Genomic DNA, 132,086 nt, shown 5'->3' with positions numbered 1-132,086 from the left:
ATCTACAGAGTGAAAGAACCTTTACTCCAGACTAGTCTTGTGTGGAGCTATTCCAGTCATGTACATCTAAATGATGAAGGGAAGCACGTCTGTTCACATTATTTGCCCCTGGTAGGTACAGTTCTGCCTTTTCCCCATTGAAGAGGAGAAATCAAATATTTAAGCAATATTAATATTACAGAACTATAGATCTGTTGTTTTCGTTAGGAACAGTGAATTTTGCCACTTGAAGCTGGTTTGTCTTCTGCAAGCAAAATGAGAAAAAATACAAAATAGCACCGAGTTGTTTATCAATATAAAACACCCAGCTGTTGAGGTGCACTAATCCACAGCCAGACCCTGATAATGGCCAGCTGACTCATATATAAGCCACCACCTTACTCCACGGGTTTTATATGTGAACGCACTCAAATCCTTGACAATATCTACAATTTGAGCCAATTCTGCAGTTAACCACAGCCCTACATATCCAGGGTGATCAAAAAAATGATCACCTTCCAAAATGTGAGGAATTTGACATTAATAAAGGCATGCTACTCCCTGCTAAGCAATATACTAACCTAGCAGACATGCCACATTATATCACTTGCAAACTAGCAACAACACAGGGCAAGCACATTAATGGAGATACTGCTATGCAAAGGAGAAAGGGCTGTAAGTCTGGATTTACTTTCTTCCCCAAGGACCTCTCCAGCAACCAGCATCTTCTCCTTAAATAGTTGTCACGTATTGCACATAATTCTCTTTTACTAGAAATACCTGGTAGGTCTTGGTAGGTAATTTGTGTCCTAATGTTGCAAAGTGCTCTCCGCTTCTGCACTCTGCATCCTGACGTTGCTGATTGTCATTCTCAGGCCACACAAAATACCCTCTTTGAAAGAATACAAACAGCAACAGAGCTAAAAACCAGAAGAGGTGGAAGTAAATGACGCTACAAAAACCAGAACAAGGATATATGCTGCACTGCAATCTTAGCCAACGGAGTCTGACAAGGGGTCCCCTTTGCTTCCATTTTCCGTGTGCTGAAGGCAGCCTGGTAAAGCAAACACACCTCTACAAACAAAGCATGGCTGCTTCAGAGGATGTGCAAGCCTTTCTGGAAAAAAGTTGGTTAAGTCAATGAGTAAACAGTTTTGTTCAGATTGCGATGGAAGTGACTTGGAGTGCAGTGAAAACGTCTTACCTTCTTTCTTTGCAATTGCAAAACTCACGCGACAGGACCCTTATACTCTTGCTGTGTGGTTTATATATTCCATGTGCATGGGAGTGAGTGCTCAGGGATTTGGGAAGGGAGGGGGAAGAGTCCAAACAAAACATTTAAATGTAATTCCTTTGATGGTGCAGAGGTGCAAGAGGGCAACTATCTGAGACTATTTTGTTATGATGTTTCAGAAGCTGCATGGTTTTACTGTCCTTTATTAAATATGCTTCGGAAGCAGCATAGAGATCATATTTCCATGGCCAGCCTCTCCTCAAGTCACTTCTCTTGCCTGCAGAGTGGACCCCTGCTCTTCATTCACATACAACCCCAACCGGTGCTTCATTTTCCCCCTTTCTTGTGATTCCCTCTGTTTCCCACCTTCTCTCCCACACTTTGCATACAAGAGGTATTTCCTAGCCAGCGCAAACAAAAAAGTAAGAGCGAGCCCTATTCGCTTTGTGAGAAAACGGCACAGTAGCCCCAGAATGAGGAAGATGAGTCAGGGTGTTCCGCCTGGGAATCGAGCAACCTGCTCCCTGGTTCATTCCCAATTCCTTTACGTGCCTGTACACCCCTTTGCACCGCGCCTGGTGGGCGCAGCGCTCAGTCCTGGTCCCCCCCCCCAGCCCAAGGAGCGCCGAGCAGAGACGCCCCAGCTAAGGGCGATGCCGCAGCGCGGGGAATCGTGGTGGTGTGGCCGGGTGACAGCAGCCGTCCCGCTTCAGATCCTCGCCGGTCTGCCCAGGTGACTCGCCCAAGAGCGCAGGTCGCAGCCAGCCCCGGTGCGTCTACACCACCCTGCCGCACGGAGTAGGTGCCTCCCTACTCGACCCAGCAAACAGGGTGGAAATACCCACCCTGCCAGATAGGAGAGATGGCAGCAAGCGACTGGGATCTTTTCGGAAGAAAGCACACTGCGAGGCGGTTCTCTGTGCTTCGGTGTTCGCCTCTGTGAACCTGCAACCCCCCTAGCTCACCGACTGTTCCACCCTTTCCCTCTAACGTTGGTTAAATCGGTAGCTAAGGTGACAAATGCAAAGCTGCTACAGCGCCAGGCTGGTGTCACGGGACTGCAGTTTCTCAGATAAATGACCAGGGCCGCAGCAAGGAATCAGCTACCTGCAGTGTTACGCTGGTTTATTGCAATGGAAATGGAGCTGGGGGAGGCAGGGGAGGTTTTGCAGTTTGCTTTTCAGTTTTACCCTCCATATTCAATACCAGACATGAAGGTTTTTCAAGCTGATGTGCAGAAATCACTCTTCTAGAATAAATACAATAGTTGAGCCTTTCCTGATAGGGCCAAACTATTCAGAAACATAGCGAAGAAATGATGAGACAGCATAAAAGTATCTCCTCAACCGCTAGCATCTCTAACAAGCGGTGGTGTGACATGCCTGACGTGATTAGTGAGTAAAATTTAAATGCCCTCCCTCCCAAACCATTCATTCTCATCTTCACAGCCTAGCACCTGGCTCCCTAGCTAAGTTCCTCACTACCTCTGCATACTTGATATTTGCATCATTACTATCAGGTCTGTGAAAACAAGAAACTTCTGTTACACTCTAAACTGCATCTAATAGCATCTAGACAGGGGGAGGCGTGGGGACGGAAAGTGTTACCAAGGAGCTTCAGGATTTTCTCCGATAGACTTGGTTCATTTTCTCTGAAGCTTCAGTGTTTTCTTTTTTCCCCTTTCGCCCCACTTCTCTCAATGGTCTGGTGCCCTCAGAGAGTCCAGGAGCAGACACCAGCTGGCCCTAGCAAAGGCCACATCCCCCACTGCCTGTGTTGTTCTCTCCAGCTCAGCTATATGGATCCCTTAATTGCATGCATGTCTTTCAGGCTATTCTCCATGCATGAGCTGTCAGCAAAACCTTGCTGGAAACACTGGAATTTCACATTTTTCATGGAGATTTTCCATATCAAATGGGCAGTTTTACATTTTCCATGAAATTCCTAATGACTACCAAAAAAAAAAAAAAATACAGCCACAGTGTTTGGAAGGACTTGCTCCGTTTGCCTTCAGGCACCATTTGAGTGTTAAATGCATGTGTGTGAATATACTTAGCATATCATTTCAGGGATAGGATTGGAAAATTTTTTTTGTTGCAGATGACACGAGAGAAGCATGCATTCATCCATTCATTCATAAACTCAACTTGTGGCACTGCACACTGGGGAAGGGATCTTTCGCATCATTTTTAAAACAGAGAGAGTGCAAAGCCCTGTCAACTGACAATATCCATCCAAGCTGTCATTGCCAATCACTTGAATGGACTGCAGCAGAGAGTATTTTCCACAATGAGATACCAATGGGGGTGACCATTAGGTCAGGAATCTTATTTTCTCAGCTCACCAACCCCTGCAAATAAATTCTCACCAAAAGGAGAGAAAAGCCTCATTGATTTGACAAGCGATCAGACACTGCAGTTGTCATTTTCCCAGCAGTTGCTAGCATATTTTTTGCCTGGTGTGAGAGATATGAATTTCCCAACTTAACCTATCAAGCTCTTAAAGGGATCATCCCTTTTTCATCTGCATCCTTGTGAAAAGTAGAACTCACAGCAGTACGACTCTGAAAGCAAAATACAGTTCTCAGCTGTAATATATTATTAGTTGATTTACAACAAAGTTCATACAGGGGGTCTACTTTGTTGTTAATAGTCCGACATACTTATTTGATCTGCAAGAGCGTGTTTTTTCCTCCATCAATACCCATTTTAATTTGTAAAACACATCTCTACAAAGTCCCTTTTTTTCTTTATGAATTCATCAAAACCAAACCAAGAGAAGCTATGAAGGCAAGAAAAACTGCGTTCTTCAATGAAAGAACTCACATGTCCAGGTCTCTGTGTTCTTAGAAACATTGAGTTTTCATAACTTTTTAAAATACTGTGCTAATGTAAAGAAAAAAGATAGAATCTTTATGCTGAATTCCAGCAAAGGGCCTGAATTCTACTTGTGTTTCTAGTGAAACAGATTGGTGCTGGAAGGCAAAGTATATCTTACTCCATGCTACCCAAATCCCCTTCACTTCTAAAAATTAGATTTTGAAAAGTCATGATAGATTTGATTAGGAGTTTTTTGGAGGGAATATCTTAGCATCATCCAAAATTATTTACCGAAAATGTAGACTTCAGGACATTTTTACAGGAAGGTTCTTTGGGAATACTTTCTGACCATGAGGAGAGCCTGGTCCCCAACTGAAGAAGAGTTAAGAGCGTGCAGAGATGCGAGTCCCTGGTCTGACTGCCTTCTCCACAGCAGGCATAGCAAGGCTCTGAATCCGAGTTCCCCAGAGTGACATTTTCCTTTTTTCATTAAAAACAAAAGTTTGATATACAGAAATTTTTCACATCATGAGAAACTTGTCCCTGCCCAGTTCTAGACACTTTTTGAAGAGCTTGCCACCTGTTTGAATACAACTACTTCAACCAGCCTAGATTATGATTTACAAAACCTGTAATTCCATTCAGCCATACTTTATTTAGTTCCCAATAGTAAAACTGCATTAGGTCTCACTTAATTGATGGCATTATTATTATTATTCAGAAAAATAATGGTATCTAATAGTACTGGAAGCACATCAACATTTCAGTAGATTTAAAAAAAATATATATAAAAAGTTATTTTATTCCCAGTAATTAATGTATCCATATTTACTATTTGGAGGAGAAAATGACCAAGTCAGAATGCTTCCTTATACGTATTCTAAAGAATGATCAGAATGACATTAAAAATAGATTAAGAATCAGGTAAAGCCTCACCTCTGTGCTTTACACTTCAGGCGATAGTTGGTCTAGCATAAAGGTTGCTCCCTCCAATTTGATTTGTCCAATAAGAAGGAGGGGAAGGAGTTTTATGGTCTAATGTCAGAAAAAACTGTAATTGATTATTTTGATAAATTGACAGTTTTCTAGACTTCGCATCAAATGCTTTTAAGCATCTTCAGACCATTCTTTGTTAGTCAGTACTGTGTATTTTTTTTACTAGTCTTCTCTTTGGAATAAATTGTTCCAGAAATTCTAGCAGCATATTGGGTCATGGGTCTGCTTCTAGATGAGCCTTAAAATGTCTTCTTTTTTCATTCCAGATAAGTGCTCAAAGTGCAGGGGACCACCGGAATGTCATTTTATTCCTTATACATTTATTAATTCTAGCTTTGCCATATCCTTGCATACATTTTTCAGGCTATGAGCAATTCCTAGAGAGCCCTGACTCTCTTTTGATTATTTTTCTAGCATTCTTTCCTCTGTGCACCATATGCGATAACCTTACCAACGTACTCTTCAGTTGTTGCTAATTCCTGGCTTTGATTTCACATCTAACACTTCAACTACAGTGTGTAATTTTAATTCAGACAGCAATGCTTTTAGAGCACTGACGAGTAGGTACAAGAGACAAACACATTTTAACAAATCTCAAAGAATATGGATTCAATGTCAAGGAATATTCTGAAAATAGTTAACTGTGGATAAAATCCTGAAATTAATTTTCACTGGGAATTCTCAAACCCTCGGGAAAAAAAATTAGTTTTCTCCATTCTTCGCAAAAGTAAAAAACTAAGTGTCCTCATCAAGCAATTTAAATAAGCATTTTCAGCTACTTCCAGTGCATAGCACTAAGGACTTTAAAAGCAAGCAGGCTAGCACTATCTGTCAGGAGGATTTCTTCCCCCCTGAAGTCCATTTTTTCTCTGCTGTTAAGTTACTATTATCTTGCATTCCCTGTAATAATGGGCTTAAGATCAAGTGAAACTGGAAATGGAAAGAACAGTGAAAGATGACAGACTTGAAGGGGTTTTATTGGAACTATGGGTTGCTCCTAAGGTCAGAATCAGTAAGTATAATTAGATTCCTGGCATTTACAACAAATGTAAAGCAACTCTGAGATGTCTTTTGTGTGCATGCAATTAAACATGCACTTTTACTGCCCTCTGCAGTACTGCAAAGTTACTTTGATTCTAGCACATGAAAGCTGATTGAAAGAGCAGGCGCAAATCTTCATCTCTATATTGCACTCATATTTCTGAAAACAAAGCATTTTTCAGAAGAAATGGAATCGCTCTTTTCTAAAGAAACACAAAAGAGAACCTTGTTTTTGCTAATAATTAGTACCCCCCAGGAACTTTCTCAATAGAAACTTGAATAGACTAGAAAGCTCCCAGCATAGACAGCTGAACCCCAGTTTAACCCACAAAGTAAGTTCCAACTTTCTACTTAAAACTAAGTTATTTCTCAAGTGCATGAATCATCACTTTTTAGATAAATTAGTTTGCTCTTGTGCTTAAACACAATCCAAGAGGGGTAAGTGGCAAACTCAAAAGATTGAATAGCATTGGTAATCCAAAAATACAGTGGGGGCCACAAGTGACAGATGCTAGATCTTGATTCCTTGCATGTTTTGTATTTAGGTACTACCCAGATGCCACAAAATTAAATACTACATGTATAGAATAAATTCTGCTCCACAATACTGCTTTCTCTCCCAACCAATTTAAGTATATACATGGCATCCTAAGTATATACACTGCATCCTAACTACACTGGGTTTTTTTGAAAATAAAATGGATTTTTGGCACTTCTCAAAGTAACTTCAGTCTCTTGACTATTTATATAATATTTTGACAAAATTATCCCTATTTGTCAGGAAGCACTCAAAAAGTTATTCCTAAAAGTTAGTAACCAATCTTCTCACATTCTGAGAAACCATGTAGAAGAATAAAACATAGAAGAGCAAGAACTTCTAGTAAGTTAAAAATTCTTTCAAAAGGTCTCTTTTACCAGTCCACTTTTGACAAAGAAATGCCTGATCCCCAGCAGACTTCCACACAGATCCATCTCAAGCATAGATAGTTGCTCTATGTATGCCTTGCCTCTACATCAGGGGTTTTAGCCGCATTAGCAAAACAACAAAGCAGATAATCCTGAAAATAACTATAGCAAATGTACACATGAACAAAATGTTGTTTGAACGGCATTTTTTGACTTAAAAATGGGCTCATGGAACAAGAATGGATTTAGCCTAGCTTTCTTAAAGAGGCTTAAATTGTTGTACTGTCAAGTCTTTTTCAAAACATCTGTCTTATGCCCTCTTAGTTTTAAACTGGCTTGCCAGCTATTTAACAAAAAGGTACATATATTCCTTTTTAGCTTTATGTGACAACAGCTAAGTAATGCAGGAAGAGCCCAATTAATGCCCAAGTGGAGGAATCACTGGGAGAGCTTAGCTCTTAAATGTTCTGCTTGCCATCCTACAGGCACATGTATACCAACTACCCAGTCAAAACAGATGGAGCTTTAAATTAGCCATAGCTAAAACTACTGTCAGTTAGCCAGGCATGGCATGAAGGATGCTGAAAGAGGACAAGACTTGGTGTGAAGGGAGTAAGAGAAACATAAAACAGAAGGCACGGATCTATAAAAAGCAGGGTTGACAGGTTCTGCTGCCTACATAACAACCTGTTCATTTTATTTTTAAAGGAATTTAACCTAATAAGTCTAAAGTTTGACAGTAGTACTTGCCAGTTCTACATCTGAAGCAAACTCCACTGTATGCAACTATGCACAACTAAACATATGGATGTTCTTTTTCCTTAAGATTAGTCTATTACCAGACATAATGGAAAAGGATGAGGTTATCCCACATCTAACCACTAGAAGGCTCTAGTGCAAAAAAAGTTGGTTTCTAATTCAGTGTTCAGTACCTTTGGAAAAAAACATCCAAATTCAGACAACATGAGCAGTCTGTTTAAATGCAATCCATAAAAATTAGGTTCTCTAAGTAGCTGAAGCAAAGGGGAATAATTCGTAGGATTAAAGACACTACTATGGATGGCCAGCTGCTTCAGGATAAATTTAAAAATCTGAGCCTGTTTCACAGTTACTGAACATGAACCAGCTACATTTCTAGGCTGAAATGTTTTACCAACACATACCTAGTTCCTGGGTAAGGATGAGTGCTGAACAGCACAGTCCTGATGAGCTGAACAGCACCTAAGGTTTGCTTTTAACAAAGCCAGCAGAATTAGTTATCTGTAAGATAGCTGGAGCACACTAGAGCTAAAGAAAGCAAGGGAAAAATTAGCACAGAAAAAGGAACAGTAACACAGGACCTTATACTCTGAAGCAGAAGTGACACAGGTGGCTCAGAAGGTGAAAGGATGGGACGTAGGTGGAACTGAGCGGCGCGGTGAACAGGGACGCTCATCGCGACGGGGCGGCCGCGCGCCGCGCTGGGGGCACCGGGCACCCCACGGCCTGAGCTCAGCAGCTCAGCCAAGTCGTAGCAGGCTAGTCGGATTTCTCTCAAATGATACATAAAAGTTGATGGACTGACCACCGAGAAGTTACTCTGCAGAAATTTAAAAGCATCTCAAGACTTTTGCCAAAGTAGAATTAGTTGTCGTACGTTCCATTATAACAGAAAAATACTAGTCTCAGTTTTTTGCCCAGCATCTTTCTAGGCTGCACAGGTACTAGGGTTCTTAATGGTTTTCCCACATTCCCCCACACCTGAATCTTTTAGTCAGAGAAAGACTACATTTCCTCCTCCAGTACAGGTTCCAAAGAGCACATATCACAAAATCATAAGGACTGTCACAGAGAACTCAAATTACTCAAAAAGATCAGGTTTTTTTTTTTTGTTTGGGTGTTTTTTTGTTGTTTTTTGCTTGTTTCAATAGTATTTCTTCATATATTATCTTGTCTCTAAGAACCACACTAACAATCTCAGATTCCATACTTAGATGCTTTCTGGAATTAATATTTTTGTGTACTTATGGAAAAAGCATAATAAAAACTGATTTCAGAGACGTGGACGTTTTTCAGACTAGTAGAGTAACAAATTTTCATACAATAAGCTCTGAAATATATGCATGTCTTCTAGCTATCTCAGTAGATAATTACTGGTTTCAATGTAGACTCATAGCATGGTTTGGGTTGGAAGGGACCTGAAAGATCATCAGGTTCCCACCCCCCTGCCATGGGCAGGGCCCCCTTCCCCCAGCCCAGGGTGCTCCCAGCCCTGTCCAACCTGGCCTTGAACCCTGCCAGGGAGGGGGCAGCCACAGCTGCCTCACCAGCCTCAGTGAAGAATTTCTTCCTTACATCTGATCTGAACCTACCCTCTTTCAGTTTAAAACTGTTACCCCTCATCCTATCCCCACACCCCCCAATCAAGAGCCCCTCCTCACATTTCCTGTACCCCCTTTAAGCACTGGAAACCCACACTAAGGTCTCCCCGGAGCCTTCTCTTCTCCAGGCTGAACCCCCCCAACTCTCTCAGCCCGGCCTCCCAGGGGAGCTGCTCCAGCCCCCCCAGCATCTTCGTGGCCTCCTCTGGACTCACTCTAACAGCTCCGTGTCCTTCTGCTGTTGGGGGCCCCAGAGCTGGACACAGCACTGCAGGGGGGGGTCTCACGAGAGAGGAGCAGAGGGGGAGAATCCCCTCCCTTGACCTGCTGGCCACACTTCTCTGGATGCAGCCCAGCACACGGTTGGCTTTCTGGCCTGTGAGAGCATATTGCTGGCTCACAGTCAGTTTTCCATCCACTAACACCCCCAAGTCCTTCTCTGCAGGTCTGCTCTCAATCCACTCATGGCCCAGCCTGTATTGGTGCTTGGGATTGCCCCCACCCATGTGCATTCTTATTTAGAAATCAGGTGTAAGTAACCTTACCCTTTGGAAGCCTCTAAACAATCTTCTGAGTATTCCACTAATCCAACCTGTTTGGCAAGCTACAGTGGTGTAGAAAAACTTCTTTAAAAAAATATCATTCTACTGACTGTTCTGATACTCAGGTACATAGTAACATGCCACCACTCCCTGGCCCCCTTAAAAATCTCATCTAATTGTTTCTCTTCTAGCATAGGCACTCCTCTATGGTCTCATTCTAGTTCTCCACATAAAGGATTAGTTATTGATTTACCCTATGATTACCGAAGGTGGTATTTTATGGCCCATGTTACTCAGGAGAGCAGATTACATATGTTAGTACCTCAGGATTTAAATTCATTTAAGATATACTGAACAGCCTGGGCATACCCTTGAAGAGTTCTGCCACTTAATTTGTGCAAAATTTAGATACAGCCTGAGGTTAAGACTAGCATGAATAGAATCCAATTCCCTGATCACCTAATTCACTGCATAGCAGTTCTAGTATACTAGCACCAAATAGACATTACCACTCACTGCCGCAAGTGTGTCAGCAGCACGAGCACCTGGTGTCTCCTGGTAACATGCCCGGTGACACATCCAAGTGTCAACCTCTAACCTGCACTTCAAGGTTTTGAAGACAGAATCAAGTTGACACAAAATACTAGTTTCCAGGCATGTAATACGCAGTCCTCTACAGAAACCTTGCCTTACTCATTTCACACTGGATAGAAACATATTTTTAACATTAATACTTTATTCCAGACTTATGTTCAACTGTGTGAACTATTTGTAGCTTATTTAGGAAATGAATGGTTTTGTTCTTGGCTTCCTGTTACTCATTCTTAACCTTTAAAACATTCAGGAGTAACACACATACTCTCAAAACACTCTTACGAAAATAGTTTAGTACTAACTGTCAAGTAGCACAGACAGAAATAACTCTGTTAAGCTTTAACTGGCTCACTCAAATTGGATGCATTAACCACTAAAACCTAATGCTAAGTAGCCATGACTTGAAGTAGTGTTCCCAAGTAGCTTCCCAGACAGTTGTCTGTCAGGCCTATCATCAAACTTAAAAACAAAGACACTCGTAACAGTTACTGTGGTACCTGGGCAGTCTAGTTTAAACCCCTTTTAGCCATTATGTAGAAGCTTTAAGTAAATGCATCAAATTATTCTAGTTAGACTTCCAAGAGTTTGGCTTGACCATAAGACCGCTTTTATTGAAGGGGCTATAGGAAAAAAGTTCCAAAGCAAGTTGTGGCTCATGCTACAATTAGGTGCTGCACAACAAAACCACGTAAGAAACCACCAGGGACAGTGTGGCCAGAAAATGTGCAATGAGAAAAGCAATCTGGAGAGAGCAGACAGGGTTTACTCCAAGTAGTAAGCAAGATGAACTATCACTTTGCTGTCTTCTCCGGAAAAAAAAAAAAAAATAGATATGCTAGGAAGGCTGTCTCCGTAACACCAAAGCCTAGCTCTAACCTTATCCCAACAATTCTGCTTCCTTGGAAGTTTCCCCTTCAGACCAAGCTACCAGATTTTAAGAGTGCCTAACAATCAGACAGCTAGTAATATTGCTTACAGCTAGGATACTCCCTTGAGTTGAAAAGTTTAAGTGCCTCCATTGAACCTGACCACGTTGTGAACACCAACACCCAGAAATTCCATTTCAGAGATAAAACCGGGTGAGGCGACTTTAGTAAAAGGTCCTGTAGGGTAAACAAAATAAGTGTTCACCTAACTCTTTTAGCAGTTTTCCTAGAACCGACTAAGTTTTGCTAACTAATGGACATCTACTAAACTAAACTGCTTTTAAGGAGTCTGCAAAAGGTCAACAATAGGCTTACCCATTATAACTTAAGTCTTAAATGCATTCCAATGGCCTGCACATGAATAAGTAGTGCTTAAGGTGTCTCTACAAGTCAGAGGATGGTGCTAACACACACATAATCTAGCCTAGTGTCAGTATGCCTCAGATACATGGCTTTCAGTATTTTCCTTGCATTTTGTTAACCACAGAACATCACTAGTAGGAAAAGAATTTGAAGAGTCATGAGTAAAAGCAATTCCATTTATTTTCCAGCAACATTCCATACAAAAGAAACATTAACTGCTTTCAGCAGAAAATCTGTACATTGTTATCATTTACAACAGTTTTATATTTAAAACCAGCAAATTAAGAAGAATCAAGCACTTTCCCTAGACACTGTTTTCTTGACTATTAATAAAGGACTCATGACTATGTACAAATTTAAAAATCAGGCTACTGCCTCTTAAGTATTATTGCCTAGGCTTTACCATACTGACCACCAATTGCTTGAGAGTATTTAATTTCACACTGTTTCTCAAACATTTTTGCAAATAAAGAATCTTTTTTTTTGAAAGGCATTTAATATCACAGCAAATAATTGCAGTAGATGAGTTTACTGGTACTAATCAGCAGTATGGTTCAGCTACCACTTGTATTACTTCAAGTCAGATCTTTGTAAAGAGTCAAATGGAAAAAGCAAGGTCACGTACAGATGCTCAAAAATACCTGCCTACTTTGCTCTTGATCTGCAGTTGGACAACTGAAATTATGGGTAATTGGTGGGAAATCAGTAAGATCTTGCTGAATGATTTATAATTACTTCAGGATAGCACTGCCTTTGGCTAGCTTTTCTATTGAAAGGTTTTATAAAAACAAAATCTGATATACATAAATTAAAAGTTAAACAGAAGTTACACAACTTAGTTGTATTTTTACATAGGTTTGGTCCAGAGAATATGTAGACCAACCACAATTTAGAGAACATCTTCAACTTTACTTAAGCTTTCTTACTATTAACAGTTTATGAATCAAGCTAACCTCTCAAATTTAAAAGAAACAAACTTCCTCTAAAACAGTTTGCTCGAGACTATCTAACTCACAGTATCAAAATCTTTAAGTGGTTCACTCAAACACACTTCCAAGTCAAATTCACCTTCTGCTTGATAGTCAACATGTCGAACTTTGGTGGGAGTGCCAGAACAGGTATCCTGCAATACAAAGTCAGTTAACAATTAGCAGTTAAATACAGGTTTAGTTATGCAATAATTCATTTCACTTCTGTAATTCACTTAGACCACCCTGTAACAGAGGCTTACAAACACTTTAAAAACCATACGAAAACCCAAGGCTAGTCTTAAGATTAAAGAGATTTAAATGAAGGCTTCTGCCCATTCAACCACATTCTAAGATTTCTTGCAAATGTTTTAAAGATCTATATGTGCATACATTAAAACATTATACAGATTCAATATTCATCAGAGAAACAAACCCAGTAAGAAAAACATCTCTAGATCTTTACTGAAGATTACTGCTCAGCCATACTAAATGCTTTCTGGCTATAAAAAGAGTCTACTTCAAAAAGTCTGACTGTGCCAAAAAAATTACATCCTATTTTAACGTTAGATATTGCAATCTGAAGTAGTATTTCCACTGTATATCACAGTTCATAATTGACATGTTTTAACATAAATTTTCATTTGCAGGCTATGAAAAATGAAAGATCTGTCACTTGAGATGGTCGCTTAAGTTCTAACTCTCTAAACTCAGCCTACAGACAGATATTGGCTATAGCTGGGAAAATGAATGAATGTAAAGATCGGTCAGCTCGATAAACAGTCCCTAAACACAGCAAATTATGGAGTTTCTCATGTGATCAGGCAACTCTGGATATAATTCTAAGTAGTTATTACATAAATTAACAAATTCCATAAATATTAACAAATATTTGTGCATGACAGATATGCTCACATCATTATCGTGACAGCTTGCTTGAGATTCAGTAGAATTGCTTCCAACAGATTCTGCCTCCATCTCACCAAGGTCAACAGGACTACTGTAAAATAATCGAATACAGCTTAAAACAAATTCAGTTTTTTAATAGTAAGTTGCACTTTATAGATGCAGTTTTAAAAGTGATGGCCAAACAAGAACAGAGACCTACAGAAACTATAGGGACAGTGGTGGCAAACTGCAGAGGCCAAACAGAATAGCAGGTCAACTTGATACAGCCAAAATGGCCAAGGACTAAATTGAAGTCTTGAGACTGAATACTGCAACTTGTCAAAGACAAATACCCAACACTCAAAAAATGCTCCAATACAAATGATGAGAAGTGTTAAGAAAAAGCAAGGAAAATTTCTTTTCCAGATAAGGTTTTCATCCATTTGTTTTGCAACATAAGATTTAATATCCACCATATGCAGAACTAGACCTCAGCATGTGAAGATAGATTAGTGTTTCAACCCCAAGATATACAGTAGGCTTCAGGCCGAAATATCAACCCCCCTCACGCTGATTACAAGTAAAAGGAAGCTAAAAGCAAGCCTTTGCTTTTAGATCCCATTGCTCCATACTGGTTTTAAAATCAACACCACTGTTAGGGAAAAACAGTAGTTTATTACCACAAAACTGTTTCTGAGGAATTAGTTCTATCTCTGTTCCCTACATTCTGTAGTCCCAGTTTTATTTTGGATGTTTCCCGATCAGCTTTATTGCTTTCTATAGAGGAAAATAACTAGTTGCATTGTTCTACATCTTCTAGAGCAGAACACACAGTAGCTTGGAGTGTGAACACTTATAATCATGCTTTTAACTTAATGGTACCTTGAGATGATTTTACAAGTACTTTCCTTCCTCTCTACTCAAGAAGCAAGAATTGATGCTGCTGTTCTTGAACTAGCAAGTGAGGCTATGAGGCAGGTTCTTGTACACTGTATCGGTCCAAGCCCAATATTCATGAAATCTGTCAATTAGTAAGACCTCTCCTCTGCTTCTACCGCTGACAAATCAATCTGCAAATGGCTCTGAAAGAATGAGCTTACCTCGATGGTGTGATATTTTCTTTTATAGAGCACTGCAGAATGAGCACCAATTTCACCCAGTGGACAAACATTAAAGAAGTGAGGGATATATATGTATGCCCTTGCAAGGACACTGAGTAAGCCTAGTCCCACCAACTATTAGAAAGGTGTTAGATATTTTGACCAAGAAGGAACTGAAGAGCACCAAATGTGGACAAGTAACTAATGAAAACACTCAGCAGTCACTGACTTGTTGAGACAAAAGGGCTATGCTGTTTGGTTTTGGGTTTTTTTTGGTGGTGTTTTTTTTAAAAAAAAACATGAGATTTTGTATATTAACTTCTATAATGGTATCCTGCATACTGTATACATACATTTCTTGCAGATCACATCCTTCTTCAGTAGGTGGATCCCAGGAATGCAGTGCAACTTTCCATAGTTTAATTTGCTGATCCCATGACCTACGGCTGTATTTCTTAAATTTGTTCGGAGTTCTGGGATGAACTCCTGGTATACGATGGCATCTATTCAGATATTAGAAATTAAAAATTCATTAGTGTTTTTCACACATACATAACATGTAGCTTTAAATGTTACAACTGATTGCCTGCCATGCAGATTCATTACAATGCAGCAAATTCTAAGTTATTACATTATGGGAAAAGGCTGTTACACAATTCCCACATTCAAGTGAAAAGCTGTCAGCTTTGTATGAACTTTTTAGTTTTTCCAAGTCAAATGAAAAAATCAAAAAGGATTATCAATCATAGGTCTGAAAACCTCATTCCAAACTTAAGAACAACTGTAGCCCATTCTAATTTACTAATGAGAAAACTGACTGCAAAAAGCAGTTTCATTTCCTCTAGTTGATAAGCACAACCAAAAGAACTTTCACTTCCATTTCTGCAGCATGAGAAAGTTTGAAGGAATATTCCTCATGTACTGACTAGTACAGAAAATCCACATCTCATTTGTTAGTGACTTAGCAGTTAAAAAAAGTCTTAGAAAGTTTAATTTGTAGATGTCTTCTATCTGAATGTCTCAGATACCAAGTTTAGTACGTTATTATGCTCATAAAGAACAGGTATGACTTATAATAAAACACTCAGTTTTCCAGAAACTCAAGCAGCTTACCTAGGAACTTCTTTAATGTATCTATCATATGCAATTGTGTTTTTTCCGTAGTTTATCTGTTTTTGTCTTCTCATCAAAACCACTTCATCTGTCTCAAGTTCTACTGTCACAGTGGACTCCTTTGAATCAGAACTAAAGAAAAAACATTGTAGATTTGGGATTACTAAAAAATAAGCAACACTCAAACAAACCCATGTGTAGAAGAATATGAAGAAACATGTTAAAACTTTCCAAGTTAATGATTGGGATGTTACTGAACTACAATATTCGTGCAGACTTAAGATAATTTATTTCCAACTGAGAATTTTAAGAAGCAACATGAGACATGTGAAAATTTAGACCTATTGTCAGGATTTTGCCCAGTTAAGCTAGAAATTTAACCTACCTGCCAGAGGAGGACCTCCTTTCTCGTGAAAATTCATTTATCAAGAGTTTTCTTCTGTATCTGTAAGAGTTCAAATCAGTATTAAGAACATATATACACAAAGAGAATATGTGAAACTGCACTATCACAGCTCACAGTTAATTTGACTTCTCAGCTAAGCAGCAGTCTTGAAGAAGTCAACCCAGACACTGTAAACATTTTTCCACTATGGAATGGATGTTTCAGTTTTCCCCTAAAAAAAATCTGAGGACTTTCTTTTCCTATGTCTTTTCCCTAAATATCTTTTTATAAATCAATACAGATTCTAGAAGACAACTACTACTTCTCCTCCTTTCCCTACTTCATCTTAAATGCCCATGGGTACCTTGCAATTTCTTTGTTAACGCTGGTCCTCATTTCATCTTCTTCCACTGCAGTTCCCCAATCTGAACATCGGGAAAGGGGTCCTGGGCCTTCTGGTGTGGTAAAACTAGAAAGAAAAAAAGCCTCTGCATTAAAATTTTATTTTCTTGTATTTCCCACCTCACCCCCAGCATCTCCCCCACTCACACCTTGATAACTATTTAATGTATTTATTTATAGTACTGACAATGGCTGTGAACATCCTGTATTTTTCTATTAAGATGTCGTCATTGTAAAATTAAGCATCAGTTGAGAGCTCCACCTTGAGGTTGTGTGGTTTGGGGTTTATGTTGTCAGGTTTGTTTTTTCTTTAAAAAGTTTATGTAGGTATCTATAGAAACATACCACTGTAGCACATAACCTAGTCTATACTTTCAGTAACTTGATGTCCTTCATAAAATGTTATGTGAAATACCAACTTTACTCATCTACTCACTCACTTTCACTCCACTAAATGAGTTAACAAATATTTATTATTTCATGATTGCAGAGTTGTTAGCTATATAAGAGACAAAAGTTAGAACACCAAATTAAATTGTATAGCTAATTAACTAAAATTACATAATAGCACATAGTGAAATTTGTGTGAATTTCTCCACATGAAAATGTACCTAAGTAGAGAAGGCAAAGGCACAAAAAAGCAGCAGTCAATTTTCAGCTAGTAAACTGAGATTTGCTCTGACTTTGCAAACTGGTATTTGACAACTTGATTGTAGCCCATTATCATGAGTAGATTCAGACTGTTACAGATGAATAAGCTTATATCCCTTCCCAGACAACAACAGTTGTCTACATTCAGATTATTAAATTTTTTTTAATATTAAATCTGAACTGCATTTTCCAGTTTCTGTCCTCCTGATGACCAATCTTCCTAAAGTACAAACTCAAAACCATATGCTACAGACCAGAGCTTTTTCAGCAGATCTGGAAATGCTCTGGCAACATGGCAGGATTCTGTGCTAAAAAGTCCCCTGAAGTCAGGGAATTAGATCCATCTGCACTAAAACCAGTTCCAACTCCCTCCCTGCTCCCAGCTCAGAAATTGGCTTGCACTACTTTGAAGTTTTTGTTAAATTCAAACTAAATGTTCTTTTCAGATGAAACCCAGTTACCAACTCAGAAAAATTAAAAATCCATAGCAAATAGTACAGGTCCCTCTGCAAATACCCGCTTATCCTCACAAGAATTTGCTTATATTGATTTCTAACTTTGCAGAAAATACAAGCCATGTTCAATTATTGCTCTCCCATGGTTGAGAACAGCGGAATACCAGAAGTACTCGGTTAGTCTCACTATCTGAGCTTTTTCCTCAGCACTGTGTCATACCTTTTTATACTTGTTTGATTCTGTAACTGTGCTGTGTACACAGAGAATTAGGGAGAACAGGGGAGGATCTACAGATTTTTCTCTTGATTAATTTGCTCTGGTGCCAGACACACTGAGCTTAGCCATCTTTCTCAAAACTCTCATCCCCACGTCCCATTTCACACTTGCTGAGAAGCTTTGGTGCTGTGCTAGGACTGCAAAAGGTGCTCAAACTCTGCCAGAGGAGCAGAAAAGGCAGTAAGCTCTCCCCTGACCAACTGAATCTGTTGTATGGCCCAGCCGCCATCCCAGTCCTCCTCCCATTTTAAAATTGTATTTTGACAATGTTGGATTGGCATAAACAAAAAGTAGCTTTAGTGCAGGAAGAAAACAACTTCAATCAGAGTTGAATCCAAACTAAACCACAAAGTATGCCTGTTCAAGGCTGGAAGACACACAAAAGCATTGATTATTTAGGTTGCAAATGATGAAGAAATCTATAAAGTTTCATCCTGGTACTCCAAACACACTTCTAGAAGTTAATGTAATTTACTCTGGATATCATAAATTGAGCCATTGACCAATCTCTTCCCTGCTTATTAACAGCAGAGAAAAACGGGTAATTTACAGGGCACAACTCACTTCATTTTAGATTATAAACCTAGAGTCAATTAACTGGGCTGCGGGCCACAACTCTTCCTCTGATAAAATGCACTAAATGGACCGTGGCATGAATACCTCGGATGTAGCCACTGATGTAAAATAAGATACTTTCACTAACTGAAGATTACCTGTACTGGGAAATGGTAAGGAAGGCAGCGAGCAGCAGGATGAACAGAGTCAGTGACCTCAGAAGCAGACCCTGCCACATGTGTGCTGACATACTTAAACACAACTTCGCAAGATGGTCTACACTGCCTTCAGAAATATGCAGATGACTTTTAACACCTGAATTTTTAATTTGCCATCCTGTTTAATTTTACCACAACAGTATGCACAGCTTATATCCACAAATACAACCGGCTTGTGCAGTTATTGCTTCATGATAAATAGCAGTAAAAAAGCATGAAACAGGATAGAAAATCATGAAGAGTAGAATTCAAAACGTAAGAATGAAGAACGTTTATTCTTAAGAAGCGACTCCAAAATAAGAACGCTGCACTAGATTCTTTTCCCTCCTTTAATACCAGCTATTTACGGTCGATGAGTGATTTATAAATGGGAAGGGCTTGAAAAGCCAAGCACAATAGTCAGTTCAACGGCACCTGATGAACAAAAGAGCAGAGAGTTGTTTCTATTGCAAGCGCTGCCTACCTGTCCAGCCTGATGTCAGAAGGCCTGTACTTGTTTCCATCAAAAAGGGATGAATCGGATTCAGTCTGCTTTCTCCGCTTCCCATCTGCGCCACGTTTCCTTCCTTGGGACCAGCGCGGCGGAGGCCGCGGGCTGGCGGCAGACAAGCCAAAAACAGCGTGAGCGTGCCAGGTGGTTTTATTTTATTCAGAAACCTTTCGAATACTCTTCGAAACGCCACGGCGTGCAGGCTGCGTGACTTCTTTACTAATTCCCTTCCAACTAATCAAGCCGAGCGACACAAGCCGGCGTGGGCTTCGAGAGTCCCTCAGCGGGCGGCTCTCCCCCTACGGGGACCCCCACCCACCGCTGTTAACGGCCCCACAGACAAGGGGGAGCACGTGAGCCCCGGGCACCGACACCCCGCTTCCCCCCACGGCAGCCCAGCCGCGCCTCGCTATCCCCGGGGGACCCGCACCTCAGCGGGGGGCGGCTGGCTGCCCCGCGGCCCAACATGGCGGGTCCCGGCCGGCGGCCGCGCAACGGCCCCACGGCGGGCGGGGACCGCACGCGCGTGGGCCGCGGCTCTCCCCCCCCCACCACACAGCCGCCTGAGGGGCGGGGAGCGAGGGCGGCCCGCCGCCGCCCCGAGAGCGGGGAGGAGAAGGGGAACGGTGAGTTCCGGCATCTCGCTGCTATCCCCGCCGGCCTTACCTGCTCCTCGTGCCGCCGTGCGGGCTCCTCTGGCGGAAGGACATGGCGCGAGGGGGGGGGGGGGGGGGGGGAGAGCGCCCTGTCTTCCCCTCAGCCCCTTCGCATCTCCCGCCGCCGCTGACTGACACCGCCCGCTCCACCTCCCCGCGGGGCGCCTCGGCCGGCCCCCCCCACCGCCACAGATACGCGGGGGGGGGGGGGGGGGGGGGGGAAGAGGATGAGAGCGGGAGAAGCGGAAAAAGCACAGCCGCTAACCCGCATCCCACCCCGCCGAGCCGAGCCCGGCGCTGGGAAAAAAGCCAACACGCTCCCGACCGCGGCTCCTCCGGTACACGCAGCCCCGAGAACGCTTACCACACGCACCCCACCCCCCGCGGCTGGTATAATGGTTTAGCCCGCTCCTAACCGGCCCCGCCCCGGGGCGTGTTGGCGGGAGAATCAAGCGCGGCAGCGCGCGGTTTTGGCGCGCGCCGGAGGAGCGGGGAGGGCCGGGGCGCGGAGCGCTGCCCGCGTTAAACGGCGAGAAACAGCCCCGAGGAACGGGAAAAACGCACGTCTCCCGGGAGTTAAAGATGACGGACTGCAGGCTCCGGCGCGGCTCTTCGATGCCTGAGGAGCAGGTGGTCCATCAGCGGCCAGTTCAAACCCTACAGCTGACTGCTACGGCTTAAATTTATGTTTCATAAAAATGACATGCATTAAGTTATACTTCATATCAATCTTCAATAAGGTTGGATAATGCCATGAGGTTGCTACGCTTTAGAAGTGGAGTTTTCAGGTGGTTTTAATTGCACGTGCATGGTGCTTCCAAAGACGCAGGGAGGTCCTATTCATCCATAAGACCTGGTATATACTGACATTTTACAATTTAGAATTTGCATTAGTACATTACAGTTAGTAACCTGGAGAAGTCCTACAGCAGAACACAAGCACAGCTTTAAATAAAAATACCTTTGCAGCCCTTGTGGACTGAAGGCTGCAGGGAAACTTCACAGAGAGATGCACACAGACGGGGCAGCACTTTCTCCTTCTGGCCTTAGAATCACAGAATCCTTTAGGTTGGAAAAGACCTTTAAGATCATTGAGTCCAACCATTAACCTAACACTGCCAAGTCCACCACTAAACCGTGTCCCCAAGTGCCACATCTACAGGACTTCTAAGTACCTCCAGGGATGGTGACTCAACTACTTCCCCAGCAGTCTGTTCCAATGTTTGACAACCCTTTCAGTGAAGTTTTTCCTAATCCCCAATCTCAACCTCCTCTGGTGCAACTTGAGGCTGTTTCCTCATGTCCTGTTGCTTGTTACTTGGGAAAAGAGACCAGCACAGACCTCACAGAACAGAAGTCTCTCTTGATTGCCCTTGGACTCCTTGCTGCAACTTCTTCGCTACCTATGTGAAAAATCAGTAACAGATAGTAACCTGAGGGCCGTACCAGGGTAGGAAGCTTTCTCTTCACATCCCTAACCCAGGCCCCAGGGAGGCAGCAGACTTCCCTAAGATTTGGGTCTGGGTGGCATACTGGGCCTTCTGCTCACCTCAGGAGAGAGTCTCCTATCACAATGACCTATATTTTTTTTTCTTTATGGAAGCGGTTTTGACGCAGGGCATAGGTTGATTTAACCTCAGCAACACTTCCAAGCTAGACTAACCCTTGTCTTTGTTATTGTTGGGTTCCACTTGCAAAGCCTCGTACCTATTACACACGGGCACCTGGGGAGGTGGGGCGGTCACAGAGGAGACGTGTCTGCCACGCCAGGCAGGACCATGTCACCGTTGCTCCCTGTCCCTGAAGTCACCACGTTCAGCCAGGCGGAGAGAGGACAGGGAACCCTCCGTGCCGTGGGTCCCGCCTGCTGGCGGGAAGGCAGGGTGCCTTGGTGCTTCTTCTCGAGACATTGGATGTAGCTATCACAGTAACAATGGCAAAGGTGGTAAAGTTACCTCTTGGTCAAGTGATTTTATCTCCACGAGCAGCAAGCATTCATATTTTTAAAAGGCATTATATTATATTCTGAATGTAATATAACCTTCAGATTTCTGCAGCTTTGGTATTCAATGTGGGATAGGGTGGCATGGTTTGAGCTGAGGGCAACTGAGCACCACTTGATCCTCCCTTCCCCCCAGCGCCAGGAAGGAGAAAATGAAGCAAAAGGCTCAGAGATCAAGAAAAGGACAGGGAGGGATGACTCACCCGTTACGGTCACCAGCAAAAGACAGACCCATTAGGGGAAGAAAAAAACCAAAACCCAACATAAATTTAATACAGATACCAATACCACCACTTCACAGAGTAGGACAGTGAGAAGCACTGCCACATCTTGAGAACACCTTCCCCCCACCCCTCCTTTCTTCCCGAGCTCAGCTCTGCTCCCGGTATCTCTACCTCCTCCCCAGCGCAGGGGCAGGGAATGAGGGGTGCAGTCAGTGCTGCCACTTCTTCCTCCTCAGGGTGGGGGGAGCTCCTGGCATTGTTCCCCTGCTCCAGCGTGGTTCCCCTCTCACAGGAGACAGTCCTTCACAAACTCGCTCCAAGTTGACTCCCTCCCACAGGATGCAGCTCTCCCCAGGCTGCTCCAGGGTGCATCACGCCTGTGTGTTGCAGTTCTCCCAGCGCTGAACTACAACAGCAGGAGCTGCTTCTTCCCACAGAGTCCCAGCCTCCTTTGGGCAAAAGCACCTGCTTTGGCATGGGGTCCTCTATGAATTAAAATGTTTCATTTCTACAAATTACATCTGCATTCTCATTATATGTATCTCCAAGTCTCCCTCTTGCTAAGTATATATTTAGAAATCATGTTTTAGCTTTTTAATAATGTATTTTAGGTGGAACTTCTACATACCTAGTGCTCCCAGCTGAAATCAGTATTTTGAGAAGAGCTAGGAGAGAACTGTGTTCACTTTCCATCAACTAATTGTTTTTTCCTCAAAGGTTGTACACAGGTGCTGTACTTTTCTGCTCAGAGATGTCTGTTGTAGGATGTCTCCGAAATGCCTGCCTGTGGGTAATAACAGTCAGACTGGCTCTATGCTCAATGAAACAGTAAGATCTGAAAATAGCACAGTGTAAGGGATTTACCTTGGAAGTTCCTTTGCCTGGCTGTACAGTAACTGTACAAACTCATGCATCTTCTGTGTGGCATCTGCACAAACATCCACTTTCCTGCAGGAAAGTTTGCTATGCTAGCACCTCTCCTTTCCCACACACTGCTGTGGAAAACAGAACTGTGTTCCCGAACCAAGGACATGCTTGAGGTACAAGCATAGGTTCAAAACATGTACAAACTCCATTTCCTCCAGCCTTGCTGCGAGATAAGGTGACTTGAACAGCCTGTTTACCAGAATGCATCCAAGCAAGCCAGACAGAGGATGGCTCCAGCCTAGAAGCCACACAGTACATTTAGCATAACAGTATGTAAAAGTTAAATGCAGTTTATCCAGCAGAACTATCCATTGTAACACAGCTTAGGGATTACAGCTCCTTGCATCTTCCAGTCCTTGTCAGCAAAGAAAATCCTTCAGAAAAGCACTTTCACGCCACAGTGGGACTTTTAGGGGAGAAGGAGATATCCTCACCCACTGAGGCCTCAAAGGAGCAGTTTTAAAACCAAAACAAAGTACACCTAACCAATGGCATTCCAGAACTGCTCGTGAAGGACTGTTTCTACAAGCACAGATAATGTACCACCTGTAAGGAGATTCTCCCAGTGGAAGCATGCAAACAGAAGGAAGATATATGTCACTTCTTGGAAGAAATTTAAACCTGACTGGTTGGGTTCAGAGTTTATTTTGGCTTAATTATGAACTGAGCAAAGATTTAGGCAAAGTGTATGTAATTACAATAGGTAAAATTAATGGAAGGCTACCAAATACAAACTTACAGTGGTGTGCCAGACTTCAGCTTTGCTTACCTCAGTTGTAAACTCTTATGTCAAATAGCATTGGATAGATAAGAAAGTGAACAGACTGACTGTATTCCAATTTTAACTGCTCTGTTTAGACTGATGAGATGTTACTAATTAGAAGACATTACAATAGTTCTACATCCAGTGGCAGCACCACATGAAATGACTTTAGCAGACCTCAAACCTCATCTGCTCAGTTTCACTCCTTGCCTTGTGCTACCATACCTTGACCAAGTGTGCAGAACCTGGATTAGGGAATATATCTGCCCCAAATTTAACTGCCATGGGCAGATTGGTTATTCTATTTATAGTCTTAGTATTTTCAACTGAGAAATAAAATATCTTTTAAGGACTGCTGAATTACAAATCCGACGGATCTGTGTCCAGAAATCCACTGCAGGCCCTGCCCATCATAGACAAAAGCTTAAGGGCACTGACAGCTGAGCTTGAGCATTTTATGACAACCTACACCTAACAGTTCCATCCTGTCCAGGACACCTTTCTCCTGGCAGAAAGGGTGCTGGGGCTTCAGCTTCCACTAGGTCACAATGCACTAAATACAGGTTTGTGACAAGATGTCAAAATACAAACTGAGGGGTTAGACACAACCCAGGTTCTAAACTCTGTTCAAGAGTTTGATTTAATCTGTGAAGAGTCCTCCTTCCTCCTTTTAGCAAGGGCTAAAACAACACCTAAAATACACAAAACACCCTAAAAACAGGCAAAGGACTACTAAATACACATATTCATTTTATAATGATACTCTGACAACATAACAGCAAAAGCAGACTAACAGGGATTTTTGAAGATAAAGTCTTTAATTCTTCTGCATAAAGACAAAATGCCAGAAGTGTAACGCATTCCCTTATTTACAATCATCATAAATTACATGAAAGCATGCACACTGGAACAACAAGGTTCTAAATATTACTTCCTAAAAAAGTGCTGTACTGATGTGTTCCTTGAATACACACACTCCGTGCTCTGTGGTGTGTGACTAAGCCACCCTTGTGCTGGGACATGACTGAACCCCATGCCTAGAGACAATGTTCTGGAAGGGACTGGGAATAGTTTCTGGGAAAGCAACTTACTTGCACACCAGTAGCACACCAGGCTTTTGGCCCTCAGGCACTCTGCCAGCCCCACAGCAAGGCTGCTGTGTGTCATCCCTAACACTGTCACAGTTCTGCAGTGGCCTTGCGAAAAGCCAAGCCAAACTCCTGCAAAGAGACAATTCCCAGCTCTAACAGATATTTGTATCTCAGTACATGCTACATAAAATGCCAGGAGTCCTGCAAAAAAAATTCTTGTAGCTGGCACATGAATCTGATCTGAACTCCACTGTAACCACAGCCCTCGCTTTGATCTGAGCACAACGCTAGAAGAGTAAACCAAAGGAGAACCTATCTCAACACTGTCACAACTCATAGCTTAGACATCCCATGCCCAAGAGCAGCTCCAATCTGCAAATACTGCTGCTCACTTCCAATTTCTGTAGGAACAGAACTCATCCTCTTGTACTCTTAGCAGCGGACTGGCTCTTTGGGTCAGGCTGCAACACACAAAAAAGCAAGATCCAGGTATTTGGTCTGTGTTGCTGTTCAAACAGTCACTCATCCCCTTAAAGAGAGGGATCTGACTTTGATAAACCATCTACCTTTCCTTTCTCTTCTCTCACTAGGCTTAGGCTAATGCTGGCTTAAGATATCTTATCTCAGAGAATGGTAAATAAACCAGATGGATGATCACCCAATCCAAAAGCTAAGAACAGTGTTCTTTTAACAATTGGAGAAAGGTAGAAATTATCTACATTCTTTAGAAGCAGTTATTCAGGTTGGATACACAACTGTGGTCCAGCAGAGGCAAGAGGGTTTAACTCCTTGGTTTAAGGGGTGGCATTCTTCAGTTTGACTTGATATTGGGTCAATTCACCAGCAGAACATTAGTACACTTGCAAGTGCATGATAAGTAGCATGATCTCCAAATGGCAACAGCAGAATCCATCAACTGAAGTAGCCTTTACCATATGATGCACATATAATTTGCCAACGCAGGTACAGCAGAAACAGTCTCACAAGAGCTTTAAGGAACATCCATCATCATTGTAGCACAGGCTTAATGAAATCTGAAGTTTTATACTTGAGGCAGAGCTTGCGGAAAACTATCCTTAAAGATCTGGAGAAACCTAAACAAAAATATAACAGTTTTATAAATATGATATATCTATTCGTTAACAGAAAAACATTTACTTCTTTTACGGTAGCAGTAAGTGGAACAGAGCATTGCATATGGTAAGCTTAAAGCACAATATGAAAGACAATGCCGTATTGTCCATACTAAAGAAAATGTTACAGATAGTATCAACACTTTGAGAACATAAGATACTGTAAAAACAGTACTACATACCCTATATTTCTAAAGAACTTGTCAACGAGAAAATGAAGCAGTTGAGCTTATATTTCCCATGACATCATTTTCACCTAAACATAATTATTAATTCATAAAATAACATTTTTCTCTCAATTCTAATTAACACATTCCTGCCATATCTTAAACATCCTACTAAGGTTTTTTTCCTTTAAAAAACAACCAGTACATTCAAACTTATGGACATTTAACTGGGCTCCAAAACAGCCACATTTAATTTTCCTGTTCAAGACAGGTATTTTCTTTTAGGAAAAAAGGCAGGTGGTGTGGAATTCTGCCATGTAAACCACTATCTGGTTTTCAAGCAACATTCACCTTCCACAGATGAAGCTCCTGCCCTTTGAGAGTTAGAGCTCATCACACCTAAAAACCATGGCTAAAGGCAGTGTCTCTCTAAATACTGATCTCTGCATCCCAGGAAGCCAATGTGTTGTTCCACAGAGAAGCTTTTTAATTTACTTTCTACATTTTACATGTCACAAAGATTTTTTTTTCAATTAGAACGAGTGATTATAAACCCACTGAATATACACTCCTTAATAGAGCGTTATTTACAACAAAGACAACTGCAAAGCAGCTAAATATCAACTAACTAGAAGACCAGAAAGGCTCTCTTAACTGTGATGTCCAGAGGCATGCTTCTCTTACCTGCACATTTCACCTTACGTTGATTGCACGTATGCTGACTGTAAATCTCCTCTTCTTTCAGTGCAGATATTACGCAACTGTGCCAGTTTTCCAAGACTTGATCTGCTGATCTCAGACTACATTCCTATTCTTCAAATTGTTTTGTCACAGGAGAAACTCCTCTTCCTTTGATACTTCTATATACAAAGAGAGACTAGATATTTTCAAATATGGAATTAGCACTATAGAAAACTGAATCCATAAAGTCTTATTCATCCTCAAATAATTAAAAATCAATGAAGTCAATAGAAAAATGCCATTAGCACAGTTTAAAAGCTCTACCTGTCTTTTCCTCATATTGCTAGAATTGAAAAGTAGTGTAAAACTGTGTGCCTTATTCGTAGTGAGTTTTACTATGCAAAATATTCCAAGATCACTGTTAAACAGACATTTATACCCCAGTCCACAATGTTTCTGATCTACATTTAATGCAGGTTCTAAGACAATCAAATTACACAAAAGACTATATGCTAATAGAAGCTGTTTGACTAAAGATTACTACCCATCCTACTTATGTTCCACAGGAATCTACAGTACAAGAGAAAATTTTCATTTAAATCTATTGCTACAAATGCAAAGTTGTGACTTCATCGCAAAAATATTAAGAGGCAGAAAAGCTGCTACTGAAATAATTTAAAAACCTGGCACTTTTCATTTGGGTGGTAAGATAAAACACATGCATTCTGGCTGAAGAGGCAAATATTTCAATTTACAATGCTGAAGTATTAGATCTTTAATTAAGGTGCTGCATTAAATACAAGTAGATGGGATAAAATACTAACATAATAAAGGAATAAAAAGAGAAACTAACTGGCTTGAACTGAACAGCGGACTCTGTAGAATGATGCTGCATATGAGCTACTGAAACAGAATAGGTAAAATAAGTTGTCAGCATGAACTCACCTTGGTATTTAAATTTTTTTCCTCATTATTCTATCTTCAGTGCTTGCACTTCCCCATCCCCTTTCAGCATATTCTGACCCATGTCCTTCCAATAAACTGCTATAAAGCAGAACGCAGTACATGTAAGAAGTATGAGAAGTAACGATAGCAGATGCCTAACAATTTCAGAATTTCAATCTCTGAAGCAGAAGCTAGGTTCCATGAGAAATCAAGAACAACACATTAGTGTTGCCTAAATCCACACACAAAAAAAACTCTGACACTGAAGTTTCTTCACTTTTGTAACGGACCACTGTAAATATTTGCTATCATACAACACAATTATTCTGGCATGATTTCCATTCCTCATTAAATTGCACACACATTTAGATAAAATTCAAGCTATTAACAAATGGAGGGAAAAATACCAGCCATATTCCGAAAGTCAATTCATAGTATCAATGAATCTCTATACGGAGAACTATTTTATACCTTTCCAGCGTGTGATACATATGCACATAATGGTTTTTGCTCTTTGAAACCACAGATGAGTCGGAATTGTTTCTTTTTCTGCGTTTCCATACTGGAGAAGAATCAGGAGAACAGGGACTATAAAAATAAGACACAGATTTTACACACGCAACATTTCACCTGTGTTTACATGCTTATCAGAGTTCTGCAAAATAATGGCACATTCTACACAGGAAGACTTTTTTTGAGGTACGATTCTTCAGTCACAACAGAGGAACATAGAGAAAGTGGCTCAAATTATGGTAACCACTCCACTGTATTTTGGAAAGCGAACCCAGACACAACTGCAGAAGAAACTGGGAATCAGAACCATTTTCTGCTCCACGCACATGCAAAAGTGCCAAACTCCAAAGGTGAGCATTAACTGCCCTCCCTCATTAAACATTTCCTACAGAAAACTGACAGCATCAACATGTATTGAATTATTTCAGTAAGGTAACTTCAGGAGTTTTCTCTCATACCTCTCTGGTGTGTAGTCAGCCTGTCTGCAATAGTCTTCACACTCATTTCTCTTCTGTTTTTCATCAAATACAAAGGAGCTAGAAACATCCTCATCTTTGCAGAACTGTTCCTGGGAACTGCCCGATGGCTCTGTACTACTAAAAAACAGGAGAAAAAAAATATATATTTAAAATACTACCCATCTGGGTTACTGCTCCAAGCAGAAGACAGTTAAGCTGTAGAAATAATTAACAGTTACTCTCATATAATCATACAACACAGCTAAAATTATTTACACAATAAGGTTAGAGAACTAATAGAATTCCATTCACTTTTTTCCTCCCAATTTACTAGTCTAAATATTATAAAGTATTAGGTCGCGTCAGTTAGTGGAGCTAGCCTTGTTACAGAAATTCAAAGTTCTGAAAAAACAAAAGTATAATTGTGTCTTGAACACAGTTGCCACTCTCCTGCAGAGAGCACAGAAATCTCTCTCTAATCCTCTAACATTTCTCAAATCCTCTGACCTATTGTTATTGCAGGAGAAAGGTGGTTCAACTGACATAAGGAAAGGTGGAAAGGTTATCAAGGTCAAGGAAAAGTAATCACCAAATTTCTGCTTATGCCTATTCCTTTTTAGAAAAATTATTTTACCTTGTGGTCTCCAATGTAAACACAAAGGGGCAGGGAGCATACTACTACACATGGACCAAATGCCTTCCTCCCCAAAGTGCCTTACTGGAGATGAATTTAGACTAAATAATGGGAGTATCTTGAAGACTAATAGAATTCAAAAGGAAAACAAGGCATTGAAGGAGACTCCCATTTCTGAGCCTGATCTCCTCTCTTGCTCCCAGTTAGGAATGCTCTAAAGGTAGTAAGAGTCCTCCTGTGAAACAAGAGACATGTGCTGACTTAATTCACTCATACACACACTGGCTGCAGATCCCAAGTTTCTTCAGTAGGAGGATCCCAGGCATGCAGTGCTATCTTCCACAGCCTGATCTGCTGATCCCAGGATCTACGGCTGTACTTCTTAAATTTGTTGGGAGTTCTAGGATGAACTCCTGGTATTCGCTGATTTCTGTAAATACACAGTAATATTTATTACTTCAGAACATGATTTTTGTTCTTAAAAAAAATTTCCTCAGTCCATCAGATGACACAGGTATCAGTGGCCTAATAAATAAACTTTTCCTATTTTAAACACTTAACTGAAATTCATAGACTCTAAACCATTGTCAAAACCAGACTACACAAGTAACAATAAACAATAACATACTGAGTCAGACCAGAGGTTCATCTAGTCCAGCACCCTGACAGCTGCCAAAAGCAGATCCCTACTGACCATGGACAAATATGAAACATAAGCAGCATAAATCAAACCCATTCAATACTATCCTAGCCTCCAGCTACTTCTATCTCAGTTTTCCCAAGTCAGGTGAAGTTTCTTTCTATTTAGCACTGTACTGAGTCTGGCAGAAATGGAGTTAATTTCCTTCAGAGCAGTCTCTATACTGTTGTGTTTTGGATTTATGGCTTAAATAGTGCTGATAGGACACTATAACTTTTGGCTATTGCTAAGCAGTGTTTACACAGCCTCAAGGCCTTTGTCCTGCACTGCCATGCCCCACCCACAGCCACTAAATTGAGGGTGAACAAGAACTGGATAAGGGAAATCTGCTGGGACTGCTGACTCAAATTACCCCAAGAGATATTCCACATCATACAATGAGATGCTCAGGAATAAAAACCAGGACAGAGGAAGAAGGGAAGGTGTCTTCCAAAGTGGCCACTGCTCAGAGACTGTCAGGGCACCCGTCTGCTTGTGGGAAGCAGTGAGTGATTGCATCTGTCACTTGTCTTCCCCCTCCACTCCCCCTTTTCTTTCCTCCATCTATTTAACTGACCTTACCTCAGTCCATCACTTTATTTCACTCTTATTCTTTCCCCATGCCACTGGAGAGGGAGTGAGCAAGTAGCTGTGTGGGTACCTGGCTGCTGGCAGGGGTCAACCCACACGTATCTTCAGTGAACTTTTATTCCATCACTGTCCGTGCATTATTACAATAGGGATTGCTATAATTCTAAGCAGCATTTGTTTTTAGGAGTATAGAAAACAAGGTACCCCCACTCTCTGGGTAAAATGTAAATGATATGCCTTTCCACTGAATCTACACTGGGCAGACACTATAGCAATGTTGTCTCGGATCACCCCATGGCTGGATGTGCTGTTCCTTAGATGGTATCCTAAACCCAGATCCTGCCCACCACAGGTTATTGGAGAGCTCACTCAAACTGCATCTTCAGTACAAAATAATCCTACCATACTGGTGTCAGCCTTATGCCTGGGGGTAAGCATATTACAGTAATGTTTAAATCATACCAAGTACCTTGGTCTCAAGGGGTTCCCCCTACCAGCTTCACAGATGAATGTACTTGGCCATAATACTTTTTGTAAGACAGAAAGATCCCTGCTAAGGAAGATACTAGAAACTGTCCTCTTAAAATGCCACCCAGAACACTTTTTTTTTTTTTTGAAGTTTATCCCATTTTTTTTCTGAACATTGTTCTTAATCTTTCCTATTCTCCATCTATGATTTAGCTGATCACAGCACAGCTATGCAAGTGCCAGGCATCACCTTAAGACTGGCTGCAGTCCTACCACTGATGACAAAGTGACAAAGTGAGAAGCAGAACTACAATTCACACAGCAATCCAAGACTCTTTGAAGAAAAAAAGGTGTTACTTTTTACATGTGACCATGATATTGTGATATCTGTGATCATTTACAGTATCTGTTGTTGACTTTTAGTTATCTAGTTTAATCTTTCAAGTGTTGCTCGACACAAGCCTGCAGTGTCCACTGCACTTGGCTGGCAATTTTCACAGCAGACTCTTACAGCTGAAATCCATAGAAAGCCAGTAACTGTAAGTGGCAACCTGTATTTAGAAAAACACCTCTAAAAAATAACCCTCAAAACAAAAAAACAAGAACACAAACGCACATCCACACTTTAGTACAGACTAGCTTCTGAATCTTGACAGCTCTGCAGTAATCAGAGGGAGCTGGCTAAGAAATCTTCATTTAAGTGCCACAATTCACAGACTCTAAGGTCCAAAGTGGAATGACAGAGAAAGCAAGAAACCCAAGTTTTGATTTGTTACTGATAAATCACTGAAGACTGGTTTCCCTTACCAATACTTAAATGCAAGCCTCTATTCAGTCCTCATTCAAAGCTGTCATTTCCTAGTATCAATCATCTTCTCACTGGCATAGCAACGAACACAATCACCAGAAGCATCACAGGGAGCTGATTAATACAGAATTTAAAGTTGCTACTAGCAACAGCAATACACAAAAGCAACATTTAGATTTTTTTCCTATCTACATTCATTCTTATGCAGAAAACACTCGGCTTCTCTTTGCTAAAAATCAATTTAAGTCTTCTTCACCTACTGTTCATATAATTTTAAGAGAACTAAAGCTGTGTGTTAATCTACACACACATCAGGAACAAGTAAGAGTTTACTTGGAAGCATGCAACATAGTACAACTTACTTTGGAACTTCTTTAATGTATCTGTCATATGCAAGGGTATTCTTTCCAAAATTGATCTGTTTTTGTCTTCTCCTCAGAACCACTTCATCTGTTTCCCTTTCAGCTGGATTAGCAGAATCACTTGAAACAGAACTTAAAAATAAAGATTTGGATTAAGTTGAAAACAACCTTAGTAGCTTTCCAACAAGTTATATAAACAGAACTGCATGTATTCTTACTCTGATAGACAGCAAGCACAACTTGTACTTTACTAGTTTACAGAAGTGAAAGTTGTGCTAACCAAATGAATCACTACAAGAGTAGGTTTTGCAAGTTTGTGCAATTGTTCAGGTTTGTGACAAGTAAACATAGACCTGAGGGTACTGGTGCTAGAGCTGCCTTACTAGAAGCTTAGCTAGTTCTACAACAAGCAAATAAAATGCTACATGATTATTACATATATGAGTAAAAAACCCCTAATACAAATATGAAAAAGCTTAAATTCAATAAACAAAGATGGATAATACAAATGAGGCTAGTTTGAATGATCTAATAGCCATTTCTCTCTCCAAGCCTTAATGGCTGGTTTTCATTTTTCCTTTCAATATTCTAGTATTTTCTCTTATCAAAAGTTGTAGTGGATATGCAATTTAAGTTGCAGAAGAGAATCTGAAATGATCATACAAGTAGCTTTCGAGATAAGACTTCAGTGCTACTCTCCCCTTAAGTCTTCCTTCAGGCTTGATATGAAACAGCCTGGTTGTGCTTCAAATCTTCATTAATGCATGTGAAATAGTCCGAGATCGTCCAATGGCTATTGCTAAAACCAACACAACAATAGTTAATAATTGTTCAATACCTACTTCATTTTTTTATTTGCCATCCTCATTGTTTTGCCTTCTTCAATTCTATCTTCCCAGTCAGGGCAACTAGAAAGAAGCCTAGAACGTTCTGGTATTGTAGAGCTGAAAAATAATGAGGACTCAATATGAACATTTGTTGTTCATAATACATTTCATGAACAGAAACTTCAACAGTGGACAAAAACAGCACCACAACTGTAACACCATGGGCATGCCCCCATTCCTAAACAAATTAAAAGTCAAACAAATTCTAACATTTCAGCTCAAGTCACCTTCAGCAGTGATGCAGAATTATCAGTTTTACTTTTCAGGGTAAGAAAACGGTCATGAAGTAAATGTCCTGTCAGAACACATACCTGACCACCTCTTAAAATACTTCCAGCTCAGCCAGTAAGAACCATTCTCACTACTACTTGAGGATCTTCTCAATACTGCAATCCCATCTGAGGGCACAACTCATGAAGTGACTTGAGGTCAAAATCAGTCTAGTCACTGCTCTCTGTCAGCAGCTAAGGACTTTGTAAAGGAGCAGGGAGATGCTTAAGAAATAGAAAAACGCCCAATTGCATGAACAGAACTAACGCTTTGTCAGACACCATCACAGCCCAACATAATTGAGAATGTAAACTCTTCTGTGTAAAGCCAAAAAGGGAGTTGGGAAACTCTTATTTAAATAATCAGTTGGATCACTGATGCTTTCTGAGTTTAGAAACACCAGGTTCCTCATTAACTTGAAAAATATAAGGAACGAAAACTGTACAATGCTGTAATATTCTGAAGCACTGAAAACTTCCCCTTTCAGTCTGTCCACTTCTTTCAATGTTAATGCCTCAATATTTAACATAAGCAATACAGAAGTAGATTTAGCTTGTAGTCTTACTTCCCTAAATGGTTTCACATCAACTGATGAAATTACCACCCATGCCGCCAATGTAATTTTACCACATGACAAATATTCTACACTAAGAAGCAACATATCTACTCAGCATAAGGAAAACACAAAATGCTGCTAGCACATCCAATTCGACTCACAATCGTAACACACTGTCTGTATTTTTTATAATAGCATCAAAGACATAGAAAACACTTCTGAATACAAGGGCTTTCCTAAGCTCTTCAAAAGACTCATTTATTAACTAAAGCATTATTAAACATGCCATCACAAATTACGATTGCCTTCATACTATGTAATACTCAGAGATGTATAAATTACATAAAAAAGTTTCTATGTGCCCTCAGTAAAATATTTCATCTTTTCTAACTTACACTCTACTCAGTTTTCTGCACGTGTCCAAGCTCTCACCACTTTTCATACTTCTGTCAAGACATTAAGATACCAATCTCAACCACTTCCTCTACCTTAAGTCTTTAGTCTAGAATATCCAAAAGCAAAGCAAAATACTCCTACCACTACCTACCTATGAAATTAGATCTCATCTCAAATTGTCATCAGTATTGGACTACAAAAAAAATAAAAAGTATTTACTAAGAACTGTAGTACAGCTGAATATACTGAGTGCACTGTTAAGTGAAGAGACAAGCATCATGGTTTGCCCGCACTTACACATAAAGATGTGTGAGCAAAGCATAAAAAGTAACAGCATGTTGCTTCAGTGGGAATCTTATGCTTATATTGAAGACTTCATCAATAAGGCTTAAAGTACTGCCTCAGTACATACCACTTCTTTTTCATATAGAATACTTGCTAATATTATGGCATGCATTTCAATTAGCCAAACTGAATGGTCTACTCTTGCATAATGTAGATAACTTACCAACTCTGTGCTACTGTATTACTAGAAAACATTTAATTTAATCACGTCCAAGGCTTGGTTGGATTCCTAAAGAAAACAGTGCAGCAAAGTGAAGACTTAAACTTCACATTTACTTCTCACCTCTTCAGCCACTGGTCTAAATGTCTACACTGATATTCATCAAACACCAAAGAATCTGAATCTTTCCAGCTTCTACATTCCTGTTCTTGATGCCAGCAGTGTGGATGTTGCACAGACCTAGAAAATTAATTTTCATCAGAAATCAAGTCAGTGAACATTGACTATACAAAACAAGTATGAACAATCTGAGTACCATAATTTATAGTTACAAAATGCTGATTTGGCATGCAGATATGTGATTTGCGTCAATTTATTCAGGCAATACTAACTTAACAAAGGTGTTAGACAATGCACTTGCTGAGGTCTTTGACTAATGCAATTAAGACATCAGAATTATAAAATAAACTGGTAATATTTAGATGAACAGAAGTATACCCTCTCTCTGTTTAAAAACAAAGGGAAAAAAACAAAACAAAAAAACAACTGAGGACTGTCACCAGTATTTGTGGAACTGCTGACATGTACCAACATTCATACACTGTCCTCTGTCAGCAATGCATTATTTGACATTTATATTATATACTATTCTATCCAGTACTGAACTTGTGGAAGAGGCAAATACAGAAACATCACTTCAACACAAGAAAACAGCATGTCTAAACAGAAGTAGGTCAAACATTTATGTGGAAACACTTCTACACAGGAAATTCTCTACCAGAGGCTGCTGCACAGTCCTCACAAGTAAGCACGGGGCAAGAAGCTAGAGTGAGGTGCTTGCAACATGCTAGAAGGACAGCCAGAGATTGCTTAAGGATTAAGAGCTATCTACATTTTCCTCCTCAGTTCTGGCAGCTTTGACATCTTAAATGATAGACTACTAAACAAAACACTGTCACAGTGTCTACTAACACCTGACCTGGCTTCTGGGCTAAGGACCAAACCTGGAGATTCACCACCGCCTGCCTGAGAGAATGACCCTATACTGCAGGCTCCCTACACACCACTAAACATACTGTTCTGTACATGCAAGGTCTCTGCATTTTTGAAGGTAAGTGAGAGGTAGGCAGGTTTTCGTTACTTTAATCCTGGATTAACAACTTGCTTTTTCTTTCCCTTCCTCCTCCACCCTAACTGGCTTTGGGAGTTTCCTGATCCCGGAGGGCTCAAAGTTACCAACACACAGCACAAATAGTTTACTCTGAATCACGGAACTAGGCAAAAGGACACTTTCAACACATTCGGCTTTTGCAAAGGCAGTGAATGGATAAAAACTTTCTTTAACCCCCCTCAACAGCAATTATTTAACTTAAAAACTTGAAAAAACAAAAACAAACAAACAAAAAAAAAAGCACACTATAAGACTACTGGGAATTCTAGGGAAAAATGCTAACCGAGAACGATGCCTTTTAGAAATACTCCAGTATTTCTTTACCTCCGGCACCTTCCCGCCCACTTCAGCGTCAGCATTTCACCGGAGCAAGCTCTGCACAGAGACCCCCTCAGCCGGGGCGCCGGAAGAAGAGCCGCTTGGCGGAGGGCGGCAAGCTGCCCTCCTGGCCCCGCCACTCCTCGCAGGCACCGTGAGGGACGGGGCCGAAGGCGAGGGAGGCCGGACGGAGCCCACGCCGCAACCTCCCCACAGCCGGCGTCCCGGGACGGGCAGCGCCACACCGCCCGCCCGCACACGGCCTGAGGGCGCAAGCCCCCCCACGCCCCGGCCCTACCGCGGTCACTCCCACCTGCGCAGCCCGCCCGCGCCCCCGCCGCCGGCGTGGCGGGCCGGCCCCGGCTGCCCGCGGAACATGGCCGAGGAGACTCCGCGGCTGCGCCCCCGACGCGGCGGGAGGCAGCGCGCAGGCGCCGCGTTCCTGCCGAACCGCGCATGCGCGAAGTGCGCTGGGGGCGGGGCGGCGGTGTGTGGTGGTGTCACTGCCGGGGCGGTGGGGTCAAGGCACGGCCGGCAGCGAAAATACGATGTTTTTGCTGAAAAGCCGATCGGGATTTGCAGAGGCAGGCGTCGCGTCCTGCTGCCCACGCTCCTGTGAGGCGGCAGGGCGCAGCTTCTCTTGCGCCCGGGACACCGTTCCCCTCACAGCCTCCCTCGCCCAGCGCAGGGGGCGGCTGGGCGCCCAGGCCCGCTCCGTTCCGGCAAAAAATCCGGCAAAAACCCCGCTCTGACGTTCGTCTGTTACCTCACTCGTTAGCCAAGGATTCAGTTTTGGCCGAGTTAATCCGCTGCTAGGTGCTGTCAGCTAAATCTGCTCAGTAAAGGAGTTGGTGGGCACCACAAGGTGCTCTAGGGAAATGTGTCCCGCATTTCATACCATGAACGGAATGCACAACACTGCCTGCACTTGCTAACATACCTAAGCAGTGCCACGATAAAAAGTTGGGTTTATACAGGACGCATAATGGCCATATGCCAGTGCTCCCCCAGAGAGACACATTTTTAGTCATTGCCCCAGCTTATCTTCTGATATCCGGTGTCACTCCTTCCCCACTGCTAGTTATGGAAAGTATATGTTATTTTCTTTTTTTTTGTTGTTGTTTTTTGTTTGTTTGTTTTGGTTTGTTTGTTTGTTTGTTTTTTCTGAGATACAGAGATTTTACACACTTTCATTTATGCAACCCTCTGCATTCAGGTTATGTTAGGAAAATTTATCAAAGAAGGAATTACCAGCTGCACCTTCAGGAGAATTAAAGTCCCCTTCCTATTCACATGTTCTCAGCTAAAACATTGCACTACAGGTAAGTCAGACTGACTTCCACCCATATAAAGTTTTAACTGATAAACATAACTTCAAAATGAAAACCATAAATCTTACATAAAATCAACTGTATTTTTATTCAGCTCTTCAGAGTTTTAAGATTAACTACATGTATTCATTAAGCCTTTTCCTTAAAGTTTATCCAAATAATACTGTCAATTTTAAAATAGGTAAGCTATCTAGGTAAAAAAAAAAAAACAACCAACGAACCAAAAACCCACAAGTTACAAACCATGTGGTGTATCTTTGGAAGAAAATGTCTTGTAATGCATGGAAGAGCTTGAATATTTATATCTCAACTCCTTAAATATCTCAAAGTCAACATTTCCTAAGAAATAGGACTCAGAACTTTAGTCAGTTATGCCTTACTGAGGTTTAGCCTGACTGGAATGGTACATAGCTGCAGTCTAACAAGTTTCAACACAATAAAAAAACATATATTGAAGAGATCACATAATAAACTGGTATTTTGGTTTCAAGTTATGGCAAGCCTCATATTAAACAACTGCATTCATATAATGGATTCAAAATATATCCTGCTTCGACAAAATATCTTTTTTGGGTTGGAAAACTATATTAACCTAAAACATCAACAGATAACATACTTTGCCAATATTTTCTGTAATGCTGTAATTACAGAAATAACACAACTGTGGAAATAAATAATATAGCCACAGCTCATGTTTTCAGAAACACGTTTGGCTGTAGCACATAAGGAAATTTGGGCTACACATGTATGTACACAGATGGGATATTTATACTGACGCTGTGCACCCACATACAGATTGTCTTATTGTAATGATACATTTATATCATGAACTTCAGATTACTAACATTGCCTACTCACAAGTCAGTGATGTGGAAAAGCATACACACAGCTGAAAAAGCAACACTTAATCACTAATAATTCAAGAAAATTCTTTAAGTAAATATTTTAGCCCATCACATCACTTGGTTCATTTTTTTTCTTAGAAAAGTGCTGTAAAAAGACTGATTCTGAACCCTATCGTTATGTTTAAGAAATGTATCAAGATTGGCTGGGAGGCAATGTATTTTGTTTTACTGCAGGGAGAGATCTTCTCTAGAAACAGCCCTATACGTGCATGTGGTTCTTCGGACAATGACCTGAAGCTATCACAATGACAAATACGTATTTTTGTACTCTGTTATTTTCATGTTCAGTGATTTCTTCAAGAGAAATAAGATATCACATAACTGTGCAAGGAGATGTCATGGTTTATCCTTCTACTGTCTCCAAGAATATATCATACAGATTTTTAACAAGTTGGTTCTCTTAACACAGCCTTTAAGAAGCTTACAAACTTTGGAGGCATGCCAGATGACTTTGACAATTTAAACTTGGAAAAAAATGTTTGTTTTAAGAAATTTAAGCCAGGCACTATTATTAACATAAATCATCATTTTATTTTGGTAATTATTACTAAGTTTTCTAAGAGGCACTTCTGTGGATAGAGCACTACCATTTAAAGATGCAAGAGTATTACACATTTATGACTGGTACTTTGTTGTACTGTTATATTGGCAAAAGACGTAAGATGAATAAAAGCAAAGTTCCACTGAAATGAAAACTTCCAATCAATTCAAAGTAGATTTCTGTAAAGAACAACTCCACTGTACAAGCAACTGGGAGACTAAAGCTCTTCTTACATGAGATATTACTGGCAACTGACCTGTTTTTCTTGTATAAAACCACCTGCAACTACATGCATCTATTATCTGTGTTTCTCAAGGCCTTTACGATTTTAACTACACACATCTTTACAATAAATATTTTTATTCCAGACAGGAAAAGAGCTGTAGGAATTGTGGCAAAACCACAACTCCAAAATCCCACCCTCTCTTCTGCAACTATTTCAAGGACCACATACATCTCTTTTTTCTGTGTCACATTATGTAAACTTTCCAGAAGTAAATGGTACAAAATACTTATTCGTAAAGGCTGCTGTATGGTGAGGAGGTGCATGTCAGATGACACCACCCAGCCCTGTAAGAATCTTCCAAAGGTTAAAATAGTCTGCAGAGATCTTTTCAAACTTCCAAATAACTTTCCCACAGAAGTACTGGAAAATATTTTAAATTCAGTCACTGACCTGTTTGTCAACAAATCTGTCAGAAACTCAGGAACTCAATTTAATCCTGTTCGGATGAAGAGGGACATGCCACTTAAGATCTCTTTGGGAAAGAGAGACAAATCCATACTACTAGTCTCAGTGTCAAATTTTCACTCTATGCAATCCAAAACAACAGATAATAAAAAATAGAAAAATCACCATTATTAATAGGTAGTATAGATAATTGCATAGCAGGTGTTGCATATGTAACAACTGAGATATGCTCAAGCATTAGTGTCCTTAAACCCAAACAGTTTGGACTTTTATAAGTGCATATTATTTAAAAAAACAAAACAAAAAGCCCAGCGCCAACAATGTAACAGGTATGTTAGTTCTCAAATGATGCTGTCAAATCTGTTCTCAGTTCCTTATCCCTCTCCAAAATACAGTTTGCAGCCACATTTGTAACCATTTCCTGGGTGGCTGGCTCCAAGTGCAGTTTGGTACATTTACCACACAACGTGCAGCTAGGCTGAGACTAATAAAATCTTTCATGGTTGTGTTTCCAGTACTTGCACCCTTTTTAAAATCCTGCCACCTATTCCTGCTTAAAGCAGATGCCTGTCATGGTAATCAAGACATTTTCATGTAGTCACTGGCATCTCATCTATGCTAGTGATTTACTGATAAGATCCTTCAGATTATACAGGTGAAAGGCATTAGGGCTTTTATTCTCCTAGACCAAAGCATTAAAATACTCTATTCTCTCACTAGTTGACCCACCTATCTACCTCAGGTTACCATCCCTCTAAGATAGACAACTTGTGCAAGCAAATACCTCCATGTCAGCTCCTGCCAGTGCACAGGTCAGTGTAAGAACTCACATGTTCTCCAGCAGCTTGAGCCTCTCCACCTAGGAGTACGCCAAATAATTATTCACTGAAGGGTGTGATGGAAAGCTCTGCATTTAGGTCCAGGAGTAGAGCTCTCTTAAATGTATGGAAAATGCTTTGATTTTTTAAAATTTGTTCTGATGCAGAGCAGATCAAGAAGTGTGCATCAGTACCCTATGAATATTAAAACAGCAACTACTGCTTATGATCAGCCTTTGAATTGCAAGCCTGAAAAACTTTTGTTAATGATGGTCATTCTTCAGGTATGCAGCACAGCACTCATACCTCTGTGATCCTGGCATCGATTTCAGGGGAAAGGTTGACCCTCAGAAAAAGCTTACAGGCTCTGAAATAGCTGAGCATTCTTCCAGAGTAGACAGTTCAAATGTTTGCTGCACTCCTTTCAAATGTGTAAAAAAAAAAAAAAATAAAAAAAAATCCATCACCTGAAAAGTGTTGAAACCCTAACCAATGTAGCTACAGGAAACCAACAGACTTGATGCATAGCATTATCAGTGTAGGTAAGTGGAGTATGTTTCTGAATCCTTCTGTTGTTTGAAATAAATACATCCATCAAAAAATAAGCTAGGGGCAGACTGATGGAATAAAAGGTCTCTATGGGAGTTGTATATCTTCATGGATTAAATTCCTTTGCCTACAGAAACCGATCCCGTTTGTAAGTGGAGAGGACCAGCACAAGGAACCCAACTGGTATACTTGTTTGGTGAACACTTGCAAAGATTAATATGAACTTTACAAATGGATTAAAGTAACAAAAGTATCAATGAAGTCTAATCAAAGTAATTTTCTCAGTTAGCCCTTTTCTAAAGAATCAAAAGCCAAGGTAAATTTTAAAATTTAAATAATTTAACCTATGTTAAAACTTGAAAAGAGACTAGTACTGCAAATACAGAGGGATACCCTTACTCCATCCAAGACATAAGAAAGCAAAATACAGGTTAAAAAAAAAATAATTCCAGAAACTGACATCTGGTAACTAAAAAACAAAAGATACAGGTAAAAGTGGAGAGGAACTGAAAAGATTTACATCTGTTTGCAAAACTATAAGAGAAAGCTTTGGAGTTTGCACCCCTGTAAAACATGAAGTCCCAGAAACAAACCTAACAGGCCATTTTAACCAAACCCACTATTAAATACTCTCAAATTTTAAAAGTTAAAACATACCCAAGTATTACTCATCGTATTATGCAAACATCTAAAATGCAAAATTTGGCTCGGCAAGTTGGACAAGGCACTTGGCTTGACAGCCAGGTCTCTGGGTGCTGCTGATCCTGTCGGCTGGCAAACCATTTGCCCATGCAGGTGAGGCACCACATGGGACGGCAGTAGCACTGCTGGCATTCCCCTTCATTTGGCTCCTGGCAGTTCTTGATAAGCTTGATGTTAGCAATAGTCTGCATACACCCTATGCACGGCTCCAGCTCCTAAAGGAGGAAAAAAATGTGAAAATTATGAACTGCACAGAATGGTTTCTGTAACTGCTCTTCAAAGGCTTTTAGAAAATTATCTGTGTACAAGCATAGCAGGAAGCTCAGTTGGGCAGAGCCGCAAGGCAGAACTGCCCCACCAGAAGATACCAAATGGTTTAAATCTCCAGAGTTGTGTTTTATTATTTATTAGAATACTCTCTAGTGAATGAGAACAAAGTATCTCTTGAAACAGAAAATCCAGAACTGCTGCATGAGACTCATTAAACAAAAATGACTGAAAATACTCTTTCTCTCTCTGACGAGGTCCACTTGTTTCCAGAGCACCACAGTCAGAGCAAGGTAAGCAAGCAGCTGTCTTTATCGTTCACAGTGTTTTTCAAAAAACATATCAGTATAAAGTAAAATAAACAAAGCAAACAGTTCTTATCACTTATTGCAGCAAAAGGCTGTTTCTTTCTTCCATCTTTATAAGTAAAAGACATAAATAACAGAGGAAATCAGTGCTGTACTGAACACAGTGGGTATTCACTTGAAGGACAAGAAATGTGCTTATTCTTGGATAATACCAGAATAACTGGTATTTCCCCACAGTTAATTATGCCACATGAACTTGCAGGTGGATATAGGGAGATCATCTTGCTGTGAAGTGTTTTAGAATTAATAAACAATAATTAGCATTTCCCACATATCTTCCAGCCAAAGCTCTCCAAGAACTTCACAAAGTTCAAAAGACAGCATGCTGAACAGGCATGGAGACCTGAGTCTATTCATACAGCTCTGCTTTGTGCTATCTAGTTCGCACCTCCAGTGCCTCTTCCCCTGTCAGCTCAAGTGTCTGTTCAACTCACACTGGCAGCTTGACTGTGGAGCAGATCCAGGTGAAAAGTGTAGGTATCTTTCTTTGTTCCTTTTCACCTTGATCATTTCCCCCAACCAGGTTCACCACAGACAAAGCCTTGTGTCAATGTGGAGATGAGGAGTGTGCAGGAAGAGGACTACTTCTTTCAGAAGCTGTATCAGCTTTAACTTGTGAAATTAGGGCTTATCTTAGTTTTTAGGCAGGAAAAACCCTAGCATAAAAGGGTTACTTAACTTTTTCAACTTATTCATGGAGCTTCAGAATAGGGAGAAATCCCATGTTGTATTTTTAATGTCTGTATCATAACTTCTGATGTTATTTATCACTCAATGTCAAACCAAAATTCAGTAGCTCACCTGACACTTAAATGTGTCACAAATTAAAAGCCCTTCAAGAGGGGAACTCATCTTCTCTTTATTTCTAACATCTCTTCATTGTATGCTGGCACTGCAGTCAGAACACACAACCACATTGTGTGCAAACGTATCTGATCCAGTCTTATTTTTGCTAGTTCATGTAACCATACAGTGAAGACACCATATAAGCTGTATGATGCTGCCAAAAATATCAAATACTCAATCCATTATCTGGAATATCTGACACAGAGTCACTGCAAGGTCACCAGAACTAGTTTAAGTAGTTACCTCTGGTACTCTCAACAGTGCCCTAGTCACACTTCTGATTGCCGCACAAGTATAATAATGACCAGGTCACCACAAATATTACTGAAGGTAGGGATTTATAGTATTATTTACAATTAAAGCAAGCCCCAATTAAGAATCATTAATTTGAAATAAATGAATTCAAATTTGGGGAGTAGCTGGGCATCAGTGGTGAGCAACTGCATTGTGCATCACTTGTTTTGTATATTCTTTTATCAGTATTATTATTTTTCCTTTTCTGTCCTATTAAACTGGCTTTATCTCAACCCACAAGTTTTACCTTTTTTTCCAATTCTTTCCCTCAACCTGCTGAGGGGGGAGTGAGCAAGTGGCTGTGTGGTGTTTAGTTGCCTGCCAGGTTAAATCACAACAGTCCTTTTTAGTGCCCAACGTGGAACATGAAGGGTTGAGATAATGACAGATCTTGCCAGATTATGTTAAAACAAATTTGTTATAAGTATTCATTATATAAGTTTAATAGTTGCTGGTCACACTGCTAATTTGTTTGCTCTCAGAGTTGTGCTTGTTCTCAGAGTTGTGTTATCTAACATCTTACTTGCTATATGTGTTCCCTCTTGTGCTGTTTATCATCTCTGAGGGCTGGATTAAGGTTATCATTTTGTTGTCCTGTGAAACCCTGGTTTATGATATGCTAAAATTACTGGTTTTGAGACTAATCTTGTATTTGTACTCAGCACTGTGGCCACTTTAACTCCCACAACAGGCACTGCAGCTGAACCAGAGAACCAAGCCATGCTGATACCAGTTAGCCTTATATACAATAAAATATCAGGTGTGAAAGTCAGTTCATTTAGTAAGGGAAGAAGAAACTTCTACTGACAAGGGGAAGGAGGAAGAAGTGGATGAGGCAGACTGTTCTGAAGCAGGGCCATTGGAAAAAGAGGAGGAGGAAAAGGAAGAACGCATAAACAAGGCAGTAACTACCTGATCCCTATCCCTGAGTGAGCTGCAAGATATGCAAAAATATTTCAGCTGTCAACCAGGTGAGCACATTGTCACCTGGCTGCTCTGATGCTGGGATAACTGGGTCAGTAGCCTCGAATTAGAGGGTAGGGAAGCCAAGCAGGTGGGATCCCTTTCTAGGGAAGGGAGCATTGACAAAGAGATTGGACAAGGGGCACAAGTCCTCAGCCTCTGCAGGTGACCACTGTCAAGCATGAAGAAAGATATTATATGTCACCCAGGCAAGTGGACCACCATGGAGAGAGGTATCCAGTATCTGAGGGAATTAGCCGTGCTGGAGATTATTTATGATGACCTGGAAAACAAGCAGTTATCCAAAGATCCAGATGAAGTCAAGTATAGATGACTCATGTGGTGGAAATTTGTAAGGAGTGAACTATTGTCATATGCCAACTCATTGGCAGTAAGGGCCTAGAAAGATGGAGAGGCACAAATGGTGAAGTGGCTCACCAACTCTGGTAATATGAAGAAAATGTCTCTTCCTCCATACAGGCCTGACTCTCGGCTGTGAAAAACTGTCCAGGAGTGCAAAAAACTGTTCCAGGAGTTCCAGCAACAAAACAAGGATAGGTCCTACTCCCCACCTGTATAGAGAAGCATCTCAGCTATAAGAGTAAGTGGTGCTATGCTCAAGGGAGAGAATATAGCGGGTACATACCACAGGCCACCCTGTAGTTTTACCCGAATGACCATGGCGAGGACATGAGGAAGTGGGATGGAAAATCTACCTCAACTCTAGAGGCACAGGTACATGAGTTGCAAGGAAAAAGTCATAAAAAAAGGTTATTCCGGGAAAATTGCTGCTCCAGTTTCCACTGGGTAGCTCCCCAGACAGAGTAGAAGGGTTGATCTCACTTCCTATCTTAATAAAGATACTTCTGATTCATATTTTGCAGGGGGGTTGGACTAAATGACCTTTAAAGGTCCCTTCCAACCCACACCATTCTGATTCTACGATTCTGTGATTTACAAGAAGCGAGTAACGAATAACTGCGACCAGGACTTGAGGGGCCTTGCCTCCAGCCAGGTGGAGGAAGGGGACAACCAGGTTTATTGCACTGTGTGGATTCAATGGCCTGGCACATCAGACCCACAGGAGTATAAGGCTCTGGGGGACACTGGTACGCAGTCTCCCGGGAGCCTTCTCTTCACCAGGCTGAACAATCCCAATCCTCTCGGCCTTTGCTCATAGGAGAGGTGTTCCATCCTTCTGATCATTTTTGTGGTCTCCTCTGTACCCACTCCAACAAGTCTGTTTTTCCTGTGCTGAGGGCCTAAGAACTGAACACAGCACTGCAGCGGGGGGCGTGTCTTACCAGAGTGGAGTAGAGAGAATCACCTCTCTCAACCTGCTGGCCACACTCCTCTTGATACAGCCCAGGACACAGTTGGGCTGCGAGCACACATTGCCGGCTCATGTCCAACCTTTCATTTACCAGTACCCTCGCGTCCTTCTCTGCAAAGCTGCTCTCAAACCGTTCACCACCCAGCCTATATTGACTCTGGGGGTTGCCCAGATCCAGGTGCAGGGCCTTGCACTTGGCCTTGCTGAATTTCATGAGGTTCACCTGAGCCCACTTCTTGAGTTTTTCCAGGTCCCACTGGGTGGAATCCCATCCCTCAGGTGTGTCAACCACTCCACTCAGCTTTGTGTCATCTGCAAATTTGTTGAGGGTGCACTCGATCCCACTGTGTATGCGACCGATGAAGATATTAAACAGTACTGGTCCCAATATGGACCCCGGAGGGACACAACTTGTCACTGATCTCCATCCAGACATTGACCCATTGCCTACTATTCTCTGGCTGCAACCATCCAGGAAATCCAATGGATTTTATATTACTGGCATTTGTCACCTCCTGAACTTGCTCCTTATGACATTGGTATTTCCTGACTTTGCTGCTGCAACAGCAAGTGATGACAGTTTACTCTCATATCTAACAGTTAAATTCACCACAAAAGCCTGAACTCCCTTGACATGTATCAGGTCAGGTTTATATAATTAATTTTTATGATCTTTTAAAAGTGGCTCCTGAAATATTATCCATTCTCTCTTTTTAGCTTTCTCTGCCAATAGTTCACATAGTAGGTTGTGTCTCTTTATTCTAGCATCTTGAACTGCAGGGCAATATCCAGTATGTGAGCAAGTCTCACTCTGCTTGACAATGCCAGGTGTTCTTCATTTGAGTGTCCTGCCTACCCCTTGCCAAAACTCTCTTGTAGGGTAGACATTAGCTCTTAATTGTAATGCAGTGATGAGCTTTCTGTGAGGAATGCCCCTCTAATATTCAACCCAGTTATTACTAATTTTAACCCTTTCAAAGTTGGTAATCCCATGGCCCTGGGATGGCAACTTGGTGCAACTGAAACCTCCTGCTTTCACCAGTCACAGAAGGATGACCTTTGGAGCAGGTATCTCCCACTCTGAGACTGGTTCCTCACTGCCCACGGGGTCCCAAATAGACAGAATTATCTTTTTATTGCCACCTGCCACAATCCATAGTTTTTTCAAACTCTTTCTCTATACCTTCTTGCCAGACAACAAACCTTATAGCATCATCTGATGACTGAGCAATTTGGTGCAGCCACTGCACACTAGGAATCCATCCAGAGAGCCTGGTAATACCCAGCCCTCCATCCCGAGCTCTGGAATACAGGATGGCATCACAGGTACATGCAGGTAGATGTAACGAATCCTTGATGGCTGCTCAAATTGCCAAATCAAGGGTCTGCAGGTACACGGCTTTCACATTGCCTTGGTCTGCTAAGTAAATCAGTCATGGGATAGTATATCCCTTCAAAATGTCCACTTTCTGAAATTACTTCAACGGAGCCTGCCCAATACACCTCAACCAGTTGTCCAGTTTTTCTAGTAGTTCTGGCTTAGACATTCTAACCCATGGATCTGTAGGCAGTACCAAGTATTTTTCTGAACTACCTGGATCAATTATATTGATAGGTGTGCCATTTATTGTCCATGTCAGACTGTCATTGATTGTATGAGTCCTTTGTAGGCTGGATATAAAAGCCATGGCACTTTTCCCCTTGTGTTTTGAGGCCTGTCGGATTGCAAAAGACCTCCAAATGTCAGCATTTTTCTGCATTCTGTCTCAAGGTTCACTTAATGGGACCAAGATGGCTGCAAAGGTTTCTAGGTGGATATATCCTGGCTACTAACTAAAAGGGGTAACCAGATCAAAGTGACCCTGTCAAGACCTGCATTATTTTCTCTTTCCAGGAATGATATTGGCAATGATACAGGAATGTCTCCCATGGAGACTGGACCAATCATCAGAGGAATATTCATCCTTCTCGCAGGAGTAATCATCATCAACATGGACCAGATCTGGTATAGACCTCAATAAACCCAGTGCACAGGGTGGAGGCTCTCATTTCTTTTATGTGTGCTAATCAATACGGTAACTGTAGCACATTCTGCATCACACATGCTTAAAATTGATGGAAGTACAGGAGTATTGGGAGAAGCAACAAAAGGCCTAATAATGACAATCACTGGTAATCACACAATTGTAAAAGCAAGTAAGTCACCTTATTTCTGTTACACCAGGTGACAGAATCGCTGTTGTATGTAATGTAACAAAGTATTCAAAGGCAAACACCTACATGATCATCAGGAAGATAAATAAAACTCAGTCAAAAAGCAGAGTAGGCTGTACCTCATGCCCCAGTTGTATAATTAGTTTCCTCTTTAATGACACGGCTATAGAAGCAGTGTGCCCATGGACAGATAGAAAGTGGACTATCCTTAAAGGTCACGCTACCATCTACTCCCAGACCTCACGCTATACCAACAAGTGTCCCTACTACCTATCAACCTAGTCTCTATTCTATTACTCCCACAATTGACCGAGCTATGTATCTACAAATTTCTGTGATTGGACCCTACACTATTAAATGTACAGGACAGAAATAAGTCTTATTTAACTACTGTAGTCCCTGGAAAGGGTAGAACTGTCCATGTGTGCTAATCCATATAAGAACGCTTTGTGAAGATTTAACTGTTGATAGAAATTTTACCCATAATGTGTCCAATCAATCAAATGTATGTGTTTGTAACTTTGTAAACACTACTGGATATGACTTTAATTACACAGCCTGAGTGACCTCATATGTACTGTTAAAGGAAAACTACACGCTATATCAAGACCTTTTATCTTCCCTCATTGGAATGAACTTGATGCTGTTTCACAAGCTACTGAAACATAAAGACTTACAAAATGTACAACAACAAAGCAAAACCACATTAATAACTATATCACGATGGAGAAAAAATACAGCGTATATTAGGAAGCATGAAGAAGGATGGAGAACACCACTGGTGGGAAATGCTATCAGGATGGTCTCCAATGGCAACAGGTGTACTGAATGCCATGTTACATCCTGCAGTAATAATGTTTGTCCTTCTGGTAGTTTGTGCTGCTATTACTGTCTTTTTATACATTCAAGTCTGTTTTTTGACCCGATCAGTATATCTCATTGTAAAACATACAGAATAGCTTGCTGCTGATTGTATGGAACTATATCATAATTAATCTTAATTAATTTTGTGTTTATTGCTTAATCCGCCAGCAGACAATATGATTCTATTAGAGACTCATATTTATATCACAGAGGCAAGAGGTGACCTGACCACCACTCTGTGAAGTAAAGTCAAATGACTGTAGTCATGGGGTTGAGTGTGATGGATGCGCCCTCCCTGACTAAGTGAACAGCACTTTGGTTCAGGCATCAGCAACAAGGAGGCCTGATGGAGTCAGCCCTGCTGTGCAGACCTTGAGAAATTGTGCTAGGCCAGACCTTCTCAGGACATTAAGGAATCTAGGCCATGTCTTATCAGGAGCTAATGGTGCCAGCCTGAGCTGGAACTAGAGGAAACTGAAACTGTTACAGCTGCACGCCTGCACATACACCAAAGGGGTTTGACTACAAGTCAATCACTTTACGCTATAAATATCTGTAGCCCCTCTGAGCCCCCTGAGCTCTCCTGTATGGCATCAGGCTGCACAGCAGTGATCTCCCCTTGGGTAGGACTCCTCTCTAGGTTACTCATTGAGGTCGATAGATCCCTTACCTGGCATCTGTTACCTACAGTGAGGTAACTGACATTTTATATCAGATCTAGAGCATATTGTATGCAAGCTAGCTTAATTATTAGAAGCGCAGTAAGTAGTAGAGTGTTTGACTGCTGTTCAATTACCATTTATTTACCATTTGATTACTGTTTAATTACAATTTCATAATTATAATCATCGTTTAATCAGTGTTTAATAAAACCCTTTGGTTAACCCCACAACAAAAATTCACCAGTGACAGCCCTAAGTAAAGAGTTATCAATTACACAGCAATCACATGCTCACCTATATTGAAAAGTATACTTATGTATACATAAATTTTACATGGATAGAAAGTCTCACCTGAGTGCTTGGAACAGGATATGTCTGGTTAATTTCCACCAGAGATGTAAAGGTTTCTAGAAATAAATCACTAAGGCTTTGATGGATCACAACATTAGCTGCATTGCTGATAGGAGCACGGAGCTTTTCTCGGAGCTCCCCATACTCTGTGGAGTTCAACCTGAAGAAGATGGAACAAAATATCACCATGATTATCCATTCAAATATCTTGATAGTACATTGCACAGGTTAACATCAGAGAAGTGAATCCACAGAAAAGCTATTTAAGTTGGTACACACTAGTCAGAATAAATACACAGTGAGCATTTTGTTTTCTCGGTGTTTTTGATACAAATTCTGTCCTTGGAATGACAGAACATGCTGTCCTCCTTCACACCTCTGTCAGATTGATGACAGGATATGCCAGAGATTAGCTAAAACTTCATACAAAACCAAAGGCTTTTGAAGTAATCAGCATGAAGAAAAGCAATATAGGTACCTAAATTATGCATTAACTGTAAAGTACTGCATGCACAATTTCTGTCAACCTTTTTATCGCCTATTTACTTACACCATATCTAAATTCTAGTTTATAAACTCCTGACGACAAAAATTAGTTTTATCATGTGACACATATCACAAAGTGATATAGTACATATAAGTATCAGAAGGATGTCAATCAGTATCAGTTTCTGTGATTTTATGATACACTTTTAGATAAAACCTGAAATCTCACAAAGGTTACAAACAGCTGCTGAATGTGACTTACACTTTGATTTAAGGCTGTAACAAGCTGCGTTTCAACTAGGCTGCTTCTGCTAAAGTCTAAGTGAGGCCCACAGACCTCAAGTGATACACGAGACCTCGCGCAGATCCCATAGTGACACATCATTGTTTATACCCCTTTTTAATGTAAAAATTCTGAACTGCAGATTCAGAATTTCCCAGCTTAATGTTTCCACTCATTAAATATCTTTCATGGAGAAACCCTGGGAACATTGCCCTGAAACTCCTCATCCTCCCTACCACTCGCTGAGTTTCTAGAGCCCAGTACAATGCAATACTGGTTTAGCTTTAGCCCCCATTGTTTTAACTACTATAGGATAATGCTGTTTGTTAACAGATGCTATCTGTGCAAATAATAGAGACCTTTCTATCCAGAGGAAAATTCACACTGAACACACAGGGAAACGTGAATGCCTGCACAAAAGCATTTTAATTCCAGAAACATCCCACTGTATCTAATTCTGAATCTGGATATATACAATGATCCTATAACCTTAACATGGGAATTTTGTCCTATAGCACTTGTCTTAAATCCTGTATCACTGCATCCTAGCAGAGATTTGTTATTTCTGACACATCTTATTATAAGAACTTTCAAACACTGTTCTCGGTGCTGTTCTTTTTAGCCACAAAATAAAGTTTAGGGGTTTAGATTTTTTTTTCCCTAAAAGGAATTGTCAAAAGAAGCCATGATTTTCTCAGCTGGGGATGTAGTTTTATCACTCTGGCACTGAAGCACTTACTGAATAAAACCATTAGTTGTTTAATACTTATTTAGTCACCACTCTCACAGGTCTATAAAACACTCCTCTTTTCTTAGGACTGCCACACTTACCTTAACTAATGTCTCATTCTGAGCTCTGTTCACCTGGATCTTGCCGGGACCCCTCTGCTCACCTACAAGTCTGGTCATCTGCCTACTTTTAATTACCTAGTAAATAAGTGCTGCTGACCTACAAATTTACAGCAGACACTCAAATGGCTTTTCAAATATATAATTTTAGGAGCACTAACATCGCTTTGTGTACTCCTTTTAATGACAAAGTGACAACAAAGACTTTAGCACTCTTCTACTCAGTGTTACAGGTTTCTGTGGAATTTGTACTTCTGCCTAGCTAGAGAGACTGCTGAAAAAAACAGCATGGGCCCTTGCAAAGTAAGCCCTAACAGTTCACAGCACGTTTGCTATGATTTACTGCAACGAGAACACATTAATCAGAAATGAACCAAAATTACTTCCTTGCTTTAAGGGCAGCTGGCTTGCAGTAGCTCAGCAAGAACTCTTCCAAGCAATGACAAAATTACAAGCCTTGAGCAGAAGAAACAAAAAACCCCATGTTGTTCATGGGTGAACAACAACCAGTTTTAGCTTGGAAGACCAAATATTCTTCCTTCCATTCCTATTCTCCATCTTTCACCCAAGTCTTTCAAGTTACTTATCTCTGCATCCAGCACAATCCTCTTCCTAAGAATGGATCAAACAGGACAGTCCCTCTGTTTAACCATTGTGCATTCAATACCGGAGGTGTATGAATTTTTCTAAAAACAACCTTTCTTCATTGCACAGCATAGCAGAACCACACATACAGCATCTCTGAACACCAGGCAGGGAGCAAAAAGGAAGGGATGAAGCTCAAGGAGTCTTCAGATCTTCCACAGAAGCACTCCATTAGCACCGTCAAATAGCATATATATAGCATAAGAGGGTAGTTGTTTTACCGTATATCAAATGCCTTCACGTAGGGATTAATACTGGCAACACGGATGGTGAGGAACTGCACAGGCATGTTTGAATCTGGGGTGAGTTCATGCTGTCTGGAGTCTGTAACTGTCAAATGAATGTCCTGCTGCTGGGCAACATGTAAGCAGTAGGTGGTCACTTTAATCACCCACGAGTCTGTAACAATCACCCTCGCTCCTGGGGCTCCCGTAGCAAATTTGTCGATTCTTCTAAATTCTGTATTGATGGAAGAAGCTACTGCCCTCCAACCCGACTGCGGGAGAGCATAAACAGCAAGCGTTCGGGCTAACGGATGATTTTTCCAACCTTTCCGTGACCAGTAATATGCCAGGGCACTGGTGACTGCTGGGAAGAGAACAGCGAAGAAGAAGAAAGTTTTCCATCCTTTTGGAGCCAGGTAGAAAAAATAAAGATGTTTTTCAGGTGCAGCAAAGCACATACCAAGGTAATAACCTGCAAGGAGAAAGACTTACTTTCAGAAAGCAATTAAGCACATGCATAAACACACACACCTGAATCATATGGTTATCTCACCAGTGAGCTCACCTCCAGGAGAGCTATTGTACATCTGGATGACAACTCAAATTCAAGCCTCTCATCCTAAGCAATCTGAGGTAAATTTTTACCTGTCATTGATTTTTACCAGAATTATGAACCTAAAGGAAGCTGATGTGAATTTTCAGGTTAAACAAAATTACCGGCAAGATGCCACTTTTACCAGAGTTATGAACCTAAAGGAAGCTGATCTGAATTTGCAGGTTAAATAAAATTACCGGCAAGATGCCACTTTTACCAGAGTTATGAACCTAAAGGAAGCTGATCTGAATTTGCAGGTTAAATAAAATTACCAGCAAGATGCAACTTTTACCACAGTTATATACCTAAAGGAAGCTGATCTGAATTTGCAGGTTAAATAAAATTATCGACAAGGTGCCACTTAGTTGTAGCAGTATTGTTCAGGTGAAGGAAGGGGATGTGAATTTGCTAGTTAAATAAAATGCTGGTCCTTTGTAATTGGATGTACTCCAACGCAGCCAGCTACTTAGAAAGCTTAGGGTGCGCATTACAAAGGAGCTCGAGTGACACCAAAACACCGTATTTCAAAGATGTCCAGGGTAACCCGAATCACTCGCACCTGCGTGCACCTGGCGCTCAGACCGTGGCGGCAACCCCCTTGCCCCCGCCGGGCACAGCAGGTTCAGGAGCACAGGCTGAGGGCGGCAGCGGGTTAGCCCTTCACACCCGCGGGTGCCGTGCCCGCGTGGAACCCCCGCGCCCCCGGCCCTCCCTCCCGGCGGGGCTCACCCAGAGGCAGGAGGGAGTGCGCCAGCAGCGTGCCGGTGCTGCGCCGCAGGTGGTACTGCACGAAGGCCGCGTCCTCGCTGCCCAGCCAGGCCGCCAGCAGGCTCTGCACCGTCAGCCCCGCCGAGCGCACCTCGTCGGGCGGGAAGACGAAGCAGACGGCGAACACCACGTAGGCCAGGGTGAAGGTCAGCGCCGGGCTCTCCATGCTGCGCCCCGCCGGGCACGGCTCGGCTCCCGCCCCTCGGCTCCCTGGGAGCGGTAGTTCCCGCCGCCGCCCCGGATGGACGGCGCGGCCGCTGCCCGGCCTGCAGTGCCGCTGGGGCGGAGCCGGCCGCGGCTGCGTGCGGGCCGGGGGGGGCACGGCGGGGAGCCCCCCCTTCCCCGTCCCCGCCTGCCCCGGAGGCGAGCCCCCGGGGCCACGGCCCCGCTCCGGCTGGCTACTGGCCCCCGCGGCCACCGCCCCGCTCCAGCTGGCTACCGGGCCCCTCACTCGCCCCCAGGCTCGACGCTCCCAGTAAGCCCACCCCACCCTCCCGCTGTGGCCTCCTGCTTCATACACTTCCAAGGTTATGCTTCACAGGCCTGGCAAAAGAAACGAATTCCAGTTCTAAACTTAAAAGAGCTCGGCTGGATGAGGGCAGCATCCTTCCCGAGTAGGCAAATGGTCTGTTTTACTTAAGGGTCTTGTTTTTCCTGGTGTGTTTTATGCAGTGCTTTCTTTAGCAAATGGTTCAGACAGGGGCGTAAGATCTTAAAAGGCCTTAAAGGGAGACAGGTTTTAAGATACCTTTGTACACTCCTGTAAACATACACACAGTAAGAGGAGAGGCCTGACGGGGATCTCCAGTTACTATTGAAGTACAACGACTAGCTAATAGCCACGAGAACTGCCCTTTCCCTTAGAATGCAACAAAACCCCTGCTTGCACCCCATCATAACTATAAACTGCCGTATTTGTCTCTCTTTAGAGAAAGAGGAAATTGTATAACTGGAAAAGCACGGCAGAGAAAGCAGCACGCAATGTTACACGCTACTACTGGTGGGGAACCAAGTCAATAGGAAATGCCGCCCCCAGAATGTGAATTCTTATGCTGGCAGATGGCTGGTGTGTTACTGTTGTTGTGGAGATGGGGAATTCATGGTGGTGTAGTGACTCCTGATTAACAGTTGCATCAGTAGAATGATGCTTGGATTATGGGCATCTTATTTCCTTCTAAAAGACATCGTTAGCAAGTTTATTGTTTGAACAATCATTTCATTGTTGCTGTCTAATGATTCAACAGTAAGGAACATTTTAATTTGTGGTATGGACTACAAAGTTCAACAATAAAAATCAGGTTGTGAAGCAGCAAGTTTTCTGTGGTTTTATTCAGAAGACTTCAAGCAGAATAACAGATGTGGGTGTACTTGGGGCTACAGTGGACTGAGGGGTTTATGTTGTAAGGGAGGAAGAGAAGTAAAATGCTCTAACAGCTACATGGGCCAGCTGTACAGAAGTCCTGAAGACAACAGAAGTTCACGTGGATTTATTTATCAACGTGGATCTCTGCACAGAACCAAAATTTAAATGTGGACCTTCCCTTTCCAAAAGCTTCCCAGCATCTGAGCTGATCCTTGCATTAAACTCTACATCAGCAAGCTACATTTCCTTTGAAGAGTCCTAATGGTATCAAAACTTGACACAGGACTGAGTCTCAGAGGACACTCTAGATTTACTTACATTGACCTCTTCTACAAAGCCTGGCCTAGCGTAAGCCCCAGACCCAATTCCTCCATAGCAATCACCTACAAGAATAATATTGGAGCCTACATCTCAAATTCTGGCCCAGTTATGGATATTGAGGCTGAATTCTTGGCTTCAGTGCAGACCTGTGTGTGTGTAACACAAAGCAGTGAGACAGGGCAAGTGCCTGCCTGGCCTTCCCCTGGCCATAGAGCGAGGCAACCGGGCAGCCAATGCCCGAAACACCGGGATCTGTAAAAATCTCAATGTGCCTTCAGCAGTTTGTCCCAGCCCTCTTACTTCACTCCTCCCACAGCCAAAGGCTTTGAGAATTTGCTCTTCTGAAACCTCGTGCTAAAGGTGGCATTATTTACCTCAGAATTTGCAGGCGTGTCTCTGTCCCCAGAAATAACTTTAAGTCCTTACGGGGACCGCGCTTGGACTAGCAGCACCACCACTGATCCTTCAGGCGGTTCTTCCCGAAAAAACACCAAACGCGGAATTTTGCCCCCCAAAACCAGCCACCGCGCCCCGGAGCCGAGCTGTTCAACCGCTGTCGGCATCGGCGCGACGCCATTACAGGGCCGCTGCACACTACCCTTCCCGACATGCCCCGCGCGGGAGCGCCCTCCCGCGGGCCCTCAGCGGCCCACGGTCGCGGCTGTCCCCGCCCACCGGCAGGGCGCCTCTCTGATTGGCGGGCGCGTTCTGCATGCCGCGTCCTCATTCGCTGGCGGGGGTTGTCGTTGAAATTTGAAATCCGGTGGCGGCGGCGGCAGGGCGGCGTTCCGCTGCGGCTGCCGCGGCGCGGAGGTTGTTTCGGCCGGGTCCCGGGTATCGCCTCTGTTGCGCGTTCTGTGGGCTCCCACCCGGGCCCCGCCGCCAGGTGAGGGGCCCTTTGGTGGGATGCTGGGGAGGGGGGCTACCCCGCTGAGTTGGGCTGTGGGAAGGCGGGGGGAGGGCTCGGAGACCCCCTCTGTGAGCTGGGGGGTGGGGGGGGGTACACACAAGCTTGGGGACACCCTCTGTGAGCTGGGGGTGGTGGGAGCTCCCGTTGAGGAGTCTCGGGGTGCTTTTGTGCGTCTAAGGCTAAGGGATTTGGGAGGAACTTCTTTGAATTAAAGGATGAAGCGAAGCTAGGAGCTTGGAGTAGGGCTATGGGTGTGGAGTTCAGGGGCTCCCCCCAGGAATTCGGGGGTGAGGTGAGGCTCAGGAGGATCTTGGGAGCATCTCTATGCGTTTTGGGGGTGATATGGGGCTGATGGGGACTCGGGGGTTGCCTCTGAAGGCATTTCTGTGAGCCTGGGGGTTTTATGGGGCTGCGGGAGAACGGCAGCCTAGGTGATGGGGGGGGTGGGGGGTGGGGGTGGGGTGGGTGTTGAGGGCACCCCGCTGCGTTTCGAGATGTGGGTCTCCTGTGGCTTAGAGAGACTGAAGAGTGTCGGGGGCACCGCGATGAATTGGGGGGTAGGGGCACGGGAGGGTTGTTTTTTTTTTTTTTTTGTTTGGGTTTCTTTTTTTACTTAAGGCGTGGCTAGGTGCAATGATGGGCAGGGACGGTGCTCCCCGGCAGAGCCTGTGAAGCCTTCCCCGCCCTTGCTGCCTCCGACTCAGTCGCTGAAGGCCAAGGCCATCTTTTGTTTCTCTGCAACCGGCTGCGGGCCCTGAGCGCCTGCTCCGGGGGGTAAGGAGGGCGGCTGGGCCGGGGCTCGGCATCTGCTGCCTCTCGAGCTTGGCTTTGGCTGCAACTGCTGCGAATTCCCCTTTCTCAAAGGGTCTGTTGAGAGTCGGGTGACTTCAGTAGTCAGGGGAAGGTCGTGCTTATGAAGGAGTTGGTTAACCAGAAGAGTGTTTATTTGTTCTGAATTGAGATCTTTGCCCTAAAGAAATATAGAGAAGTCAGCTCTGTACCAATTTGTATAGAAATATTTACAGCACATTGGAAGTCACTCTGAGTGCTCTGCATCGTAACTGCTGGATGAGTTCAGAAAGGTAGTTAAGTAGAAAAATTCCATCTTTGTCCTGCGTGTTCAGTGGCTTTTTTAGGCATTTGTGACCACATGGGTATTTGGGATATTACACCCCGGTGATCATTAAACAACAGGTAGTTGCTATAAAGCCCTCAATTTACAAATGATAGGTACCAGATGTTTAATCATCTGATGTCATTGAGTTTATGTTCATTTTCAAATACGGAATGACAGACTGCTGCTTGTGCCTAGATAAATGTTATTTTAAAACATGGAGCAGTTTCATTTTTGTGAACTTTGATTGGCTGTAGCAGCAATCTTGCTGCCTCTCTCAGTACTTGTTTGCCTGCATTGGACACTGACGACTTTAAACAAAACCACATCTTTAATAAAGCTTCCCTTCCCCTTTTAGATTATCACAGCTACTGGCTAATGAATTTGTGAAATATAACGTAGATCAAATCTTGGTTGCAAATATTTTAAATAAATGCTGAATTACTTCTAATGATTTAACCATAGAAGGAAGTTTGATTTTTAGATTTATTATCTAAAATGCTAGGCAAATGTGGTATATGTATATGGGGTCAATTTATTGGGTATTTTAATGATCCAAATTTGGTTTAACAATGGTGCATCAAGTAATTGAATGACAAACCTGAAAAAAATCTCCAAACAACCATCCCCTGCTTATGGAGCTTGTTTTAGAAGGCTTCTAAAGTAGTTACAGTAAACAACTACAGTCTGTAAGGATTCACTTGATCTGTTTTTTCAGTTTTAGTTTGGAATGAAGGAAAACAGTGACGTTCACATCAAGTTCTACAAGTAATTAATGTAAAAATACTCTGTATAAAATAACTTGGGTTAAACACAAATATGAAGAATAAAGCTGGAATGAAGAAATAGCTAATACAGGCATGTTTTGCCTGCCCTTGCTTCTGTAGCCATTGTTTGCATTCCATTGCTGATTAAAAGTGCTGTTGTCAGGCTTGCAGACAAAGCAGCTGACTTCAGTGGAGAGTATGAAGCAAATTTTCCCATAGGATTAAAGTAAGAGTGGGAAAATGTGTACAGAGGCTTAAATACAGGAATTTCAATACACAAGGGCAATGAGATTCAAAACATGAATTAAAATTTTCGGTGGAAATGTTCTTGTTACTGCTTTAGGACAGTGAAGACAATTTGTAATCTTCCTCAGCTGATTTTCTGGGTTAACCTTGACTGCATGATGGAGGATGGAAAAACAAGCTAAGGATTAGATGTTGATCAAATCAAGCATTTGAGATCACTTGGAATGCTTATCTGTTGCAGGAAGCTGACATCTCCTCAACTTGATGATACTGATTGCCTTCCATAGGTGGTATAACACATCAGTTTTTATGAAAGAAACCACTTTGTTAGTGGTTTGTCAGATAACGAACTGCTTCTCAGGGTTCATCCTTCATAGGCAGTGATCTTGCCTGATCTTATTTAACATGGCTTTTGTGCTCTGGTACTTTTTGGATTTTTTTCTGTTTGTGTAGACAGTAGTAGCATCACTGAGTATTAGTGTTAAACCTTCAAGAACGGGGGAGGCTCCAATGGGAATAAAAGGTTCAATTACCTATAACATGCTGGCTTGCCAGCCATACTTGAAATGTGTTCTTTCTCTGTTTCTAATTTATTTTCATTATTAATCTTAGATGTGATGCAAGCTTTAGTTTCAGGTCTTTCACAAGTGAAACTACTGAGATTAGATCAGTCAATATGGTCTACTAAAGCTTGTGCATGTCCAATGTAAGAACAATATTTAAGAAATATCTTTTTCATTATACTTTTTTCAGATTTGCATACCAGTAATGTCTATGCTGCAAAGGATTCTTAAGTACTATGTGTCTTACAAAAGCAGCACGTGCTCAGACAGTACAGGAAAAAGCTAAATAATTTTATCAGGACTCTGATCCTAAACACACCCTAACTAACCAAATTTGTTGTTTGCTGATGTACAATGTAGTAATGAGATCGAGACCATGTGAATAAAATAGAGAAATCATTGTCATCTGCCCCTTGCAAAAGCTGTAATTTTGCTTAGCTAGATGCCCTATTACAAGTGACATGACTGTATGTCTCTACTGGCTTTAAGGGGGTGGGAGTGAAGAAAATTAGAAATGATAGAGCTGTCTTTAAAGGGTGGGAGTCTTAATTAGTAAGGATATAATTTTAATGGTGGAAAGTGTAAAGTCAACAATTAACTTCAAACCCCAACAAAATCAGAGGGGCTGTGCAGTCCTGCATTTAGATGCTTTGAGTATTCTGATAGTTAATTTTGCATATGAAGATTTTCAATACTTCTAAAACTTCTTTTGAAGCTGTTAATCTTGGCTAGCCAGTGCCAGTCTTATCTGAAAGCCCATCTGGCTGACCACACCCTCTCATTCATGCTGTGATGTTGTATGTGTTGATGTTCTAGAATGAGTCTGCAGATTTTAAATGCAGAAAATGGAGAAAACGGAGGAAACATCAGTGACGATCTAACAGCGGAAGACTGTGGCTTTTTCTTTGCACCACCGGAACTTACAGGGAGACCTTCCATTCTACGCCTGTCCCAGAAAGAAAACTTGCCACCAAAAACTGTGACAAAGGCTATGAAGGTGAACTTTTGCTTTTGTATTGGTTATAGTCTTTTGCCTTCTATGATCTCTGCTACTGAATGCATCTGTTATTTGGAACTTGAAAATACTGTGGTGTTTATGTTCTTCCTTTTTCCTTCTCCCTGCCCCTTTCTTAAAGGTAACCTTTCAGACTCCTCTAAGAGATCCTCAGACTCGAAAAATAATAAGTCCTACTATGATGGACAAACTTGAGAGTACTTTCATACTTGATGATTGCAGTGAAGCCTTGGCAGATGATCTTTTATATCCACCCATCAATGTTGAGTAAGTAATGTATTTACCACTCTCAGTAGTATTGACAGTGTGGGACATACTCAAGTTAATTTTTACCCATTATAAACCTGTATAGTTAGAATATAACTTTGTATTTTGTGCAGCTTACATCTTGCTATAAAAGGACCAAAATTAATGCTGACTTTAAGGTGCTAACTCTTTTTTAAATATAAAATTTCATTAATGACACTTATCTCGGTTGTAATATTGAATACCAAACTCCATTTCTTACTCCTCAGTAACTGATTTCATAGTGATAACTTACAATGTGGATAAATAGTTTGAGACACATTAGAGAATACAAAACTGTTTCCTACAGTATGATTTTTATGTGAGACTACAACTGTTCTAAAGCTAAGCCTTAAAATGGCTTCTCTTGTATGTTTAGTTTTTACCTCTTTAGATTTTTTTTTTCTGTAAGATACATCTTCTGAAGGGTTAGCTTGAATTGACACCCTGAGTCCATGAGTATTAAGATTAAAGAAAATCTGTCAGCGCAAAATGTGTGTAACATCAATCCCAAGTACAAACAAGTTTGTGTGCCTTTATAGTCTAGCAGTCTGGGTCTCAAAGTGACTCATGGTAACTGTCTGGAAAAGAGCAAGAAGTCTGCAGTGCTCTAATTTGGGGTTTTGCAACTCCTTTACTAGAAATATCGTTATAATGGTATAATAATGCAATGTTATGACAATATTGTTTAATAGGCCTGAATGCATATTTTTGTTACAGACTTTAGCTCCTTTTTAAACTTGTATAAACATCTGACATCTATAATTCAGTGGCAAGAAATCTCAGAACTTAGATTTGTTTTCTGCAAGGATATACATCCTTTTGCTTGCTTTTAACTACTTAGTACTTTCATTCGACCTCTAGTCTTGTTTTTAGGAAGGGGAAAAGGAAGAAAGATGGGAACTCGTACATGTTCTTTAAACGTATAGATTTGCTTCAACTCCTAACTTGCAAGTATAGTCTAGTTCAGAAAAGTACTTCTGAGCTAGCTGCCACAATTCAATGACTTGTATTTCTGCCCCAAACTTACTGCTCACATTAGTAAATGAAGATTTACTGTGTATAAGGTTCAAGTGAGTCAAAAGGGCTAGTACTGAATTGTTTTTAGTTCAGGCATAATTGTGTGTCAAGACATTGCTTTTACTGTACATGTCCTTTCTACTTTAAAAATGTCAGGATTTCTTTGTAGCAAATAAGCTAAAGGACTAGATGTTGCTGAAGGCTGTCATGTTCGACTAAGCCTCAAGTAATTCAAGTTTGAAGCAGGTGTCTTGCTCTTGACTGGCATTTATTAGGTTAAACACTGAAGGAGAATGGGCGGGGCCTGAGTAGTTCAACAAGCCTGGGGCTGAACTATTGCAGGGAAGAGGCACTCAAACCGGGTGAGAAGGACTTCCTGAACTCTTATCTCCTGCCTTTGCTTTTGGGTTTATCAAAGTGGTGTTTTTAGTGAGTGGCTTTTAGTCATGTTCTGTTCTACAGCAGGTATGTAGGGCACGTAGAAATAATAACTTTACGAAGGGACAAAACAATGGGAGGAAATCCTGTTTCAGGAAGTAATGGCTTAACTCCCTGTAGTCTGAGGCTAAGCCAGAAAGACTCTGTAGAGTTTGGGGGAATAAAGTGGAAAGCAGTAAGTTTTATAATACTGAGCAGTAGTGAGTACACAAACTGTTTCTTTAACCTGTTTGTTCTGCTAGAGATTTATATCTTTCTCTTACTGGAGAAGTATTTTCTTGTATACCACTTTGCTCTTCAGATATATTGTTGTATAGAATTTAGAGTGCCTGAAGTCTAAGTGGTTTTTTTTTGGTATGTAGGCCCTTATAGATGAAATGCTGGTGCATAATTTCAGGGGAAAAATACCTGCCAGAATGACCAGAAAAAGGAATAACTAGAATGGGAAAACCTGAATCAGGACTCAGTTGGTCCTAGACTTGAGTCAGTTGTGACTCATAGATGAATTTACATGAAGATGTACTACTAGTTGTGCCTGTGTTTGAGCTGCTTACTGTTTATCACTCCTCCTAAGCAATATATATTTCACTGTCTAGTGAAATGGAAATGTCCATATGCTATAGAGCAGTCTCCAGTGAAGACTGGCATAAGGTAACATAACTGTGTAGAACAGATAGCCTAAGAATACTGACGAGGTGCAAGGATTGATCTCCATGTAGTTCATGTGTACCTGAGCTCATAACTTCTGACAGTTTAGGTGGCTGAATTCTTGCTGTTATTTTCTTTTGCTGCCAAGCTGCCTTAGGTACAAAAAATTGGTTTACTCTGAGCATGGCAATCTACTTGTGGAAATATATTTCTAAACATGATTTCGTGTTATGTCTGAAATATAGCTACAGCATATGTGATCTCTTCTTTTTAAATGCAGCAAATATCAACAGAAGCCTGAAGCCGAATCAGACAATACAGTGATCAATACACAAATGCCAGAGAAGGTCAGCACGGCTCCTTACCCAGATGATGAGATGCCAGTGAAGAGTCAAGGTTCCTACAACCTTGATTTTGATAACTTAAATGACATCAATCCTTTTCAAAGTTCAGTGCAGTTCCAACATTCCCCTGGAAATCTGCAGAAGTCTCTTGTAAGAGTATCTAGCAGCCTTGAGAAAACTTCTGAAAAAAGTAATGATTCGCTTCTGCTGGATGATGCAGCTCCTTTTGCTTCAACCACAGCAAGTACAGAGCACTCAAGCAAAGAGGAGAGGGCTCTTTTATCTGAAAAAAAATCTGTATTGAGAGAGCTGGAGTCTAAAAAATCCAAGCTGTCCACTAAGCAAGCAATCAGTGACTCTGTCCAGGATGTGAAGTCTGCTTCCACAGATGTGAGTGAAATTGATAATTCAGTGGGATTAGCAGAAGCACCTACACCTTCTGTACAGTTATCTGGCAACTTAGGTCCCAGTAGTTCTGATGTAACTAATTCTTCTACAACTGGAGAATTGAAGCTTGAGAATGTTTCAGTAGCAGAAAAAACCTTCACAGAAGAGTCAAAGCCTGTGGAAGAGCTGGCTATCTCCAGAGGAGATCCAGCAGATAAGACTGGTGTCACCAAAGCTGGACCAGTAAAACTGGAATTTGACTTTGATAATACCAGTGCTAGAAAGCCACCTCCGAAGAAACTAGGTAAAAGACCTGGAATTAAGCCACCTTCCAAGAAAATTCCTGTTACCAAAACAAAACCAGAGAATACAGAAGTGCAAAATAAAAGTACTGTGGAAGATGAAATCCCTGTTCCCAAAGCATCTTATAAATTTGACTGGGACAAACTTGATGATCCAAACTTTAATCCATTTGGAGGAGGCTCTAAAATTTCCAGCTCGCTTAAGTGTTCAAAGCCTAGCCCTCAGAAACTTCAACTGCAAGAGGAGCAGGATAGTACCTCATCAGGAGCTGAGCTTCTTCCAGTGAAGCAGGATAACAGATCAAGTACCTGTGAAAGTGTTGAGAAAAGAGAACCCCCAAATCAGTAAGTAAATCAGTAACTGAATGTAGGTAGAAGCACCTTGAACTCACGTGAAGAAAAGCTAGATGGTATCTCAGGTTGATTCTTACCTCTGACTTCCGCCCTCTGAGGTTGGCTGAGTCTGTTAAAGGTTACAGTGTGCTTACTACAGCAGCTGCAAAGGTTTCATTGGGGAGACCATCCTGAGCTGGCTAGTTCTGGGCAACAGGTTTTCTTAAATTTGGAGGAATGGGAGGGAACAGGCTTATATGGGAAGAGCATTACTACCTTGGTCAAGTGGTTCTTTCTACAGTCCTTCAAGATTAGAGCACGATGTGGAGAGCCAGCCGACTGATGCTGTCTTTCAAAAACATGTAGGTAGTCAGCAGAGTTGCACGACATGCAGCATGGGGAGGGACTAGGCAATGCTGTTCTCTGCTTAGTGTCCTGGCTGAACCCTGAGGTGCTGTTGCGTCCTTGCATGTTCTTGGTATCTGAATGCTATCTCCAATCAAAAGACCTGTTACTGAAGTTGTTTTGGTTTTTTTTTTGGCACCACATAAAGTTTTTATTTGAGAATGGGAGATGTTGTCTTGACTTTCCTAGAAAGTCTTAACTATTAAAATGTCAGCATTAATATAGATAGCCAGGTGCTTACCAGAACTTTACTGGCACAAGAAGTTAATTTGACAGAAGTGTTTGCTCTCTTGCTTCCTGTGTGACATCAACTAATGTTTACTAGGGTGAAAAGGTAAGTTTGTGCTGTCAGCAGTAAGTAAAGTATTGGACTTCTCTAATGAAGTTCTGTGCTTTACACCAATAATCAGTGTGTTACTTTGGAAAGAGTAGCAGGCTGCTTCTTATTCTGTTCTTAAACAAAAAGCTTATCTTTAAAAAAAATGAGCTTAACATGGAAATAAGAGAACAATATTAAATTAATAAGTGATACTGCTGTGACTTTGTGCTTCCCAGATAGCACTGTTTCTGATGGAGAGACTTCTGTCATTTAAGTTGTCACCAGGCGAGACAGGAATTTACATCCCCACCCTCTGTAAAACTTCCTGTGCTGTGGCAGTAGAAACTCTTAAGAAGCTTACTTTGTTCAGTGCTTCAGTATATCTGAACTGTGTGACTTGGATTTTGATATTTTTTTTTTTCTTTCGGAAAAATCAGCAAACAGAACGTGGTAGAAGACAAGCCAAGAACTCAGGAAGACAAGCCAGGAGTTCAAGCAGAATCTGAACTTCCAGCAGAAAGCACCATGGTAAGGTATAGGAAAGATAGTCAGTGATAGCCAGCCACAACTTCTTACCAAGCTGTTCCATGAAACAGTTCTTTGACTTAACTTTGTCAAACCCATGTTTGATATTTTTGTCTAAGAATTAGTATTTTTATGTATCTTCAGCAGCTCTAGAATGAGTATCAACTGTGCAGACTTGTCTTTTGAAGGTAACATCAGAGACAGCCAAATTGGTACCTTGGTATTTAGTATCTTTTTTGATCAGCAGTCGCATATAAGGACAAGCACAAGGGTGTGGACTCTAAAAAAAAAAAAGTGACTCCTGTATAATATAAGCTGTATTCAGTGTTCATAGTTTAGTTTCTGTGCCTGTGAACTCTTGGTTTATTATGTTGGCCAAGCCAATTTGATCATTACTGTGATTTTCATTGCATTCAAGTCATTAATTTAACAGTAAAAAGGATTGTGTTTTTCTCATCAGGAGAAGCAAATGAGCCCGTCTAAAATGTCTCCAGCTAATGTCCCCTCTCAAGATAATTTGGTTTCTGCTGACAGTGAAAAAAAGTCAATGTCCGCAGAAGGAATTAAACCTAGTTCCCACAAAACTGAAATAACAGATGAGCAGACAGCTAACACTGAAACGGAAGAGGTCTTCAGGCCATCGTCAGAAGGTAAGGGCATTTCTTTAGAACAGACTGAAAAGATATTGTTACAATAACTTCTGTGTATGTATTTCTCTAGTTTTGGCATCTATTTAGTTTTTGTCTCTTTGCTTTTCTGAAAGGACTGTGAAATCTGCAATGACTAGCAGGGGTTGGAAATGTACTGAAGTGTGTTTCTAACTTCCTCTGGATTAAGCTAAATTCAGAAGGCTGGCTAGTAGCATTCAGCTGCCTGAAGGGGTTAAATTTAGGCTGGTACAGAAACAATCTTTTTAGACTTTCAGTGGCAGCTTTCTGTGCTGAAAAAATACTCCCTTAAAATCACTTCCGATATTAAGGACTTTCTAAATAGGGAGCACTAGAGCTATGCAACTGCCTGTATTTGAGTCTTGTGGAGTACTGCAGGCCTTAGCACTTCTTGAATACTGATTTCATATTGCAGTGTGGATGGTCTTTCTGCACTTGCATGTCTATCTTGAAAGCTTACTACCTAGCTGTGACTTAACCACCTGGAAGAGTTATTCCTTGCAGGAGCATTGTGTGGAAGGATGAGCAAATGACTTGACTGCAGTGCTGTCTGTCACTTATTTTAATACTTGAGAGGAATTGGTGTACTGAGAAATGGCTATAACTTCATTGTTCAGATCTAAGCTGTGTGCTAATTTCAATGGTGAGACTGGCAATATTATGCTTTTATGGGACATTGTGTAAAAGAGTAGAATAACAGTGTGCTTACCACTTCAATCATAGAACAACAGAAAGTATTTTGGGTCAGATGGAAGCTGTAAGTTCGCTTACCTTGGAAGTTTTTGCCTGAATTTTTAAAATTTTATTTTGTCAGGTCTAGATAGAAATACAATATTTTTAGCAAATGAATAACTAGAGCTCGTGAGATGGGAGCAGGGATTTGTTTTATACACATACCTCTTTATTTCTGTCTGGGTGCTTGACTGTGAGGCAGTATTGCATCTTCATTGTATAATTTCCTTCTTTTCTAGTTCTAGGAATGGGCATAGAAATAGACTATCTGGAACAGTTTGGGACTTCATCAGTAAGTACTGAGATTGAAATGTTTTGTTTGCCTCCCTGGCAGAGGGGAGAGGAAAGGAAAATGAAACTGTCAAGCCTTAAATGTTTTTGTGAAATAACTTGACTCTGAACTTGCTCATGGAAATATAGGTTCTGTTCCAAAGGAATGTGTTGACAAGGTTGGACAGGGGGTGGTGGTGGAAGGACATGTAGTTACAAGCAATTCTGCTAAGGGTCATAAGTTCCCTTTGCTTTCAGTTTGCAAAGGTGCTATTTTTCTTTAATAGCAGTGAAACAGATGGATGACGTTTCACCTTCCTGGTTGCCAAAACTGCAAGAATATAATGCTTTGAAAGTGCAAGATAATTGCTTAGAAAGTACTTTTTCTAAGCTCTTTTGTTTTTATGATCAGCTTCAGGAAATCTGTCTCTAAATTGGGCATGTTGTGTTTTAATTAGTTTAGCTTAGTTATTCTTTTTCCTACTTTGGTCCAGGGTAGGAGTGGCTCTGAACGTACAGTGAATACACTGAATTGAACTTGTGTTTTGATTGCACTGTTTGTCCTCATCGTTGTGTGAGCAGAGACAGAATGACATACATTGCTTGTTCATCTTACAATACTACCTTTACCTTTCAGTGTCTTATGCTGGTTTTGGCAAACTTTTATGAATTATGCCGTTTGGATCTGTCTATGAGCAGATTGAGTCCACTTGATATTACATAAGGACTTAAGTGTGTGGTCACTGGATTCTCTTAGGCAATTTTTCTCCTAAGAACAGTGCTTTGGTCACTGAAGAATAGGCTCACCCTCTCTCCAGAAGATTATTTATGTGCATATGTGGGATGTGTGTGTTATGCTATGAAGCAGCATATCTGCTAGTTTATGCCTCTTTCCCCTCAGTTCAAAGAGTCTGCCTTGAGGAAACAGTCGCTGTATTTGAAGTTTGATCCTCTTTTGAGAGACAGTCCAAGAAAACCAGTTTCTGATACTATTGAAACAAATAGGAATATTATGACAGCTCCACTTAAGTGTGGGTAGGTATTGACTTAATCTAGACTGTAGTATGTAAGCCTTACAAAGAAAGGCAGCACTTAAATATAACGGTGTATGTTTGTTCATTTTTAGTCCTGTTGCTGATTTAAGTAAATTGCTTGTGGAAGTTGAAAAGCCTGCACTGAGTCTTCAAAATGAAGAAAAACCAAAAGGGCTAGATCTTCTGGGAACATTTACAGCTTCTGTAAGGGTGTCCAGAATGGTATAGAGTTTCATGTTGATATGTTGGGAAAGGGATGGGCTAGGTTCTGGATTTAAGACTTATGCGGATACTCTAAGAGTCTCAGAGTACTTAATGCTTATTTAAACTGTTATCTTAAAACCCAAGTTAGATACTCACTTATAGAAATGTTTAACTTTTTTAATACTTGAGAAAACAAAGTCCACTGAAATCTTCTTTTGTTTTTGTGGAAACTGGTGGCATTGCACATGGTCTAGGAGAATTTGAGGTGGTTTTAAGAATGCTTTAATCAAGTGGTCTTTATATGCAGCTGAAGTAACAAAACCTTAATTGAACTGTTGGGATGAAATGCACTGCTTTGATTAAACTTGATGCTCTACAGCACAAGGTTTATAGTTTGAACAGCCTTTTATGAACAGATCTGCACACAGCAGTTCATCCTGAAATGGTGCCTTTTTTACTGGTGGGAAACAGTGTGATGTCATCTGCTTTGTTTCTGATAGCTATAATAGGTGGATAGCAGTTTCTGTTATACCTTTAAAGATAACTACGTGATTTTAGCAGATATGAAGTAAGAAAGTTATGGAGGTGTTTTGGGTGTTTAAGTAAATATGTTGACTTACCATTAAATAATCTGCATATAGCTAATCAATGGCATGAAAATAGGAATCTATTGAAACTCTGCTTTCTCTTTTCCTCATCACAGGACACAGGTCCCATAATTCCAGACTCCCTGACTAGTGACGTTCCTCCACTCCCTTTTGCTGCTTCTACAAACACTGCAGTGGATGCCATTATAGATGTGCTAAAATATAGCCAAAGAGACATGGATGCAGCTGTTGAGCAGGTTAAAATGGAGGTATGATGATCCTTCCAAAGCAGAACTTTGCATGGCCTTAAGTCTCTTGTGTTTAGATTATCTGGTATAAGTCTCTATACTTGATAATATTCTTTCCATTGTACTTGACATAAGGATCTCATGCTGAAAAGCTTGCTGTGCACTTGATAGGAGCAGTAGGCATAGAACTCTCCAGATCGGATATCTGAGGAAATATGGTAAACTTTGCGATTAGTCAGGTTCTGCCTTAGAATTGGTCAGGTAAAAAGCTTTATCAGAAGGAATAGTCAGGCTTAATATCGGTGATCTAAATACTTAAACTAGGCAGGAAATACCTGTTCTTGCCAGTGGCAGAGAGCAGCTGCTTCTGTTTCCTTTAAAACAAGACAAAACTGTAATGCCAATTCAGTGCAGTGATCAATCTCTTTCTGTGCGGTGGGGAGCCACAACAGTATGTTCACCTAATAAAATAACTGAGATCTGGAGCTCAGTCTGGAGGAGAAAAACACTAGTGGAGGAAGTAAGTAGTAGCTGGTGGTATTTCAAGCATATTCTGCAATGTAATCATTATAGAAATTTATTTTGAACCCCCACTCACTTCAAAAATGTGAGTACTTGATTCATTATGGGTTCTGGGTTATGTAACCTAACAAATACTAAGTAATGTAAGAGGAGTACTTAAGCCTAAATTTGATTAAAGCTAATTGTGTCACTTCAAAATAAACTTCGGAAGAAAAGGGAGCATTCTGAATTCCTGACTGGCTATACTGCAGGCAGTGACACTAAAGATACCAAAGATGACCTGTGATTATTTGCTGCTTAAGTTGTACTCTTTCCCTTGTAGAGTACAAAGTTAGCAGCTTTTCTGGGAGTAACTCGCTGTCATTTAGGAGGACACTTTTAACCAGAATATTGTTTAATATGGGAAAACAAGTGCAGCTTTTTGACAGGGGGACAGCTCTTAGTGCATTTGTCTAAAATGAAAAATTTATATAAACGGGGTAAAGCTTGTAAAATCTTAAAATTGGTGCTCTAATCTCTTGTTTCAAAGAACTATTTTAAACTTGCAAACAGTTGTAGCAAGACAAGTGTGGCTGGATGACTCCAGCTGTGTGTCACTTAAATAAAAATGCTTGGAATTACTATATTAACCTGAAAGGAAGACAGAATAAATTCTAAGATTACTTTTTTCAGTGAAACAACTTAGGAGTGGGAAGAGAGGGGGGGAAAACAAAACAAAAAAAAAAAAAAACAAAACAAAAAAACAAAAAAGCCCACAACAAACAAAAACCCCAAACAAACAAAACTAAACTCTTTTCCTTTGGGACTAATACAGCTCTTCAGAATCATGTTTTTTTGAGTCTACTGCACCATTTCTGTTGAGTTTGCAAATGAAAGTTTCTAACTTGTTTCCATCTTCACACATTTTTTTTCTCTTGTAACACTGTTTGTAGCCTAAATACTGTTAATTCTCTTTCTTTTAGTACATTCTTTCACTTGTGCTCTGCTTCCCGTCATCTGAAATATTACAATACATTTAAAATGAGTTTACTCTAAAATAAGTACTGAAAATCGGTGTACTATAGTATACTGTGCAATTTTGAGGGGAAATCAGCAGTAAGCATGCTCTCACCTTCTCTTGTTTAAAATTCCAGGTGGTTTTATGTATTTTGGGCCTCTGTCATTGAAGGCCTCCTTCACTGCAGTGAACTGTCAGTGTTACAGTTCTTAATAGAAACACCAGGACAAAATGAAGTTTATGGAGTTTGCACAGTATTTATCAAAGTGCTTATACTGCTTAATACTGTTACTGTGAGCTTTGCTTTATTTCAGCCGATATGAAATAGGCATGGTTATTCCTCAGTGAACTGAGATGTCTTTAAAATTTGGTAACGCGTGTTAAATATAAATTACTCCAAACAGGAATTTGTTCTTTACTGGAATAAACTTCTGGTATTTACTCTTTCCTGTGTTAAGATTAGCAGATTTGTGTGGCTTTTGTATGCCTTGTAAATAAAAGGGAAATATATGTCACTTGAAAGAATATTATTACTTGAGAGAACATAACTGGCCAGGGAACAATGATCTACATATACAGTGAGTAAGAGTAGCCAAGAGATTAGCTGAGTTGGCTCTGGTCTTGCCATTTGAAAGAGATATTGGTAACATTGAGTGGGAATCATGTATGTGAAATCTGCGTATTAAGCTGCTTCTTATTTGTCTTGAATTTGTAATGAAACAATTTATTTTGCTTCTGTTAAGCAGTTAGAGCTTACTTTTTTCCATATCAAGTGATAAGTGTACCTAAACTGTCCTTCAGGCACTTCTGAGTATTAAATCTTGTATTCCTTCCTGTTCAAGAAATAAAGGTTTTCTTTTTTCCCCTCAAAGGTTCAAGAGAAACAGTTGGAGACTCAGGAGTGGAAAAGGAAGTATGATAAACTTCATATGGAATACAAGGAAATGGGGTATGAATCTGACCTGATTTTTTTATACCTACTTATTTACTTCAGCTGCTTTTTCTAATTTATGTTCAACATTTTTTTCCATGTTTTTTAGAAAAATAGTTGCTGAGTTTGAAGGTACAATAACACAAATGATGGGTAAGTTCCATATTAACACTTTGAATGGCTTGGGGGTGGGGGAAGGTTAGCCTAAGGTTACTAACTGAAATGAGTACTATTTCACTGCTGATGGTGTTATTTCACATGCTTCCAGGGTGAGTGCAAGGTTTCAGACAAGGTAGTTGCTTATTCATACAGACATGTTATCATGTGGTAGGTAATGATGACTTCCTGAATCAGGTATGAACACATTTAACTTTTTTTATATTCTCCAGTGGAGTGAGAGCTGTTAGTTTACTAAAACTGGCAGATGCAGTTGTCTGCACTTTGTGTTAACTGTGTTTATTATCTGACCTCGTTTAGGTGGTAAAGTCAATAGAAGTTCTTGCTAGACAGATCTGGCCTTTGCTTCAGTCAAGTTTGTGGTTTGAAAGCTAGGAAGACATTGAATGAAAGTTGTTTATAGGTACATTCTCGTAGTTCAAAGCTGAACAGCCAAATCTGTGCTTTGCTTAAATTTAATTCTTTAAGGGGACGATTATGTCACCTTTTTTGTGCTTCTTTAAGCCTATGATAACACAGTTCAGGTGTGCTAACAAAAACTTGTCCTGAAAGAGTTTGCTATGCTAGTTGGACTTGTTATCCCAGTCTTTTCCAGATCTTCTAGCTATTCTGTATATTTAATGAAAACAAGTATTTTTTGGATTCCTTGCTTCTATTACAACATTTGAGCTGTTATGGTAAACTTGGATGTAGTATTTTGACTATACAGCAGGAGAAATGAAGCTTTGGGCAAGCACCTTATAATCAGTCTTTAATGGCCTTAGGGTTAGTGTGAGATTATCTTTATTTGCTACATACGATGACTGCTCCTTCAAAAGCAAGGATATGGCATCCTTTCAGAGGAGAGGCTACATTGTGAAACCCATTTTTGCTTCGGAGGAAGAATTGAAGGTGTGGGGGATATCTCTCCATACTATGGAATCAGTTTTATGCTAATACAATAACTATCATGAGAGTAACCCTGTTAACTCCACTTTCTTTAGAGGATGCTCAGAAGCAGAAGGAATTGTCAAAGAAAGAAATGCAGAGAATGATAGAAGAGAAGCAACAAATTGCTTCAGATCTGAACTCTATGGAGAAATCTTTCTCTGAACTCTTCAAACGATTTGAAAAACAGAAAGAAGTGCTAGAGGGATACCGCAAAGTAAGATGCTATAATTTAAGTAATATCCTTCCAAAATAAATGAGACCTAGAAATTCAACATTTCCACTCCACTATAGCAGCCATTAATTAGCTAGCTTATGTTACCTTTAAAAACAGGTGCTAAGTTGTTGTTTACTTAGAGATGTAGAAGACTACTGGTTAGTTGTATTTAGTGGCTGGCTTAAAGTATGATAATGATCTGTTAGAAGCCAAAGTTTCCTCAAACAGAAGAATGAGTTGTTTCTTGATGCATGCATATAATTTTTCTCTTAATCAGACACTCATGTAGCAACTGCTGCCCAAGGGCAGCTTGTTTCCCCTACATCATATTGAATGGATGCTGAAAAGGATTTGCTATTACAAGTCAAAATGATAATAGTTTATTGGGTGTTCTTTAGCTTAGAAAACACCCAACTTGCTAAGTCAGACCTTCATTCTGCAGCATCTTCAGTGACTGGAGGAACAAAGCTAAATGAGGAGCATGAGCTATTGTTTCTTATTGCATGAAATACATAAAAATCGATTTGGTTGGCATTTAAAAAAGTGCCTTCGGATTTTTTCCTTCAGTTAAGCTTTAACATAACCCTATTTGCTCACACTTAGAGCTAACCTGTAACAAATTTCATGGTAGTCTAGGTTTGAAAAGCAGGCATAATGTCTGTGTTATGACTTAAGTTTCTGCTTCACTAGCACGTCAGGCTTCCTTCAGCTTGTGTCCCTTCTATCTCTCCACCCTAAATTCAGAAGCCTTTTCCTTAGAACAGAGTTAAAGCATCACTTGGAAACAGAGCTGCTAAATTGAAGAGCTGGAATTAGTAGGGAGTCTTAGCACTTGTTTCAAACAGTTTGACTTGCTATAATAGCTAATAAAATAAGGTGTCAGTGTCTGTGCCTACCGAGGTAACTTTCTTGCTGTTTACATTGGATTCATTTATGTCAGAGTCTAAAGCCTAAAACTTTCCATGGATTCTCTGAGTAGTTGGATTTCTAGCTGTTCTTTAGACAGTTGCAAGCTAAAACAAAGCTGATTAAAAAAACAAACAAACAAAACTAAAAAAAACCCAACCCATACAACTGATTAGTGACCTTAGTTTCAGTGACCATTCCCCTTTAGTAAAGTTTGCTACTAAATAAACACTATATTAGGAGGGAAACAGTGTGAATAAATCTTTTTTTGCAAAACTGAGAGTTGAAAGGGGGAGCTTCAGTCCCGATGTAGGTATGTGGGATTTGACAGTTGTTCCTGTTATTCTGATGAGCAAATACTGCCACTTTATTGTAGTCAAATAGCCTATTTGTGGAGAGACTTTCATCTACTGGCATGTAAAAAGCTAACTAAGCTTCTTGGTTTGGGGACAGAATGAAGAAGCTCTGAAAAAATGTGCTGAAGAGTACCTGGCTAGAATTAAAAAAGAGGAGCAGAGATACCGGGCGCTAAAGGCACATGCTGAGGAAAAGCTGCATCAGTAAGTACCATGTCAAGAGGCCAAGTACTGGGAGTGAAATATAATTTTCACAGTTGCTGCAAAATGTGATTAATCAATATCAAAACTTAGCTTAAAACACTTTTAGTTTGGGGATTAATCTAAAGTAGAAGTATCTAGGTGATTCTATGAACAGTTTTGCTGTGCTGTCTGAAGGCAACGTAAACACCATCTTACTTCCATTTCAGAGCAAATGAGGAAATTGCACAGGTACGAAGCAAAGCTAAATCTGAGACTGCAGCACTACAAGCCAGTCTCCGCAAGGAGCAAATGAGGATCCAGTCATTAGAGAGGAGTCTTGAACAAAAGGTGAGTCACTTCAAGCTGTTGCCTTACACTAGGTCAAGAACTACCTTACGCCTGTGCTAGAAAGCCATGCTAACTGTGCTGGTTTTGATGGCTGCTCTTCTGGCAGGCTTTAGCAAATAGGCATTGAAACTTAAGGCACAACTCTTATGTCGAGACTCATCCATAGGTTAGATATTTTTTGGAGCAAAAGGTTTGTTCCCATAGGTGGGTCACAGAAGTGGTCAGTGCAAGCTACTATGTCAGAATGTTATTTGAACTACTGATGGAGATGGTGATCTAAAACTTAAACATGTCCCAGAGCAGAATCTGAGAATGCATCTTGAATAACTGTCTCGTTCAGCTTGTTCATAAACATAATTTATAAGCTATTAGCACTTAGATTCTTTTGTATTGACTGTACTCTTTCAATATTGTTCAGGCCATTAATCCTTGTATTTGATATTGTTTCATGTTGCACAGATAAAGGCTTAGAATGTTTTGTAAAGTCCCATCAGTTTCATTTATTGGAACCCTTCAAAGGAAAAAGCTTTTTGAGGGTTAAAAGTCATATTAGTGGAAATACATGTTATTAGTTTTACTGCATCATGGTTGTATTTTTGCCAGCATTGAAGACTCAAAAATAGATAATGCTGACACATCCCTGTTACGGGAAAGTCCCGTGTTTGTGCTAGTCTTCAGGCTTATGGCTGAGGAAACAGTAGTCCTGTAACTGGAGAGATGAGACAAGACGCTTAACACAGAACTGATTTTGTTCCTGTTATACAGTAAAATTTTATGTTAAGAACTTATTAAAATGGTTTGACCATATGAGGAATTATAAACTGGAAATTATTGTCACATGTCAGTAAAAGTATTAAAGCATCATCCTACAGACTTGACTGTCCTGTAAAGGTTAATTTCTAAACTTACTATCTTGAATTTCAGTGTATCTAACAAGAAGACTTTGAGTCTGAAAATTCTTATTTTCCTAGATCAGTTGGTCCCCATATTTTATGGCAAAGTCTGTGGAAGTAGTAGAGGCAATATGGTGGGTTCTGGATCATTTCTGGAGGCTCTTAAGGGTGCCATGTGACCTTCTACAAAGTAGACTGGCCTTTAGAGTAAATTTGCATGAGTCACTAGCTCAAATGGACTTTTATGTGTTGGCAGATATGACTTGTGACACTGCTCACTACATGAATGTAGCATAGTTTAGGCATAACTTTTTTTTCCTGTCTTCAACAGACTAAAGAAAATGATGAACTAACGAAAATCTGTGATGACTTGATCTTGAAGATGGAAAAGATTTGATAGCTTAACTTTCTTGTAAATATGTTCAGCTTCCCTGACTTCCTGTCTTGTGTGTTCACTCACTTTTTAATTATGTATGTGGGGAAAAATAAAACTCCTGATTTACACTTGTCTTGCATATTATTTGGTATATTATTTGTAGGATATGTCAGTAAACTTAAGTTCAGTTGCTGCTTCCAGTAGGTAACAGTGTGTCTTGCATAGCATTTTCATATGTTGCTCAAAGGAAAAACTCTTAATTGTCTCACCTGCAGTCTTGCGTAAGAACCCCAAAGTTCTGTACTCATGACCTGGCTGTGCTGGTGAGGGTCAGCATGGGCCATATCTATTTTGTACTTCCTACTGCCTCACTTAAATCATTCCAGAGTTATGAAGTTGTAATAAAGCTTGACTTGTCACAAATGCTATATTTAGTGATGTAAAATAAACTTGAAATTAAGTTGTTTTTTCTTTAAAGACGACCTGGAATGTGGACAAGTGCAGTAGAGTACAGAATAGCAGAACAGATTTTTTTAATGTCATTAGTCTGATGCTAGTGACTTTCCAGTCACCAGTTGAGACCTTCCTGCCCCTTGCCTGCAGGGATTACTCCAGGCTCTGTCTTGGGATGCTCTTTTGTATCTATGTAAACATACAGATGAAAAAATCTTGTACTTAGTCTAATTTGTGAGCTGTTTTGCCCATGTGTGTTTAATGATGGAAATGGCTTTCTATTAAAGTCATTAAAAGATAGTGAGGTTGTAGGCTGATGTTAGTCTGCAATTTGATAAGGTTCAGCATACAGCCACAAAGGTTAGACCTGCTCTTTTCTTGCTGGTGTTTGATCATCTCAGTGGTATGATGAGCCAGAGAAACTGGTCTATGGCAAAGGGCATTAACTGGACAAAACTGCTGTTTTGAAGTGGATCGGTGTGTTGTGCAGGTTTGCTTTGTACATCTTGCACAGAGGGGTAGAAAAGGGTTAAGTGTTTCAGCAGAATCCCTGGCTAGATTAATGCAAAACTGAACTTGCATTATTTATACACTTATAATTAGGCTTAAGTCTGCAATGCTAAATCTTTCCACAAGATGTAGCTGCTGTTCTTTGAAATGCTGGCTGTACTGGCCTATGATTCAGCACAGTGCAGAGCTGGAGATTGTCCCGCTTTAGTTGTGCTTAATGCTAATGAGACAATTGATTTCATAGGTTCCTGTTGGAAAGGATAAAGAGCTGCAAAGTGATGTATGCCAACAGACTGCATGTAGATTGTGACAATGCTGTCTGGAGTTTGCGCTACAGATGCCAAAGTATTGTATCACTGTGTGCACCTTTAGGCAACTGCTGCATAAGGGAGCACTGGGATCTTCCTTATCTTTCTTTATTCTTTCACGGTAAAATGAATTTCTGCCATTCCCTTTGACTTACTACTGTTTATGCAGAAGATCTCTGGCCCAGTAGTTTACTGGGTGAAGGGAGGGGAGACTTTCAACCTATTTTGTTATGTTGCTTGAATATAGTGGCCTTACAGACATCAAGATCCCCAGTCTGCTGAGGGAGGTGGATACAGAAGTCATTGTCCAGTAGAGACCAGCATAGCAGATACAGGTGCTATGGGTAGTGTTGGTGCCTGACAGTTCTCACTGGGTCTGACGCCACACATGTTACCATTACACCTTGTGTGGCCAGTTATTGCCTGTTGATATCAAATAATGGAAATTGCATTTCAGTGTGACGTGGAAAGACAGCATGCCACACTCCTGCTGTAACCTGTGACCACCGCCTGTGAAATCTGCTCGGGGCCCTCCTGTTTGCTGGCTGTCAGTACTTACAAGAAAACTGACAGTATGTGAAAGCTTGAATGGAGCTTGCTATAAATGCCTGGGTGCTGAAGGGGATGAGTGAGCAATTTTGAACACGTAAGTCCCCAAGGCTTAACTTCAAGGCATTGCCTAGCTTGCAGCTTGGATATATTGTGCTTGCCAAAGGCTAGGGGGGGCCAGGGGGGTCTCTGCATTTTGAAACTGTTCAGAAGGGATGGCTTATTTTTCTCTGCAGGTGCAATAGGTACCTCTAACTTAACACACTACCTGTAAGCATTTAGTATTTTGTAGTTCTTAGCTGAAAAGTATTGTTTAAATGTTACCTTCCTTATTTTAAAGAATTGTTCTTGTTACTATCCTTTTAACACTGGACAGTCCCCTTTAGGAGAATTCACCTTTACAGCATATGGTATAGGTGGCCAGAGGCACATTAATGAACTCGTGTGAGCTGTTGTATGCAAAACACATGCATGTTTCGGTGGGATCAGCGTACACTTGCTGAGATAAGAATTAAGCTCTCTGGTTTGTTACCTTATTGCCATTTACTTACTGGCCTCATCTGATGTGAACTGGCCTCTCTGCAAGTTGGTAATAGGAGGGAAAACTGATACTGCTTGGTGCTTCTGTTTGCTTGGTTATATTTATTATTTATATAAACAGTTGCTAGATGCTGTACAAACAGAGGATGACAGTTCTTGCTTCAGGCAGTCTGTTCCTAGTTCAGGTATACGGGAGGATGTAGTATATTTCAGAGGTGATACAGGTAGGTCAAGGGTATTGAACCTGCTTGTGTGATCTGACAGCATTGGTGTGTTTATAACAAGGGCTTCCACAGGTCTATGCTTTTAACATCTTTTCAAGGCATTTCTTGGGTTCTCCAGGAAGTCTTAAGGATACACATCTACCCTTGGATTCTTCTTGACTGTACTACTATGCTGGCAATCTGTGCCGTATTCCTGCACTGATGTTGGTCAATCTCTTATGTGATGGGACTTTTTCTTCTCGTAGGCTCCTAAAGCAAACATAACTGTAGCCTTGCTTACATGGTCCAAAATCACCTTCTTTCCAGCCAAAGCCAATATTCAGCAGAACACTTGTCATAGTCCAAGCAGAAACTTTAGTCTATTGCATGGTTAAAGACTTTGGTTCAGAAGCCATGGCTTAAATCCTACTGGATTCAGGGAATGGCTCCAGATTGATCCTGGAGTCAGTGGGCTGGATTCTGACCAACTTTCTCATTCTTTTGTGCTGCTCTGATGGCACAGAATAATTAAAGAAATGCCATAGTTTGACATGAGGGAATTTTACCACAGTCATCTTCATCAAAGACTGAATTAAATTCTGGGACTTCAGCTGGACATCTAAACATATATCTTCACTTCTAAGGTTGTAACTTATACCTCCAAAGCAGGTATAACTCACCTTTTTTTCCCCTCCTGTTGTGAAAATTTAAATTGCACAGAAGAAAACCAGAGAAATAATGGACCGTCTCCTATTTTTCCTCAGTTTAGAGGACAGATTTATTACCCGAACCAGAAAACAACAGAACATTTTAAAGCAGAAAAAGGAAATTAATACTATTTTTCCATTAGAAAACAAACTTATAAAGCATTTAATTTCAGCATGCTGTCTTCGGCTATATGAGGAGCTCTTCGTCTTTTCAGAAGTCATTAGGTCATGACATGACTAATCTTTTTATGGTTTTGAAAGACCTGTGTGGTTTTGACTTTGTCAAATGGATCAGTCACAGCATCTACTTTCTTATGGATTTCTTTTCATTTGCAGTACCCCTAACGCAGACAAACTAAATCCTCTGCAGGAGTGAAGGGGAAGGAAGTTGCTCGCAAGTTTTGTCCTATTTTTTTATGACAGCGCTGGTAAAATTAACTTTAATTTACATCAGATATTTTCTTTTCAGCGCTTGCTGCCAGATTTCTGGCCATGACATCTTGCTGTTTGAAATGCTCTCTAGCAGTCTGCACACTCAGAACCTCTGTTAGACCCTGATTTTTCCCTCTGTTGGGAGACATTTTCCCAGTGGTGATGTTTTGCTGTCCTTAAGAGGGTGATGGTGTTACTTTATCCATCTCTGTGAGCCTCTTCTGGCTCTTGGTGTGCAAGAGGACAGTCGCTTGGCTGGTGTCACCTGTCAGAGCACCACAGGAGTTGATGGAGCTGGGGACCAGCTTGTCTGACTATGTATGATAGGCCTCAGTGGCCCAGAGCAGCTGTGACTATTTAATGGGGCTAGCAGATTATGGGTTGCAGCAGAGCACCAAGTGTACTCATGTGTTGTATGGCTTGTTAGGCCTGAGGAAAGAGCCACTGGGGACACGAACATGGTGAATCTTCCTTGCATCTCTTTAAATACACTTTGACTTGCAGTGCAAGACTTGGGGGGAAGATGTTCAAACCCTTCCAATACTCACATCTATATTGCCTCAGTCCCAAGCCCAATGTCTGTTGTCTCCAATGCCAGGGTCAACTTCAGACTCTTTGGGAGGAAATGGTGCAGGATGGAAAGGAGCTGTCATTTAAATGAATCATTTAAACTTTTCTTTCTGTTTTCCAAGCATGCTGAACAATATTGCGTCCTGGAGCCTAGTTAACTTCTTTACTTTTTGCTTTTTAATTTCTTTCAATATCTTAAAAATAAGATTGTTTTATATTGTCCGATTTAACTTGATCCTCAAAGAAAGCTTCCCTGCAGTGCCATGTCATTTTTGGTTTTATTATTTCTGAATCAGGAGCCTATATCCTTCCCTCCCACACAAGTAAATGTTGCACTTGTCAAATTCAATCAACCCATTTCCTTTTGTACAAGTTCTTCAAGCTGGTTCTCCATTATTTCCTCTGGAGAATGCACCAGCCAAAAAGAGAACAAAGCTAACAGAAAGGTGGTGCTGGCTTTGGGGACCAAGCTGCACATACTAATCAGTGTGAATGAGCTACGCATCCTGAGTGCAGGAGTGTGAGTCAGGCCTAGGTGTGAGGGAATCCAAATGTTTTCCATTAATGTCTTGTCTGGAATTTGTCCCCAGTTTAAGTGACCAAGTACCATTAAGGAAAAAACAAAACAAACCAAACAAAAACAAACAACCCCCCCCCCAAAAAAAAACAAACCAAAACCAAAAAAGAGCAATGGATGTTAGACCCAGGTATTGAACATTTTTGAGGACGTTAGTTATGCAATGTTTCATCATGAAGAAAGTTCCACTGCTTGTCTTTCTCTTGGCAATTAAAACAACATCCTCTGCCCTTCTTTCCATCAGCAAAGCCAACTGGCCTGTGTTTGGGAGGCAAGTGACAAGTGTTTCCTCAGCTTGCACCCAGGAGTTGTGCGGGAGCCTGTGCCCTGCAGCTGGTAATTTTATTTATAATTGTGGCACCATGAGTTGCTGTTCCATTCAAAAGCATTGTCAGTATTACAAGAGAAAACTATGGATTGCAAGAGAGGTAAATGCTGGTCTAAAAATAGATCCTCAGCCTAGCTCCTAAACCGTGCTCAACAGCTGGGGAGTTGGGGATGTGACGGCTGCTTTGTTTTCCCAATCACAGTATCATCTGCTGCCACCCTGATTTTATTGCTGCTATTCACTATGGCCCCCAGATCTTAGATGCAGAAAGTCATTTGATATAATCCATAATATCAACGAATAATGTTATTTATTGGATCTTTCAGTAAAGATGGGGTTTAGTCCATCGCAGGGTATAATGTTCTAGGTGATGGGAGCTGAATTTGAGCCCTGGGATCTGAGTCCTGAGCAGTAGCGTGCTCTTGGAGAAACTACTTTAGTGCTCTGCGACTCTCTTTCCAAGGCAGTGGCTAGAGTGTAACAATGTCTGCTGCTTTTACAAAATGCACTTGGAGGTTTTCAGTTCCAAAAGCTGTGTAACTAATATTTTCCATCTGAGGGGCAGTCTGGAACTAGCACTTCAAATTTTAGCTGCCCGGATCTCGTGATATGAAAGCTGTTATTCTGATAGATGAACTAATTAACAATGAAGCATCACATCTGGTTGAAAAATCTCTGCTCTAGTTTCTATGGAGATTTCTGTAAATAAATAAAATCCATTCCAAAACAGTGTTTTGATCAGCAGTTGTTTTAAAACAATAGAACTTGTATCTGGGTCCCAAATCTGAAGTCTCCAGCTGAGATCTTGTCCCATTGGAATCCGGGATATCAGGGCTGGAGATCTTGATGTGGATTTAACTCTCTAATGTGGCTGATGTACAAGAACTCCCCCTTTGAAATAGAAACCCAATTTAAACTGATCTGACGGTTTTTGCATTATCTATGACAAACGATGTAGGAGCTGTTGCGGTACCTCTAAACCAGACAACACAGTAAATATCACCCATATAATGAGAAAAATGTGCTGCTTCTAAATAAAAGTGGAAACAGCTGCATGTTTTCTGTAAAATGAAGGCCTTTAAGGAGTCTATACCTGGTGGTCACTGTTAGGACCATGAGTGGTCAGTGCTGGGAGCGAGGCAGAAGCACCTCACAGGCATTGCAGAGGACTGGCCATTTCAGAGCCCGTGGCAGCTGCTGCATCATCACACACCATTTATTTAGCTGGCACTGACAGATCCATTGCTGAAACTCGTGGCATTTCAGTGCTTGGAGTGGCTCAACGCAAGCACTGAGTGTTAGCTCTTCCTGGTGCCTGAGGTCCTTCCAGTGACAATTATGCAAGGTGGATCCTGGAGTCAGTTTGACTTCTGGGGATCTGTAATTCATTCCTCCGAGTGCCGCTCTCATTTTTTACCATAAAGCCCATCTGAGGAGCACTGGGAAAGCACTTGAGCTTTTGGCTTAGATAATGACAGAGTGAAGAGGCCAAAGGAGGATGCTGATGGTGACGCTAGCTGGTGATGTGGAACAAGGCGGCTGAGAAATTTGTGTGACTGATCAATAGCTGGACTGGGGTGAATGCACCATGAAATCGTCCTTAGTATGGACTGTGAATATTATGTCCATTCAGACTGCACAAAGAATAATTAGGAAGCATATGTGTATACTTGAGAGTAAACATTGGTTGTGTTTGGCTGGCTCCTGAAAGGGAAAGAGTCCCATCTGGAAGGAAATGAGTGCTCTCGGTGCCCTTTGGGGTTAGGGGTACCTAATCTTAATTTCCAGGATTAAGTCTAATCTGAGCATCCTTACTAGCCTGAGCAGGAAAAGAACTGCAATTGGAAATGTCGGCAGCATATTTGTCGTCTTCTGTTTACATGTACACCTATATATATATAAACACATGCATATATAAGCATATGTGTGTCTGTATGTATATGCACACATCTGTAAGTGTAATTTCTTACTTTCTAATCAAAGCTTCCTAGGACATCAGCAGCAGTATAGATGATGCCTGCATGTGTCTGTTGGGAAGCACAGATAAGGATTACTTTTAATATCCCCCTACTCATTTTTATCCCAGCACTCACTTGGCAAGCTACTGCCTGTTGCAGCAAGAGTGATGCAGAGCTGGAGCTGGTGGTGGTCCCTGGTATCCTTGTTCTATAGGAAATCCGTAAGGATGAGGCTGGCTGCAGAGCATTGGCTATTCACACTTGCACAAGAAGCATAGCTCACTCGAAAGAGAGATCTTTGAAGCCTTATATGAGAAAAAGGCATGCAACATTTATTGCTTTGGAATTAGAGTCAGGGTCCAACTGTTTTCTGAGTGCAGCTGGCCAAGCTTCTTGATGCTACAGGTGATATCTCAAAATCTTCATGTGCTGAAAGCCACCAGCCTTGAGCTGCACGCCGTGGAGGAGAGGAGAGTAGCTCGCAGGCAAGCGATGGTAAGTTTATCTCAGAGGTCCCATTACAAAACAGGAGTGGTCCTGTCATACAGCCTGGTCTCAGCTACCAACACCCTGCACTTCTGGGGATGTGGAGTACCCATCACAGCCCCCCTGGGGCTTACCAGCTTGGAGAAGTCCTGCCATAGCTAAATAAGAATCCCAATCCACCAACTGGAAAGCTCTTTGCATGGCTGCCAGGTGTTTTTCAGCTGATTTGTGTGGACGGACAGGGAGCAAAGCAGCTTGATTGCTATAGACAAGGAGTTAGGCTACCTGTACTGCCTGTCCAGGCATGAAACCACTGTGCACTTAATTACTTGTTTTGCTCACGGTGATTTTCGTTTTCTCAGAATTGTAAGGAATATTATTTATGGGAACTTTATCCTCCTGGCAACCAACCAAGTAATTACTTCAGACTGCATCTTTCAGTTGGATTTTGCTGTGATTCGTGGCTGTGAAATCCAGAGGATGTTAAAGAAATGGATAAAAGGGATTTACATTTACATTCTTGGAAGTAAAATGAACTGCAGCTTGGATTTTAGTTTGATTAACAATGAGTCAAATATAAAAGAAGGGGCTGTAGCCCAGAGATTGCAGGAGAAATTAACTGTATGGGCCAATTAGAGTTCCAGGTCTTCTGGTACGGCTTAGGGTTGTGGGTCCTTGTGTTAGCAGCGAGACTGTTTCCAGGTCCATACAAGCATGCTGAGAGGGATCTGAGCTGTGAATTCATGATAAATGATGGTGATAAACCATCACCAGAGGTCAGGGAAGGCCACTGACAGCATGCTGTCTGTTGGACACAGGCCAGAATGAGCCAGTATGATTTTCAGCCTGTGGTTTTCAAAATGTTAGGGCTCCAGGAGAGGTAAATACATACTGCAAGTGGGTTTGGATTTTCCAGTTACTAGTTCACACCTGCTTTGGTGTGCTGATGGAGGTCTGCAGATGAAGAAAGGTGAAACCAAGGTTGCTCCTTCCTCCTCTCTTGGAACAATTAAGACAAGACAGACCAAACTGCAGGGTAGCATATCAACACCATCTTCAGCAAGGTGCAGGAAGGAGTTAGGTTTTTGCCTTGACTGTAAAACTGTATGCTCTCAACTTGCTTTATTACCACTGCAAAACTTATGGGACTAGGTTAGCACCAACAGCAGCCACCATCATTTCAATAATAATGATAACTAGATCGAAGGCATGTTTCAGCACAACTCATTAATGGGAAGTTAGAAATACCCTGGTGCTATATGGTCAGATCCTCAGAGGGGTCTAGACTTGTTATCCTCATGGATTTCAATGGGAATGAGACACCTACTCATGATGAAGACCCAAGCCCTATTTGTCCTTTACACGCTGGGCTTTGCCAGTGGGGAAATGGCAGCGTTGAGATGAACCCCTGCCACTAAGCTACATTCTGCTGCAATTTCCATTTGCTGCATTACATTGTGATATAACTTATGATTCTAAAAGTATCTCTAAAAATATATGCCTGAAGCGAGCTGGTGTCACTCCAGTGGAATCAAATATTTCCTCTGGCTGAGAGCTAACCTGTGTCCCAGCCATTTCCCCCAGCACAAAGTGCACTTCTCCAGAGTGGGAGGCTGGTGTCACAGCAAATTGCCTTTCCTTTCCTTTTCATCTCCTCCATCACAGCTCTGCAGATGGATCAATAGACTGCTTTCAACTCTCAGCTTTCTTTTTAGGCCAGTGGAGAGATAATCTCTCCTCTACAAAGAGAACTAAGGAAGTGACACAAGAAATTCTCCTGGATTGGAGCCGCTGATGGGTCACAGCAGGAGTGGAGAACGAATTGCAGGGAGGATTTGGGAGGTTTTAGGAACTGTGACTCTGAAAGACTGGCGGGTTGGGGCCATGTTAAAGATCTGCAGAACACACCCATGACTTTTCATTCCAAACTGTCTTACCTGACTGAGGGCCTAATGCATGATCCGTGAGATCCATGGGCTGAAGTTTCAATTCTTTGCCTCCATCCTACTCTAAGTCACACCCACCCTGACAACAGCAACGAAGAGCCAACACCTCCTTGCACAGAAATAAATGGATTTAAGAAACCTGCCCTGCGACAGTGAGATAACAGCATCTTTATGAGCCGCAGGATGGCCCCGCAGAGCCATGTTTGTCCTGGGGCATGTCCCTTGCAGGGACGCTGCAGATGCTGGGGTACCTTTGTCTCCAGCCTGTGTCCCCACGTCCCTGTGGCTGCCCACAGCGCATGGCGTGTCCCCGGGCAAAGGCAGTTTCTGGCGGGTGGCTCCCAGCCGGGGCAGGCTGGCCTTGCCTGCCGTCCACGGGTACCAGGCACAAGTCCTGATGCAGCTGGAGTAAAGGTGGGGAAGGTGGTCTAGCAAGGAAGGCAGACATCTCAGCTCCTGCCTTCTGTTACAGGTGGGAATTCAGACATTTCCCGAGCCCAGGAAATTCTTGCAAATGAGCTGGATTTTACTTAGACTTGGAATTTTCAGACTGCTTAAACAAGTCTCAGACCAAAACTCGCTGAGTGAAAGGGAGAAACAAACCAGGGATTTTATTTCCTACCTAATCTCCTTTTTGCAGCCACTGGTGAGGAAACAAGAAGCTTTTTTTTTTAGCCCATTTTTGCTGTCAGATTTTTCTGCTGGGAGAGATGGTAGGGTTTTTTCTTGTGCTTATTGTGACTTGGGACTGTGCAAACCAGCAAATGACTGACTCTGCATAATAAATTGCAGGCAACCTGAAAAAAAAAAATGGATAAACTGCAGTTTCTTGGGAGTTCAAAAAACATATGCTCCAAAACCTGTTTGTCTGTATATTGACTGTTATTTCCCATTGCCAAGGAACTGCATGTACACTTCTGCTTTTTCAAAAGCACATTGTGTGTGTTGTTGACAGGAGGCACTTTGGCACCAAAATACTGCCAAATAGCCTTGTCAAACAGGGAGAGATTTTCCTCTCCCTTTCCCTTCTCCTTCTCTTCTCTCTCTGTCCCTTTCCCTATTTCTCCCTGCCTCTTGTCCTCTCTGTACCTCTCTCCCTCTGATTTAGCATATGAGGTGAGAAGCTGCTCTGTCCAAAGGGACAAATTTCAGACTGTGCATTCAGCAGTGCCATTTGTGTTTCTGACTTTTTAACTGTTGGAGGACCCAGTGCAATGGCAGTGACCTTAACAAGGTGACAAGGCTCTCATTGTCACTCATGAGCAATGATTGCCTGCAAAATGGCATGAGAAGGTGGCAAGCCTGATGCAGAAACACCAAAGATCAGGAGATCAGTGCATGCACCTAAAGGCAGGCATTGTTGACCAGGGCCTTAAAATTAATCAATATAAAATTCTTATTTAATATTATGGTGCTTAAATAATTTAAATACAAATTGTTTTGAGTCATGATTAGAAGCAGCAAACATTACTGAGAAAGGCAAGGAGCTAAAGTTGTTATTCTGGCTCAGGAAGTGTAATATGAAAGGCAAAGGTAGATAGCCTTTTTCCCTTGGATTTTGTGCCTCTGGTTGTAACATTCTGGTTCAGGAATGTCTATTAATATTAAATAATTCACTTGGGTGACTTTTGTAGGTGGAAACCAGAACTGATTTCAAAGGGCTCCAAAGGAGGTCCCTCATAAAGGAAACAAATAATTACACATTGTTTTTTATTTTGTTATGTTTTAACCTTATTTGCATCCAAGAAACTTTAAATAGGCTTTCTTTGTTTGTCCACACTAGAGTAATATAACCAGGGAATTTGGCAGAGTCCCAGATCCTGGCAGCAGCTGCCAATAAAAGCTCGCTGAGCAAGTACAAAAAATAAAATCACACAGTATCATTTTTAACTTTGATGAAGTTGTGTTGAATTGCTCCAAGGGGGGTAATGGCGAGCTCTAAGGGGTTAGGACCAGCACGGGATGTGAAGGATGTTTATCTTGCAAGTGTTTGCTTTGTGCTGTATGTGTAGTTCTCACTGCTGGGGAAACACTTTGTCAAAAGCCCACTATTAAAAGAGTTTGGGGGATAAACATTGCAACAACAGGAACAAATAAAAATCTTTATACCGTAATGTGTATAGCAAGCCACTGTCAAATTAAAAAGCTGAATATGCTTTAAAATGCTCCCTGCCATCCAACGATGGGGCTGCCTTAGGTTTGCCAGCAAGTGGCTGATGCCAGGGACCAGGGTCCTCGGTCTGACGTGCTGCAGCTGATGTGCCACGAGGAGCAAATGGGCAAAGGGCATGGTCTCACTCTTGCTTTAGGATAACCACAGCGGTGGCGGGACTCCTCTGCAGCGTGTTGCTATTAGGGTGGGATGCTAGGGAAACTGGCACCTGCTATTTTGGCATTGTGTGCTGTGAAATGTGGGGGTTTGGGAGGTCTGGAACAGGCAGGTCCAAGAAGGGGGAGGAGACAGCCAGCTGAGTGATGGGAACCACCACCAGCTCCTTAGGTGGTTATCTGTGTGTACCTGGGACAGAGGAGCAGTGCCTGGGACCTCTACCTATTTGTGTCCGTCAGGCTCATATCTCATGTTTGGCGTGGTGGAGGGTTAATGTGGGGTCCATATGCATGAAGCCAATCCACTCGTTCATGGGGATGTCCCCCATCCTTGCCTGAGACCCTGGGCGGCTGCTGGCTGTGCACTGAGCTATCCTTATGCCTCTTCCCCACTCTGGTCCTTCGTTGCTCTGCACGGTTGCAGTAGTTTAGGGCTGGTCTCTTGCTTAGGACATCCTTTTGCTCGTTCCTGACTGTCTCCATGACATTTCTTTGGGAGTTATCTCTGAGTATTTGTTCAGAGAGCTGTCAGCCTTCAGGTGCTTCACATTTACATTTACTTTAGGGTGCAAGCTCTTCTCTCAGTGCCCAGGATTCTGGGGACATCAGGTCAGCCTGTCCTGCTCTGCCCCTTCCATGGGGGAGGCAGCAGAGCTTCAGAACCATGGTTCAGGATTTCCTCTCCCTTGACTTATCCTTGTCCTGGAGTAAAAACAACTTTACATGGAGGGGAAAGGACTGGAGGGGAAAATCCTCCAGTCCTGTCTAATTCCACCCAGCCATGAGACCTCCTTGGACACCTGACATTACACTGCAGAATCCCAAAGCCTCACCAAAACTGCTTTTTTTCTTGCCTGACTTCTGGCAAGGGAAGGACTAGCTGGGGACACAAAGTAAGACTCTTTCCCCCTGTACTGTTGTCCAGAATTTAAGTACTTTTTTTCTTTTCTACATCACTGCCCTGCCCTGCAATAGATGGTTTCCTCATTCAGCTCTCCATCCTGATTTCCAACCTCCCTTCGATTGAAGCTGTCTACTTGTTCAATCAACTGAGTTGTTGCCAATCGCATCCTCTCCCTGGACATTTATACTGGCCTTGCTGTTTGGAGATTTAACTCTACTTCCCTCAGTAATTCCTCCTGAAAATCTCAGGTCCCATGAAAAGCTCATTCTCAAGCCAGAAAGTGTTTGTTCTTCCCAGATTGTATGCAGATGCCAAAGTTCTCAGCTGTGGATCAGAAGATTCTACTCTGGCTTTCATTCCTTGCAAGTGAAAAAAACCCAAACAACCCCAAAATACCAAACAATTGTATTTCTTTTCATTCTTCTAGTTTCTGGAGTCTCGGTGCTCATCAAATGACTCCTCAGCCTTTGCATTCCTTTGGACGCTATTCTCCGATGCCCCATTGAATTCACAAGCTTTTCATCACAGTGAGACAGTAAAATTGGTTGCATTTTTATTTTCTCCACTTTACCCCATCATCAGTCTGTTATATACACTGTGCTCGCTTCCACATTGGTCTGAATGTGTTTGTTTTTGTTTTTGTTTTTGTTTTTTTTTTTCTATAGAAATCCATCACTCCCAGAAGTCCTGGCACTGGTTTGCTTCGTTTCCATGTGGTTTGCCTGCTAACACACTGCTCCAAAGCATCTCTGGCCTGACCTCCATCATCACATCTCACAGACACACAGGCTGATGTAAGTTATGTGCTCTACAGTGGACATTTTTCATTTTAAACCCAAAGAAAGAGAGTAAAAACTGCGGTGAAGACACAGATTTTAACTGGGGTTATATTTCGCCTTTCTGCCTGTCATGAAGATGCTGGGGGGGCTGGAGCAGCTCCCCTGTGAGGCCAGGCTGAGAGAGTTGGGGTCGTTCAGCTGGGAGAAGAGAAGGCTCTGGGGAGACCTTACAGCGGCCTTCCAGTGCTTAAAGGGGGTACAGGAAAGGTGGGGAGGGACTCTTGATTGGGGGGTGTGGGGATAGAATGAAGGGTAATAGTTTTAAACTGAAAGAGGACAGATTTAGATTATATATAAGAAGAAATTCTTTCCTGTGGGGGTGGTGAGGCACTGGCCCAGGTTGCCCAGAGCAGCTGTGGCTGCCCCCTCCCTAGAAGGGTTCAAGGCCAGGTTGGACGGGGCTGGGAGCCCCCTGGGCTGGGGGAAGGGGGCCCTGTCCATGGCAGGGGGGTGGGAACCTGATGATCCCCTCCAACCCAAACTGTTCTATGGTTCTGTGTCCTAGGCACAGTAGGAGCACTCTGTGTGGGGCTTCAGATCAGTCTCTGCATCAGGAGGTTCCTTGAGGGTGGTGAACTCCTGGCTGACAGCAAGAGAGGGATCCCATCCCCAGAGATGGACCTCTTGTGCTGGCGAGACTAACGAGGGTGCCGGTAAAGTCCTGAGAAACCTGCTTCTGCTGACCTGGCTTGAGCAAGGGGGTTGGATGAGAGGGTCTCTGGAGGTCCCTTCCCAGCACAGCTTGCTGTGGCTCTGTGATAAGCAGAGGTTAAGGCTTATCCCTGTGGTGCCAGTGGGTTAGGACTAAGCCTTGCCCAAGCTTCAGGCATCCAGCTGTGAGGAGATAGTGTCCCACTGCAGCATAGAGACAGGGGGTCAGTGGGAAGGACACCGCTCAGGGCAGAGCTCATCCACATCAGCTCATCACTCATATAAATCTGTGTTATTGAAAATAGGGAATGGCTGTGCGTATCCCTCGGTTTCTGGACAGGCATCACTGATTTTACCTTAATTTTATATTTTAGGCTACCTAAAATGACCTGACCCTCTTTTGTGGTCTTTTCTAACTGTGGAGATGGAAAGCTCATTTTTTTTTTCCTTTGCCTATACCCATTTACTTGACATTTCATCCCTTGGCTTCTCTTTTTGACCTAAATTAAAAAGTAGGTCTATGAATTTTTGTCACCATTGCTATATCCTGCTATAGCCCCTGTGTTCATTTTTTCCTTATTCTCCATATTAGGAGCAATATTTTTACTCTGTTGGTGCAGCATTTGGTCTCATCATGTTCAGGACAGAAAAAGAGGGAGCTCTGTGTGGTCGCACCATGTTCCTCAGGTTTGGGGTGGTTTATCACCCCGAGGAGGCATGGCACAGAGCGAGGTGGCCAGCTCTGATCTGGCCCCATGGCTAAGCTGCGTGGTTGGTTTCCAGGGCTCTGCAATGATACAGTCAGCCTGCAACTGTAGGAAATACTGTTGAAGAACTCAGAACCATGAAAAATGCTGCCAAATCATTATAAGGAGAATTAATTGTCTAAGTGTTGGTTGTGTCTACCACTCAAGGCATGGACACACTGGATTCCTGTTCCTTTCTCTGAGCTCTTCTCTTGGGAAAAGTGGGCTCCTCCTGTCATTACTGGGCAGATAGCTGCTGTTTGCAGGATCTGACCATCCATTTGATACTCAAGGCTGCTACAGAAGTCATCTGTTGACACCCTTTTACTTTTCCAGTAATGTCCCACTTCTGTCAGATCAGCTTTCCTGGTTATCTCCAAAACCCACTGCTTGCAGGGCTGGAAGGGGGCTGTTTCAAGGTAAGACCCCTCCTCACAGACCTGCTGCAGCAGGGTCATGTCTCCATACTTCTGCCCTTGCATGGGGTGCCCGTAGCTTCACATTGAGCAGCTCTCCTCCTCCTTTCTTGTCCACCGCTCATTGGATTTTGCTCCCAGACTTCAAATATGTCATGCTGATGTGTGGAGTTGGTCTTCTTCCCTGCCAGGTCAATGACAACACACCTAGTCAGGTAGCCCACAGGACCAGACTCTGTCAAGGAGTGCTTTTGTGTCATTTATGGCATCTACTAAGTCACCAAAAAGCATAGAGCCAGATCTTCATGTGTCGTAGCTAATGGGATTTCTCTGAAGATGCAGAGGGATCTCTGTTGCTGTAAACCCATGCTGTGAATGCAGCTGGCAGATCTGGTCAAGGAGATTTGCTGTGTGTTTGGCTGCCCGGAGAATGAGAGGACCCATCCAGGAGAAAGCAGGGAGCACCCACTGTCCACACATGTTGAGTGAGAGCTGTCAGCAAGGCGCTCAGTGGGTGCAAGGCTCCGGGATAGCCCGTGATGCCTCTTGGCCGTTGAAACTGGCCAGGAGAGCAGAGGAACTGGAGCTTGTAGTTTATGGCTCAGCAGAGTCTGTGCTTGAGAAGCAGCTTCTTTTAAATCTTCGCCTAGGGCTTGTTTAGGCAAGATGGGGCATGAATGTCTGGCCAACCTGGTGTCTCTGTGGGCATCCTGGCTGGCGATTTGCCAATCAAAGGGTGAAGCAGGCACCTGATATGAAAAATTTATCATGAAGCTTTGAATGTGAAATTCTTCTCATGTGAGAGCACTAAGGAGAGGAGAGACGTTTGCTCCCATTGGTTTTCTTTATGAAAACCCACAGGTTTTCTTTGGCTGCTTCTCTAGCACGTTTGAAAACAGAATAAACCATTTCTTAGGGAGCAGCCAATGTTGGGCAACGAGCCCTTCAACTCCCAATGCATTTCCATTGACCTTCACATATTTTTGTCATATTTCTTTTGGCCTGTGCTATAATTTAGGCACTTGTTCCTATATCTCTTTGGTAAAGGTTTAAATTGAGGAATCCAAAACTGTTAATCTATGAGTACTTAAAACTGCAACCTTTGGAAAAAGTGCCCTAATTGCACACGTGCATTTCCCACCACTGCAACCAAAGCCTGGGGATAATTCATACAAAGTGTTGGACTGAGTGAGGAGTGCTGGTATGACTTGTGGAACTCATTGCTGCAAGTCACCATAAGGGCTGGAAGCTCAGTCTGAGGAAGCAAATAGAGCTTGGAAGGAGGTGGGAAAGATCCAGAACCTGGTTTCTCACCTCTCCTCTTGCACTTATAAGAGTCCTGTAAGACACTCTTTCATAACTGTGGCTATAGATCATCCCCCTCCTGATACAGGCTCCCATGAGGGAAAGATCTTTGATACTGGTTTGCTCATGCTATCTTCAGTTGTACCAGATGCAAGACAAGACTCTGGGCCATGCATAACACTGTGGGTGTGAGGGAACATTACAGTTCTTTTAGACTTCCTTCATTAAGCTGTCTAAAAAGAAAAGAAAAATCTAAAGGTGTTTAAACCCCATTGTGAAGCCCTCCTGGGCTGGGGAAGTTGGAATGGGAAAACTGGTAAACCCTTTGACTCTTCTGCACAGGGAGGAGTGGTAACAAAAGAACATATATATATATATATATATATATATATATATATATATATATATATATATTTATATGTATAAACACACATATATATACACATTTATTTGTTTGTTTGTTTGTTTTATATATATATACATAAAATATATGTATATGCACATTGATATGTAGGGCTCGTAGTTGCAGACACTTCATAGGTCTGTGTTCACTCAAGAATGTGATTGCTGCACACAGGCACTGAAATGTCAATTAATTATCATTGTAACATTGTTCAGCCAAAGAGAAATGGGAAGAGAAGTGTATTTTTGCCTCTTGTAAATAAGGGACACTTTCAAATGCAAGGCCCTATCCTGACCTCACTTACTCTGAATGACTCCTTCACTATAAGGGAGGTAGTCTGGATTATGCTCTGATATAGAGGCTGGGATCTGTCCTGTTACCTACCTGCCTTTATATTTTAATCTAAATATCAAAACCATTGACAGCATAGTAGATCTTTAAAATAATAGTTGCTCTCATGAATTGTTCCAGCTGTGGCTCAAATTGGGCTGTAGAATTTATAATTAAAAGAAATGAGCAGATTTTAGTCTATCCCAGATTCAGCTGCAATTAGCATCCACATTAATATGCTAATTTATTCCCATACAGTCCCCTGTTACTCAGAGAGAGAGACAGAGTGAACAAGATCAAAGACGTGTGGTCCTGGCACTTCAACATCTCCTGGGATATCTCTTCTCCCTCCTGCCAGGAACTTTTGCTTTGCAGTTGTGGCTCTGGGACCAGGTTGTTGCTATTTCTGGGTACCTGAGACTGGTGTCCTGCTACATATAGCAGCTTTACATATACCGCTATATACATAGCAGTGTTTAAAGCAATTCCTCAGGAGTGGCAGAGGGTTCCATCCAAACTACCTATTGGGAAGGCAGTTCCTGGCCCATGTCACTTTGTTGTGCCCCAACATCTTGTCAGAGGCCACAGACACTCATGGGACTATGGACTGTCTTGGTCCTGTCTAGGATACTAGTATAGAAGTAGCCACAAGGTACAATCAGTGCTCCAGAGAGCTTTGTCTAATGAGTGCTGGTAGGGTCTAGCTCAGATGCTGCAGTACAGCAGATTCTGATTTCTATGGAGGAGAGGAAGGAAGAGGAGACAAGGGAGAAATCTGTCTGTTCCCTTGGGTTTGCTGGTCCATGGCTCCTGTAACAACAAAGCAAAATATAGATTTGCTGCAAAACCAGACAGGGTAGATTAGGACATTTTGTTCCATTTTTTTGGTGCACCCATCTCTTCCTCCCACCTTTCTGTGTGTATCGTGATGCAGATGTACACTGCTGTAATGTCCTCAGTGGTGGCGTGTAGCACTGGGGTCACACAGGACTGTCCTTTCCTTTACAAATCTCAGTGCTTTGGCTAACCCATTTTTCAGGATATAACACTTCCAGATCATTTTTGGGAAGGCAGCACATTACCCCATGCTTAATTCTAGTCTACGGGGCCTCCTATCCAGATGAGTCCTTCAAAAGCCAGCCTAGAGAATTTAAGGTGATGTGTTATGAGGAAGGGTTTTCCCCTAAATCAGAAGACAGAGGAAAGTAGTTTTTTTTTTTTGCTTTTGCTCTCCTCTGTGTGCACGGGGTACACTCTGCTTGACAGCATTATCTCAGAGCTTTATCTTACCAATTCCTTCCTATTGCAGAGAATTGCAAGAGGCTACACCCTGGGTTTCTCCTGCTCTTTTCCAGCAGTGTGTTAGAGTGATTTCACATGATTTTTCTGATGCAGGTTGTAAGTTTGCTCTGGAAGTGGCCCTTGGAAGCACTGCAGAGCACCACTGCATGTCAAGGTGCCATGGACCCTTGTTCTGAATTGCGTGGATGTTTTTTAGGACACTGAAGGCGGTGACCCTCTTCGTTTGCCTTTGGAAAAGTAGCAACAACCCTGCTGTTGGCTGGGAAATTCTAGGTAGTGTCCGCAGGCTCCGGTCCTGGCTCTATCACCAGCTGCTTTTATAACTCTGCAGAAGTTGTTTCCTCTGTTTTACATCATGGAAACAGAATACAAGGCTCATATACCCTCTGGCTGAAGACCTTTCTTTGAATACAGTGCTAACCGAGAAGAAGATAACAGGACAATATGTTTAGCTACAAATTATGTCCTTTTTGCCTCTAACTGTACAAAGCCTATCTCTCTTTTTTTGTGCAATCCACCAGCTGTATGTGGCTGTATGTTAGCTTTTCCAGTCCCAGAGGTGCTGTTCAGTTTGCCACCTTCTATTTTCCACCCTAACATGCGTAAAGTATTTTTGTCTCTTTTTTTCAGCTGTGGATGGAAGAGGAGGTATGTTCCGGCAGGCAGAAGCAGACTGCACATGTCAGAGCAGGCTGAAGATGGTGCTGCTGGCCCAGAAAAGCAAAGCTGGGCTCTTTATTCACCGATAATAAAAGCTCCAATAAAAGGAGTGTTAAATGAGCAAGTCAGAGGGACTGAGAAAACCAGGGCAGCTCAGAGCTGTGGGAGCACCTTGACGGGTAAATCCTGAACTCTGGTGCCAAACACTGAGGAGTCAAAAATGGGATTCAGAGAGACGGTGTTGAGTGACTGAGAACCACCGTGGGATTCGTGGGGACAAGGTGTTTTCCTTTGGCTGTCCCCTGCAGACCCATGCCTGCCTATGGTGAGGCAGGATAGTGCTTTGTCTAGGCCAGTACTTCTTGGGTAAAGGCTAGAGGCTCTGGCAGGAGATGTAACAAGATGCGAGAGATTAGGAATAACTGAACCTCAGAGACATTTCTTCCTAATCCCCATTCACTGGCTTAAACCCTGAGGATTTTTCTTTCTTCCAAACCTCTTATTTTTTGTTTGTTTAATATTGGCTCTTATGACCATCTAATCTTGTTAGCCATAAATGCAAGCAATTCTCTTTTGGATTCCTCCTAGATTTGTTGGTTATGGGAAGAAAATCACAAGCAAATGAATTATCACAACATAATGAATTACCACTTTTCCACTGAGCTGTGGCCACTATCCATTTGTGAGCTCTTAGCCCTTTGCAATTGCACGGTGGAGCTCAGCAGCAGTTTTAACTGAGATTTAACCTGCGTTTGCAGAGGGGTAGGATCTCCCCTAGCACTAGACACTGTTTCAACATCATCCAACGTGCTAGGGAACAAGCCATGATCTGCTTATACCCAGAATCTTAGTAATGCCTTGTAGCAGTGAGTTTCACAGGTCGATTGGACAGTATTTAAAGTATTTCCTAATGCTGGTAACTTGTCTACAGCTGGCCAGGTGCCTCCAGATTTCTGTAACCTTCTAAGCCCATGCAAGAGAGAGCCAAGATGACCACATGGAGGCTTGGACTTGGCTGCTATGACCTGCCCGGAGGTTTTCTGCCCCCAAAATCTTGCCTAGCACTGCACACCCTCACCCCTTTCTGTGCGGAGGTTCTTAAGAAGCAGCTTTCTGAGCCCTTCACCTGTCCTGTGCACGGTGCTGGTATTTGTGCCACTACAGCAACAGTTTGGGATTTTTGTCACATGGCTCAAGGAACGCTAGGCAATGTTGAAACTTCAGGGCTGAGTATTTAAGAGCTGGCAGGACTCCACAAATCCTGAATAAACACCTTCATCAGTCCCTTCAAGTAAATCAAGAAAGCCAGGCCTCCTTGACTCCGTTTCAGGCTTGCAAAAACTTTTTCTTCTTTGCCTTCCTTCTCTCAGAGGAAGTTTATATCAGAATACTGCTGAAATTCAAGACCTCTCATCTGCCTCCCCCCTCCGAAAAACAGAGGCACAAAAGAGGCATTAAAGACACCGAACATGCAAATAATCGAATGTTTTCATATGCAGAAGAATGGTTGCTTTTAGTAACTCATCCTAGAACACGACAGCATTAGAGGTTTTGGAATGAGGGCCTCCCAACAGCATCAATAAAGGGAAAAGGTCCAAAAAGTAAGCTAAACAGTGCTGCTGCCTGAATATAGCCTTTCATTCAGCCGTCCCCACACCGTTTCAGGCTCATTTTGGAGTTTTTTTGATAAATGATGGAATTTGTATTTTTTGGCTCCTTTTCAAGAGTTTATATTTTCGTTCTATAACTTCCTTAAACATTTAATTTCCTACATTAGTTGACGGACTCTTGCATCTGCCGGAAAACTAGTTCTGGTGCTTCTGTGCCTGCACTAGGAATTTATTTTTTATTTTTATTTTTGAAGACGTAGAGAGAGTGAACCCACCTGTGGGTAGATGCTGTTGTATACAGACTTACAGCTTTGCAGATGATATAGGAAGACATGACAGATGAAAATATATTTGAGTCAAAGGGCTCCACTTTTGAAGTTATTGGAGGATGTTCTGTTTAGCTGTAATATTGTGGCCACCTCCAACATATCTGAACTCAGAGGTAACAAATACATGGGAAACAGTTTTCTTACAGATGCTGCCACTGGCCTGTATAAGTTGCTGCTGTGAGGCATTGGTGTCACCTTCAACCACTGAACAGCGTTTCTGCAAGGTCTCCCCATTCCTCCTCCATCTATGCTGCTCTTGCTTCCCAGAGCTGTCTCTGCAAATGAGGTATTCCTCATTTCAGGCTGACCCTCCCTATGGTGGTGGAGCCAGCACATATGAAAAGTGGCAATCCTAGAAAACAATATGAGGAAATATGTTTTCTAGTGTCATTTAGGACTCCTGGGAAAGAATTTGTTTAAAGTGGAGCATCAAAGAAGTCACTCAGCATCATTGGAAGAGAGGTTATGGTAAGGTCTAGGAGCAGAAGTAGGAAACAACTGTGTAGTTAAGAAATTAGGGTGAGAGTGAAAAAGGTGAGAGGTAAAATTGTACTGGAAAAGTGTAGTTAGGGAGCAGATCACAAGAGTGATTTTACCTGATCTGTCAGCCAACCTTCTCTGCATGAGTGGGTACCAAAGCGGACCCCCACCCAAAGCTAGGGCCAGCAGTTCAGCAGGCAGGGTTGCTCAGACTGCTGTTGTCTCTGTCTGTAAGTGTGTTTGGACATTTTTTCCTGGAATTTGTGGGGGCACTTTGCATCTGGAAATCCTGATTCCTACAGTCCTGAAGAATCATGTACTTTGAGAAGCATAATTTGACTCTCTGGTGTCTTCACTCACTCCATGTCTCAAGCAAACTGAGACAAGAGTTTTTTTGAATCAAAACCTCTGATCCCAGTGTCACAAATACACATTTTCATGCTCCTGCAGGAGTGGAAGTACTCAGTTCTGTTGCCCTGACACCAGCAAATTACTTCCCACATGGAGTACCTCCTCATCAGTTCCTACTGGGCAGCTGTAGGATGAATTTGCAGTGATGCAAAATGACAGGATCTGACCCAAGTTAGATAAGTTGTGCATTATTTAAAGGTTACCAAAAGGTTGAGAATTCATTATTTACTTGATGCTTGGCTGGAAAGAAAGCCACATGCTTCAGCCTTTTGCAGTGTGGAGGACTGAGTGTTCTTGGCACTACAGCAAGGAAAAAGAGGTGAAGTCCTGGCCTAACATGGGGTTGGACATCTAAATGGGCAGACCTCACAGCAGTGGGACCAGCTGAACCTTCCCAGTCAGCAAGTCAGGTGCTTTCTGGCCAGATTACAGCATTTCTAGGGTTTAGGTCTGGTCAGGCGAGTCTGCTCTTAGGAACCGTCCTGGTTCTTGTAAAAATCTGAGCCCTGCCCCCATGGTGTCTAAGGAAATCTGATCTGGTTTGAATTAGCATAGCATTATAGGAGATAAAGGCTCTCTCCCAATTAATATCAGTTTATATTTGCTACAAAGGAAATCTTTCCCAGTCTTTTCTTAAGTAAAATGTTCTACTGATTGGACCTGAGAATGTGTCGTATCTTGGTGGAAATGATCTGATGGAAAGCATAATAAATTCTCTTTGTTTATTAAGCCCACAACATAGACAGTGAGCTTGTGGCCATGGGGACTGTGTATCACAGATCTTCCTACGCCCATGAAAATCCTGGGAAGAGCAAGACTTGCTTCTAAGTAGAGAAATTGCCTACTGCAAGAATTGCATGGAGGGCTGTGGCTTCCAGGAAGGAGCTGTTTTGCTGGCAGCATCTCTTGCTGGGTGAAGACCTGCCTTCAGAACAAACCAGTCCCATTCTGCAAGGACTCTGTTCAACACATTCTTTCCAGACCTTGGCTAGGTGCATCCTCACAACCTGTGACTTACTGACTTATGAGCTATGGTGGAAATCAAGCCTTCTGTTACATCAAAAGGTAAGTCCACAGTAAACGAACGGTTGTGATCCTAACTTAGCAGGGTGTGATTGCTCAGCCTGCCAGGAAACCCACAGGAGTGCAACACATTTATTTCTAGCCAAGCTCTGGGGACAGCCCCCACCAGGAGCTCTGCAAGGGTTTTGGACCAGCCCTGGGGCTAAGCTGGCAGTGAGAAGCCCATCTTTGTCTCTGGTTGCTCATATGACTTTGACCCATGAAGAGACATGCAGGGGGTCTGAGAGGAAGCAATGGACGTGACAGCCTGCACGGTCTGCCCAAAATGGAGCTTAAGCCTAGAGGAATCTCTCATGCACAGCTCTAGGACACAGATCATGGGCCTCTCTCCTTATTCTGTCAAAAGCTCCACTCATTTTCATAGTTTTTTTGATACGAGCAAGGGCTTCACGGTCCTTTCCTGCTGATGGCTGGATTTCATCTCCTTCCTTTCTGCACAGTGTGCTGGTTGTCTTCTCCATTCCCCTCTTGTTCATGAGATTGGGATATTAGAAGAGCTGTGTGTGGTCCTGGCCAGCTCCTGATCCATACTTGCTCCAGGAGAAATTGAGGTTTCAAATATAAAAAGGGGTTGTGTGTGTGGAGTGGGGCTTATTTTTCTTGATACCAAAAATGTCTGGAAGAATGAAGTTTGGCAACGATATTCCTGCACAAGCCACAGGTCACCTGAATTCCCAGAAAGGCAATGGTTAGAGAGCACAAAACAATATGTGAGAAAGTATCAGACATGGAAAATACACAGTAGCAGTTATTAGGCCATAGGTGTTTGAAAAATTAAAAATCACAATCAGTTCTGCCATCCTTTTCTGGCAGATGATGTGAAATCTGATGCTGAGACTGGACAACAGATAAAGGCCCAAGGGTCCTTCTACCATTGGGATATTTTGTTGAAGCTCTGTGTTGAGAATTAGGTTTTTCCCCTTTCCTCCAAATGTGACTTTCTTCCTTGTGGCCCCAGTCGCTGCTCTGTTCCCTGGCCCTGATCTCCTCTAGAAAAATCTGCAAGGCTGGACTGGGACAAATGATCACAAAAGGACATACTTAGTGAGAAAGCTTAAACAACAAGCTTAAGCTAGAAGCTTGATCTCTTGAAGATGGTGATGGAGGGAAGAGATGGTCAGACCCAGCCCCTAGAGCAGATCCAGACGAAAGACATGCTGGTGTGAACAGACGTTCCCAGCATTGGCCACCACAGCCCCCCCCTCTCCTGCTCATCTGCTCATAGACAAGACAGCAGGGTTGCAGTTCTGCTAGGCAGTTTGAGGTGTGATGTCTCTGGAGTGCTGACAGACCAATACACTCTTTCAGCTGGCTGAGAATCGTCCATCTTTTATGTTAAAAAATAAGCAAAACCAACAATATGGTAATGAAACATTTATATTCAGCTGTGTTCAACATTTGTGTACGCTCAGCTCACACAGGATGGAGATCTGATGGCCCATTCTCTTAGACAGACCAAGTCATTAGCTGGACTACATATTCAGTGATGAACTACTGCCTTCTTCCTTTCTGCATTTCTGTGTTGTGATGTGGGATCTGGTGATGTATTTTGGGTGTGAAGTCTTGGATGTTCTGAGGCTGGTCTATAAAGCAGCCTGGGACCATAAGGCACTTGCATGGTGATTTTTCAGCAGCTCAGCCAGGTGCAAGTTCAAGTCTGAAACACATCAAAATGATGAACAAAATATTGCTTCCCAGAACACTTCATTCTATGAAAATGCTTTGATATTTCAACATTTTGTCCCAAGTCTTAACGGAAACAAATACTAAAATAGTGGAAATTCCTGTGGAATGAAATTCCTGTGAAGTTCGTTTCTGCACTTAGTGAAAGTAAATACAGAAATGCCTTGTGGGTGCTTTTCTGTTTTTGCTCCCTTAATTAAAGTTTCCTGATTTTTCCACAGTGTCAAGGATGGTTTAAAGAGCTTACTCCCTTCAAGAGTCATTGCATGCAAATAGGCCTTGAGATTTCCCCATGGCGGGGAGGGAGATGTGCATGGAAATACAGATTATTTGTGAGTATAGTCCAAAGGTGGGGAACAAAACCTCCTTCTTTCATGGTTATGGGCACCTCTTTGCTGAGTGTTGATTGTTGCTCTACTTTGCTCACTGTTTTGCATCAATGGGATACTGTCAGGAAGAAACAAAGATATGCATTTTTAATTCATTTTCCTCCTTGGCATATATAAAATGTGCTGCTTTGTTAGAAACCTTTTCAGTTTATTTTTAATAGCAATGTGGGACGTCAGGAAGCATTCAGATTTGAAGCCTTGCACAGTGGCAGAATTCACATTTCAGTGAGGGGTGAATGAAGGTTTCCTTGGGCTAGCAAGGTGCTCACCAGCCTTGGCCTTCATCTACAGGCCTCTCCCTTCTCCCCAGTCCCCAGCTCAAGTGACAATGGGTGATAAGATTATTACTACCTTGCTTGGCAAGAGTTTAACACCAGACTGAGGCTTTGCAAAGCAACTGGCATTTTTGGCAGTAGTCCTTCTGCCTCCTGTTATTCCTAGTTTGAGGTCCAAACTTTAATTTTTGTTCTGCTTCAGTGTTCAGAAATATTACTGAGTTGTGATGTCTCCAGAATATGTTTTTCCCATCAGCCAAGGACTCTTAACCTCTCTAGCACTCAACAGCAAGGTCATTACCCGCTTTACACTGTACAGCAAATAGCAAAGCATATAACAGGGACATGTCGTTGGCCACGTCGTAACTGGCAGTGTGTGGCTGTCTGGCAGCTGGACCCTGGTGTTTCTGGCCAGCCCTTTTCTATGTACATCTGATGCTCTGATGTGCTGATTACATCTTTACTGAATGGCCACATGGATGGGGAGGGTCTCTGGCATTGCATCTCCATCTCTCAATATCCCACTCAAACTTCTGCATCTTTGCCATGTTTGGAGTTTGCAGGTGGTCCTCTGAATGGGGAAAGTTTGGGGGTGTCTGTGCTATTAGAGTGGATTGATGCCACATGGGTCCTCTGCTTTTGCCACTCTTCCAGCATCAGAGCTCCCCAGCATCGGTGATTGTTTCCCAGCCTGGAGCCAAGGAAGCAATTTAGGATGGTAGGCTCTCAACACAAGCGGATGGTTATCTTGAGCACAGACTATTCCTGAGCATTTCTAGCACGTTAGAAACCTGCTTGTTATGTTTGTCCTTGGAAAGGAAAATATTACACATAAGAACAAAGTCCTAGGTTCATAATAGCTGCAGGGTATAGTATAAACACAATATTTACAGTGTGGTGTGCATGGGGAGACACAGAGGGAAGTGAACTTAAGGCTCTTTGTATGTTTGGTGGGGCCGTGGCCCCACACCAGCACGGGTCCAGAGAGTTGACATTCCCAAGTGACTTTCAATCCACTTGCAGACACAGATTCTCTTGAAAATTGCTGTGTTTCCTGTGTATCTAATTTGGGATTAGTGGGTCAATACTGTGGTAATTTGAGCAAGTGGTTTTGGGCATATGGCCCTCTGAAGGAACTGGTGTGGCTCCAGAAGGCACAGCTGCTTTTGAGCTCTTCTCTGCAGACTGATAGGGGCCTGCTGCTCCTCAGGAGGCTATTGCTGCTGATGAACTGATCATTGCAAAGACAAGCTATTTAGGGGAAAAGCTGGGAAAGTGATGTGTCTGAGCCAAGGAGACAAGCCAGAGTCTCTTTTGCAGGGGCAATGCCTGCTGCAAGCCAGAGCCTCTGCCTGTAGCGTGGCCACAAGGGTGGATGGTTCGTGGTGATGCTTGTCATTCAGGTCCCCACAGCATCCTCCTTCTCCAGCAAATTGCAGACTCTTTTCCCAGAGCAGTTGGAGCAGCGTCTCCTCAGGACCATTGTGTCAGCAGGTGACAAAGCTGTTTCATTGCAGACAAGCCATTTATCTTGTCTTTGCAGAAGAGCTAGCAAACACAGTTTTTATAAATGCTGTTGTGTGCAGGGGAGGTACTTGTTTGGGAAGTGCACATCACACAGGACTGTCACTGAAGGATCAGTTTGACAACTAACATGATGCCTCAGCACTTTTATTGGCAAGAGCAGCAAATTCAGTATAACTGCCCCCCTGCCCATTGCCACTTCAGTTTCCTACAATAATCTTTCCTACCTACACCAGGGATGAGCTTATACCTGCTTGTTTCTAGCCCTTTGGTTCTCAGGAGGAGTTAACTGTAGGAAATGTCAGCAAAATATATTTAGTCATATGGGATTATTTCACTGCATGGTAAAATAACTTGAGACACAGACTTACCAACTGTTAGGTTTTTCTTTTTATCCTTGATTCCCATTAAAATGCTACATGCTAAGCACAAAATAGTTAAAACTTTTCCACAGAATAATTAAACTTCTCTGAAATCCCATATGCATGGGGAGATTTCATCCCCAGTTCAGGTATGGTAGGGCCAGGAGTGCAGATCTGATAAACGAGTGATCCTGGGCAAACTTGTGTTCACTGACAGCCCCTTCAGACACACCCCGAGCTTATTGCTGCCATGGTCCAGTCAGCGAGAGAAGAGGCTGTGCCAAGTCCCTTTCAAGTCACTGCAATTCTTTCCATGATCTTCTATTTAGTGTCCAAGAACTAGCTACTCTTTTGTGCAAAAAGCAGTGTCTAACATGATAAGACTCTAATTTTGATTGACTTCTGGAGAGATTGTGCTAACAGCAATAATATTGATGCTAACTAATTGTTCAGAGAAGAGACACATTGTGGAGTAAATGACTACAGAGTAATAGAAATCACCTAGATGTGCTATTAGAGATATTTGTCTTCATGATTTTCTGGAGACTGCTATAATTCAGATTTCAATGCACGTGCCGCACACAAAAACAGTAAATATTTTAAGCATCAGAGCAACATACGCATTACAAGAGTAAGAGGAATGGAGAGGTGACTTTTAACATGGATGGAAGTTGTGAGATATTGGTATGTTGAGCATGAAAAACTCATCAGCAAATTTGAAGAGTCCAGGGGTGGGGGGTGGCTGATATGACCAGCATAGCCTCGGGAACATACTTCAAAAGGTGAATACGTGGGACGGTGCCAGGCACAGTAAGAGAAAACAAGTAGCAGCAGCTACCACTGTCTGCAAGATTTTCCTGAGGGGACCAGACGACTGGGAGGTGAATGGTGAGTCCCCAGAGTCTTGCTCACACAAGCCTTTCCCAGGAGGATGGCCCCTCTGCTCCCCCACTCTCACGGGTATGAGGGGTGTGTGTCGGGGTTGTGATCAAAATGCATTGCCCTGAAAAATGTGTTTTCCTCCCCTGTGTACGGACACGCCTAGCTGAATGGTATTTGGAGCTATATAAACTGATTAAAATAAATAAGAGTGGAGAAAGTAAAACTGACACTGATGATGTGGAAAGAAACTATTTTTTGGATTAAAAAAAAAAAAAGAGGTCTTTCAACATATCTGTTCCTCCTTTGGGCATTGAGAAATTTTCTCCCTGCTTCATTAGCTTCCCTGCTGCGCTCTGGTGCATGATTCAGAGCAGACCTGCCCTGCCATGTACGCTTCACCCCACTCCAACCTGACAGACCGAGCAGTCCACGGGATGACGGAAACAACTGCAGGAGACACTGTCCCACCCGGGGAGCTGTTCCTCCTGGGCTGGAAAGCTCTGCATCATTCCCTGTGTTAGATTTAGCCTTGAGAAGCCACCCACTGCCTCTTAAAGGCTGCATGGAGTATGCACATGTATCCTGCAGCTGGAGACACTTCCTGCCTTCACAGAGTCCCCTGGGAGGAACCTTTGTGTGAATCCACACCTGGAGCACGCCTGCCCGTGCAGCCAGCGTGCGTCCCTGTGTCTCCCTCACCTTCTTCTGCTGGTGGGCTTTAAGCCGTTGGTATTCATCCCGTAAGAGCTGAAGTTATTTTTTTCATGGTGCAAGACACTGTGCAAATGTATAACATGTAGGAAAACGAGCAGAGGTCAGCTGGCGCTGAGCTGGGAGAATGAGTAACCATGTACATTTTTCTACATTGTCTGTGTTTCTTTTTATCACAGAGAAGGTGGGTTTTGTTCCTGGAGCAGGGGGAGACTGTCTATAGTATTGATGGCATTTGCTTAACTACCTTCCTGTGAGTGTAAATCTTTCCTCTTTCTTTCTCTCTATGGGGGTAAAACATTCAGCAAATCCCCTTTTTCAAATCAGGGATCAGGTATATCAGCAGGCACAAAATGAATTTTGCATTGAGTGTGGATCTCCTCCTCTGCAGGGGTCTCTGGGTCTGCTAAACTTTCACACTTGATAGCCAAAATCTGCTTGTGATTAAAGGAGAAAATGAAAAGCATACGGCTGAGGTGAAAGGTGCAGATTGCTCCATTTTACTGCCCTGGATGCGAAGGGGGTCGGTACGCAGGCAACTGTAGGGAACATCACATCTTCCAGACAGTGTTGATGTAGGGCCATAATCAAACTGTCTAGCTACAGGATGAAGCTTTAGCATCGTAACAGCTTCTCTGTATAGGGAGCTGGAGCAGAAAAGCTGGGTAATAAGTGCCATGAATTGACCATCAATCGCTAAATATTGGCCGCTGTGATCAACAGACACCTACGGGGGCACTGTGGGCTAAACCCAATCTGTACACCATTCAAACCGCTTTCACAGGCGGAAGTATCAGAAGAAGGGTGAAACAGAAGAATTAATAAATGTGAGTGATGTTTGCCCAGGGTCCTGTCACTTCTTCCAGAGGAGGTAACTGAGGCCCTGGCGGAAAGACATGACACTTGCTGACATTAGCAATCCTGGCAGGAGCTGGGAAGGCAAAATTGGCTGTTGCAATTTGTAAACTCGGACCCAGAGTGATGGAGTGGGAGAAGCAGACACCAGAGAGGTACTCTAGTACCCGATGAATTGACTGAAGTGGCAACATTTGTAAACAAAGGTTCCAGCCTCCACATAGTCCTTTCCAAACCCTTTCCCTCCTGATTCACTTCTCCCAGGTTGGCTGTGGGCTGAGATTGAGCTGGGACTCGTGCTCTGCCCGGGCTCAGCCACTGCTGCTCCGTGTTGCAGACTTCAAACTGAGAGCTGAGGGAACCCACCCCGTCCAACCAGCACAGCCTCGCAGCCCCGGGGTCTCATCGCATTCCTGAAGGAACATCTCCAGCCGGGGGGATGAGGCATAGGCCAAAATACAGGGGGGAAGGTGGGAAGTTTGGATTAGACAAGCAAACTGAACCTTTGCCTTGACTTTTGTGCTAGGCATCTATCACTAAAATAGATGAATAATGTTTTTGCGTGGATTAAAAATCATTACTAAACCTTCCCCAACAGGCGCTGACAAGCACTCACGCAGCACAGTCACCGCTCTTGTCTCAATCAAAATAGACAGGCTCTCGTGGTGATGCGGAATGTCTCTCTAGCTCTCTTCAGCTCGGGGGGATTTAAGCATATTAAACCACTGTGTTTTAACAGGCTCTCTGAAGTGCACAGCCTGAGAGAACCTACTATGAGGATCAGACAGACACTCTGTTCACATCAGTAGATGAAGTGGTGAGAAATTATTAAGAGGATTAGCTGCTGGTCCAAATTCATGTCTGCTGAAGCGGCCAAAACAATGCTGTTGGTTCATAAGCTTCCCTTTTGTATTGTCTACTGTTTTTCAATTTGGGTATTCAGAGTTCATAGGGAAGTTAAAACAGTGAAGCAGAAAAAAGTAGATTTCTAGAACAGACCCTTGAAAGAAAACAAAATAAGGAACGTTATCAAAATGTCACTTGCTGTCACTATCCACAGAGCCAAACTCTGGAGAAGGGTCAGGCCAGGACTCTGCCCAGTAATTGCAAAGGCACAGCTGAACAGAGCAGCAACTTCTCTTCCCTACCCCTTGCTCCAGCTTTTTTAATGATGGGCTAAACTGATATCATCCAACATTTTCTGAGGCCCTGACATATTTGCAGAAAGGGTATTCTCGCCAAGGTGGGAAAAGTTTCAGGCCTCACAGAAGAAGCTTCAGCTCCTCTTCTGCTCACTTTTCCTCCCTTCTGCCAGCAATCTCCGGCTTCGGGTCCTGGGATATATTTGCTCAGGACTTTGACCCTCAGCCCAGCAATATGCCTCTGAAGCCTTTTACTTCTGAGCCAGTCCATATTTCTTCTTCTCTTATGCAATATAAAGCCAAGGGTGCAATTTATTCAAGTTTCTGCACTGGTTCCTTCCAGAATAAAGAGAGGTAAGAGTTGCCCAGTTTCTTGACTGCTTGCTACTAACCTGAGACCCCAGATCTGCATTCCCTTAAGGGCAAGTGGAGACATTTAGATCCTATGTTTAGCTGAAGTTGTAGATACCAAAAAAAAAAAACCAAACAGATCTAAGTTGGCTGACAGTCCAGAATTCAGGACTATGAAGACCTCAAGGTTTGGTTTCTTAATTACACATTGCCTACATATGAAGGTAAGAGAGGAAGCAAGGAACAAATTACAGCACAAAATCAATTTGCACATTAGGAATAGTAGAAAAACAGTGAAGCATTGACAATGTTTGCTGTGGGTTCTGCTATGGGGATCTGTGGGAACAGATCATTTCCCCTTGTCATATTGCTACAGACCCTGCTAAAAAGTCTGTCTCCATCTCATAAGCTCCCCATAAGCTCGCTTTAGGTACTGAAAGGCCGCTATAAGGTCTCCCTGGAATTTTCTCTTCTCCAGGCTGAAGAACCCCAACTCTCTCAGCAGAGGTGTTCCACCCCTCTGATCATTTTTATGGCCTCCTCTGGATCTGCTTCAACAGGGTCATGTCTTGTCTGTGCTGAGGGCCCCCAAGCTGGCCCCAGCACTGCGGGGGGGTCTTACCAGAGCAGAGCAGAGGGGGAGAATCCCCTCCCTCGACCTGCTGGCCACACTCCTCTTGATGCAGCCCAGGACACGGTTGGCTTTCTGGGCTGCGAGCACACATTGCCGGCTCATGTCCAACTTTTCATCTACCAGTACCCCCAAGTCCTTCTCCGCAGGGCTGCTGTCTTGGGGCAGCAGAAAGTGGTACATGACTTCTCGGATTGTTTTCAGCCCTTTTCTATGATTCTGTATCAAGTTTTTCCTTAGTTTCATCTGGGTGCAATTTTTTTCTCTACTTCTGATCCCAGTGATTCTGTTATTCTCTATTGACATAATGTAGGCTGAGGCAAGTTTTCTTCTGAGGAAAGTGAAAATATCTCCATATGTTAATCTGTAATCCTGAATTCCTTTGGGATGACCGTAATGATGTAAGTACAGCTATGATTTATGATCCTCTGTGCCTAACATATAGATGCCTCACTGTACTCTTTGTTTGGAGTTCATTCATGCCATGCCCATGCATTGCTTGCTCCTAACAAACTTGTTGATTCTGGATTTGGATTCACAACATTCAAGGAGATCCTCTGCCTTTGCAGCCTTGTGCAGTTTTCTTCATCAGCCCTTTGACTCCTTTTGGATTTATTCTACGGATATAAATAAAGCTTATTCTGCAGCTCTTTTAAGTGTGCTAAATATATGTGGGGAGAAAAAGCAGCAGACATAGAAGCATAGACAGTAGAAGGAAAAACATCTTGTTGAATCGTCAATACTTTTGTGTGTTTTTATACCAAAGCTCTGTCTGAATTTATGGCCATTACCCAGATTGTGATGGAAAGAGAAGCCACAGTTTCCGTGTTTATCAGAATTAATGAACATCTGCCACAAAGAGATGGACAATATTTCTCAGTCTTAACCTAGCTGGTGCAAAGTTGTTTTCCAACCTGAGAGGTGCTTTTTATGAGTCTGTAAGTAATTTGATGTCTATCAGAATTATTTGCATTATTGCTCTTAATTGTAGCTACTCAACTGCCATTTTAGCTCTCTGTTGGGACAATGCAATATCCTCCCAGGATAAGATTACGACAGCTATGGAAAGCTGGAGCAGAAAAACTTTCTGCTGTCAGGAAAAAAACAGTGGAATTAATTCTGATCTTGATGAAGTCCACTTATTACTGATTTCAGATGATCTGGTGTCCACGTAGGCTTTCCTTCAGGTCCATAAAAACTTCCTACAAATCTATATTTGTTCTACAAATGTTCATTAGCTAGTACCAAGCCGTATTAAATCTTTGAATGTCCGAGGATGGACTTTGTAACACAATAATTGCTTGAAAATTCCCAAGTAATGGCATTTTGGATTTCCTCTTTATCCTGAAAAATAAACAGTTTAATTAAAAGGAAGAGTGGAATTAAAATGATGAAGATGAAAAGACTCTTCAGTAGGTCATGCAGGCTATAATTTGTTGCTTGGCTCAGTCTGGTTCAATGAACTCTCCTGCACTCAGTGGCTCAACTGGCTCTGAGTAGCTAGAGCAGTTTTGCAGCATTCCTAGCTAGTGTAGTGGAAAGGTTTAAAATACTATCTAGAAATATCTGAGGCTTTCTATTTTGCTTTTCCTACTCAGACTCAGGGAGAACGTATACAGAGAAGACAAACTTGGGCATTTTGATTTCTCTCTTGGAATGTTGCTGTTTAAAAATTTGCTTAATCTTATCAGGCCAGCCAGAGCATCTGCTGTCTCTGTGTTCCCTTACACAATTACAGGAAACAGCCAGAGTGGTGGAAATTCTGCGATAATCCTACCAGAAACAAAAACTGGCTGAGCTGGCTGTCAAAGACCACCTTACAGTTCCCCTCTGCCTCTCTTCTAGTTGCCACCCCCAAATTCAGGTGAGATTTGAAGGTGATCCTTATTCTCCAGAGGCCTACAGAAGGGAAGATTTTGACTTTCTCTAACTTCAGTGAGGGAATTCTGGATCCATTGGCAGGAGCACCACCTTGGTGATCCCCTCACATCCTGGACCCTCTCACAAAATGTGAGAACTCTGCATTTCTCTGAATTGTATCTTCATCAAAGTGTGAGTGCAATTATGAAAAGCAAAAAAATAAATTCTCAGATATTTCTAGATATATGCCAGCATTTTTCTCACCAGACTGAAGACTTGGCAGCGGAGATGAGAAACCATGTCTGCATCCACTGGAGTGCTCCAGCCTTCAGTGCCTTAATAGCTTTTATGGTCCAAAATCAAGGTCTCTATGTGCCTGAAAGGTTGAGAGGTTATAGTCTAGTTGTCAAAAGAAAAGTCAAATTTGTAAGTTAAAGAGAAGATTTTTTATTATATTAATTTATCTAGATAGAAGTGTATCAACAACTAATTGGACACACAGGTTCCTCTTCAGCACAGATCTGAAGGAAGACTTAAATTCCCCCAAAACATGCTGGGTCAGCTGTACAAGAAGGGCTGTGTGTCCTGCAAGATGATGTTTAATTCCACCGTTACTAGTTATTATCTTTCTGAAGTTTTGCCTATCCCTGGCTGTGACAACTAACACACAGGCAAGCTAACATGTTGTCTTGGTCACTGGGGAGGTGCATGTGCTCTCAGCCCCCGTTAGACAGAGAGGAATTAAAGCGAGCAGAGACCTCGGTGAAAGCACACTGTGGGACGTGAAGAATAACAGTATTCATTGCTTTGAAGGAACCTGGCAGGATGGGCAGTTCCCCTCGTATTTTGGCACTCCTGCTCTTGATCTGGGGACCCTGAAGAACTGAGGGGAAAAGAAAGAAGAGAAGAGGAAAAAACCCCAAATCCTTATTATTCAGACTCTTAAAAACCTCCATCAAAGGGTGTAGTTTGTGTTTTGGACATGTCTCAATGTAGGTTGTCATTAGTGACTGACTAGCTATATTTGAATAGATGCAAGTGACAACCCAGAGCCTTTTCCCAGCCTTTTTTTTCACCCTGGTATGTAGAAAAAAAAAGGTTCATTGCAGTCTAAAATACGTCTGCAGATGGTGTATGCTCCTTGGCTCCAGTTGGGGCTCAAAGTGAAACACCACAAAATGCCTATTGTTACTAGCACTTTCTGCCCTGCTATGGTAAGAAGTCCTGTTTCCTCTCAGCAGATTTGGATCCTGGTTCCCTTCCCTAACATTTTCATATGAACTTTTTTGGATGGTGCAACAAAGTTTCTGAGGTTTGCTGGTTTCTGATTATAGGTTGGTTCTTGGGAATGGGAAAAAGGCCATAGTACCAATTCTCATCCTGCCCCAAATGTGGGCTGTATCCCAGGACCCCTGGGGTCAGCATATCAGCAGCAGTGGATGTTAGAGGGAGTATGAAACCACAAGTTCACTGAAGCCCTTGGAAGGTGGATAAAGTTCATTACAGTTACAATTCCAGTAAGTAGGGTATTTGGATCTTGATCCACAGAGGCATTTAGGTCCCTGATTCCCAGTGATTTCCCAGCTACAATGCAGGTTAGGCACTGAATCCTTAAATAGTTGGGTGGCTGTGAGCCCAGTGCCTCAGTGTGTCCAGATTTATCTAACATTAGTTGTGTTATTGCTGTATACTGAGGTCCTGGCTGGAATCTGGGCTCCTTGAAATAGAGTCAGAGACATGCAGTCTGGGATTTAGGTGGCCAAGTGTTGAAGTTTATAGTGTGGGTGCCTACATCAGAGCTATAGGCAATAGAAACGGTACAGAAAATGCAGTTTTAATAGACAGTGGGACATCATGAAAGAGTCACCTGAAACTGATCTCCTGAGAGCTTCTTTCTCTTCACCAGCTGCAAGGGAAGCTGGAGTGACATATGTGTTATTGACATCTAAACTTAGGTAGGAGGTAGGCATCCCATCCACGATGGGAGGCAATTCCTTCTTCAAAGAGGTCATCATGCTATATAGCCAAGACAGCTTGGGCTGGGAAGAAAAAGCAGGGGCTGTGAATTTTAGATAGGACCAGCAAGCAGACCCAGGAGTTGGTACCAGCCATGTTGATTGTCAGGTTTGCTATCCACTCCTCTGATGTTAATTCCAACAGTAAATCTCTACTGATTCACAGGTGGGACAACTTGGTCTTCTGCAAGCTGAGGTCTTTAGAAATGAGACATCCAAAGTCATTGGCCACTCTTGAAATCTTGGTCTATAGAAATGAGACATCCAAAGTCATTAGACACTCTTGAAATCTTGGTCTATCTGATTTTCTCTCTGATCCTTGTCCCCCTCTCTCCTCCCAATCTCTGGCTCAGTTGTTTTGATTACATGAAGTGCAAACTTTTCTCTCTCGCAGCCTTTGCCCAAAACTCTAGCAGGACACTTTTTCCTAACTTCCAACATATTTGGAGCAGATCAACAAGTTTTAGAAACCTAATTGTCCAGTGGTAATAAAGTGGAACATTTCACCTGAGCTCAATAACATTTTAGAGCAGCTGAGGGTGCAGCCTTTTATCTTCTGTGATGTGCTTTGAACAAAGATGTGAAAATGTTTGCTGAATTTTGGTTTATAGATCATAGGAGGCTTTTCATTCATTTCCGAGTTGTTCAGGGGAAGCAACTCAAACCATTAGTCTTTGAATATTCTGTTCAGATGCTGTCAGAGCAGATGGTGAGAGAATATTTTCACTTCAGCCTCCCCATGTGCACTCTTTCAGTTCAGTGCAACAGGCCTTGATCCCAGCCTGGGCCTGTGGCCATTCCTGCAGTACACATGCTAGAGGATCGCACATTTTCTTTTCTCACATCAAATGCTGGGTGTGTTTCCACCCCTTAGATAAACTATAGTGTTTCTATTTCTCTTTCCCCCATGGTACTGATTATCCCAGAAATAGATAGGAGCTGGAAAGTTCTGTTCTGGATCTGAACTATTCCTGTGTTGCATCTGGCATTGTGACTGGATCCATTTTTGGGGCTGTGATAATTTTGTGTTTGCCCTTGTGCCAAAACTTCTGTCTTTAAGTCTTATGATTTTTTTTTTTTTTTCCCATCCATGAACTGGATTGATTTTTTTGTCATTTCAAGTACTTCTTGTTTGAAGCTTCTTATTCTCTTCTTCATCTTTCCACTTCTGCATCTTCTTGTCTCTCTCATTTAACTTCTGCTGGGTTTCTTGCCCTTGTCTCAAAACAGGAGTTGCCTTAGCTGAGCCTTCTGCCGTTGCAACATGGCAGTAATGGGGCACCATATTCTTTAGGGAAAAAATAAGACGACAAAAGCTGTCCTTAAACCTAGCCTTGCCTGAAGAGGAGCTTAAACCCTGGGTGGGATGTTCATCTGTTGATCACGCAGAGATTTCAGCATGCTGCAGGTATTCTGGAACAATGTGAAAATTCCCCAGAAGCATGCATACTGATTTGATACAGAAACTTTGGTGTCCTTCTGGGAAGAGCAATGCTTCAGTGTTGGGTCTTCTACCCATAAGAGTGTGAGATGTCTCTCCAAAGCTGTAGATAATTGCTGACTTTGGTCTGTGTGAATGTTGAGCAGAAAGACTTTGTGTGTGGCATGCAGAGGGAGCAACAACATCAATAAATGGATGTTCCTTGTTAAAAGAAAAGCAGACAAGGAAAATATATACATGAGATCCATGTACCTCTCTTTATTATGCATAGTCTGTAGCATGCCACATGAAAACAAGATGAGTAAGTATCACACTTATCCTTATGGTCTCTTTAATGGGACACCAGTGTCATCCAGAAGAAAGGATACCACTGGTAATATCCATGAGGTTGGGATGAAGAATGCTTAACTGGTTTCATGGATTAGGCAGAAGCTGAAAGGGAGGTCTGAAAGGTTTCCTGGTGATCTTTGGACATATGGAAAAAAGATGAACCATAGCACAAAAGGGGAGAGCACTGGAAAAAAAAAAAAAAAAAAAAAAAAAAAAAAAAGAGAAGAAATATCTAGATGAGGTATTTGCACCTTTATGTTCATGTCTTTGAGGTTAGCTAATGCCTGTGGAGATACGGCATAGATGCTTCACCATTTTTTTTTTTCAGGAAAGACATATCTGTGGCTAGTACAGAGCCAGAAACCAGACAAGACACATACAAAGTGAATGCCCAGTGGCCTGAATGGGCTGGAAATGGAGTGATCACAAAGGGGAAACACAGCACAAAGTGACACCAAAGTCCTGGACTTCAGAGATTTACTGTCCCTTCCCTGTACAGCATGCAGCCATCGCCAGAGCATCATGCTGCCTGCCTTAATCACCAGGATTCAGCTTAACAGTTGTGCAGACTTCTTTTGCCACTTTTGTTCCCAGTTTAGCACTTCCCTGAGTTTAAAGCCATCTGGACAAAGACATAATGTTCCAGGATGCAAAATGATGTGTCATGGCACATGGGAAGAGGAGTTGGGTCTTCTTGCTGCTCTCTGGTTCCTGCACTAAAAGGATGTCAGGGAGAAAAGAGATTCTGCCTGAGGTATGGAGACTGACCCCTTTGAACAGCTAATACCACCACAGATACGTGACCTGCAGCCCTTGGAAGTGACCAGGCTGCTCCAGCTTTTCCTTTTGAGATGTTTTACTTCTCTAGAACATAAGACAAAAAAGGAAGGCAAACCTTTGCCATATTCTCAAATGATCTACTACAACTGGATCAAAAGATGAGCAGAGTTGAGCTGTGCCTGCCTCTGCTTTGTCAGCATAAAGGTCCTGGGGCTATAACCTTCAGGTGTGCAGCGTGAGGTAGGGAACACCCACAGGATTGTAGGGCAATGACACTAATAAGGGGTAAGAAGTAATGGACTGCTTCTTCAGGATGGTGGTCCAGGCATAATTTCTAGACTATCTTGCCACTTATGAGCCAATACTAACTGTTGTGTAGATAATTTTAGACACATGAGATTTTCCAGTTGCTCCTTGGGTACCTGGAGAGCCGCATCTCTCCTTCTGCCACCCTTCCCATGCGAAGCTAATTTCAGTCTCCAAGGAGACTGCTACTTTGGAAGATCCATCAATATGAACTTGGGGCATCTCCTGCCAATGGAGTCATGACCTCGTTCATGATTTGCAAAGCTCTTTCAGGTCCTTGAGATGCAATTATTATTTCGACACTGTTGTGAAATCTTGAGGGTCGTGACTTAAGAAATAATTTGCCATATGGAAATAAGGATGAATTATTCCAGTAGGTGACAGGACTATCCAACATTATAATCATAACACTTTAAAGACTAGATAAACAAGAGCTATGGGAAGGACATGAACTTTTACGTTTCAGGGCATAATTATTGTGGGTCAGGAAGTAATTCTCTTTTCAGGCCATTTATTTTGTAACTGGTGGCTGCAACTGGATCCAGACACCATCAGAATCAATAAACCACAGCAGACGCACCTCTGATTGTTTGTTACTTCCAAGTTTTTGCAATGAATTCATTGGGATAAACAAACTTTTGTTTTCCTCTTGTAAATTCGACCACCTCCCCACTTCTTGTATTCCCATACTTTATATTCTTCTTGGCATGAATTGTGTGCTTTCAGTCAGTGTGTTTCTGCTTTCCAAGACTGTAAGCCATGACTTGGGGGCACAGTCACATTTACATCCCTTTGCAGATGGCCCGTTTCTAGCACTGTCAGTCCTTGGGTTTTATTTTTTGCTGTCTTTATGCTGAGGGACAGACACTGCTCAGTGGGTCTTTGTGATTCTAATCTTTTTCATACGGTTTGAGGAGCAATGAACTTGAAAAACAAGATCCCTTTCTCCTGGGAGAGAAGGCACCTGAATTTAGGCCTGTCTTTACCACCCACTAAGGATGTGTGTGACAGTTTAGAGAGGGCTGAGAGCAGTGTATTTGTCGTCACTGTAATGTCCTTTGTTGTTCCCATATAGCTCCCATTTCTGTAGGCACCATCTGTTTGTGGGGAATTTTTTTTTTGCCCCGTCATTGCAGGCTTCAGGAAATGCCATCTTGCCAGGTGGCATCTCTATTTGCTACTGCTACAGCAACTCTAGAAGCAGGTGCAGTTTGTGGCATAATGTAGCTTTGTGCCAGCCCATTACAAGCCATGGCCCATTCAGGGACTTGGATGGGGTTACTGCTTTAGCTCAGCTCCATTCCAGACGTGGGCATTGCATCTGAAGTGCCACTGGCAGCTGACTTCTCACTTTGATTTATGCTAACCTTAGGGCTGCTGGTAATTACATGCATGTTCTTGTATTCAGGAAGTTTATGCAGTCACCAAGGAGCAGGGACTTCTTCATGCAACACCGGGAGGATGAATTGTTCACTTTGATGAGCTTCTCAAACACTTTGGGGAATAAGAAAAGGTCTGCCTGTGTGTTCCTTCTTGTGATGGAGGAAGGGCTGGTGGAAGAAGAATTGATAATAATGCTTCAGCTCTGCTCTCCAAGAGTTTCTGAACTAATTTGCTGGTATTTCATCAGCCAAAATAATGTGTGCAGAGCAATGGGTTTGCATAGTGTGATTCTGTGGCTCATTAACTGAGTTGGATGACCATCTGGTATTTGTTGTCTTCTTGGCATCTCTTACAAGTAGTGCAAGGGGAAGAGTGATCAATACATATTTTTTCCATGGTACTTCGTCTACCTGCTTCAGCTGAACCCAAAGGGCCACATCAGAGAAATGATCAAAAATTCTTTTCATACTGGTACATACTCTATGACTGCCCAAAATATATCATTTAGCTGGTGTGTTACATGGCAACATCTATTCTGGTCTGTGCAGTGACCACTGACTTTTATTTTCTAAGATGCAGGCAATTCATATTTTGGATAACATTTCTTCAAACAAGTTTGTAGATTTCCATTGACTTTTTGATTTTCATGCACTGCTAGAAAAGACCAGATGCAACCAGGCAACTAGAGAAGATTTTTGCTAGCCTTAGCACAGGGTGATATTGTATTATAAGTCCTTGGGTAGCAATATCTTCTTTTCTGCTGCTGCTGAAAACAAATTTATACTGAAATATGAAGAACATAGGCCAAATTCAGAGATGAAGTGGGAGGGAGTTTCCTTTTGAATCACCTACAGTTGCTCAGGTGAAGAGCATAAGAAGAGCTTTTCATCCAGTGAAACTCAAACATCAAGTAATCGTAAGCAAGAAAATGCTTGCTTTCTCTCTAATTCTGCTTTCTACCTTTGAATATCCTTCCCACTATCTGTAAAGTACAGTATAAGTCCAGTGCTGTGATGTAAGTGACAATAGCTCTTAATGAGATCGGTTATTCCTAATAGCACATGGCCTGCTATAGCTAGGGAACCTTGACACTGGAAGAGGGAGCCTTCCCTCCTTCCCCTCACAGTGAAGTGGAGCAGAAGTTGGTGCTGTGTTCACATCTCATTCTCACTTGTGTGGACAGTCACAGCATCCTATACCTGCTTTGCTCCTACCGCCCTGTTGCAAACATCTAAAATGCAGTTCTCACCTGGGTCCTCACCTGGAAGCAAAGCTGAGGTCTTCTCTGACATTCCCTCAGCCCACCAGCACTCTCTTAGCCTCATTTGTCACATCCAGTGTAGCATCTCCATATGCAAACAAATACCAGATTGCTGGCTCTTTTGTCCTGCCCCGAGTCACCAGGTGAGTGTGCAGAGCAGACTCCCGGAGGCTGTTTGCATTTCACATGTCAGATTAATGCCCTGCAATGAACATCTGGACTGGATTCCTAAAGCCGTTAAACTTGGAAGGTAATACACTAATTTTCCCCAGAAACAATCTCTTCTGTCACTGTCAAGAACATCCTCCCGGTCCCTTGCGGGTGCCAGTAAAGCTGTAAACATGAAATCTATTACAGTCCTTTAGCATCTCTGTTTACAGCTTCTCAAAATGCATTTACCTCAGCACCTTCCCCGCATTGCCCCAGTGTACAATCGCTCATTTTAATGCAACTCAATATGCTAATAGAGATAATTTGCTGGATTGTTTTTAAAAATTGCACAGAGTGGTTGTACCCAAGAGACAAGGATGAGCATAGAAACACTGTGTAAAACAATGTCTTTGTAGAAAATGTAGGTTTTTTTTTTTTTCCAATTGTTTTGTTTCTTCAAAATAAATCCCAAATTAAATGTACCTGCCAAGTCTTGTTCCTCTTTCTGGGCCTGATCTAAAGTTCCACAGAGGTGTTGAAATAATTTCCTTTGGCCCCAAAGTCTTTGGATTAGTTCTTTTATTAAATTTCATTTCTCCTCAGTATTTAGGTACACATTAATACACAGATGTACTATTAAATGGTCTGTAAGCAGAGTTGGTATGCCACTAACAAAGGTCCAATAATGATTTTAACCCATGTGAAAAGAAGGATTATGTCATCATTCTCTCTGTCTATCCATTTGCATTTTTTTTAATCACTTGGCTAATTGCAAACAAGTTTTGAGAGAATGGGGAAGATATCCAATACAATAAATTTCCTGCAAGTTCTGTGAAACTTGATGGCTGAGCAGAGGACAGAGATGCATGTAAGTGTCCTGAAAATGGGGAGAAGGGGTCAAACTTCATCATGTCTAGCCTGTCTAAGCACATGGCTCAGGACAAACCATGGTGTGTTTTGTTGCTTCTCTAGTGGGGCAGAGCAGAAGGCATAGGGATAATGTGGGGGATTGCAGGAGGGGTTATGTTAGCAGCCAAAGGCTTCACGTTGAGGTGAAACCACATTTCCCCAGTCTCGCTGTTCAAGGAACAGCTTGCTTAATGTGAGCAAAAGAATGTATTTTTCCCCTGCCTTGTGCACAAAACCTCCTGAAACGTTTTGTCTCAAATTGACTTGAAACATTTAGCCTGAGGCAGATATCCGGAGCATAACATTTCAGCCCACACAGTTAAAGTCTGGCAAAATAGGAAGTGATTGAAAGTAGGGTCTGTTCCAGGACCATTCAGGAGGAGACTGAGAGCTGAAGGGGATACGCTCTGCTACCTGTTTTACCCATGCCTGACCGCTCCAGCAAAATATCCTTGAATTGCTGACTATTACGGCTAACCTCCACTCCAGACAGATAGGTCTGAGTTCAAGTAATAAAAGCTGTTTCCTGAAACAGAAGTTGTACTGAGGCTTTTCAGAAACCCAGCTGTACTGCCCAAGGTGTTTCACTGGTAGTAGAAGGCAAACCTGAGATCAGAATCTTGTTTTGGTTGCATTTTGTGTGTGCAAAAGCAAATGTGCCAGAAACACCAGAGAAGGGGAAAGGAGATGGTAGCAGAAAGACAAGAGCTGCCACAAATCAGATGTGTGTATAATCCCAGATGACTGCGAAGAGGGTGCTTTGAGTATAGAGTTGACCAGAAAAAGACCAAGAAGATAGGGAGAGGCTGTTCTTTACTCTTTGATTCCCACTGTGCCCAGATGAAAATGAGAACATGAACTTTCTCTGTAGATAAACAGGACAGCATAAAAAATACTCAACTTAATTAGCATATTTCATAATGGAAACATTCATCATGATGCTAAGTATCAGCTCGGTACTGTGACCAAATTATATTGCACTACATTTACATGTATATATGATATATATATATATATTCAAATTAAAAGAAAGCCACTCTGGACTAAACATCACTTCACAGGTTTTTAAAAGAATTCTACTTAAATTTGAGTTTATACCCATTTGTCATGTTGGGTGAGATACACGTGATCAAAAGTAGATGCATGGAGCATAGATATTTCCATCTGCAGCTGCCTTTTCTATCTTTCTATATCCAGAGTATAATTCTGCTTATCTTAAAATAGACCTCTACAGTAGGTCAGACAAGTGTCTCCTTAAAAATCATCTATTGAAGAGCATGAGGGTGGCCAGCTCTACCTTGTAGGCATCTCAATTTAGGTGAAATTAATTCCTCCCCTACTGATCACCAGGTACCTGGCGCCTAATGTCAGTGCTGGAGTGGGTGGTCTGATCTATCAGGTCCCAGGCTGGATGACAGGGCTGTTTGCAAGTGGTTTCCATGAGCGGTCTGTGTAGTTTCTTTTGCAGCCAAATTTTAGCTTTTTATGCCTTAGGTGGTGGTGGTACACTCCAGCCCTGTCTGCTTGTCTTTCTGCAGGAAATGTGTGTGATGTGTCTTCTGCATTTTAGCAATCCAGCCGCTGACCCTGGGCACTCTTTTGCTCTCTGTGGGATGACTGGTGCCACTGGGTTTGAAGTGTTGTCCATTAACCCAGCTCTAGCAGGCTTGTAAAGGAAGGAGGGTGGTGTGGTGAAAGCACCCCACTGGGTGGCAGGAGATCTGAGCTCGACTCTTCACTCCACCACAAAAAAATATCACTGTTGATCTTGGGTGCGTTTCTTACACTCTTTGCTCCACCACAGTTTCCCCATCTGTAAAATGTGAATGATTTTTACCTACCTGGCTGAAAACTGAGGACCTCATAACTGGAACTCAAGGAACCTAGAGGGAAACTGGTCTGGATTTGCTCATGACAAAGCATATACTAACATATTTTCAGCCAGTGCCTGGCAGAGCAGAAATGTTCAAATTTCTGTTTAAATAAGCTCTTTCATCAGATGAAAGAACATACCAGGAACTGGTCAGCAATATTCTCTGAAGAGTGGGCCCTGAAATGGGAGCACAAACCAGGCAGTTAATAGCTTCCAGGTAATGAGAAAGGTGCAGAGCTGCACCAAATGAAGTCAGTAACAGAGGACTGACCCAGAGAGCTCCTCACTTCTGCATAATCCCAATTATCAGCTGCTGGTCACCTCTGCAGTGGGAGGTCAGGGAGAACAAGGCCATCGCACTTCACTCCACCAGTGAATATTAAACAATAACCAGCACCATAAAATTTTTGACTTTAACTGGCATGAATTAAAGTCTTTGGTCAGGTTGGCCTTGGAATTGTTTAGGATGAAACTGATTCCTTTTAGCCTTTGAGAGGGTCCAATTTAAGCTGTTTAGCTGAGCAGTATGGAAAATACAGCAGTTTAGCTATTATGTGGTCAAACTGAAGAGCAGACGCCGTTTACAGATATTGCTGGATCCATAACCTCACATCCTCTTGGAAACACTGTACTTATTACACTTTCTATCATGTGCTATTATGGCCACCAGCGATGAAAATCCAGCCTGTTTTATCCATCATGTTTCTTGGCTTCCATGTTGCTTATATGTCTTATACATCCCTCAGTACATTTGCTGCAGGACAACACATGTTCATTGCAGGGTTTCCACTCCAGGCAGAAATGTATGTGTTTTGAGACAGAAGGGCAGGAAATGCTTTTGGTAGATGTCAATGGCCTTGTAGTTTATAAGGATAAATGTGGCCACAAAATCTCTTACGAAAAGAAAAAACATTTATGAGAGACTGATTACTTGTTCTTTTAACCCTAGAGCTTTTTATGCTGGCTACAAGAGCATCTTGTTTTACTTTGGATGTCTAGAGATTATATTAGTATATACAATGCCCAGTTTTCTGCATTGGACAGTCTCTTTGCCTATGCTACCTGAGAGATGGTTTCTTCTTGCAGCATTGAAAGTGGTTGGTCTGTGCATCCAGGATAGTCCAAAACCAGAGGCCTATTTTTTTGCTCAGACACGTTATATATCAATTCTGTTACCATGAAATGATACTCTTGGACAATGGGTTATACAGACAAAGGAAAATGTTAATTTGGGCTGCCTTCTGGAAGGAAAAGAACATTTCTCTCTTTACGGCTTCCCTCAGGAGCTGTGAAGGTACATGGAGGAGCAATGAGAAAAAATTAGGAAAGGGAAATTCAGGCAACTGCTAGTAAAGTGAGGTGTTAATCTTTCCCCATGAGGACATGATGATAATTTCTCAGCAACATGCAGAGGGAGGAAAAAATAGATGGAAATGGTGAAGTAATAGAAAAGGCAACTCAGTTCAATGGGCACTGTCTTCACTTGGGTATAAAGCACAGGGGAAAACAAATAAAACATGGGTACCTTTCCAGAAGAAAATAACCCTGTGAGGGGACTCAAACTGGACTGCCAGTGCTAATTGCTGCCCCAAAAGCAGAAAACCTCCTGCTCTGAGCAGCTGCCCTCCTTGACAGGATGAGGACTTCTGCTGCCCTACCAAAATGAGCATTCAGGTTCCTTGGTAAGGAATTTTATACCAGGACTGGACAGAAGAGAGAAAAGGCATAATTCTATCCCAGCATGCAATGAGCCTGGGGGATCTTAGAGGCATTTTCCATTCCTGTTTTCTCCATTTTGCACTGGTGTGATTAAACCTCAAAGCAGTCAGTATTTATCCAGACACTGCTATTTTGGAAAACGGCTTCTTGTGAGTTTTTCTGCCCTCTCTTGTGCTGGTGGTTGGAAACGCCGCAAGGTCAGGATTGTGTATAATGTCTCCTCACTCCCACTTTTGGCCCAACTCTTAGGAAGTATAAAAACATGAAAACAAACAAACAAACAAAAATAAAAGCTCTCATAACAAGACACTTCAGGCAAAGTCATTCTGAGAGCCTACAGGAAGGTCTACTTGAAGCTCTTTGTCCTTGGCGTTGAAGCTAGATCCTATCCTTGCTACGGATACTGCTAGTACAGTGCTGGTGACTGTTTCGCCTTGAGTAGATCATGCCCCTGGCTAACTATGGGTATCACAAGGGGAAATTTCCTTCTCTATGTCTTCTTCCCCTACTGATGGAAGTGAGCTTTCCTCTGTACCCCAATACGCTGGCACAAAAGTCACAAATGCAATTGGAGTGATGATGCAGTGATGGCACCATCCTCCCCTGCACTATTCACAATGGGTCTTACCTCTGCAGCTGGTCTGATGTCTTCCAACCAGCTCTTCTTTCATTGTGCTGCTTTACATCTTCCTCTTCTTTAGGTTGGTAAAAGCTGGTTTGTTGGAGCCATGTTTCTTATTAGGAAGGTTTTTGAGATCCAAGATGGCCTGTCATATCTTTTTCTCCCTGTGAGTAAAACAAATTCAGAAAGTTTGTTTTTTTGTTCAGTTGTAGAACAAAAACAAATATAAAAAAACCTCACAAAAGATGGGCTTGTTTATTGATAGCACAGCCCCTATGACAGGACACAAACAAGTTTCTATGTCACTAATGTTAGCATGGATTTTATGAAGGATGGGGTTCAAGACTAACGGTGACGAGACACAGAAATGAATGCAGCAGTTTCTAAACAGTCACTTAATACGAACATCCTATTCTTTAATCTCCTGAAAATAAATATGAGCCTTCCCATTTAGACTGCTGGAGAATCTGGAAAAAGTATGATTGACTTAATTAGTATGGATGGAGTTAAAATTAGCAGTCTCTCCTGCAATAAAAACCATGTTATGATCATCACAGAGCCTGATCAGTCGCTCTCATCACTCATGTCTGTCTGTATTTAGTACAGGTTTGGGAGACATCAGCTTAACCTTTGGCTCTGCCAAAGCAGGTCTCCACTAGAGAACGATACTGGTGCTCTTCACAGTGCTTTGAACTAGCTGGGTGTGCTTGTATCAGTCTTGTTTCCAACCTGGCAAAGGGAACCTGTCTGTCTCAATCACAAATAGCACTTTTTCCAAGAGCTATGGTTTGGTGCCATGGGGAATTGTCTCCTCATTCCCATAAATAATGAGTTGTGTGAACAGCAGTTGCTCATCCACAGCCAAGGAAGCGCTATACCTAAAGCTGATTATGTGTTGGCTCTGTTAGAAGATTTTTCACTTTATGAAATGTTTTATTTTATAGAAATGCAATTTTAGGTGATATTTAAACCAACTAAGCCTCCATCTTGGTTAGGACCTTTGATCTCAGTGGAGCATCATAACAACAGCAATGTTCTCAGAGGGACAAAGCTGCTAACAAGCGATGGCCACATTTGTTGGGCAGATGCCAAGGAATGGCTGACAGGGATGATGTGTCATAGCAAAAGAGCAGGAACAGTCTAAAAATGTGTATTTGTTTGGAAAAAATCTGTGGAGGGAAAAATGGGTCTTATTGATAAAACATTGGCTTAAGACAAAGAGCTGGGTTAAATACCATTGCTGGCACAGACTTTGGGTGTGCGTCCAAGAATAAGTCATGAGACCTTCTGCCTTGGTTCTCAGCCCACAAAATGGAGATGTGGAGGAGGATAATAATGCCCCTTGCCTTTATCCTGGCTTTGTATGTGTCAGACCAGAAATCTTGGGGGAAGGGGCAGCATCAAAAACAATAGAGGCTTGTTCCTTTTCAGGCTTGTGAGCGTTACTGTACAACAGACACAGGTTGTGCTATCTGAAGGCCTCTTTCAAGGTTGTTTTGTTGAGACCAGTGTTTAATTCTAGGCTTTAGAAACAGAAAATGAAAAGACCCAACTGTTACAAAGGTCAAATTGTCCACCTGTCCTGGGCAGGCTCCTAGGCTGATTTTGTAGTGTTTACCATCATGTTTTACTTTGCCTACAGTCTGAGATGTGAGTTCAATGGCAATTTGCAGAGGAAAGTGGCAGCTTGATTGGCAAATCTATGAAAGAGAAAGCTTGAGCTCAGCAAAATCTAACTTTCTTTCTGGGACAACATTTAATTTTAAGACTAAGTCATTTTTGTCCAGGACTTGCTTTCATCAGAAATGCTCTCACATTTGGGAAGATAACATATACCTTGCGACATAATGAAAACGGAGAGGGTGATTTCTGATTCTTGGCTTTGTATTTCATTTTGATTTTGTGTATTTTTTTGTTAAAGTGGGAGTATTAAGGTAGCGGCAAAAAAATGCGTTCACTCTTTTTTCCCTCTATGCTTTTTCAGCAGGAAAAATGTTTATTTTCTTTAGTCCTAAAATGGAAGCAGCTCAAACAGTGCGAAAGCGTATTGTCTTTACATTTTGTAATGGAAAAATCTCTCAAAAGAGTTCAGGTTTTTTTGTTTCCTTTCCCTTAAAGAATGTTACATTTTTGTTATACAGTAATTATTGTGTAGAAACTTTTTTTGGAAAATATTTTTAGCTAGTTCTTGAAATATATCCTTTTTCTTCATTTGTGGGTTGGTCTATTGCATGGACTACACAACCGTAAAGAGTATGAGCTACTAGAAATCATCTCTGTGGCATGGCCATACTAGTGTTTAGAAAAAATCTGAAAATATAAAATATTTCACTTATAGTGAATGAATTATAGTTATTTTAGAAATATTGATAATAGGCAAGGCATGTGTTATGGGGAGAGCTATGTGCTTACACTTTATCTTCAGTCAGTTCATAACCCGAAGGTAACCTTTCTGAAAACTTGTAAGAGGATAATAAAGAAGAAGATCGTATAGAAGAGAAAAAAGGATGAACATATTTATAAAAAAATAGAGAAAACTCCAGAAAAACTTATTTTCACTCACCCAAGATCAATGTACAAAGTCTAAAGAAGCACTGCATGTGGCTGATAAACTTTAATGTTGTTTTGTATCCATTTTAAAATATTATGGAGTTGTGCTAAGCAGAATTCCTGAGGCTGAAGGAAAACTCAGGTACTCCAAACAAATATTGTTTGAAGTGAATGTTTTTTGGCAAGGTGTTTCACAGTTTGCATTGAATAATTCCATCCAAGATATTTTGATACCTTGTTTTAGGAAAATAAAATGCTCAGGATTCAAAGTAAAATAAGACTGCGGGGGCAAGAAAATTAATCTGTTTTCTTGGAACATCCCTCAGAATGTTACAAATCCTGCAAAAATTTATGGGTAGCCAGAAGCATCAACTGAAGCCTTCACCATTCACTGTCCTGTTACCAAAAAGGAACATTAGAGATTCTTTCCATTTCATGTTGGTGTGTATGATAATTTTATGATCTAGAGAGGTCAAGTTCAGACTAGCTCTTTAGGAATGTCACTCTCCAAACTCCCTTGAAAATCCTCAGCATCAGGCGGCACTTTGTGTTTTGAAAGATGTGCTCATTAATCACCACCTTACAATGTTAACTAATCCTTGCAGCACCCTTGTCAGGTGTGGAAAGTTAAGGCAAGAAGTTAAATTTCAAATGATGAAGGGATCCCTAGCTGGCTGTCAAGTTAACAACATAGAAATCATAGGCATTTCTAAACAATAGGTGAAGCTTGAATTTTAGAGATATTTGGACACATACCACTGAAACCAGGAGATGATGAGGAGATGTTTCTACTTCTACAGTCAGCATTTTGAGACTTTTCTCTCTTCTGTACCACAGAGATGATTTATATGTTTGTGGGAGATATTACAGAGCTATAGGAAATACTGAAGCCCATTAAACATTTGGAATGAGCGCACTGAAAGTTGTCACGCATTATCTGGGATTAAAGTTGAGTACTTCTAGCCAGACCCTCCACTACTGAAAGTTAATTGGTGAAACCTGATTTTATTGGCTGGCAAAACGCCTGTGTACCTCAGCTGAAGGTCAGGCATACCGCTTGCTGGCTAGGCAGAGGCAGGAGCATGTGAGAATTTCACGGCAGCTTTCATCCCTCATTTTGGATTTCAAGCTCTGATTGGTCTTTAGAGGTTGGGAAAAAAGCTGAGAAAAAGCAAATTATTTCTTCCATTTCCCTGACTCAGAGGAGTTTGTGGAAAGAGGTGTAGAAGCCCAGTATGATCAAAAGGACTGGCACGGCTTGGAAACTCCTTTCTTCCTCCAGACTTGGTCTGGATACAACCATGGGATGGATGCATGGTTTGGCTATAGACACAAGAGAGGTGCACTGTCACATCCATGTGTTTCTAGGATGTGTTAAATTTTATTTTAAAAAGAAACTAAAATTAATTCAGATTAATTGTTCCCAAATGTGCCTATTTCACTCCGCTTGCTGAGACAGACTCTACAGGCTGACCTGTGTTCAATGGGATGAAACCCAGCCCAGGTGCTGGGTCAGGTTCTGCTTCAGGGACTTGTTCCTATGAGAGTTATTGAACTCTTCATCAGCTCTGATGGGCTAGCCTTAGGGTGACTGACTGAATCAGCCTCGAAAGCAGAAATCACTGATGTTCTGAGATTTATTTCCCAGCTTTAAACAACTTCTTATGCACCTTGGCTGCAAATAGGATGTGACAGGTCATAAGGCTCTTCTCTGGAGTCTTGTGAGACTATCCAAGGTTTGGGACTGCCATCAGCATCATGCCACCCCATGCCTGCAGGGATGGCACCAAACCTGATGAGGCTGCAGCTGCAGCAGAAGCATTTCTTACCCAGGCACCACGTCCACACAAATCCTCCCTTTTCTGTGTCACACTGGGACCAGGAGAGGGCCTTGAAAAATGAGGCTGCCAGTACGAAAGCAGCAGGAGGAGGCTTCTGAGGACCTTTCTGGAAAGCTGAAAACAGGAAATGTTTAATCAAGCTCTGAGAAGAAAAAAAAAAACAACAACAACAAAAAAAAAAAACAAACCCACCCCAAACCCTTAAAAAAAAAAGACAGTCTCTTTCTGAGCAGCCAGGATGTTTGTGAAATCCCTGCTCCGTTTATTATGATGCTGAGTTTCAGCTGGCTGTTTTATTAAAGACAGCTGGGACACATTACTTGCGCATTAACACTGAGCCAGCTCTCATTTTAAAACTTACCCGTTGCTGGGAGCTTTCCTTAATGCGTCCCTGCTGCTGCCAGCTCTATAATCCACACCAGCAGCCGTGGGGGAAGATCACCTCACTTTACCATACTTCTTATTTCCGGAGAAAGGCCTAATAAAAACCGGCCTGGCTGATCAGGAGCAAGATGGCCCCTCTCCTTGCTGTGGCTCCAAGGTGGAGCAAAGCTTGCTGGAGAGAGAGGTCGGAGGTGCATCCGCCAAGAGGACATCTGCTCGTGAAGCAAAACCCTTAACACTCATATGCAACTCTTTCTTAATTGCTTTCCAGGGACATATTAGAGCTTTTTGCAATGTAAACTGTGTTTCAGTACATCACAAATCACCGAGTGATGGCTCCATCGTAGATCGTAGTGGAGGTTGGTGAGCCCTGTTGTGAAAGCAGTGGGGAAACAAGCCGACACGTTCTGGCGAGTGCAAAGGTTTGCTGGTGCAGCATGGCAAGAGGGGTTGCGTGGGGAGCAACGGCACCCACATGGGTCTGGGGGTTTGGCAATCGCAGTCTGCATCCTCTAGCATAAGTCCTCCAAGCACATGGGGCTAAAATGTTCTTCTTGGGGATATGGGAGATGACTGAATTCCCTCACCCCCAAATTGCTCTGTATAAAGAAACACTCAGGTGTGGATGGAAGGAGGTGAGTGTGCCTCTCATGCTCCCAACCCTGTGGTTTGGGACCTCAGGAGCCATCTGGCCCTTGCCTACTATCCTGGTCCTGGTCCTGAGCATGTCTATGGATGTCCTCTGGGAACCTAAATGTAAAATTCTGGTGTGAATTCAGGTCCTGATTTTGGGAAGGAGTCAAAGGCTTGATATGTTCCTCTGCCCACGCTGAATTTTAGCCTGGTGTCAGAACGAGACTTAGGCCATCTCACAGTATGTTGTTTGTGTGCGCATGTTTATGTAGCATGTGTGTTTCCCTAACCAGTTTTGAACTCACAAGCCAGTTTCAACTAAATATAACAGAAAGGTAGAGATTTCAAACATTGAGTTCTTACAAGTGTAAATAAGCTATCAGATGGAGAAGAGAGGCTCTGTTAATGCCCTTACTGATAGGCTGCACTGGGACTTCAGGCTTTATTAGACACTTAAGAATTCACATAAGCCCGCTCCATTAAAAGTTTTAATTGCAGAGGACATTTCCATTCCTGTTTATGTTTTATTAGATATTAGAGTGTTCATCCTTCTCCCATGTCCAAGAAGAGGCATTTTTCTTTTACGTAGGACTGGCCAGCCGACTACGGAACAAACTGCCCTGAGGATGCATTTCTTCCTGACATATCTTAGCTGATACTTAGCTGATACCATGTAATTTCTCAGCAACACTGGATGCTCCCTTGTGCAGTAAAAATACCAGAATTTTTTTTTTTTCCCCAATTTTGTTAGCGCCTTAACTCATGAAACCGTACCACAGTAAGTTCCTCGGGTTACTAATACCCATACATAAAAAGAAAGGTTTTCCTCTTTTAAAGGCCTTTGGTTTTCTTTGTCTTATTCTCATGCACTTGCACTTTAGGAGAGGATAAGTGTGTCTGCCATTTCTGTACTGTTCATTATTTTGTACCATATACTTTGTCCCCACACAAAAAGGGAACCGTTATCAGCTCTGGCAGTACTGTCAGTGCTGCAGAGTTGCAATCTTCCTCCTCCCAGTGAGGAGGTGGATCTGGTGCCCAGTCTGTTATAGCTATCTCTGAAATCACTCCTTAAAACTCACTTTTGCCACGATTCTTCCAAAGAATTTGATAACTGGTGAGTACTAACACTCTGAGATTGCTTTCTAGTGTGCTACATCATAAGTGTTGTATTTTTTTACTACATCAACTAGCACAAGGTCCAAGTCCAGATTTAGGTTCACCCATGGCAACACTAATGTTTTGAAGACCTATTGCCCCTTGGCAAGTGTTTCCATTAGCAAATCTGTGCAAATAAGTATATGAAGGGCCTTTGTTGGTTTTGATGCAAAGTTAGCATGGTTAGTTCAGCTCACTTTGAACGGTTGTTTAAACTGTTGCAGACAAAGCAGGTGAAAAGTGTCCACGTGGTCTGTTTTGCTAGATCTGCTATCGCCGTGATCTTCATAAAAGGAGTGATAGAGAGCAGATGTAAAGTAGCATGTTACACAAGCCCTGTTCCTCCCTCAGCAAACATGCCTCTCTGCCTTAAAGCATTTTTATACCAGAATAATTGTACCTGGACTGGGTCTTGAGCTGATGGATCAATAAAATTCTCACCCACCCTCAACTACACCAGTATGGAAACTAGCCAGACTCCATGCATCCCCCCTGTAAAATATTCACCCCAAACCTTTTTACTCTTGTCAAAAAAGTTTCTATGTTTTTCTAGTAATTTATGCAGATCTGAAGCCCTCTAGTTCCTGTATACCCATCCTTACTCCCATACTCAGTAAACAAGGCCTTCACAGAGATCTCCTGGTGGGTGGCATAAAAGAAGGAAGGCTACTTCAAGGAGAGATTTTAGATTGAAATACTGTACAAAACCTACTGTACAAAGGGAATAAACCATAATTCAGAACAGCAGTATTCAGTCTGACATGTGGCCCTGTGAAATGATTGGCTTGATTTTGGAAACTCATTCTACACTCAAGGTGTCTAAAGTCCTTGATGGAAACTGATAGACTTCAAACTCTTCCCCTGTGACACAAATTGGTGTGATGCCAGTGCCATATCAGGGTGGCTACCCAGAGGGTGCCTCAGTCTCAGAGTTGTGCTGAAATCATTGCCAAGAAAGGAGACTGTTCCCAAGGATCAAATTCATAAGGGCTGTGGTTTCACATAACTCTAAGTTTAGTGTGGCAGCACTCTGCAGAGGGGCTAGATGCCTGGGAAAGCCAGAGGTATTTATCAGACCCCTCCACAAATTACACTTAGAAGAGAAACCACTGAACTATTGAAAAGTATTTATCAGGTTAATGAAATATTTGGCTTAATAGAGTAGAGGTATAAGCCAAAATGGGGCTGATTTGCATACAGGGATCCAGAAGGATATATGTATGTGTATGTACCTGTCTAATATTTTCAAAAACTTTCCTCCACAGGTCAAAAAGCATAGATTTGAAATCCTTATGAATAGTTTTGATTTCACTGGATTGGCATTTGTCAAAGGGAAACCAGCTCTCTGGAAAATTCCTAAGGGTCTCTAAAGACTTTGATATGAAGCAAGGCAGAAGAGGGAACAGGTATGCTCACAGTCTTGCCAGGGAGGCACTAAGGACATACATGTTCCCTCTCAGAGGCCATTAGGAGGTTGACCTGAGCTTCAATGAAATGTCTCACCAGCTTTGGATATTGCACAGAGGTGAACGAGCTACCCAGGAGTGTTTCTTTTCGGGGAAAATTTTACCTTTGCTTTGCATCCTGCTCAAGCAAAAGGCTGGGTCATGCTATGAACATCAGCCTTCCCATAGAGCAGCCTCTTTTGCAATACTGCAATTCCACTGCCTTGAACCACCTTATTGTCTTTAGCTTCTCCATTACGGTGATATAATACTCATCCGAATAAATGTGAACACACTATTTAATACCATGCTCCCTGCCTTATCAGGGAATTAATTACTGGAGTTAGGTATAGGAAGGAGCTCTGCAGTTCATTCATTGCAGGTTGCTTTAATGAATTCAAGAACCATTGGGTCAGGCCCTGGGCTTGAGTAAATCTACATATCTGCACTAGACCAGGTGATGATCTGCCCCATTATTTTTCTTACAGTGTTGCAATTTGCCTGGAACACTTGGTTTAACATTTACATCCTGAGTCTTGCAAAATGTGCCAGGGGAAATTTATAACCACAAGTTAATTAACCATGAATCAGTTAATATTTGGGCATGTGAAGTGCTATATACATGCAAGGGATTAAGCTGTCAGAGGGAACTTTGGTTTTAAATCTCCTAGGAAAATTGTCACTTCTGGCAGCCTGCTGGTCTCCAAGTTAAGGCTGTGCAGGGTGACTGCAGGAGCACTGATTCTGAGAGAAGGTTCCTCTTGCTGTTTCCTACAGTTTCTGAGGTTTACTCTATGGGATTCCCATCCAAATAATACTCCCTCTCTGACTTGGGAACCTACCCAAGAAACCAGATTACCCTTTGGTTAGGGGGCTAATTGATGCACAGTTTGCTGGGTGAGATACATACAGATCACAGTGATCACAGTGCATCCTGCTGGCTCTGGAACAGACACCTGTAAGGTCTGTGCAGACCCTGCTGACTGCAGAGATGCTGGCAGCAACCAAGAGATGATCTCTGCATAGCAGCAGGGATTCAGCAGTGAATTTAAGGACATATCTGTTATTGCTCTTCTTCCTGGCCAGTTCTGCTGGAGAATTTATACTGTAATCAATCCCACGTTGTTTTTTGCCTGAGCAGTGGTGTAAGGAGTTAGCACTCTGACCATCTGACATTGTCCCTGCTCCTGGATGACATGTTTGGCCTAGCCCAGACAATATTCCATAGATGCAGAGATGAGCACCTGCACATTAAAACCAGTTCCTCACACCACCTTGCTGCTTGGACCTTTGTGCTTCTGCCAGAGCTTTAAAACAACTGCTGAACCAATTGGTCAGCTGGGTGCTTTGAGAGGGAAGG

General features: G+C 42.1%; 4 protein-coding genes across 10 annotated transcripts; 1 reads left to right on the top strand and 3 right to left on the bottom strand.

Moving 5' to 3' along the window:
- Positions 1-11,922: 11,922 nt before the first annotated feature.
- Positions 11,923-20,206, bottom strand: LOC104359119 (stem-loop binding protein). Its single transcript, XM_042808001.1, has 8 exons — positions 19,929-20,206; positions 19,236-19,367; positions 16,579-16,683; positions 16,215-16,274; positions 15,830-15,961; positions 15,070-15,219; positions 13,644-13,728; positions 11,923-12,883 (listed from the first exon to the last, which is right to left on the bottom strand). The coding sequence occupies exons 1-8, from the start codon at positions 19,970-19,972 to the stop codon at positions 12,767-12,769; spliced, it is 825 nt and encodes a 274-aa protein (XP_042663935.1). The 5' UTR covers positions 19,973-20,206; the 3' UTR covers positions 11,923-12,766.
- Positions 20,207-24,633: 4,427 nt separating this feature from the next.
- Positions 24,634-36,892, bottom strand: LOC104356731 (histone RNA hairpin-binding protein). 5 transcript variants are annotated; one of them, XM_042807912.1, is made up of 10 exons: positions 36,781-36,892; positions 35,102-35,218; positions 33,207-33,308; positions 32,365-32,496; positions 29,737-29,886; positions 28,823-28,960; positions 28,323-28,439; positions 27,852-27,947; positions 26,910-27,102; positions 24,634-26,019 (listed from the first exon to the last, which is right to left on the bottom strand). In XM_042807912.1, the coding sequence occupies exons 1-8, from the start codon at positions 36,843-36,845 to the stop codon at positions 27,860-27,862; spliced, it is 909 nt and encodes a 302-aa protein (XP_042663846.1). In that variant the 5' UTR covers positions 36,846-36,892; the 3' UTR covers positions 24,634-26,019; positions 26,910-27,102; positions 27,852-27,859. The 5 variants fall into 5 exon arrangements, with proteins under 5 accessions (XP_042663846.1, XP_042663845.1, XP_042663844.1 ...); XM_042807911.1 differs by having other exon boundaries at positions 27,852-27,950; positions 28,823-28,957; positions 36,781-36,891; XM_042807910.1 differs by having other exon boundaries at positions 26,910-27,085; positions 27,852-27,950; positions 36,781-36,889.
- A 1,357-nt stretch (positions 36,893-38,249) lies between these two features.
- Positions 38,250-54,255, bottom strand: TMEM129 (transmembrane protein 129, E3 ubiquitin ligase). The gene is made up of 4 exons (XM_032987331.2): positions 53,978-54,255; positions 52,651-53,125; positions 50,167-50,326; positions 38,250-42,219 (listed from the first exon to the last, which is right to left on the bottom strand). The coding sequence occupies exons 1-4, from the start codon at positions 54,180-54,182 to the stop codon at positions 41,971-41,973; spliced, it is 1,089 nt and encodes a 362-aa protein (XP_032843222.2). The 5' UTR covers positions 54,183-54,255; the 3' UTR covers positions 38,250-41,970.
- Positions 54,256-56,465: 2,210 nt separating this feature from the next.
- TACC3 (transforming acidic coiled-coil containing protein 3) lies at positions 56,466-76,025 on the top strand. 3 transcript variants are annotated; one of them, XM_032987403.2, is made up of 16 exons: positions 56,466-56,586; positions 60,117-60,297; positions 60,437-60,582; positions 62,987-64,084; positions 65,234-65,324; positions 65,782-65,971; positions 66,961-67,013; positions 67,893-68,026; positions 68,118-68,247; positions 68,933-69,085; positions 71,456-71,532; positions 71,624-71,667; positions 72,675-72,835; positions 74,195-74,301; positions 74,508-74,628; positions 75,853-76,025. In XM_032987403.2, exons 2-16 carry the CDS (start codon positions 60,118-60,120, stop codon positions 75,916-75,918), a joined length of 2,751 nt encoding a protein of 916 aa, XP_032843294.2. In that variant the 5' UTR covers positions 56,466-56,586; position 60,117; the 3' UTR covers positions 75,919-76,025. The 3 variants fall into 3 exon arrangements, with proteins under 3 accessions (XP_032843294.2, XP_032843291.2, XP_032843293.2); XM_032987400.2 differs by lacking the exon at positions 56,466-56,586 and adding an exon at positions 58,892-59,024; XM_032987402.2 differs by lacking the exon at positions 56,466-56,586 and adding an exon at positions 58,894-59,024 and having other exon boundaries at positions 68,118-68,229.
- Positions 76,026-132,086: the final 56,061 nt, after the last annotated feature.

This window comes from Tyto alba, unplaced genomic scaffold (assembly GCF_018691265.1).
Source record: "Tyto alba isolate M040663 unplaced genomic scaffold, T.alba_DEE_v4.0 Super-Scaffold_6, whole genome shotgun sequence".
Taxonomy (NCBI): Eukaryota; Metazoa; Chordata; class Aves; order Strigiformes; family Tytonidae; genus Tyto; species Tyto alba.
The sequence above is the reverse complement of the archived record's forward strand: the minus strand, read 5'-3'. Positions and strand labels throughout refer to the sequence as shown.

Excerpts from the sequence above, each read along its gene's own strand:
- LOC104359119 (XM_042808001.1), bottom strand. The coding sequence starts at position 19,972 with ATGTCCTTCCGCCAGAGGAGCCCGCACGGCGGCACGAGGAGCAG. Across the intron at positions 15,962-16,214 it reads AGGAGGTCCTCCTCTGGCAG|TTCTGATTCAAAGGAGTCCA; the intron begins GTAGGTTAAATT and ends TTTTTTCTTTAG. Across the intron at positions 12,884-13,643 it reads CAAGCTGTCACGATAATGAT|GATACCTGTTCTGGCACTCC; the intron begins GTGAGCATATCT and ends TTTGTATTGCAG.
- LOC104356731 (XM_042807910.1), bottom strand. The coding sequence starts at position 36,845 with ATGTTCCGCGGGCAGCCGGGGCCGGCCCGCCACGCCGGCGGCGGGGGC. Across the intron at positions 33,309-35,101 it reads TTAGACCAGTGGCTGAAGAG|CTCTACAATACCAGAACGTT; the intron begins GTGAGAAGTAAA and ends ATTATTTTTCAG. Across the intron at positions 28,961-29,736 it reads ACTTGGGATCTGCAGCCAGT|TAGTACAGAGCCATCGGGCA; the intron begins GTGTGTATGAGT and ends CCTGTTTTTTAG.
- TMEM129 (XM_032987331.2), bottom strand. The coding sequence starts at position 54,182 with ATGGAGAGCCCGGCGCTGACCTTCACCCTGGCCTACGTGGTGTTCGCC. Across the intron at positions 53,126-53,977 it reads GCACTCCCTCCTGCCTCTGG|GTTATTACCTTGGTATGTGC; the intron begins GTGAGCCCCGCC and ends TTCTCCTTGCAG. Across the intron at positions 50,327-52,650 it reads GTGAAGGCATTTGATATACG|GTTGAACTCCACAGAGTATG; the intron begins GTAAAACAACTA and ends CATCTTCTTCAG.
- TACC3 (XM_032987400.2), top strand. The coding sequence starts at position 59,002 with ATGATACTGATTGCCTTCCATAG. Across the intron at positions 65,325-65,781 it reads TTCCAGCAGAAAGCACCATG|GAGAAGCAAATGAGCCCGTC; the intron begins GTAAGGTATAGG and ends TTTTCTCATCAG. Across the intron at positions 71,533-71,623 it reads ATGGAATACAAGGAAATGGG|AAAAATAGTTGCTGAGTTTG; the intron begins GTATGAATCTGA and ends CATGTTTTTTAG.